This window comes from Lutjanus erythropterus, chromosome 17, assembly GCF_056507025.1.
Source record: "Lutjanus erythropterus isolate fLutEry1 chromosome 17, fLutEry1.hap2, whole genome shotgun sequence".
Classification (NCBI taxonomy): Eukaryota; Metazoa; Chordata; class Actinopteri; order Lutjaniformes; family Lutjanidae; genus Lutjanus; species Lutjanus erythropterus.
The window spans coordinates 10886303-11019694 of NC_139333.1; the positions used below are offsets into that span (position 1 = coordinate 10886303).

The window sequence follows — 133392 nt, forward strand, 5'->3', positions numbered from 1 at the left end:
TCATCCACCCACCACACCTCCTCCATGTGCAGACTTCAGGATTTACACTGAAGTCGCTTAAAAGCCTCATGTGTCACTTTCAGCTGCTAAGAAGTATAATACACATGTTGATGCCTGACCAGTCTGGAACGAGACCTGGCTGAAATATCTGGCTCCTTAGCTGCTAAATGCTCCAGCATGTACACAAGGTAATTGCAAACTATATCCAGCTGCCGTATGGTGAGCAGTTTTCCCCTGAAACAGCTGCCTGCTGTGGCTAAAAATTATGCTGATTAGAGCACTGAGAGTGACCTAGTAAAGTGTGTGAGTTTCACCTGTTACATTACAGTCAGCTCAATAATTCTTAGTATAAATACTTTGATTTAAGATATTTTGTCCTGACAATGGACAGGAGTCCAGCACTTTTTTCAATAAAGCCTTTTCAAACTCTGATTCTGTTTTCTGTATTGTATGAAGGTGTGTTCAAGGTTATTTGGGTTGAACTGATGTTTGTTGTGCACTAGCATGTATTTTTTCTGTTATCTCTTAAAGAAACACATTGAAGACATTGGCAAGAAATGTAACATTTGTTTCCCGTTGGCCAGCGTACCAAATAAAACCCTGAAAACACAGCCACCAAAATTACCCATCATCCTCTGTCGGTGCTAGACTTGACTAGTCAAGTATAGTAATTTTCTGATGCAGACTCTCTCCTAATGCATTCATTTTTAGAGCTTATTTTAGAGATTCGTGTCAGACAACCTGCCATTTAGCTGCTTTAAGTGTCATAGTTAGCAGGCAACCTATAGTCAGTGTACTTAACTCACAAGCCCTGGGACAAATTTGGTGTTGTGTCTATGTCTATTTCACAAAACCAAAAATACACAGTCTATATGACATTCACTCAAGGAAGTAAAACTCTCCTGATGTCTGAAGCTTAATAATCATACTCTATTAGAGGTCATGGCTGTAAAGGAAACAAATTTTAACAAAAAACTTCTGTAACCAACTGGCCCCACGGTTTCAGTTTGTGTAATCAATAATTAGAAGTGTCAGTGTCCCCAGTGATATCTACTGCAGGTCCATTAATTCTGACACTTTCTTATTATTTCCCCCTTTTTCTTCTCATGCTCATCTTCCAGCGCCTGTAAAGTCAGAAGGTCTCTTTTCATCTGCAAATGCCAACGTGAAGTGTATTGTCACCAGCTGTTCTTTTCTCCCTGCACCTTTTCCCATCACATCTCTCACAGCACTGCTTCGACAGGCTGCAGAGCCAGAATTATACGCCGGGTCAGGACTAATGAGTGGGTTTGGAACATTTTCTCATATTTATCAAGATGAACCTGCTGATCCCCTGCCTCTCCAACCTCCTCTCTTATTCAGTTTGTTGTCTCAAGTTTTAGAGGGATTCGAGGCTGTGCTCGCTCTCACTGCAGACTGCAGACTCAAACTGACACTCAAACTTGAGACTTTACTTTTAATATCTCAGGGGATTGAAAGGTTATATGTAGAAATAATGGGCATCATGGAGACTCTGTTGACCTAAATCACCTGCTAAAACCTGGCTATGTTTAAACCCAAGGACCTTTTTGGCATTTCTTTGGTCTGTACTTCATTTCTGCCACAATCAAGTGAAGGTTTAGCGAGAAATGGTATCTAATAATAGATACCAAATTCTCAGCTTGCTTTGAAGGTCCAGTTTATAGGATTTAGTGGCAACCAGCAGTGAGGTTTTAGATTGCAACCAACTGAATACCCCTCACTCACATTTGTCTTTGCTTATTTCTCCTGATTTATGATTTATTTTAGCACTTTTTTCCCTTTATTTTTACCTTTTTCTGACACAGACATTCTAACAGTCTACTGTTTCCACCTGGACAACAATACAGCTACACCTCATCCTCCTCAGTAAGTCAGAGATGAAATGGAGAATACTAAGGGAAAGAAATACTCGTGCAAATTTCAGACTTCCTGGAAAGAAGAATTCACGCTTTTTACAGGAAGTTTTAAAGGAAAAGGGGAAAAAATGAATGAATGAATGAAAGCTGATAAATATTAGTTTATGCCAGAGATTCACACAGGTTTCCAATAGACGGGTAAATTGTTCTGTATTCTTTCCTGAGATTTTAAAGTGATCTACATAAGCAAACTAGAACATCTGTGAGTCTCCTTGGAATCAGATGAAACAAGCCTGTGTTTACATTTTCTCAGACAAAGTTACAGTGAGTTGTACATTAAAACATAAAAAAAAAAGCGGGAGGAGATTTTTATTTGGATCATTTTATTTTTGGCATTATGTTTTGTAGTTATTAACACTTATTAACACTACTACTGTTGTCCATAGGGGGCCTCCAAGTTCCTTATTGTACCTTTAACATAATTATTAATTATTTTGTTATTTTTATAACATATGGGATTCCTGCATTAAATGTCAGAATATAATAGACTTATGTTATATATTGTTGAGCAGGGTAATTAAATTATCCTAACAATGGTCAAATACATTTTCACCAGCTATGGCGGTTGTTTAAAAGTGTAACAACTCCCATGATCCCACAACACTTGATGACATCATCAAATTACGTCTTTTGTTATTGTTTTAATGTGAGAGACCCCTAGTGGGAGACTTTACGTATTGTGCTTTTTAAAGAAATTTTTAAATAATTAAACATAAAAATGTTACTGTGTACTTGTTCTGATTTTTAAATTAATTCATTAAAAGTCACCAGAATGCAGGAAACAAAGTCTATGAAAGTCGTATTTGCGGGGGAACCTCCTTATTTTTGAGATCCTCAAGGTTACTGAGTATCATGTGAAAGAACCTGGACGTGGTTATAAACTTACAAAAACACATTTATGAATATTATATTCCATTTCTGCCGTACTCTGCCAATAAATTCCCCCTCAAATGTTACACACTGGACTTTCATTTCAGACATTTTACTGCGTTCTGCCCCACTTGGTAAAGACCTACAAACCCCCTTTTTCCCCTCAAATGAATCATGATTGTCTTTTACCAGCAGTCTTGTGGAAAAGACATTCATTGACTTTCAGTTACTAAATATGGACTATAACTGGCCTAATATGGAAATCTTGTAAAACTTTTCACTGGAGGGCGGCGAAATGAGATTTGCACTAGAAGTGAACATGGTTCCTTGCAATTGTAAGGTAATGGAGGATATATCCTTCCACATCTCAGGCAGACAAAAGGATTTGCTTTCACTGAAAATCTTTCCGACCTTGTTCCAAACCCATTTGGAGGTGTAAATTCACCACGCTTCACTCTCAGAAGTCAAATTTACCCCAACTCCCTTGATAATTTCTTCCGATCCATTACCCAGCATGCTGATGTGTTGTGTTGTTTGCAGCTGCGTCTGCTGCAAAACATACAATCAACCAGAGGCAGACCTAACAGACACAGAAGAATTTATTTGGTAAACAGGGTTTTATTTGATTTCCCGTTGTGCTGTGGCGTACAGTAGTGGAAAACGATATTGTGTTCATTAGTTTATGTGCATTAGCAATGGAATCTAATGGTTTATGCATACGAGGCCAACAGCGGAGGGCTCGGATGATTTAGGATGATGCTCATTTTATGGAAATCAAAGCAAGAAATAAGAATAGTTCTTGTAATGCACAGACGCTTCCCCTCCTCCTGGTTTTCTGTCCTGCAGTCGTCTGTCAAGACAGTTCTGTGCCTTCTCCCTCCCTCCCCCCAACCTCTTTCTCCTTCGATCTTTCTCTTTCACCTTCCCTCCATCCCCTTCTCTTGTTGCTGTCAGAACGCATTAGGACGTTGCTAACGAGTGACTTAAATTAGGATCCCCCGCAGTCCTATCCAGGTGTGGGTAATGAGGTGGGAAGACAGGAGATTGGGGCTCCTCCTCCGTTCTTTCACTCACTAAACAAAAGAGGAGATCTCTCAGTCTGTGCGAGCAACACATCAAAATATTCCCTCTGCACCTTCAGGTGTAACGAGGTTAGATGCTGGTAATATGCAGAGGTGGCGAGAACTTTTACAACCTACATTTTAACACAAATCTCCATACTTTCTACTCTTTACACTTTCAAAACAGGCTCCTTACTTTAGTTTTAATTCATCTGACAGGAATTATTATTTTTATTTTGCATCATTGTGCTGCCTTTCTAACATCAAGACCAATTTGAACCTAAATAGATGGGACAATAACACATAAAAAATATGATTCAGTCCATATCACACACAAGAGGAGAGCAATGTAAATGACGTAGCAAGACCAAAACATATAAGACAAAATAGACACAACAATACAAAAGAGAGTGAATTAAAAGACATAACAAGGTGAAAACAACTTAAAAGACAAAAAAGACGTAACAAGACAAAAAATTACATAAAAGAAATAAGATGAAAAATGACTTGGAGTAATGGAGTAACAAGACCAATACAAGGTAAAAGACATAACAAGGTGAAAACAACATAAAAGATAAAAAGGCGTAATAAGATGAAACAGAATGTGAAAGACATAACAAGACAAAAAAATGACGGAACAAGACCAAAACAACGTAAAAGACGAACAAGACATAACAACACAAAAACAGCATAAAAGACATAACGAGACAAAAAAAATGACGTAAAAGACATAACGACAAGAAATCACATAAAAGACCAAAACAATGTAAAAGATGAATAAGACATAAGATAAAAAGCGATGTACAAGATGAAAAACGTCATAAAAGACATACGACAAAAAATAATGTAAAAAAAAACAAGACAAGACCAAAATCAACGTAAAAGATGTAACAAAATGAAAATTTTCATAAAAGGACTAACAAGACCAAGAACAACATAAAAACTAAGAAGATAAGAAGATGAAATGAGATGAAAAACAGTATAAAAGACATAAGACAAACAGACAAACAGCTAGTACAAATGTCCTTCAGCTTCCTTACTTGAGTAAGGAAGCTGAATCAGTATCTGTACTTCTACATGAGTAAAGAATGTGTGTACTTTTTCCATCTCGGGTGATATGACAGACAAAATGAGCTTAAGTGAGTGAAAGACATATTTTTGTACACAAACAACACATAACTGATGGTGCTGGATTCATGACAACTGTTATTTGTGATGCATTGCAGTGGATTTATGAAAAGTAGCAGTGAAATGCACCAACGCAGACAAGCTTAATGATATGGAAATTGAAGTCGTAAGTTCGTGAAACGCAGTCATGAGCTCTCTTCTTGGGGCCATCAGTTAGATCTGAGCTCCGGCGGCTGATGGGCTGTGATCTGTTATCGTCCCTGTGGCCTGGCCTCTCACAGACAGGCTAAATAGGTGGTCTCCCTCCACTGGAGGTGGAAATGAATCTGGCCTCAGATCCCTGCTCCTTTCTGCTCCCTCTAACACCCTGCTTGTCTCCCCGTCTACCTATCTAGGCCATCTCACTTCGTTTGACGTGACGGGCGCGAGCAGCGGATATGTGTGTGGGTGTGTGTGTATGTGTGTAAATCTGTGGGCCGAAGCTTCAACTTTCCAAAACTACAGAATGATCAATTGCAGCACGATTTTATTGAAACCAATTACCTTCGATTCTTTCTGCAGCTGATTTGATGCTCTGAAGCAGCAGAGTCAGCTAAACACTCAGGGACTCGCATTTTTCCTGCTCTTCATCACTGTCCATCACGCCGCCATGGCTTATCAGGATCAACGGAGGCCTTGACAGAGTGACACAGTCACAAATGATGGCCATCTGCCTTGCATGAAAGTTTTGAGAAAACTAATCTGATTACCATTGCTCCTCGCTGCCTCAGCATGTTTCTGGTCCAGGAGCTTTTGCTGTTTGAGTTACAGTGGAGAAGTGGAGGCACGGACCTGGACTTTCCATATATACATGTAATAAGGTTCACTGGTTGTCTTGTCTGTCTGCAGGGTTGTTAAGCTGTCACTCCAGACACATACACAGCTTCTCCTCTCAGCCGGTGCGCTCTTTTATTAAACCTTTTTCAGGAGGATTGCTGCTGTGCGAGGATAATAATGTTTAAGTCAACTGGCTCCTCACAATAATGCAGGTGTGTGGCAGCAGTGAACAAATCCTGGATCAGAGGGGATCTGCTGAAAGTGGCCAAAATTAAAGTGCCATTCAAAAACAGAAACAAATAAAACATGAATTAATTATTAACGGAACTGTGAAGTTCACTGAAGAATCAGTTTTCTCACCCAGACTACTTTTTCATTTGGTGACTTTCAGTAGTTCACAGAATAAGTTACCATCAGTCAAAGCTAATAAGCCCACCTACACGCCTGTGTTATCATTGTTGAATCTCAGGAATGTTGAACGTTGGTGAGTCTGAGAAGAAGATCTGTTGGCAATTCTGGGGACCAAAGTTGAAACCTGATGCACTACTGTTGCGCTACTGAACTCCACTTTAAGTATTCTGAAATTCTTTTGATATGACATCATATAATCTATGTTCAACTGGTTGCTAGTCTGTAACTAGAGCCAGGAGATGTTTAGCTTAGTTTAGCATATAAGACTTGAAGCAGGAGGAAACAACTAGCTTGGCCTTGTCCAAAGTTCTCTCCAATTCTCCCCCTGACTATCTGACATGTTAAATCCTGTTCATTTGCGGGTAATGTAAAATGACGTGGTGTGATTCACATTGCAATAAATCGGGATCTGTCAAGAGTTTATTGGTTTGGGCTTAAATGCCGCTAGCTGTGAAACTGAACTGTGGAACCAGTTCACGTGAGAAATGCCTGATGGAGGCACAGGTTGTTCTGCACAAATGTAGTCTTCTGTATGAACATGCTGGTGTTACAATGTGATGTGTGACATGGCACTGAGAAGTATAACAAGTGATTTAACAAATTTTAGAGGTAAACTCTCATAATACTTAAAACATCAGACAATACACAAGCAAATAAAAAATATTAACTACTGAGCTTTAGCTGGCTGGCATATTTCTTTTTTTAATTTGGAGAACGTCAGGCTAACTGTTTCCACCTGCTTCCAGTCTTCATGCTAAGCTAAGCTAAGTGCAAACAGACATGAGAATGGTAACAAAATTCTCAAATGTTTTTCTGTATGACCTGACCCCAACAACTGTGACTGATGTCCACAGATTAGGTGTGAAGTAACGCTAATGTGAAGTACATTTAAGGTAATAAACACTTTCAGGTAATAATTGTAGCATCCATTGTGCCACTAGGCCTAAGTATCGACAACATGCATAGACTGTTGGGGCAGAGGGGAAGTAATGTAATTGGTGTGTGCCCAAACATCTTGTAACACAAGCCTCCTACAAAGACAGTACAACAAAGAACAACTTTTGCTAACAAAAGACAGCGTGGATTTTGGGAAATTGGGAAAATCTAAACACTAAGCAGCTCTCTTGAGCACATCTCTGTCATCTCTACAATCAAACACAGTTTGACGATCTGAGTTGACAAAATAAACATGACAAACTTCAGCGAGATCCATCACGCGCTACAGGATGAGCTGTCTTGCCAGAGTCTCAATGGAAGCTTATTGGACAGATTGGATGAGCTCCAGCACGCTGTTGTGGAGCAGATTGGTCCCCAGTAGCACCTGGTGCTTTGTCTCCACTTTAAACAGCTTCCGTCTTCATAGCTGGCTCCCTTCCTGACACAAAACTCCCCCGTGGAAAAGAGAGAAGTGAATTGGTGTCTGCCTTCCTCTCAGGTACATCCTTCACCCCCACACCTCCTCCTCTCCTCCCTCCTCCTCCACTCTCTCCTGCAATCCGCTGCCCACTCAAGCAGCTGTCAAGGTGAGGCGGTTTTACATGGTGAGGCTCCAATGCCCTTGTCCAATTTCACTTTGGAGTGAAGCTGGGCTGAACATGCCAATCCTGATATTACCAAACAAATTAAATCACGCGGTTGGGCGCAGAGGAGAGGGAGAGTGCTGAGGATGCTGGGATGGATGGGCGGAGGGCGCGGAGGGAGGAGGGGGGAACAGTTGTCAACCCAGCTGAGCGGCTCTCTGCCTGGTCTGATCAGGACATCCTAGGAGGAGAATCATTAATTGGCTCGGGATGGAGGGGAGTGCTGGTGGGAGACGGCTTTGTTGCTGCTGGCCATGTCCATGAAAAAGCCATGATGGAGGGCAATTAAAGAGCTTATTAGAGATGAAGCGGCCACAGGAGCTGCAGGCGAAGTAAGAACCCCAGCAGTCACGCTGAAAGAAAAACGGCTACCTGAGTTAGGTGATGTAAGGTAACATTTTTGGTCATGATTTCTTGTTTGGTTGCCTGTTTATCCTGTTCACATGGATCAGGCCAAACATAGGTGACCTGAAATGATTGGCTAGAGCCAAGCTAACCTCTAGAAACACATACCTGAATATGAATAGAGAATCTGTAGGCAAGGACAACATTTTAGCGTACTGACCAATCACATATGAGCAGGCTTGCATTGTCGGTAAACAGTATTTAGGATGGATGTGTTATAGGGAACTGTATCAATTATCACACAGCTCTTCTAAATTTTCAAAATTATATTGGAGTGAATTAACTGGTATTTAGTCATAAACCAAAGTACTTGAAAGTTGACTTATAATTAGTCCACATGAATCACCAAAGTTATCAGTCATCTATTTAAAATGTCAACTAAAACTGTCAATCTCTGTGACACTGAATGAAAAGTCAGGGGATCACCACTGTCATTAGGATTCATCCTATGGGGACTATGAGTTTCTGTACAAAAAGCGGACTCCAGAAAGTAGTAGTACCACTACGCGTACACGGTGTCTGGATGTCTGCAGCTGTATGTGTACGTGCCCATTTGGGAGTATATTCAGGCATTTGGAGCCAAAAGTGAGTGATTATATTAAATGTATCAATGGTACAAGGCAACTTTTGGCATCACAGCCTCATAATCATATAGTGCTGTTATCTTCTTGCCAACACTCAACAATCATTCAGGGAGAAATCCATTACCCAAGAAACAGAGCTGCCAATTTCCCCACCAACAGTGTTCTCAATCGACCGGAGCAGAACTTCCTGACTCCAGTCCTGCTGCTTTTCATTTGACACATCTAATAAGGAATGATTTAGACCGGGGACGCCAGGTGCATGCAGCAACTTGTTAGAGGGCTGAATTTGGGAAACAGCATAATGCAGTATTAGGTGAAGTTGGACATAGTTCAATGCAACAAGTTCAGGTATGGTTGGGTTTTGTTGAAAAGTGGGAAATCTCTAACTTCAGAAGAAGCAGATAAGGCAGGCTGGGGGAAAATCGGTGCACCACAAAGTATATTACAACACTTCATCACAAAATAACTCCTGGAATGGATTGATCATAACAGTAAGAGTATCAGGGGGTGGAATTTTCTTCAAATAAAACTGGTTTCACTGACTTATTCCCGCTGGCACATAGCCTATGATATATTCTCTGTATTACTTTTTCACTTGACTCAAAAAGCTGTGAAATTTATCTCATCACCTGGGAAAGATACCTGAGTATTTTTTTTAAAGTTAACGCGAGAGAGTGTGTGTGAAAATTACCCACCAAGTGAAGTTTAAATTTTATTATGACACTACTCATTGCTATAAAAGCTAATGGGAAAACTGTAATATGAATGTGTCATGAGTCAGATATGGGCTTGTATCCTGGAGGCAGACACGTCTCTGGATTTTCACATTACAAATTCACTCCTGAATGGAGATAAAACTGTAAATTGCTGAATGCAGAGTATTTACTGTATTTACCAAAGAGAGGGAAATTTACTGAAACTACACACAAGTACCTTATTAAGTGTGCAACATCATGTAGACAAAGGAGAGATAAGAGGAATTAAAGGCATAATGCTGCTGCTTTCACTCATTATTAGGCCATCATGTTTTAGAGATGTTCCACATTTATTCTGATACACATACCTGAACTTTGCTTATCTGCTTACAGACTACGGATCCGATACCAGTGTGTTAAAAATGTGTATGTATATCGTTCTTTTCAGCAGCTTTCTACCAGTAACACTGTATGGAAGACTCTGTATATGATTGCTATCATTGTTGTGTAGGGTGGCTGATATTAAAAATGTTTGGTGCACCAGATGGAGCTGGGAAGCAGCACGATAGACTGCACAGACGAACCATGAGGATGCATCAAATGACTTTTGTGATGATTCCCTGACTTTTCTTCTAGCGCCACCATGAGGTTTAAATTTGTGGTTGAAAGAGAAAGACCTCAGCAACCATCGGATTATTGTTATTGGCTACAACATACATGAATGACTTGTGATTCATGCAGAGCCATTACCAGGTCCAGTTAGTTAGTGTGCTGACCCGTAAGTTATCAGGACCCAAAGAAAGTCCCTGTTGCACTTAGTCAAAGGGCTCCACAGTGGAGAACATGTGGAAACGTGCTGAAGCTCTGACATGGAAGTTGGCTTCATGCGCCACAGAGCAGCTCCCATAGGAGTGAATGGAGGGCCACTTCCAATGCTGTCCTTCTTAGGACACCCACGGCTCTGGAAAGTCAGCAGCAGCTGGGGTCAAAGTTAAAATAATTTGAACTTTGAGTGCAGCGCTTGTGCCACACAAAGGATAACGCCTAGTAGGGTGCAGCCGCTCTCCCCATAGGAAAACAATGGCACCACCAGCACAGAGCAGTTTTACTAGTGATTGTTTGTAGACCTTTGGTCTTGTTTCTGCATTAGTACTGCAGGGAATGATAAAGAAGAACCAAATTAATATGCTATAGTTCTAAACTACACTAATTTATTTGCAAGACCATTTCTACATTTCTGGTCCCTCTGGAATAAAATTGCAGCAGTGGTAAAAAAAAAAAAAAAAAAAAAAAAGAGGCTTCTACAGCTTTTTAATACTATATCAAAGCCAACTTGTTTATATGTACTTTCAAGCCACACCACCTCATACTGATCCCAGGAGTCATTTCAGGCTGACACACTTTTAGATACCCTCCTGACAGACCTCCTTGTTCGTTCAAATCCAAAATCCATCATTGGAAACTAACTTGCAGGTTGGAGAGCCTCCTTGATCTCTTCATGCGGTAACATCGACAACAGACAGCAGATTCCTCGATACGAAGCGCCGAATCAATGTGTGCAGCAGGAGCAGAGGAGTTCACATCAGGCCCTACCGCACAAAGATTGATTTCTGAAACACTCTGATGTGCTAAATACTATTCGACATCAGGAAACATGTGAACACCAATCAGCCAGCCCCTGGTGTGATTAGCACAAGGTTTGATTTAGGCAGGAAATAGACTCAGAGTTAGTTAAAAGAAACTGGAGAAGAACCAGTGGATGAGGCAACATATTTGAAAGAATAACTGCAAAGCTTATTAACAGTATGAAAACAGAATTCAGGTCATTAATATTTCATGTATTTCTGTCAGTCAGTACAGGCAGCTCATTTTAATGTTGCTCTGTTCAAAAGCTGGACTCGGACCGTCTCCCTGTTCACCTGCAACCTATTAAACCACATGTTAACCTGTAGGGGAGCCGCAGTCTTAACTAAACACAGTAATACAGTAGATTGTGCTGAAAATATTTTCGAGGTACAGTAAGCTACAAAACAATGTACTTACACTGTGTCCCGCGTTTAAAAATGCCAGTGTGAAATACCCGTCACCAACACTTTATGCACACTTACACTAATACCACTTCAGCGTGTTGTTCAGAGCCAAGAGTACTCCATAAATAATCACACTCTGCTGCTCCATACTCCAGTACTGCAGATCCTGCCAGCCAGCAACGAGCACAAAATGAAAGAATGATGTCGTTGTCATTTTATCCTCAGTCCAGTTTAACCATGTGACGACATCATCAACCCAGGGTGTTGCAATGGTGTTGTGAAGTGGGAGGAGCCAACAATTCTGGTTATGTTGCTCTCCCATTTTAAGTTTCTTTGATACTGTAGGTGTTATTTAAATGCATAATTCTGCCACGAGGGGTCTCTTTCACAATAAAACAGTAGCAAAAGTTGTAGTTCGATGACATCATGAAGCTGTGTGTGATCATGGGAGTTGTTGTTTTTTTTTTTTTACTGCTTAACACCAATCATAGCTTTGACAAGTAGAAAAGCAATTTAAACAAAAGGAAACATAAGAATAGAAACAAGATAAGTAAGGGCAAATGTTAAAAATTGCAACAATATATAAGAATGAACAGACTCAACAGTTTAATTGTGTTGCACATAGGGAATATTGATATTGTATGTAGGAGTGGTAATGCAACTGAGTGAAATATTGCACAGAATGAAGTCAGATTACACCTGAGTAAGTTCTGGTACTGCACAGTTGGTGTACATTTATAGAGCAGTCGGTTTGTCAGTTTTGGTGTGTATGTGGTATACTGGGAGCAGTGTTGGTTGTGAAGCCTGACAGCTGCAGGAAGTAAGGACGTGTGGTATCGCTCCTTCACACACTTTGGGTGAAGCAGCCTGTTACTGAAGGAGCTCTCCAGTGCTGTCAGAGTGTAGCAGGAAACGCACCGTTACCTTGAATAAATCGTGGATTTCTCTGTATTTACAGATAGTTGGAAACATTTGGGATAACGTTAAGTACACAACTCAGCATATGTCATATGTCAAATATGACATATGTCTAGCTTTTGTAGACATTTTAGTGGGGAAATGTTACATGTTATAGCTTCAGAGGTTGGAAGTAACTAAGTACAAATACTTCATTACTGTGCTTAAGCAGAATTTTCAGGTATCTGTACTTTAATTGAGTATTTCCTTTTCTGACAACTTTTTCCTTTTGCTTCCCTCATTTTAACACAAATATCTGAACAAAACAGGCTTGTTACTTTAGTTTTAATGCCTTTGAGGGAAATTATCGAGTATTTTTATTTTGCATAATTAACATACTCCCAACACCAAGTCTGTTTTCAACCTTTGTTAATATAATGGTCATTTATGGTCAAAGTCTGAAACTTTGTTTCTGAGAAATCATGTTTTGTTCATCATTTTTGCATGATAGACGGCTCAACATACTACAATACCTACAAGCCTCGGCTGCTGTTGCTATAGAGAGGGAGCCAATCAAAGACAAACCAGAGTAGTGATAGTAGTGAATTCAAAACCTGGTGTGGTTGCTGAGTTCACCCACAACTAAGCCAGAAGTAAAGTAAATCGATTTCAGCTGCAGATTGTGTTTTCAGTTTTCTCAACACTGTAATCTTTAGAAAAGAAAAGGTCTGCAGTCCTCAACTGTTCAGACAGCAGTAATGAAGGTGCTCTTTGGTAGGGAACACAAAAGTTCAAAAAGGAAGAAAGGTCCAAGGCACTCTTCTTGCAAAAAGTGAATAATCCCTCAGATGGCTATGTCGCAGTGAAGTTTTAAAAACAAAGACAATGCTTGACAGGGTGTGATGCCCTGACGATGCCCTGAAGATGTTTGTGCCACTACGTGTAGGTTGTAACCCAGCCCACCTCAGAGTCAGAGCCTCACTCCGTGAAGAAATCATCAACATCACTTTAGAAATAAGAGATAAGAAAGAAGCATGTTCACTAAAGAGGTACATTAAAATTGTATACTATGCTTTTGTAATTAGACCGTTCAAAGTTGGCCCCGCCCCTCTTACCTTCTCAGCTAACGAGCAATAGGTTGAGTGATCTAGACAGTGAATGAAGTGAGGGAGCAGCATTACAGACAACAAAGCAGTGACTCAACGAAATAAAATGTTATTTTCTGCAGTGGTGGACAGAGTACTGAAAATATATACTAAAGTACTGTTACATGACTAAAACCTCATTCAACTACAAGTAAAACTAGTGGTGTCAAAAACTACATTCTGTAAGTCATGGTTTTCTATTCAGCTTTTGTTGCTACAAATATGTAGATTTTAATTCAATTTTTTTGGCCTACTCAGTAGTGAATCATGATTTTAAAAGTAACTGAGTAGACTGCATAGTGTAATGAATACTTAAGTACAAATAAAATTCCAGATTTGATAAACACTCACAAAAGTACCTCAAAAATGACTCAATCACAGTAATTGGAGAAGTTGTAATTTGCTACTTCCCCTGCTGATTTTCTGATTTAATGACAGTGTGTGTGTGTGTGTGTGTGTGTGTGTGTGTGTGTGTGTGTGTGTGTGTGTGTGTCTGTGTGTGTGTGTGTGTGTGTGTGTGTGTGTGTGTGTGTGTGTGTGTACCTCAGTCAAATAGACACACAGACCTGCAGCTCTTCATACATCCATGACAGACAGAGAGCAGAAGAGAAACACCGACCTCTCACCCAACTCACTGCTATTGGCTGAGGGCTGCACAGGCTGCCCGAAGGTTGACGCCCAGAAACATCCTGAACACAGCAAAATGATTAAATACATGCAGAGGGCAGTGCAGATACAGACAACACCACATACTTCTAGTGGGTCATAAGTGATGATTGAGAGGGATTATGTTAATATGAGTTTATGCATTGTTTCTGAGGAAAATCCTACATAGTATGTCTTTAATTAGTAAGTTTTAGAGGTGCTAATAGAGAGTTTTGTTGCTTTCGGACAGCTAGGTTAGCTGTTTCCTGTCTTTATGCTAAGCTAGGCTAGCCAGCTGCTGGCTGTAACCTCGTACTTACATTTGTGAAGGCCGTATCGATCTTCTCATTTAGCTCCCTGCAAAAAATAAAACAGTTTTGTCCCCTGCAGACATTTCAGCTGGAGCATTACAACCCAGGAAGTTATATCATTGCAGAAGCCTTGTCTGATACGTATAATCACAAACTCCATTGATTAAATACTAGCTGAATCAGATTAGTTTCACAGAAAATCTGTTTTGCTCAGTAAAACATAAGGGTTCTATTATGATTTGAAGTGTATATCAAGTCATTTAAAGTTTTGAAATAGTCACTTAAGCCCTTTTCGCTGCGCTGTCCCTCTATACAAAGTGTATCAGCAGCACATATTTAAATCAGCATGTGAGATGTTGATGTGCTGCTGCATCACTCTCGCCAAGAGGAAAAAAACTGACTTTGATTGCTTCCCATACTGCTGTGTACAGCTTGGGCAATTAAAATCATAATGGCAGATTTTAGACACCAAACTAATGAGCTCAACTCCTCTGAGTGGAAATGCCATTAGAAGTCCTAATGGAGCTTCTTCGCTGAGTAACAAAACAAATCCTCAGCTGCTAGATATGAGATGCGCTGCTTCCCAGACTAGAGATCAACACACAATCCTTATTTGATTAATACTGTTTGTTTACATGAAAATACAAAGAAGCGTCTCCCCCTACTGCGCTACAACGCCTGATACAATGTGATAAATAATTGGATGCTGGCTGCGAAAACAGAAAAAGAGTTGGTGGCATCCTGGTCTTGAATGATGAATTGTGAGGAGAGAGGGAAAGTGGATTATGGGTGCTGGGAAAGTACTTTTTCACCTCTGTTCTCTTTACACTCACAACTGTATCCACGGTAAGTTCTTATTACACTGTATCCAAATGTGTCTCCGGAGAAATATGATGTTTCAGTTGCAGAAGTGGCAAAAGTACACACAATCTTAGAGGCAGAGGGACAGATACTTGTGTAGAAAAAGTAGAAGGACTGATTCTAGTAAAAGTGAAAAAGTACAGTTCTGAAATGTACCATTCTACCATTTGTCCAATATTAACAGCACCTCAACTTTTTTTTGCAGTCAAGCCTCCCACTTGTTTGTTTCGTCTTGTTACTTCTATAATGTTTATTGTTCTTGTTATGACTTTCATGGTGTTTTTGTCTTGTTACGTCTTTGTCATCCATTTAGTTTGAAATCACTCTCGATCTTGGGAAGGCATTAAACGTATTGAGAATGTAGGGAGTAGAAAGTACAGATATTTGTGTTAATATGTATGGATTACAAGTAAAAAGTTGTCAGAAAAATAAATACTCAAGTAAATATACCTGGAAAATCAACTACTAAGTACAGTGATGATGTATTTGTACTTAGTTACTTCCCACCTCCGCTTAGTTGCCGCATAAAGCTAACAGACAGCTTCTGAAAAACCCTCCTCCACTCCTCCCTTAAGCCCTTCCACCTCCTCCTCACCCCTCAGCCGTCCTCCGCGGGGATGAGGATCATTGGAGGGGGAAGATTTCATCATCGGGCCCTGCCAGGATCTATTCCTGCTTTGGTGTGTCCTCTGAGATCTCTGCTCTGTGCCAGGGCTGATGATGATCCAGGCTCTACACCTCCACTCCCACCGGAGCACATCAATCACCTCCACTCCTCTCACACCACCACAGGAGAGAGGGAGGGAGGGAGGGAGATGTGGCGGGGTGTTGGTGGTGAAGCCTTCGCCTCCACTTCACTCATATCAGGCAGAGAGAAAAGGGAAGAAAAGGAGGAGACGGAGGTGGGGTCGCTGCAGCTGACACCTCTGCTCCTGTGATATCTGTCCGCAGTCACAGGACGCCATGAAAAGAGCCCAGAAGGCAAGATATGACACAACCATGGGGGAGGGCATATGTGTGTGTGTGTGTGTATGTGTGTGTGTGTGTGTGTGTGTGTGTGTGTGTGTGTGTTCTGCTGTTGTGGATTTCATATTTCACCTAATCTCTCTCAAATCGGAACAGACACCTGGGGCGTGAAATGGATGTCTGTCCCAACAGAGGGCACCCAGAACTTCAAACACAATCAGTCAAAAGGAATCTGAACAAAACACTCAGGATGTGTGTGTGTGTGTCTCTGAGAAACTAAATCCTTCCATCATGCTTCGGCCCCAAACTTAACACGACAATCATTTCTTGTTTCTGGTTCCAGGTCACGGGGTCAGCCTGGCGTCTGCTGATACCAATGTGATTCAGCAGGGAAGTGATGCATTCAGGAACAAACTGGTCAGCCGCGTCAGTAAAATTATAATTAACTCAAATGTGGAGCGCCTTCTTAATGTTGGAAGACGTCAGGAATGTTAAATTATTCAGCCAAGAGGTTACAAAGTTCTTCACATCTCCATGTCAGTACATATTGTAATTAAAATATGTTGTGAAGGTCTGGTTGTAGGTGCAGAAAGGTAGTTGTGCACTAAACAAAGCTCCTAAAACCTTATTAGACTGAAAAATTTAAGATCTTGACCCTACAATTTGAAAGTATTGGGAGAAGTTAGCCTGTACAGCTTTCTGACAGAAGTCTTTTCTGTCAGAACTTTAGGATGTCCGGTGACAAAGTATTAAGAGCAACTTAAGAGCACTTTTAGTCTTAACTGACTTATTTTCAATTTTCGGTCATGGTTCGGTTTGAATTAGGCTCCAAAACTACTTTCTACTACTGCTTTCTGCTAGAAAGGCTTTCTGACAGAAAGCCATGAAGGCTAACTTCTCCCATCTCCAATAAATCCCTGTAGAATGCCAGACTATGAATCCTGATTAAGACTTCAGATTTACTGTAGAAAACTCTGGTGATGTCTTGTGTTTTTTCACAAATTAAATACACAAAAGTTAATTCACACAACACTGACAAAAGGCTACCAATGGATCCTCTTGCAAACACGTGTTAGCTAACCTACTAAATCACTGTGCAGCACCCATCCATAAACAACAAACTTAGCTACGTATTATTGAACAACACTGGCCAATCAGCTGTATTTTTCTCTTTAGTGGGCAGATACTCTAATGAATCATTTTGTACATTCACAAGCAAGAGACTCTGAAATACCCTCCACCTCCTCCAAAAACCACTGGTGAGAGTACAGAGGGTGAGGCAAATGCAGCTAACATTAGCCATGCTACAACTGCTGCTGAATTAAGCAGCTACATGTACGCTCAACCAAGAGAAGACCCGAAAATATTCAACGCAGTATGCGGTAGGTTCCTGCTCTCATCATCAGCTACTCTTAGACATGTTAAATATTGAAAATGTGTCATGTATACATGCAGTCAAATGTTTGTGATTGTGATTTTGATGACTTTTGTCCATTTTTTGATATCTGGACTTGACACTTGACTATGACATCAACAGGAAGTTGATGATGAAAGTTTGCCTATTTTCAGTCCAGTTAATTTCTGGGAGTTTTAGTCCAGTGGGTGCTCTTCTTTTTCCCTCTCACAACATGGTTTGTTCTCACAAATACAAAGGAGCATCTTACAATGATATCATGAAAAGCCTTGACTCATTCAGATGTCGTAAACTGACATGACTCACCTTTTCAGGGAGCCAAACAACTAAAACTCTCCACTAAACATTTTGACGCACAGTGGAGAAAAATGTCAAACAAAAAAAAAAAACCTGACAAGTATTTTTACAAACTCTGTTATTGCCTGTATGTACAAAGTTAGGCACCTAATAAAAAAACACTGCAGCCTCTTGAAAACACTCGCAAATGTAGATGCTTACAAATACAAAACAAGTCACAGAAAATTCATGACACCAGGAGGTTAATGTTGGAAACTACCAGCAGCTGAGACTCTTCTTGAGCGGATTAGAGGGGAAGAGAAATGTTGGCGACTGTGTAAACATGTTGAGAGGCAGAGGCTGTGTATGTGGATTGTATAGCGTCGAACAGAGATATAACCTTTGTTTATGAGTGCAGGCGGGCTGGCTGACAGTGTGTATAAGTCAAGCGAGGCCAGCCCACTCGGAGATCTACTGGTTCGCATTAATCAAGCGCCAGGGGAGGAGAGAAACGCCTCGACACACCTCCACAGGACTTTCTAACCAGAGGGAGGGAATGACCACAAGGTTATTGTACCTCCACGAGACTGAGCAGCAGTTTGATTCAACACTGCTGCGCTGAAATGCCTCTCCATAAATGTCTACTAACTGTGAACCGCAAGGATGATGGGAATAGACTTTTTAACGTCAGAGGATGGTTTGTCTGGAGTCATTTCACAGCATGAGTTATTACCGCAATAATATCCAAGAGTGCGTCCTTCAGGGTGATTATGGCTGTGACAGTGATGCAGTAGATGTGAGGCGCAGATGGGGATTACTGGTTCTTATTGCTGTTTTACAACTGGTAGAAAAAACAACTCAGGAAAAAATACTGTCAGTTTCGCTTTATGGTAATTGTGAAACTCATTTTTGAGATTCATTGTTTCAAACTGTCCTAATATACAGCGTAAACAAAAGACACAGCAGGAGGTTACCATTAAAGAGCAAACACAGCTTCTCTATTTAAAAAAACAGCATTTTATTAAAACAAAATGCTTATTTACAAAGCAACAGATAATGCTTCTGTTGGAAAAAGGCTTTGTACCTTTACAAAAAGGGGAGGAATCTGCATACACAGCCAGCTTTGGGAATGACATATTGCATTACAGCTGTTATAGCTTATTACACTGTCAATTCGCCCAGTAGTTTTACTTTTGTTACATTACAACAAGACTGATGGAAAGATTAAACAAAAACGTAAAGCAAAATGGCTTTTGGAATCGACAGACATGTTAATACAGTTCAGGCGGTGTAAAAAAAAAAAAAAAAACTAAAGAGCATCATCTGTTATTCATAGGATCACAACATTCCTCATTCAGCAGGGATAGAAAAGAGGCTACACATTTCTCAATTTAAATACAAATACATATTTGAGTAGACAATGGCTATTTTAATGGGGAAAAATCAAAGTAGAAAAATATTACGCAGGTGAAATACAATACAGACACAGCTAAAGCCAACAACAGAGGATTTTCCCATCTCTTAAATAAAAAAAAAACCCATAAGCTTGAGTGAGTGGCTCATTATGATACCTGCACAAATATTTGTACTGTCTCCTTGTCATATTAAACACAGGGCAACTGGCATCACATAGAGTCCCTGACATTTAGTTATAAAAATAAACATAATTTGAGAATGAAATTGTGTTTTATAGAAAAGATTCAGTCCAGATATAGCTATGTAAATTACTTGCAAGCCCTGTTCAAACTACAATGTAACAGTCAGGGCTTTTGTTTCATCTTCACCCCACTTAGCAAACTGTACTTTGATTGAGAGAAAATGAGTCCCATCAGGATTGTGTTACAGTGAACAGCAACATACATTTAACAACTCCACCTCCAGTTTGTCAGATCTGCAATAAAACTTAACAAAAACACCTTTTCTTGCCCTGCATCTCATCCATCCATCCCTCCCAGTCTCCTCCAGTGTCGCGTCATCGTCCTCTCTGCGTCCTCAGAGCCAGGGGTGCCAGGCAGGGTCCATGCGACACAGGTTGTCAAGGCTGTTCGCTGCAGCCACCAGGGTGTTGACCTTACTCTCCCCTCCTTCAAACTGAGCCAGGTTGTGGAGGCGGGTCATGATGGCTGTGACAGCCTTCTGGACCAATGAGACCAGCTGCTGGGAGTCCATGTTCTCTGGCTGGCCGGCCGGGGACAGAGGCATGGACGTGTCCTCTTGCGTCTTCTTGTGCCAGGCGATGATCTCGTCGCGAAGAACCGCTTTCAGGATGCCATCCACCTATCACAGACAGAAAAAGATGTACATGTAAAATTTTTTAACTATTTATTTCTTAAAATGTTTTTAATTTTTGCATTCTTGGCTTGTATTGTACACTGTATTGTTTTTTATGTTCTCTTTGAAAGCACAATGATTTTACAACCTATATGTTTGTTTTTTCTTTTTGTTGCCCTTGTGAAGCACTTTGTAACATGGATTTTGGAAAGTACTCAAGAAATGTAATTATTATTATTACAAACACGTACAAGAAAACCTTTAACATTTTTTCTGCAAAATAACAGTTCTCTTTTTTTGTGCCATCTTGTCAGACATTCTTGTCAGACTCATTAGTTTTTATCACAAAAATAAAATGTGAGGGTTTTTTTGCACTTGCAACAACATTCTGATGGCAAAACAGGTCTGAGGAAAAAGTACTTACTTTAACTTCACTTAATTTATTTGCTTTTTGAAACTTTTCGATTTATTCTTTTTACTTTGTTTAACTTGTTTACAATCAGTTTTGACAACAAGAAAATAGGAAAATTTCCACTTTGAGTAAAAAGGTTATTTTTGACCATGAAAAAAAAGTTAGATAAAAAGTCTTAACTCAAGGTTCATTTACTTGTTTTTTTCTAGAGCTTTCAATCACATTTTGTGGTCTTCCTCTGCAGATGGAGATCATCTTTAGTACCAAAGAACATCTCTGAACAGAGACAGGGATCCAGATTTCCCTCCACATCATATAAGTTTCATACTTGGGCTAAAACATGACAACTGAGTAAACTCCATCCACTGATGAGGACAAAGACATGAACCTGAAAGTACCAGAAAAAGACTTTTTCTGGCACTTGAGTGAACCTTTAGTTATTACACATTTGGAGAAAAAAAGATTGTCATTTTTAATCAATTTTTTGATTGCTAAAATAATTTTATATCTAAATAACTAGCACTTAGTCCTTTAGCTCGACACTGACACGTTAAGAGAATTTAGCATCAGGATTGTGGTATCATTTTAAAAAATGGATCCATTTTAGTTCACATGCTTAACATAAAACTACACTTCAAACAATAACAACTATTCAAAATTCCCAGTGAGTTTAAAAATACAGTCAGGGGCTCTAATAATTTTGGCCGAACATCTTATTTTATTTATTTATTTCCTTACAGCAATAGCTTGCTGTAAGGAAGCTATTGTACTGTATTTACTACTTTTTTTTTTTTTTTAGATTATTTTTTGGGCTTTTGCCTTTATTTTGATAGGGACAGCTGGAGATATGACAGGAAAGGGAGCAGAGAGAGGGGGAATAACATGCAGCAAATGAGTCACAGGTGGGAACTGAACCAGCAGCCGCTGCAGAGGACCAACAGCCTCAGTACATGGGGCAAATGCTCTACCAACTGAGCTATGGGAGCATCCCCTGTATTTACTACTATTATATGCAGTATAGCATTCATACTGCTGAAATAAAACTTTGACTGACTGACTGATGTGTGATGTGCCTTGTTGGAAATATCAGTCACGATATACAGTTTCTAGAAATGTATGATTCAACCTTTTCAAGTAGTCTAGGGTTTAAAAAAGCAAACAAGGTGAAGGTGAAATAAATTGTATTACTGAATTGCAATACTTATTATGGTATATTGTGATGGTGTCAAATTGGGAGTTCGTCTGCTGTATTAGTTAGAAAGTTTTTATTCAGTTTTTCATGCTTTTTAAAATACTTGCCAGACCTCTTTTCATTGTACTTTGTGTTGTCACAAATTATGCAAACACTCAAGTTGTGTATAAAACACGACACCATAACCATAACACATTCTGCGCCAATTCGATAACCACTGCAGCTATCTGAACTTCTCAATTTTGTGTCAAAGGAATGCTGTTCATATAAACACAATACGGCGATCATCTGGGTCGAGCTCCTCAGCCATGTGTTGAAAGTGTCGGTCACGGGAGTGAGAGAAATGAAAAACGGTCAAACCGTTTATATAAAGCCACTGCCAATCTCAAATCTACACATAAAACAAAGCTGTTAAGTCCAATTAAGGGTGTGTCAATCATCCTCAGGGAAATCTCGCTGTGCTGTTAGGAGCCTATTATGGTGACACAGAACTGAAATACATAACCATCAAGACCACAACACTAGCAATCATCACTTAAGTAGGTACCCACTGTTCCCTACTCTCACCTAAAGTGTTTATATGGTTTCAGGCTTCAATATATCTGAGTGGATGATTGTTGCGTGTTTGTTGTGTCTGGAAACGTCCACTTTCTTCGACCACAAGAAGCACCGGCCTCCGGCTCTCGGCTTTAACTAGTTCACATACTGGAGTGTTTTGTTTATTTGCATCTTCAGCGCTCCTGCTCCCTCCACATCAGTCAGAATTTAAGTATGAGGCAGACCTATACATAGACACCACACGCCTGTCATTACTGCCCTGCTGCAGAGACTTTACACAACCCTCTGACTGCCCCTGCTTTCACTGCATTGTTTTTATTTGGCTGTGCCTTGGTCAACTTCCTCTCTGGGTGTGTTTAAGTGCTAAACAATATCTGGAGAATTCAGCGGGTGCTTAAATTTGACAACAAACCACTGCCTCCTCATGACAGAATGAAATATATCCTCACTGACGCTGCCAGCTGACTTGAACCTCACATCTTAAATATAATTCTCCTAAAACCCTTCCAGGACTCATGCCATGTGGGTCTTGTTGAGCAAGGGTAATTTTTCATGTGTGCTTATTTTAACAATCAATGAAATACGTTTGAACAAGTACGCAAATATGTTTTCCTTAAATTTGCAGTAGTTGATTCTTTGGTCACTTGGGGGGAGCAGATACAAGGTGTAAAGGCAACACTGCCATATGATCACAGATGAGGCAAACTTGATGACAAATATTTGAATATTTACACATCCAGCAGATACGGAGCAACGTCAGCTTTCTTTTACAACCTGATTAACGCAAGTCACTCTCCTTTTAGCTCAGTTTTGGTCTCCTCCAACTCATGAGGGAACAATCTGGATCTTACAGTGCTAAATGCTTCACTATGTTCACCAGCTAATCGCTAAATATGTCTGTGTTTGGTGCAGGATCAGGTACCACACGGTGGGTTTTTATCAGTTTTTCATTGAAAACAGCAGCCCGCTGCATCTGGACACGGTGCTGATGGGAGCAAGGAGTGAATCAAAACAGTAAAGTTGTGGGATATAAAATCAAAACAACAAGCAGAAGGATGCTTAAGCTCTCTGGGTGAAAAATCTTCTGTGGTTAGTCACAATGGTTTGTCACCTTTCACATACAAGTGATCTGTTGTTAATATAAAAGCAGTGATTGAAGTTGCTTCAAAGCAGCCTCATTATTAACATGGCTGACTGTAGACAAAATCACAAAAAGGCTCAAGTGAGACTGGCTAAATCTGACATTAATGCAGACAAAAAGACAGAAAAAAGGGCTGAAAGGGGCTGAATAATATGGAAAGAAATCATATTGCCTTTTTTTAGATATTGCTACTGTGATATGAGTCACAATTGTAGTGGGAATGGCAATTTTTGCATTTCATTTTCTTACAAAAATGTTGATGATGAAAAATGATGACGAAGGTCTGGTTTTCACTGGGGTCTGTACCAAACAAGTATGTTCCTTTACATCTGGAAAATATGATGTGTAGTCCAGTGCATTTCTTTAGCACCACAATACATTTATGGTATCTTATGACACATTTTATCTCTGCAATTTCAATACGGCACTTGCATATTGAGATTTTAATAATATTTTGATGAATTGTTATACTCTATTCTGTAAAATAAAATATTATTCTGAGCTGTGCTTTATTTGAAAACACAAGAAAAAAATAAAACTCATTTATCTCTGCATATGACAATGAAGCCATTGAATCCTTGAATAATAATCAACCATTTTTGGAGCAGGCAAGTCACCTTAAAGTTTGGCTGTGCAAAGCATCGCGCCACAGCGATCATGGAGGCAGTCAGTGGGCCAGAGACGCCGATGGTCGTCAGGAACTCAGAGATGTTTGGCGTCAGACGGAACGGAACGGGGCGATTGGCGTCCAGGTCCCCTGTGGCATCGTTGATATCGAAGCGGAAGTAGGAGACATTCAGCTTCCCTGTGTCCTAAAAACAGAGAACAGAGTATGAAGGTTAAGAATAGTAGTTTATAAGTCAGTAGTCAAGTGTTAGGTAGGCTCACTGTATATGAGTGTAAGAAAGAGGAAATTATAAATTAAGAACTGTTAAGAGGTGCCTGCACATAAACCACTAGCAAATAAAGAAAAATCATCTCTGAATATTCCTTTCTACAGCGTTCTCCAGTCTTTACACCACATAAGCCCTGAAGAAAATAACTCTTCTTCAGAGATGCTAGGGGAGTTACAAACCAAGCTCACACCAACGAAATGGCTGCAGTTATTGATCTGCGTGCCCCAGACACCGTAACACGTCAAACTATCAGCAGCAGAACATCTATAATCCTCAATTCACTCCCACTCCCCTCTCCCCTGCCGCTCCCCGCTGACTTAAATATATACAGCCAAGTTTTCATCCATAAGCCTGCATTTATGTGCGAGAGGGCCGCTACACGAGCAGCCATTCCGGGGAAGATAAGCTCCCTTATATGAAAAGGTGAGTGGCTCTGACAGCTTTATAGCGGAGCATTTCATTCCAGCTCGTGCTCCCTCTCCTCCTCTGTCTCGCCTCTTTCCCTCCCTCCCTCCTTCTCCTTAATTCCCTCCCCTCCCCCGTCTCTCCCTCTCTCCTACTGTCATTTGCTCCTCCAGGCCCCAGCGGAGGGCCTCAAGGCACTGGGCTGAGACACCAGCAACCCCCAGGAGGCTCAGATAAGCCCGCAGACAGTTGGCTGTGGAGGCAGCGCTCAGAATGCTAAATCACCACAGTAGCGGCCAGCGATCGCTTCATTTCGGGGGCTGGCGTGAATGGGATGACGCAACATTAGTGTGTCACATGCAGCGACCTGGGGCTGTAAACTTGACTGTGAGAAATGACAGACACTGGCAGATTTTCAGAATAAATGTCAGCAATATCAAATAAGACAGAACAATTAATCAAAATTCTATTGAAATCGAAATATAATCAAGAAATACCATTTTAGATTAAATATTTTTATGCTGCAGAGATGCCCTGGCCTACACATCATATTCTACAGACTGAAGAAAACATCTTTGTTACAGATCCCATCAAAAATTACATATGATCATGTTTTTCAAATAAAATGAGAAAAATTATGGAAAAATTACAATTCTATCTAATATCATCAATATAAGTTGAAATATAAGTCAAGATAATCGCAATGAGATGTTTTTATAAAATCATTCAGCCTTATTATCAAAAGAGCTGCTTTATGAAGACAGGTGTTAAAAGAATTAAGTCTGAATTATGGCCTGATGAATTCCACCAAGCAACATCTTCTCTGTTGGGGCCTCGCAGCATCACTGAGCTCTAAAAGCGCCAACTTGAAGGAACTTAAAGTCTCTATTTAGGCAGGGTGGGGCACGATGCTACGCCTGTGATGTCCTGTCCTTGCACTCACTCTCTCTCTCCCTCCCTCTCTCTCTCTGTTTGTGTGTGAGTGTGTTTGTGTGTGCGTACACTCTCCGTACCGTAATCCTCCTGTGTCTAATGGGATCTGCGGAGTGGAACAGGCAGAGAGGGGGCTTAATACCAGTGCTTAGCTGCCCAGAGGAACGCCTGTCAGCAAAGGCCGATTAGGATCAGAGGGGAGGGGTGGCCGACTGACACAATCATCTTTAATAATGACTTTGAGAAAGCTGTCTGCGGACCCCGAGCAGCAGACAGATGTGTGTACGGGCCGCGAGGCAGACGCGCACGCACAAACACGGCCTCTTCAAATTGAAACGTTTTTGATAGCTGTTGAGCAGAGGGACTGAATATAACGTTCTGTCAAAACATCCTTCGCATTGACAGCAGCAGGCTGACTGATAGGCCAAGCGTGAATGTCATGGGGGAGAATGGTAATTCATATGGCCAGACACGCAGAGCGTAATGGTGATCTCTTAATGCATCTAGGAGAGTTTAAATCTATTGAATTAGCCCCCAACACATGGATCCCACTCGCCCTTGACAGAACATTCAACATGTTTGTTGCTCATGTGTGTTTGCACTCTTCTCCTACCTGTGCGATCTGCAGCATCTCAGGGTTGAGCCTGTTGAGGTGGAGCATGAACTCGGCCAGACCTATGAGGGCCAGCTGGATGGTGAACATCTTCCGGAAAGTCCAGTAATCGGTGGCGTTGGGGAAGGTGTGGAGAGCCCACTCCTTCAGCATGCTACGAGGCACCATGTTCCCCTGCACCTCCTTCAGGATGTCCCGCAGGACCTGGTGGAAGACAACAGGAGGGAGAGGTTAGTTAGTTTTTTATTCGAACTAGCATTCTGATATTCTTGCAGCAGATAGCTTCTGAATTTTTTTTATCCCCAGAGATGTTGTCATATTTTTAGAAAATTGTGCAATATGTTCATAATGCACAGCGAAAAGTGGCACACACTGCGGAGGCATTTAAAATATAAATTTGTAATTGAAGAATGTGACTAAAAGCTTCAAATGGCTCTTAATACATGCTCATTTTTTTTTTTGGCACAATGTTTAACATCATCAATTAATAAATTGTGCACAATTCTGGCCGTTTTTGGAGTGTATTTTTTTTTACTTTTAGACTGGTTAACTAGTGTGAATTAAAATTTCCATTTAATCAAGAGGGAAATTAGTCACCAGGAACATCCCTAGTGAATGTCAGGAGTGCAAAGGCTCTGTATGTCAGAGATCCATCATAGACAGGGCAGAGATACATTTTCTCCATCTAACCAAGCTTCAAAGAATTAAATGCTAAGCAGCCACTGAAATCATCCATGGGACTCATCAGCCTATTTTTTTTTCTTTTTGATGGATAGTTAAGGTGATAATCAGTCACCAAGAACAGGCAACATAATTTTACAGTTTGTCATATTGAAGCCAAACTGAATAACAACACAGCTAACAATGAATTCAGCCAGTCAGGTGCAGGAAGGCTTCATGTTGATGTATTTTAATTAAGAAGAATTCTATTATGTGCTGACTAGTTGATATAGTAGCTTACAAATTAAATTTGTCTGACCACCACAGACAAAGGGCCTAACGAGAACTGTGAAAACCACGAATCTCCAAATTTGGTTATTTCTAACATTTGTAATAAACTGATTTAAGATTTGAATGTTCCCTTTTAACAGGTTGACAAAATTGTCCTATATCTTATGCTATGTCACATACAAACAAATTGGACTGTCTAAAAAATGCACTGTGCCAAAGACACCAACAAAGCAATTTTTCTTTTGTGGAAATACATGGTTTACACAGGACAGCAAAGAAATAACAAATGCATCACGGGTGACCATAAAATGACTGCATGAAACTGCTGTTAAATGACAATTTAATCACCCAGGATGCATATGAAAGGAGGGCATGAAAGGAGGTCACAACTGAATTATGCACTGTCCCTGTTACGTGTGCATGTGTGTTTACACGATCGTCTCCATACCTGGTGGCTGGCCTGCGTGCCTCTGGCCTGAACAGTGGCCAGACGATCGTAATATCTGGAAATGGGGTTGTCATGTTCGATGCCCTTCTTGGCACAGCGCTGTTTGTAGATTTCCACCAGAGACAGAGATGAAGGGTTGTCTTCCACCAGCCGCATCTGAGGCGACACTGCCACCACTCGGGGCACTGGAGAGGTTGAGGGAGGAGAGGATACAGGTGGGAAAAAAGAGGGGGAGGGGAGAGCAGCAGACAGATAGAAAAGAGAAGAGGAGATAGCAGCAGTAGGAAAGGAAAGGGGAAAACAACCACGTCAGTAACGCACAAACTGTAAACATTTGGCTACACTTGCTAGCAAACAGTTCCCTTTTAACCACAGTGTAAACCACAGATCTAAACCTACAACTAAAATACTCCAGAGCTGGTAAACAGCAGCACTGAGGGCGTGCCATCACTCAAGACCAAGCAGGGTCAAAGAAGGTAAAAGGCTGTGCACAGGTCGCCTACTGAAAGCAGTCTAAACATTTACATACACTGGCACCCCAAATCAAATCAATACCAGCCATTCCAGTTGGGAGGAAATGAGTTGGAAGGGACTGCTGAATTCCCCGTCCATATTTCCCTTTAAACAAACCAATCAAGGGCATAAATGGAGAGTGGGCAAACATCTGGGTGGAGGCGAACCTCAAGGGGATGACAGGAGAGGAAATAGCGCTTGAAAGCAAATTGAAATTGTGTGTGTGGTGAGTGTGTGGGACAGACAAAGAAGACAAATGAAGGGAGAGGGTCACTACCAATTGTTCTCAGTGTACAGTAGAACTGGAGGTGACCATGTGATCAGATCTGTGACGAACAATTTGAATAGGAGTGAAAAGTGTACAAAATGAGGCTTTCCTATTTTCTTCATCAAAGAACTTCACTTGGTATATAGCCACTTTTATTTTATCTTTGTCAATTGCTATTTATTTTTTTCTTTCCTGTATTTAGGAAATTTTTCTATTCCTTTTTTAACTGTCAATTTTATATACTGTTCCAATCTCAAAATACAAGTACTTAAATCTTTATATAATCTGCTTTATATCTGTGAGTTTACATTAATATAATTCTGATGAGCACTGACACAACAGTATACTGTATCATTTTCTTTGGCACAAAAAGACATATTTGAAAGTAAAGACTCACAGGGTGATAAAGAAAATGACACCTCCTAAAAATAAGAATATAATTAAAACACAACTAGGGATTAAGGAGATTTCATTTTCAAATCATGTTGAAATATCCCTAGTCCCTATATGTTTCTGAGCTTCATGCACACAGACACCCATCTCTCTTGTCCCTTGTCCTACCTGTGAAGAACAGGTGTCTCTTGGTGGTCTCCTTCCTCTTCTCCAGACAGGGGTTGAGGAGGCGGAGGAGCTGCAGGACCCTCTCTTCTCGGCGTGACTCGGTCAGGCAGGCATCGTTCATCACCAGGTAAGGGTAGATCTTTCCATTGTGGCCACGGATGTAGAGACGGCGCGCTGCTGTGTTGTGTTTCTGAACAATTTCTACTCTGGGCATGAACCTGGAGAGAGAAGCAGAGAGACAGAACTTAAATAATAAAGGATGTGTCAGGGCAAACTCTCCTGTGTGATTCCATGTGTATTTAGTGTCTGTTTTATCCATAGCTAGCTGAAGCAAGTCTTTTTTTTAAATTCAATTAACTTTATTCAATGAATGTAACTCCGCAGTTTCGTCAACATAATTTTCATCTATGGCACTGTGAGATTGCTGCTACACCACCCCTTTTGTGCACACCAAGCAATTTTTTTTGTTACCTCAGTGAAACATTTTTCAAAGGCTAAACAGCAACAAATACAGCCGAACACTTTGTTAGATAAAAACATGTTTGGAAATGATTACATCTTTAAATAAATTTTGACTTGTGGCCTTTAAAAACCTCTTATTGGAACTGTTTCAAGTACACAATTCGGAAAACAATCCTATGCACCTACCACCAGAATCTAATTCTGCGAGTAGTATAATACCAACAATATTACTGTAAACTAATCTTAATCTGAAGCTATGCAAAATACAGGGTTTTAAGAATCAAACAAAACTTTGCAGGATTTGAATGTTAAAATTTTGACATCTACTTAATGAATGAAGCTTTGAATTATTTGGTGCAGCTATTTAAAATATTTTTAGAATAGAAAAAGATCTCTAAATTGTAACACATTGAAGAGCTGGGCAGAAAATGGTTAGAGTCAAAATGTGTTTGGCTTATGACTTGTGTTATATAACACCCTGTTTAGGTTCAGGTGTCTGTGAGTAGAGCAGTCCTTTACCTTGCGATCTTGATGTAATAGTGTGTCGGTTTGGGCATGAGGAATTCCCCAGGGATCTCCACTTCGGCCGTCTGTGCAGAGAAGTTGCTGAGGAAGCGACACTTCTCCTCGATGAGGAAGAACTTGGGCAGCTGCTTGGTCTTGGCCTCCAGGATCTTGATCCACTTCTTCAGTTTGGAGATCAAATTGTGGAGCTTCATGGAGCCGGGCACACTGAAGTCAAAATCTGGTTTGGCAGGGGGAAGAAAAGCTATTGTTAAGAGAATCTGCTTATAGTGCTGCCATTTTCATCTCCTTTTTCCCCCCAACTCATGGTGGACCTGCTGATTTAGTATCAACATGGTTCCTAAAGCTTTTCACTTTTGAGCACTTTTTAATAAGGTGCATTTTCAAGCTTTTCCAGCACCTTACAGCTGTGGTAAATTATTTATATTCAAACTCAAAATTAACACTACATTAAAATTAAAAGTTTCCAAGGATTTCCAGCGACTGTACAAACCCTGATTCAATGACTTAAAGTAGGATGTGATATTTAGTGTTTTTTTTAAGAAGTAGAAAACAAAAATACAAAAGCAGATGCAGGCTGCTAATGATTTCACCTCCATAATCAACTATTCTCGAAATGCCCTTCAGCATGACAGTAAACCCCCCCCCAAACTGTTCCAGTGGAGCTGCTCTTGGCCGCCAACAGTACAAGACTGCAACACAGTGGGCAGCTCCCCAGTGCCCACTGAGTGTTTGTGACCTTTGACCTTTCCTGCAGCTATATGCTCCCACACCTGTGCTATAAATACAAGTTGTTCCTAAGTAACCTTGCCAAATGAAATACTATGAGGGGTTAAAACACACAGGAGACTAAAAGTAGACTTAAATATGATAAAAGAAAATAGAACAGAAATAAACAGAATTTATTCTGAAAGCTTATTGGGCTGAAGACATTTCAATGCGTTTTCACAAAAAGATTCATTAAAGTGAGATCTGGGTTTTTGTTTTACCGTTATTTATCCCATAACATGGACTAAGACTACATTGTTTTTCACAGTGATGGCTTAGGGGCAGGCAGTGGTTACACAAACTTACATCTGGGAAATGTCCATTCTAAATATTGTGTTGCACTGTTGGCCACTCCACTCCAGTAGTGTGGTGCCTTGCTTGAGGGAACTTCATGGATAAGTTATTCATGGCAGGCTGGCAGCACAAGGAGAGCTGTTTGCTCTATCGACTTAAAACTCCCTGATGGAGGCTGGGAGCTGATTAAATTAGAGCTATAAAAATGAGAGTCTTAAAGTATTAAATTCCTGTTTCAAGTCACAACTCATATTGCACATAACATATTGTGATGAGCTGCAGCAATAACAACGGAAGGAAGGGAAGTGAGCCAGGCAGGTTTTCCATTTTAGAGTAAAGCCCCGAGGACATCTCTGTAACATGAATGCACACACATACACACGTACGCACGCACACCTACCTCTCCTATTTCAGTACACCCTGTTGTGCCGCCTGTTATAATGAATCCATGAAACTGCAAGGCCTTGCCATTTCAAACCCGTTCAATCTCTCCCAGAGTGAGACCTCCTAATACTTTAAATAAGCCCTTTAAAACAGCCAATGTTCTTTTCGGAGTGGCCCTATTTCGCTATCCGTCCGCCTGCAATTCACCTGCCTCGATAGCAGAGGTAAAATTGAAACAGTCCTGAGGAATTGCAACCCGACAACAATTCAGCACCATAAAAGTGTATAATGCTTACAAATAGAAAGGAGTGAGACATGCTCCACTTCATGAAACCCTGTAGTCAGCCATAAAACAATATAGTAATATAATTCCACCTTTATTGGATATAAAACATTTTACCTGTTTAAATGTGGAAACAGCTGTGCATAAGAAGCAGGCATTATATTATTAAATATTTAATATTTAATATTATTTTATTATTTAACACTTATAGAAATAATTTAAAACTAAACATGCTGTCAAACATGAGCAACAAAGACCTTTACTGAAACAACTAGTTAACAGTATTTAACCATCTTTAAAGGAGGGCTGGGTACCAAACTTAAATTTTTTTATGTCACTACCATCAATATCAAAAAAATTCAATACCTTAGGAGTAAAACTCCAAATTATTCTTAATGTTGTAAACCTGTGTGAGTGGAAAAAGGTGCTGAAACATAAAACTTAAGTTAAAATTAGGTCAGTGGTGCATTGTGAATGACACATAAATGTGTGAACAAATGATGTAGCACCTGCCTACCCTCAGGCCGGCCAGTGAAAAGCGCTCCAGACATTGCACATGAAAGACGGACTGTGGCTAATTCAACTTCCCTACATTGACACATTTTCCAATTTATCTGCTGACCTTGGGATAGCTGATATTTATGCAATCTTTGGATCAACTAGTGTTTTGACATTAATATTACAGCAATATTTTTAAAAAGAATGGAAACAATGGAACCATCAGATTATAATTAACCTAGTAGATATTTTTCACAGCAGCCATTTGACATGAAATAGTAAACACAGGTGTTACCAATGATACTAATTAAGGTTCTTAAAAAAAAAGTTTAAAAAAATAGTCAGGGTGCTGGTATTGTGTGTGTTGGCTCACTGGAAAAGCTGTGCTAAACTAAATGGAACTGGACCTTAATATGTTACATTATTAACACCTGTGTATACCCTAGTATTTCATCTCAATCTGGCTGCCGTGAAAAGGGTCTATTAGCCAAAGCACATTAATTGAGAGAAACTACAGAGGTGCACTGTAGAGCGTGCAATACAGCCAGCAAGACCAGAAGAGAGTTATTTTCAGTCCCCCTGAACTCATCTTTGACCCCTGCCATGTCAGCTGGCTGGGGGAATAGGATGCAGAGACAAAGAGTGCGGTGTGGAAAGTATCCAGGCTGCTCTCTGACCTGTGTGTAGAAACCATGGCTGGTATTTTGCCCTACCTGACAGACCACAGCGGAGGATCTGCACTGCTGCATCAAATTATGGATCCAGACTCAGGAGGTGGGCCACCTCTGTATATAGAACCATCATTCCCCCATGAGTGTGGGACTGTATGAATGTGTGTAGTGCGATGCAGTCAGCTCAACTTTATTATGTCTGATTGGAGTGTTTCAGAGGTCACCACAGCAGTGTGTATGGGGGGCAAAGGGATTTCAGCAATCAAAGTTCATATTAAAGGGAAAGATCAGCCTAAAATAAAAAATACATATTTTTCGCTGCCGGTAAGAGATAACATTTGTATTTTTGAATTTGGGGTGAACTGTCCCTTTATGAACTTTATGACGGGCAACTAAGTTAAAGTACATAGGTGCTCAGCTAAATTACTATGAAGAATTACACTGAGTTACATTTAACTATGCTAAATGTCAATTTAGCATGACAAATGACTATTCAATAGTCAGAGAATTAAAAAGCCAGTAAACTTGTGCTTTTTTCTGAAAAAGCTCTTGTGACAAAAGTCTCTGGAACAGATCCACTGCTAAAACAGTAACTCATGCAAATAGCATTCACCGTAATTGGATTTGAATGCCTCCCTGCTGCCAAATGTTATATGTGCACACATAAACCCATATTTTCCGGCCCACAAACCCTGTGAAAGCGAGTGAGCCACTAACGTGGTGCGGGGAATGGGAGCTTGGCTGCTCAGCAGCTCTGTAAACCCTGTTTGTTCCGCTCTGGAAGGCTTGTGTGGTTTCAGTCTCTGTCGGCCCCGCTCCCACGTCGCCATGAGGACAGCTGGGTAGCGATGGTCGGCAAGCACCCTGCGAGGCAGAAGCCCTGGTGACGCCTGGCTGCGTGAGCACAGCTGGCACTGCAACATCTGGTAAGATTCATCAGCACACCACTCACTCCGAGCCTCGCTCACTCGTTTGTGTTGTTCAGTCAGTCAGTCCATGTGCTGTTCCTGTGCTTTTGCTTGCTAATGCCATCACACCTGTCTTCATGTTTCCTCCCATGCTCTCATGCCTATTGTTTGCTCTTTGATAATTTCCTCTCTTCCATCTTTTATGCTCCTTTTTGTTATTCTCCTTGCTTGTCAGCTCTGGCTCACATATATTACAGCTTTTTCCTCTTCAAGTCAGGTGATCATTTTTCCCTAGCTGCTTTTCATTCAATCGCCGTCCTTGTCCTCCTCTATCCCAGGGCCAAACACATTAGCTCTATTGGCCACTCTCAGGACCAGTGGAGGGGAAAAGCACAGGAGAGACTGAAGAGCAGAGAGGGGGAGGAGGAAGGAGCTGTGTGGAAATGCAATAAAAAGGAGAGACCAGGCCGTTTACTGCAAGTGCAATTCAGCGAACATGTATGTGCAGTCGGCCCGTAGGAGTGAAAAGGAGTCAGCAAAGTGGTTTATTTGAACACTGAAAGCTGGGGGGCTGCAGACGATCCTTGTTTAAACCGGGTCCAGTGAACTGTGGTTCAACTCCCTTATGCAATGTAGGAAAACAGACACGTGGCTTCCAAAAACAGGGGAATGATTGTTTTGAGAAAAATGTCTCAGAGGGGGCCTTGGCTAAACTAGAACTGCACCTGTCCTGTTGGATTCCACAGCTCGCATATGAATTTGAACACGCAGGCCAAAATGACTTGAGGCTTCATACGAGCATACACATGAATATCACAGAATTTTTGCTTTGAAATGTGTTAATCCAGATACTGGGGATGGATCAGAGAACTGTCTCTCATAGCAGAGTGTCTTCCAACTCATAATCTTTGATGTCACATCAGTGTACAACTCCTCAGAGACTAGAAAATGTGCAATTAAGAATTTTTTTGACGTTTCAGAGCTACAAAAAAAGGCATTCAAATTTTAAGATAAAAGCTACAAACCATTGGTAATTCACACTGTCAGTGGGTTACCTCAATGACAGCATGACATTTAACATTAGTATGTAATTTCTCCTTTAGAAAAAGTCCCCAAAAGACAAATTCAGTAGTCTTTATTTTAGGTATGTTGTATATCATCCTACCTTGATGACTTGAGGGTTGTTTATGTTGGTTATTCACTGCCAATTCTACCCTCCAATTAGCGATTTTGTCTCTAATGAGAACATAATAGCTTCCCTGCTATTGTTTTCAACCAATATATAACAGACAGGGAATTAAGCATTTTATCTCTGTGCCACGGCTGCTTTAGTTGCGGTACACTGTGTTGCCAGATTGGTCTGATGTTTTTGAGCCCAATAATTGCTGAAAATCCACCCAAATATTATCTATAAGAAACATTAATACAAATGAATTCATCAGCATTTGAACATTTTCCATTTCTCCCCCTGCCTTAAAAATAAAGAAGTAGTAATGGGGCAGCTCAAATAACAAAAATAATTGTTTTTATATAACTTAGTAAAGTGCAAATTGCCTTGACAGTATGCCAATTTAGAGTGTAGCCCTGACACACAGAGAGCAGAAGAGAGAAAAAATACACACAATTCCATGCTATCAAGAAGCAAAACAAATAATGATGTTGGAATTTTGCAAGCAAGTAGGTTTCTGTTAGAATGAAAATACAGATATGTGTGCATGTGTGTTTATAGGGTAAGCTGCGGGTGGGTGGTAACGATGGCAGTTTGTAGTTCCTCTCAGCAGAATGAATAAAAATGATGTCATATCAAAATTCTGCTGAGTGACTGAACGTGTTCACATAACTAAGAAATACAATTTTTGAATACATTCTCCATGCAGTGTGATTTGTATTATTATCACTATTTAAAAACCATCCCAACTCTTGGTAAACCAGCCCAAATCCTGTCCACTCGCCCAAGTCCATTTTACCCCGCACAAAGCCATCCAAAACTGCCCAGTTTGGCAACACTGGTGTATACTTCCCAAATGCTTGGTTACCTGGCAAAGAGGATAATACTGTAGGAGCAACTTCCAGCTCCAACCACAATAAAACAGCACTTAATTGGTGGCTGGTGGCACTTACGCTAACTGGAGTTACACTACATTAACATTTCAATATGAAATTGTTGCACGGTGTCAATATGGTCAGAACTATTCTACTCAGTCTTTGATGGGCTAGACGTCTATAAAACCTGCATTGAGAATCTATTTTACTCTGAAATACAAAGCTACCAAGAAATAAAATAATTTCATTAGAGTTAGAGTGATGTAGTGTAATAAATCATGTTTTACACACTTTTAAACACTACTAAGACTAAGAGCTAACCTGTTGCAATAGAGTTCACTATTTCATAGTTTCAGCTGAGGCAGGAGCGCTTATCTGCTGTATTTTATCAAACCCTGGCAGGTTTTTGTGCTTCTTGAGGTCATAATTGCAGTGATGCACCAGCTTACATTAGAAATTCAGCTGACTTGTGTATAATGAAAACAAGTGGACATGTCCACACACACAGTGTAATAAAGACAGTAACAGACACACAGATATTTCTGACCATCCCCAAGAAACAATCCCTTCCTGAAATCATATCGTCCTGTCGGAAAACTTAATTACACTCCCCAACACCAATGCTCCAGCTGCTCCAAGCGATGGCGCAGTCTGTCCTGACAGTGCTGATATGAGCAGCGCCCACTTGGATATAACATGACCAGTTCAATATCTCACTACAGAGGTCGTCATCATTTAAACTAGTGCAGACATACTGTGAAATGAATGCTGCTGTTGTTTGCTGAAAGGTGGCTAATGTCTGAGAGAAGAGGCAGGAAGTGTTGCTGGTGTCCCTTCCTGGCCAAATGTCACACCATTTCAAAAAGGTTTTTTGATTACCTGAAAACATATGCTTCACATTTTATTTCTCTTCAAATTTCTATTATGATGGAGCTGCAAAGTGGTAAACCAGTGATGCTAAAAGTTAACTGACAGCCATGAAACTAAGAACAAACGACTAAGTTCAAAAAGTAAACGCAAGAGCAACCTCAAAAATTAAACAGCTCTACAACTGTTTTCTAAGTTTTCTAAGTTAATACAGCCAGTCGTGAGTTTATTTAAAAAGCTGACCTACCTGTTGTAAACTGTCCCTTCATCTTCTGGAAGACAGGGTCCTGGGCTGTGGCCTGGGCCCGGCGTGCTAGCGACTCAGAGGCAGCGCTGGAGAACATTGTGGAAACATTGGAGACATTCTCCAAGCCGACACCAAAGGTGCTAACGAGCTTCTTGACAAAGTTCAGTGTGTGCGGTGTGATCTTGGCGTCAGACACAGCGCCACTTTTCTCAAAGGCCACAGAGTAGCATTTAGCCAGGCCTTGTTGGAGCTGCCTCAAGACCTGCAGAAAGAAAGGGAAGTAATAGAAACAGTGAGAAAATAAAATAAATATTAATTAGAGAATCCACTCTGTAACATTTCGTTTCAAAGTGTCTGTTCAGTGTGATTTCTGAAAAATGGACACACACAAAAGGAACAGACACGCTGACATTCCTTAAGGAACAAAGGTGCAGTGATGTGATGTCATACAGTAACCAAAGCAAGAGAGACAGGGAAGGTGATGATGGCATAGCATTCCTCTGCCCCTGCTTGCTCCGTGGAATGAAGCATAGAGCCTGCAGCTGCCGCCGTGTGCCCCAAACCATCACAGATAATCACACAGACACACACACACACCAACAAACTTCCGGCCCTAAATCCCTTGCCCCATCCTACACGCTTACTGCACCCATCCATCAACTGTCTCGGTCTCCTCTCCTCCTGCTGCCTCTTTCTCCCAGTCTTCCCCTCTGCCCACAGACCTGCTACCTTGCATGGCTGCTGCCTAGCATGGCTAAAACAATTTGCAATAGCACCGAGCTGAAGTCAGGTCTACGTCCTGCACTGACATCCACACAATTAGCTAGGGAGAAAAAAAGGCTGAATGGGTGATTTAAGTCGAGATGTGCTTCTACAAAAAGAATCAGAGAAAATACCAGCCAAGAAATAATTAAATTAAGGAGGAAATCTACTATCTGAAAAGTACATGAGTCTACTGCCAATTCTGCCTTGAACATAATCTACCATCAAAAGCTTTATGGCAACACTAGTTTAATCAGGGACGACATATTCACAGACAGGTCAGGACAACACGATAGACTAAACAGATGTGTCGGCCCACCAGAGAGACAAAATCTGCCAAACTGTGGTCATCTGGTTGACCAGGTGGCGTGATACACACATACACGAGATGAGCACTCCAACTTGCTTTCACACATATATAGAGGTGAATAAAGGTTTTTACAACCTGCTGTATTATTTTCTCACCATCTGATCCACTGAGAACACACATGAAACAAAGTCAGCCACACACAAAAAAAGCAGCACCTTTGTTCTTCTCACCTCTTCATGCCAGTTCTCCCTGAACCACACCATCTGGTCCACGATGCCCTCCAGGGACGAGAGCAAGGTGGGGTGCAGCTCCCGCTGCATGTGCATGATCCGGCTGCAGCGCCACATTGGGGCAGTGGCCCGGATAGGCCCCGGGTCGGAGCCCCCAGAGTGAGGCTGGGCTCCCACTGAACTGGGCTGCTGTTGTCCAGATGCATCTAAAGAAGAAGAGCGGATAGGAGGGGGCGAAGGATGAATGGTGGGGGGTGGTGGGCAACCGAAGGAAAATCAGAGGCAGAGAGGAAAAACGGGAAAGACAGATAATCAGAATTGGAAAAGCAAACAAGAGGAAAAAAACAAGTAGAGTCAGATTTAACAGCTTGTTATTACAAACAGTTTTTGGGGAAAAAAGTATTGTGTATTGTGATACAATACATTTTTTTGATTGCTGAATCTATATTTTATATATAAAAATAACCATAGTTCAGTCCATTAGCTTGATGCTAATGGACTGAAGGAAATGGAATGGAATTACCATGAATGTGTTAACAGAAATTAGCACTGTAACTGCTATAACATGATGTTAAAAGGATCCATTCAACTTCACGTTTATCATAATACAACAAATGTGCTCATCCTTTCAGAAAAACATCCTCTGCTCTGTGGACTCAAACAAATAGCTGCTGACTTCACAGTGCTAACTCAATCTTTTACTGTGGTTTCAACAGCCACACGGAGGAACTACAGAAAACTCAAAGGGTCAAAACCCAGTGGGTTTAAAACTACAGCCAGGGGCTCTATTAATCCTATTTTATTTATTATTTTCTCCTGGCACTAGCTAGATGTGCAGGAACAGCTAAATGTGGCAGTCTACTTCAAAAAGTTTTTTATTTACCACTTTTTCCAGGGTTTGGGAGACATGAATTATGTTATACGTAAGAGAAGTGTATGATTCTTGATATCTAATCACAATACTTAAGAATCACAATACATCAGATCCACCTAAGTACCGTAATAATATGGAAGCAGTAGATAAGCCCCTCCCAGCTCTGGGAAGTTATTGTTGCAGAGCACATTTTCTCTACCTATACCTCCCCTTTGCATTTACTGACTCAGCATGGTAGAAGTAGAAAAGAGCTTTTAACGTTCTGAGTGTGGTATAATGAGGCAATACAATACAGCCAGCCGTGTTTACTCACCACTTTTGTAGCGCTCCCTCTGCTCGATCTTGAGTGTCAGGTAAAGGGTGCGGATAGGGAAGTAGACAGCCTGGGGGTACACTCGTCCCACCTAGCAGATAAAAGAGGGTCACAGATTACATTTCAAAGACTCCCCCTCAGGACCACAAAAGAGAGAGTGAGAGGAGGCAGAGGAGGAGGAAATGGAGGGAGAGTGAGACAGAGAGATACTGTTTGTGTGTCATAGAAAGAGAGAGAGATCATACTGATACAGCCAGAGACCTCTGCTTGTAACAGAGGCAGTGTTTGAAGCTTTGAGTCAGGGGAGTTGGGGAAGTTAAAAACACATCATGGCTGAATTACAAAACTGAATGTGACTGATGATGAAATTGCCCTCAAGACTTTCAAAAAAAAGTCACTGACAACATTGGAAGGCTTAATGGCAGAAGTCAGGACATAAGAGATTTTAAGTTTTAAACACAGAGCAAATTCACCTCAAACTTGGTGGAGAAGGATGTCTTTGATAAGTGATGCAGCAGGTGAATTCAGTTTCTGCCTTTGGTGTATAATTTATATATCTGTTTCCGGTTCACAGTTCATTCAGAAGATAGGATACATCGCTTGTAGTTTAGCATCCAAGCTGCATAATTTTCTGAAATCAATATTCTGTATTCACTGAAAATACCTGCTACTAAACCAAGAAATTAACTAAAAACCCACGCTTCAGAAAAAGTTTGCAAGCTACTCGCTTGCAGATATTTTTCTTTCAGTTTTTACTTTACTCAGAAAGGGCATATTCGTCTATGGTAGGTTTCTTTCATTTATCATCCATTCATGTAGTCCTACAACCTCAGAAGGCAATATGGAAAGCGTCTGTGCAAATGCACACTGTTTAACACCTTATATAAAAGTCTTGAATATGCAGTCAAAGCTCTGAACAAATTCTCAAACGCCTCCTTTGAGTGGTGACAATACCAATTCCACGTTTGTCACCAAATGCCACTCTAATACATGAGAGGGCGACCACTGCGACACATCTTGGCTATCGCTGTGACTGTACAAAGCGAGTGCCTAAAGGTAGAACATGAGCTGTGACAAAGCTTGCTAAAATTCTACAGAGGCGAGAATAGAGATCTGTCATGTTTTTAAAGTACAAGCAGAGGTAAAACAATCGCTGTCTTGTTCTTTTTTGAATATGTTCAATGGTGGGGATCTTAAAATAAGGTTCATTTTTGTAAACATCCATATAATCAGAGTAACATTCTATATATAAAGAAATGAGAGATTATAATCGACATATTATATATTCTTATTATGCTTATTTTTAGAATCATGTCTAAATAAGTGATTAAGAAAATATGGCAACTTGGAAGTTTGTAATGTGTGGGATTGTCTGAGCACTCAGGTTCCTCTATGGCAAGGTTAAAAAATATTGATAATAAGATTATATAAATACAAAATGTGTGGGCTGCATCACTTCCAAATGTTTTCCGTGTTTTTGTATAATGTTAGTGCTGTGTTTCAGCTGGCCCATGTCACATGCTTGTGAAAACCAGTGAAACGTGAGACAGACACACTTCCACATCAAGCTTGTGAGAGAATGGCAGAAAGGAAACGTAGCGTAATTGTACTCTTTACCTGTAGATAAAAAAACAAAAAAACAGCAAGGTGCACTATTTGTGACAAGGAAGTGCCACACAGCAGCAACACAAGTAACATCTTCATTTATTAACTTAATTTACTTTATTTCGTTTTAATCACAGTATTCTGTAAAATAGTGTTTTTTACACTTTTTAGCACAAACATTCAAATTTAATGGTATAAATTAGTTATTATTAGCCAGTATTTTTTCCTTGAATTTCTAGGTGGGAGAGATCTGTGAGCCTGGCTTAAGGCCCACTGGATATTGGTGGAGGACCAAACCACAAGGTTCTCTCAGGTCTCGGAGCACAATTTCATAGGCTGCAATTACATAGCTACTTGATCCCTTCTAGCCCCTCTATACGCCTGCAGGGCAGAAAGGGATACCTCCACATCTCAACAATAAAACTGAGCTCAATATGAGTAAAAGTGGGTTGAGGATGGATGGATGGATGGATGGTGGTGCTGGTGGAGGGGGATAAAGCAGAGAGATAGAGAAACAAAGAGAAGAAGCTTTCTTTCACAATTTAGCCTAAGGCTAAATGGATTTTGGACCCTCTAAGCTCACTGTCTCTATCCAAATACCTCTGACATCTAGCCCAAGCCTTCAGAGGGATTCTCAAAATACACAAATCAAGATTACACAAAAACTAGCTCAAGTTTAAAGCTTCCAGTGAGAATGGGTTGGCCCACGGCAAACTAGAACATACTGTAGTTCTGCTTAGACTGGACTACTAAAAGAGCCGCTCCAGATGCCAGAAGGTCTCAAATTCTTCAAGAGACTCAGCTCCCTCGATCCTTGTAACTCTACATGGTCGGGCAGTCAGCGGTGAAGTGCTGTAAAGACAGCACCAAGGCAGGGGAGACAGATAGGATTAACTACATGCTGAAAGCTGCTGCTCCAGGTCAAAGCTTGGACAGCCTGGAGACGATACAAAAGGGAAGAATGAAAACTATCATTACATTGAACTACATCTAAGAAAACACTTCGTACTTCCTCAGTGGGGAGGTAATTTTGCTTCAGCCACCACCAAAATCCTTTAACTGCTCTTTTGCGGCTAAAGTGCAGGCATCTTTACAATGCTTCCAAGTACAAAAAGTCACAGCCTCGGTCATGAAAAACTTATTTGTCACCTCCTCCTGCAAATTTGCAGAAACGCACAGTATAGGGGTACCACGATTTTCAAAATTCACAATCCAACTTGACTTTTGTTTATAAGCTCACAATAATTTTGATTTGAACATTTTTTTCCAGCACTGACATCTATGCCGTATCAATTCTCAATTACTAAAGATCAACAGACCACTGGACTTATGCCCTGACAGCTATCACTTACCTTTACAACATTAGCATCCATACTAAGGCCATAGGGTCAAATTTAAATAACTTATTTAATGCAAAAAAAACAAACTTATTTCATTTATTTCATTTTTCTGTCTGAGTTTTAAGAGCTTTTTTCATCAGGCATGTTCCAGACGCATGCAAGAATGTGGGGGTGAGGAGGAAAAAAAATTATTAGGAGCATCACAGATTGTTCTTTTTATTTCGATTTCAGTCTCTCAATTTCAAAATCAAAAATCAAAGTCAGAATTGGTGCATTTCCAGGTATTTTTAGACTCCATGTCATAGTCATCAGTGCTAAAAAAAGTTTAAAGTGAAAAATTTAATCGAATTGTGACTTTAAAATCGAAAAACAAATCCTATCATGGATTTAGAAAATAAAAATGCCCCTAATTTTGATGCATTATTGGCTCATTTCAGTCTATTTTTTAATTTAAATTTGAAATTGTGACAACAAGATACTATGCATATCAAGAAGTCAAGTGAATACATTTATGGAAAGATTTTGTAAGTTGAATGCAGGCACATTTGCAATACTGAATTCTGCAAATGTTTACACACTGCCCTCCTGTAATTTCTCAATTTTACAAATTGCAAATAAAGTAAATGTAATTTTCTCCTTTTCGCAGAGCTCAAAAACAGAGAGAAGAAAGAGCTACAGTCAGAAGTAACGGGAAAAGGGAGTTCTAAGAGGCAGCTAACAGCAGCATTAAAGATGAAAGAGGAAGGAAGGCAGAGAGGAAGAGGAGGAACCAGAGATCAGCCCACTAATGGGAAGATAAGAAATGTCATATTTTGGCGAAGCTGAGGTGGGCTGAGGGGAAGAGGGCGAATGGTAGACAAGGAGGAGGCAGCGCGAGGGTGGGAGAGCGCGTGTGGGGAGAGGTGTTGAGATTCTCTGTTAACTTCTGATTCATCTTCCCGCCTGCCCCCAGGCACTCTTCTCCTCACCTTCATCAATATTTCAACATACGTTTTTTAAACATCCCGCCGCCGCAGAGAAACTCTAAATAATTCAGGCGAGCGGCAGAGACAAAGCCTGCCATGCATTAAAATGTGGTTTTCTTTTTACATAAAAAAAGAGGATGAAGAATAGGGTGCCAACCTTTTACCCTTCAGTCATTACAGGGTGACATAGCAGAACAAAGGGAGGTCTAAATCTCATCTCTGTAGATATAAAATCTCTGGTCACCCACTGACATCCATTCAAATATATGCTGATTTAAGTGACTCAACTGTAACCATGAGGTCACAACTTCGAACCTTGTAACAAGCATGTGTCTTGCACAAGTGTCCTCCAGATAAGACGAAACACCTACAAAGCTAAATGCGATATATAAAAATCCAAGTTAAAAACAAAAATACAAATGATTCAGTGTGTTTCTGCTGCTGTGTTCATTTATTTAACCGCTAACTTGCATTAAGCAAGCTTGTTAATGAGCTGAACAAACAACGATCAGTATGATGTCTCCTCTTTTTCTCCACGATACAAAGTAGAGAGAATTACCAAAGTCATCATCACTTCATCACACACACTTTCTCTGTCTTTCCATGATACTGCATCTATCTTTTATACTACCCACTTGTATTTTAAAACCCTGTCTCTTCCCTCTTCTCTCTTTATCCTCCACTTTCTCACATACTCTCTATACAATATTCCTGCTCTGCTGAGAGGATGGCTGTTTGTTATAGCAGACTACTCTTTGAAGATCGCCCTCTTCAAATTGTGCGGAAATAATACTCCATTAAGCAAAGCAAATTAGTCCTCGCTTTAATTACTAGCTCTGTTCCCGCAGTGCGGATGCGTACGATATTAACTTTATAATCATTTCTTGAACAAATAATTTAAAAACCAATTCACCAGGGACCGGTGAAAGCCAGTAAATTGCTGTAAAAGGGACAGTGAAAGAATCTGAATGCTTAATTTGGTAAATAGAAAGCAGGAGAGAGGCCACTTTGGCGTGAATGCAGTTAATTTATCTTGATTAGAAAGACGTGCATGAGCACTAGTGCTAACACACCAACCAGATGTGCTGCCCCAAATGGATGAAAGAAGCCAAGAGGGATAAAATATGAAAGATAGATGGGCGGAGTAGACATCCAGACATGACACTGGAGAAGCCGTAATGAAAAAGCAACAAGGGGAGGGAAGAAATCATTTTAAAACTAGAATAAATACTAAAAATATCTGACATAGCTTTCACTGATAAAAAGCTGATAACAGCGGATTTTAGCTTAAGCTCAATGGGAATCTAAATCTGGCTGAAAAGGCCTTACCTGGCTAATTAGGTTGAGCAGAGGTTTGCCTTCTGAACCAACAAGGCAGGTCAGAAGCTGCGGTATCCATGCCAACCACTGGATGGGCGGGACTCCAATGCAGTACTTGTCCACAGCATCGGCCAGAGTGTTCTTGTCATCAAAGCTGAGTAGCCACAACACCTACAGATGAAAAAAAATGTGAGAGGTGGGGTGGAAAGTGAAGACAAGATGAGAGACAAGTAGGGAAAGCAAGGAAGAAAACCAGAAAAATTAAATGCAAAAGTTTAGTTATTTTGCCAAGGTAGTCTCATTAAAGGGATAGTTCATCTTATTTGAAGTGGGGGTGCATTATGTTTACCATTAAATAAACCGAAATCAGTCATTTTACCTCACAGAACACAGGAGCTGCTGATCTACCACGGCCTTAATCTGTTAGTTTGCTTGTGTTACTGTGACTTAAGTGTGTTAAAGGGTTAGTTCAAATTCATTGAAGTCACACAATAATATAAACAAACTAACAGATCGAGGCAGCAGTAGACCAGCAAATCCCAAGATCTGGGAGGTAAAATTACTAATTTCACCTGTGGACTTTGGTTGGTTTGGAGCGAGTGATATGTGGGTTATATTACTGTAGTTTGTGGTTGTCTGACGGCAGAAGGGCAGCAGTGAAAACATTCTCAATACAGCATACACACTGATATTGATTTTTTAGGTGGACTGTTTTAAAGTGGCAAAAATACCTTTTGTTGCTGACCCCACCCACAGCAGTTCATTGTTTAGCTTCTGTGCTGATGTTCCCCTCTGTTTCTCTTAACTGGGGCAAGCCAACTGGCATCTACTGTAGCTAATACACTGACTACTGATAAGAGCCTCATTCAACCCCACTTAAAATAATCCTAACTATCCCTTTAAAATGTTCTGTTCACAATAATGTAGCTACTGAGACACCAAGTAGCAAGAGCAAGAGGTATGGTCTCTATCATTAATCAGACCATTGCTGCCTCCCTGGCACTGTTCACAGCAGGGGCAATGAACGAGTACATCTTGGCAATCCTTGATATGATCAAAGCCGAGCCAGTGTGGAGGTGATCTCACCTCCCCTGGTGTGCTTGTGTGTGCATCTACATTATGATGAAGACATTAACCCCACTCAACCCCCCCAGGCGCTCTTCAGTGAGCCAACCTCAGTACACAGATTGTGTATAATTACTGATAATGACTGGTCATCTCACTTCACCCATCAGGATGAAGCACTGCCAACCCAGCTTGGCAGCACAATACCAGGGGGGGGTCACCAGGAAAACATCTAATTGGAATGAGAAGCTGGTAGCAGCCATTATTAGAACAGATAATGATAGTAATGCCCAATGCTAACAGTGGATGTGGCAAGACCATATTTATTATTTATCAAGCCTGACAGTGAGGGTGAGGATGACTCTCCTGTGGCTCTTTGAAAGCAGGGAGCCAGCAGGCAGTTTAGTAAAGTTTTCACAATCTTCTTCCTGCAAATCATTAATAAATAATAGAAAAAAGACCCAGTTTTTGTTTTTAATGATGCAAAAACTAACTAAAAATTTGCCTAAATCTGTCATAATTTTCTTGTATTTTGTTCTATGATCATCTGATTTTATGTTTCTGCTTTTTCTGTTATGGAGAACCAGCTAACCTAAGTACAGCGGCAGAGCACAGCAGGTCTCAGTGCTTTACCCATTATGAGAGCATACAGAGGTCCTGCTGTGCTAATCTCTGGAGGAGCTGTATTGAATGAGTTGGTGTGTGTCTATGTAAGAAGGTGGGATGCTTGTTAGCAAGGAGTCCATTTCTTTACCTCCCACACAGGGTTTACTCAACTGGTAAGTATGGCAGCATAGGTCTGACTGTTGGAGAAAGGGCTGCTCCATGTAGAAGGTCATGAGATTGGAGTGTCAGGGGAGGCCATTAGTCTGTTAACCCCCTGTGCCAGAGGATGGCCTTCACACCAACATCGATCTACCGTGGGAACCCATCCACACGTCTACCACTGGACTATAATCGATCAAATTACTACACTCTGCTTGTAACTGTGGCAGAGTCTGAGAAGAGGGGGGAAAAGGAATGCCTTTATTCTCATCAGCACCAATAATATATGGGCTTCATGGGGTCAGTAAAGTAGGGAATTAAAACTGACCCCATCTAGAAAATAGCACAGTTGTGGTTGCTGACATGCTTGTTTCAATGCAAACGGACAACCACTGAGGACAGAAGATTAACAAACAACAGTGCCTTCCACACTTGAGCATGGATGATCACTAGGACTTGGCTGATCAGTACAAAGATTCAATCCTTTATTTTTTTTTCAATTTTGCACCACACAAACTCCTGTATTAGCCTACCAGTAAGATTTTTTAACCTTTTTTAAAACTTTTTACCAGTAAGACTTGCATTCAAATGTATTTCTTCATTATCCGTGATGTGAAAACATCAGACATCCACACAGTCAAACAGCATAAATGTGCACATCCTCCTGCTCATAGTTCAGGTATAAAATCCTAGAGCACCAGAGCATGTCTCCTCTCTGTCAGCTACTACAGTTTATCACTTGTGCTCAGCTTCTACGATATTTTTCTGTGTCCGTCACAGTTGTGGTTTGTGGTTATTTAGAGACTCAATTGGTAAAGTTTACAGCCTGACATGCTGTCACATTGCTCTGTGTGCAATACACAGCTAAACAACAAAAGCCAAAACTTGTTTACAGGCCACTCATTTCACCTTCTCATATCAGTTAATCACCAGCACTTGCCGTGAAGTGGATTTTTTTATTAAGTGCACCAGCTAATATAAAAGTGTATAAATGACTATTCCCCTTATTTAGACTTCCTCAGAATCCCTGTGCATTTTGCAAGCCTCTATCTGTTTTATCCCATTACTGTAATGTACACTGACACAACAAAAAAAGACAAAGACTGCTTGAATTGGAGAATCTCAGTTGACTGATGATCGAACTCATCCACTTTCAGTTGGCAGCACTAATAATCACACAAAAGGCCTCCTTCCCACTTCTGTACTCACTTTTGCAAGGTATTTGCGGGACTTGCTCTCATTTTGGTGGCGGCAGGCATGGAGGTAGCAGGTAATGGCAGAGACTCCCAAGTGGAGCTGGCGGTCCTTAACGAAGATGTTCTCTAGGTAGTCACCCCACATGGCCCAGGCCTTTACCAGGACATCATGCATCTGTACCGCTGCTGAAAAGGCCTTATTTGCTTCCTCTGATCTGAGGACAAGAAAGGAGGGAAGATGAACAGCATTATAGATTGAGGGACAGACTGAGGGTAACCCAGAGTTGTCAAGGACAAGTGAGCAAAGGGAGGTAAGCTGGAGGGGAAGGCGAGGAAGGAGGACCAAGTGAAAAAAAGAGATATAAAATATGGAGGGACACTGAAGAGAGAGGAGGGCAGTTGAAAGAGATGGATGCAATACTTGCAGAGGGCGGTGGGGGGGTTGAAAAGGAGAAAGATAGAGTGTGAGACAGATTATGATGATCATATTCTGAATTATGTACTACACATCAATAAGCACCATATTTCATTTGCTGTAATCTTCAAGGCCTTTCCCCTGGGCATTACAGAGTAAGCATTTAACCCAGCATGAATTAATGTCACCAAGGGTTCAGGCTTTTTGCTATATTGTAATATGAGTTGAAACCAACCCTATCATACTGTGTGAATCAATCCATTTAATACTGAGTGACATATGAGCTTAACATCCTCCTATTTTATCAGAAATGACAGAGTCGCAGCAAGGTAAAAGCCTCAATGTAATGGCTATATTTATCTGTATACAAATACATTGACCGTGAAGAGCATTGCTACAGCTTAGAGAAATCTGCAGGCTGATAAACTTGAGACTCCTTGGGATTTTTTATCCCAGTACTGCAATCTAACAGTCACACTTTGAGCATTCGATTTAGAAACTGTTAAATAGCAGGCAAAGAAATAGGCAGGTGAAATCTGGCAGGGCCCCCCACATTTTGACTGCGCCATTTATGCTGACAGGGAAATATATTCTGAATCATCAGCTGTTTTCACCACGCCAAGCGGCTTCTAACCACTCCTTGGCACGCACTCTGAATAATTTTCGCACACCTTTCAGCCTTTGATTAATAAATAAGATGCAAGAGGCACCCGAGACGCACCACCCTGCAGTCAAAACAAGGAGACAGGCCTGTCAATGAAAAAGCCTTACTGAGCTACAGTTGGTAAATGGACCTCCATTTTAGGAGTGCTTCCAAAACTACTCCCCCACTTTACTTGCAGCGAAAAGTCTCCCAAGCCAATCAATTAAAATGTGTTATTATAAAAGGCATTTTGGCATGTGATTAAGAAATGGGAGCTTGATTGCTATGGGAGTCAGAGCCGAAGACCCTCCAGTAATACTTAATGGGGTTGCCTCAGTCACTTTGCCAGTGTTAAAGTACATTAACAGTTTCTACTACCCGGCTCAACAGGAGCACAGGCACCCAGCAGACTGTCAAATCTCTGACACCCGTTTAATTGAATGATCCCAAAATCCTTAGCACATGTGGTTGCACATGCGCACCCACACACACACACACAAAGACTCTCTCAACCCCTAACCCCCACTCTGCTGTTAATTCTCCCCCGGTGTAGGGGAAACTTAATGATTGCAATAAACCCTGCTGAGGTGGAGGCAAGTTCTGCTGATCCCAGAGATTCCTGCAAATTGCCTCGAGTTAATTATTGAGCTGCATATACATTTAATAAGCCTTCCTCAATTTGTCTTTCACCCCTCAGGACGCCATGTCACGTCAACGATGATGGGTGAAAAGGGGGTGCTGAAGGGGTGTTAAAGAGTGTGGCTTTGGGTATCCAGCAAAGCGTGGAGAGAGCAGTCGTGTGCTCCACGGGCGATCCCTGCAGCTAAAAAAACATTACTGACGCTGTCACAAACTGATGACACAGATGTACATTATTATCTAAGCCACGGCACAGGGGTAACCTAGTAACATAATCTCCAAGGTGTGTCAGCTTGAGGCAAGAAGTGCCGATTAAATATGACTGCCATGTCCTAACGGGATAACACACCCACACAGAGTTAAGGGACCACTTACTTACAACATCAATTCAAAAAAAAAAGTGGCTGTGGTCTGACGAGCCAAAATTTCAGATTGTTTTTTGGGAATCATGGCTTTGTAGTTAGAGTGGTTGGGTACTAGACTGGCCTGCCTGGAGTCCAGACCTGTCTCCTACTGAAAGTATGTGGCGCAAAAAAAAAAGGACAGAGACCCCAGACTGTTGATCTCCTGATGTTGTATATCAAGCAAGAATGGGGGACAAATTATATTACAAATTTCAACAATTTGTGTCCTCAGTTCCCAAATAATTATTGAGTGCTGGCAAAAGAAAAAGTGATGTAGCGCAGTGGTAAACATGACCCTGTCCCAACATTTTTTGAACATGCTGCCAGCATCAAATTCAGAAAGTGTGTATTTACAAAAAAATCATGTATATCTGTCTGAACATTAAATATCTTATCTTTGTACTGTATTTAATTAAATATAGGTCAAAAAGGATTTGCAAATCATTGCATACTGTTTTCATTTACGTTTACACATTGGAGCTGTAGATGTAAAAAACAAAAAAAGAGGTGAAAAAAGCGAATCTAAATTTGCCTACAAAGTGGGAAAGATCAAGACAGCTGGAGAACTAAGGGACATACTTATTGATCTGAGCCAGGAACATTCCCTTTAGAGCGTAGAACTCGGCCGTCATCTCCTTGGTGAAATACTTCAGGTTGGTTGACTCGATCACCTCCAAACCCTAACAACAGACGGGAAAGTGAACAACACATGTTTAACTTTAAACCAAACTACAGCAAGGAAACTTTCATGGACGCTGGGGAGAGGAATCGCGAAAAAGATACCAGGACATTCTGTTTTAGACAGGGCCATAATCACAGGTGAAAAACAAACAAACTGCTCGGTGTTCATTAAGAAGTAAGAAAAGAGGTGTTAAGGGAACTAAACTTCCATTATGGTGAGCCTCTGATTAGGTGTCCCCTATGTACTGCTGTGACAAACGATGTGTAGCGGGAGAGAGACAGAGAGAACCAGAGGAGATGAGATAGAAGAGAGAAAGAAAGAGAGAGAAGAGTGTCTACTGGCACTTTTAATGACTTGTGGTGTGCTGAACTGCTTCTATTAATCAGAGTACTCCATGGGCTTAAGAGCAAGCTCCTGAGTTACACTCTCTTATAAGTCTCTCTGCTATAACTTGTCACCTAGAGCCACCCCAAACACTTCTTGCTCTTACTACTTTTCCCACTCAAAGTACCACTAACTACGCCTCGAGCTACTACTAACAGAAATCAACTCAAGTACTTAAATTACACTAAATGCATCAAATGTGTTGTTCTTCAGTAGAGGCTGGTTTATTTCAAATTGGAGCATGCATTACCACGGTCCAAATCTCTTGCAGCTGTGCTGCATTATGGTGCAGGTGTTACATGGGTGCGATATATTTATTCTCTTTAGATGGCACATAATTGGATCGTACAATGAGTTTTGCTCTTTCCTGAGAGTGATTTTGACAATAAAATATTTAATGAGTTAGTAACCAGATGAAATAAAAATGTACACGCTTTGCTAATAAAACCAAGAGTGATTCTGAACATGACAAACACACCCGTTAACACACAGACATTTGTAATAAATTATTCATTATGGGGTGAATTCTAAGCAACAATCCTTGTGCTCTGAAGTATTGAGATTATACTAAATAAGTGTGACTATTTTTTATGATAATACCACACTTGTTTTTGTCAGTAAAACTTCATGGAAATACGTGGAGAATAAGAGACAGGTAAGTTAATGTTTGCATATGCACATACAGGAGGATCTAAGGATAGAGGATGTTGTATGTGGTAAAAAACCTTTGAGGCAAATTTTCAATTTGTGATACTGGGCAACATAAATAAATAAAACTGAGGAGGGCACATTCTTACCTGCATGCACTCATTCTTCCCCATGACGCCAGCCAGCTGCAAATAGCATTTGACCTGCTGTCTGATCTTCTGGAAGCAGTCAACAATGGGCACTGTGGGGATGGTATGGATACGACTCAGAATGTCCAGAGCCACATTCACCAAACCCTAGGGAAAACAGCGGGATTTGTTTTACAGTCACAATTAAGACAGAAGGAATCTGAGCAAAACAAATGTTGAATTTATTGTTGTTTATTGATACTTTGAATTTATCTGATTGAAAAGGGTTTATAAGCCTAAACTAGTACCTGTTTACGTCCTATCTTGCCATACTGAATGATAGCAGATGCCGAGGCATGAACTCCCAACATGGCGTTGTTGTTGTTTGGATCATGCTGTGTGTTCGTCTCATATGCTGTCACTATGGCTGTGGACAGAGACAAAACAGTAATGAACATGGTTTGTTTTTCTCTTTATTCAAGTGTCATATTTGTAGAAGTAAGCAAAAAAGATGATAGCTCAAAGCAGAGTTAACATTGGGGATCTTCTAGCACTCTGAATGCTCAGCTGTCATAATGCAGAGGAGGGCACTGGGGACACTAAACGTATTGAACAGTAAATGGGCCATAGCGATGAATTTCATCAAGAAAATTCCATTTCACTTTAACATAAGTTTGAAGGCTGTCACGTATAAATGAAGTGGATTTTATTGGCATGGTACTGCAGAACCAGCGCTATCATTATTTCAGCGCCTCACAGTGCGAGTTGGAGCTCAAGTTGCTTGAGACATCACATTTTGCAGTGGCTGCCTCTCTGAATGGTTTCAAAGTCACCACGGGAGAGAGCTGAGCACTGAGCAAGGTAAATATGTGTGTGTGTCAGAGTGTGTGTGCGTGTTATGTCCTGCAGTGAGAGAGAGAGAGTGCTTTAGTGAGCTGACATTTGGAAATGTACAGAGACCCTGAGGGGGTTCTGCACATCGTGGCCTTTTGAAGAAGACCCCATCCTGGAACTAGCAGAAATCTAAGCAGCAATCTGAGAATGTGTCCACATGACAGTAGCACCCTGTAACACACGTGCAATCTGTAAAAGTCATGTATGTGAACATAAATCTATCTTCAAGTGTCAAACTTGACAGGAAGTGCTGCATCTGAGGGCGTGTTGTACCTTGGTAGTGGTGTTGGCGCCACATGAAGATGCTGCTCCAGTGGGACAGGTCATCAGAAACAATGGGCAATCGGTTCCTCCAGGTTTTTACCACAGTCTTCATGTCGTGCAGGCTGGTGTTGCGGCCCAGGTTAGCTGGCTGAAGTCCTGCATTAATTTGGGCCGCTTCTTGCAACTCAATGATCTGCTGTGCCGCCTGAGGGGAGATTATAAGTAAAAAAATTTGCTCTCGACCTTTTTGTATCTCCCCCACACTATCATGAGTATCTTCACCACACTTACTTGACTCTAGCTCTTAAAACTTTTATGGTGTCACATTTGAAACAGCAGCCAATTGGCAAATACTTCGCACACTTGCAATAGCTAACATTTTTTGTTTACAGTTAACATTTTGTGTTCCCATGACTGCTCTACAGTCTGCTTCAAAGATTCGGTCCAGACAGTATACCAGCTGCACTTAATCTTGTTAATATTCTGTCTACACAACTCAACAAATGTATGCTACTAGCCAAATTTCAGGCTTAGTTTGCACTGCATTACCCACACGTTGTCCATCTGCCATCAATCAGTGACTGTCACTTTTTTAAAGTTTAAGAAATCTAATCTGTAAATTGTTTATGTTCTTTTTGAGTTTTCTTGATGCTCCAGAAGGAAAAAAACAGTGCAAATCTCTACTTGCTTTTAAAATGCACACTAAGCTTTTTAGTGCAGCAAGCCATCAAACATGTCTTGTACATTTCTGTCTTCCCAGCCCCATTATTTCCTGCTGCCTTCAGTGTGTGATGTAACATACAATGAAGTAGAAAATGCCTAAAACATCTAAATGAATGCAATGAAACCAAAGCAAAAGGACTAAGAAGATAGGGTGATAACATTGTTAGAAAAAGGCTGGAAAAGGTGGAGGACAAAGATCAGGAGATAGATGGAAGGAACAGACAAAGTGATGCCAAGAAAGAGAGAGGGTGAGACTGCATTAATGAGAAAAATGACTCAGTGGGAGACTAAAAGGTAAAAGCATCAAGAGTAAGAAACATAAAAGATGAACTAAAAAGCAGTGATAATGATAAGAAAAAACAGGTATGACGACAAAAGAAAATGCTTGGGCCTTTCTCCCCTAGGTGACTGATTTACTCAACAATCAGAGGGCTGAAACCCTCTACAAATGAGATGGATCAGATGAAAAAATACATTCACCACTAAGGACAGCTAGCTCTGAAGATTTCCAACTTAGCCCTGACAATACCTTCTCATTGCCTCATGTAGCCAAACATTGACAAACATTAAAGCTTCTGGAAATCTGTTGAGTTGAAAGAGGTTTTTTTGCACACTTAAGTGTAACAGAAGACATGGATTTTGTTCTGATCGGTCTGTGGGATTGTGTAATTTTCATAATAAATATCCATGTATAAGCAGGGCCAATTCAAACTCAATCAGGAAAGTGAACAAAAATTTAAATGACATTTTGAATTTCGACTATATCTAATTTTTAATACTTGCAAGGTTCTTACTAATATGTACACAAAACTTGTTAACTTGCCGCAACTTGATGTGTATTCCCAGTCCAGGCAGTAATAATCTTTTCATGCCACCAAAATAATTTTGCAGGAAAAATCATTATTTCTCCTACATTACTTCAATAGCTAATCTGCTCCGATATAGCACAGAAAAAAGGACAAGGAGATGGGAAAATGTGAAAATGATAAGCGAGGGCTTCTATCTCATCCCATGAAAAAAAAAGCCTCATTGATTGGCCCAAAGCCGCTTTGTGAACATATAATCAATCATTCCATTATAACTACTCATCAATCAATATTAATGCCAGCGCTCATAATCGATAGCGTGGGTGATAATCCATTGATCGTCAGTCACTGCTAAGAGCTGGGATTTGATGATAACTTGATTCAAATGGTATTTGAGCCCTACTGTATTTGCAGAGTCTGGGCTTCTCATTTTCCGAGGCTCATGGAGTCGTGAATATGAGATATAGAGTTTGGAATGGAGATTTACAACAGGCCGCTTGGCTGGGTAGAGGAATAAATAGCTTGTTTTCCCTCAGCTAGGGTAAATAATTGGACTGCACATATGCGAGCACACGCACACCAAAAAATGCACACACACACGCGCACACAATAACAAAGGATGTAGTCACCCAATTCAAATACCCATTTTGAAAAGATAAATGTAGTGAATCAGAGCTGTGCTGAAGACTTAACCCCCCCGCTCTGAATCTCCCAAAACAAAATAAATTAGGCAATACAATATTTTTCACAATTATCTGTTAATATCAGCTGATGGCCCATTTCTAACCTTCATTCAGACCGTCCCATTCATCATGTAAATGTAATTCTGCTGCAGGTATTTAATCAAATGGTATCTGATGGCAGGGAAGTAATTACAGCCATTCTAAACTAACTCTCTTTCTTCCCTCCTCTTCTTCTCTCTCTCTTTCTTCCCGTGTCCGCCCCATTCTGTTCTCTCTCTACCTTTTTCAATTTCCATCGCCTTAGTCTCCCCTTCTCTTCTCCTTTTTCATCTTTGCCTCTGTCTATTGTAATCTCTCGCAGTGGAATCAAAGAGGCTTAAAGGTTTTTTGATTTTTTTTTAATCATCTATCTCAATTTTACAAAATGGAGTAAGAGAGGGAGATAGACGCCGTTATCAGCAGTTACTCAACAACACGACGTCTCGGGGCTACTGATGATCTCTCGACATGCATCTCCTCAAGTGCTTATCACAATAAACTGACTTCCCTTCACTGCATCAGTCTAAATGGAGCCTTTCAACAGGAAAAAAAAAAGCATTTTGTACACTGACCTGCAGTAGTGGCGTGTGCACGTGGGAAACGATGTGCGGCAGCCTCCTCCACTCACGGATGGCCAGGCTGGAGGCCATCTCCACCAGCCGCTCTATGAAGTTGAGCTGCTGCTCCTCTGGGTGGCAGATGGCCAGGTAGCCACGGTGCATGTTTACCTTCCATGCCATCTCCTTAGGACAGCTCAGCTCCACCTGAAAATTCACACAGAAACTTAATTTCCATTTTTAAATACCAATTTATAGAAGCAAAAGACTGTGACTAAAAAAAACTGAGTTATCAGTGACTTTAAAAATGGACTTAATGTGAGATTAATATTTGTTTTTTTTAAAGGGTAAATGGTAGGCCATGATTAACTGGTGAAAACCGCTCATAATGATTAACTATTTTTATGGCTTAGAAAGAATGAGATAAAATCCTTCTTGTACAAGTGCTGTTTAAATAATGTGCTTATAGAAATCAAGCAGTAATAAAATTCATTGGATAGTGACACTGTCTGTTTCATGACTTTATTTTCATGTAACAAATATACAAATATCAATTAGATGATAATCTGCATGAAAAATGAAAAGGGGAAAAATTAAGTTATGTAATGTGATCACCAAGGTGTCACAGCATTCTTTAACAAAAATACAAGATCATGCCCAGGAGGCTCAGTCTCACAAAGTAATTTTATTTTAAATATCAGTCTTCCACGTTTTGCTAGTTCCCCTCTATGTTCATCTGAAGAGCATAAATGTGATGCAATTTGCTTCTTCCATCAACAGTCTTTTACTTATTCTACCATCTCCCGTCTTCAGAAAATCAAGCTTTACTTGTGTTTCCAAAGGAAAACAGCTTCATCTCGCTCTTTTATGGCGTGATGCAATTGGTGACATATTCTCTAGAAACAGATAAATAGCTGGTGTATGTAGCGTGTTTTTCTGTGTTTGTCCCTATGATGTTATACAGAATCGCACACACTCTTCAAAGCGTTGCAAGTGTGGCAGTTCTAATTAAATGTAAACATCCAAGGGGAAAGGGCTTATGACACTTTCCCTGCATAATTCAGTACTTGGACAAATACAAAACAATACTGCTTCCAATTCATTTTCTGAACGGCTTCAGCAGGACTATGGTACTAATGACTAATCAACCTGACGAGGCTGACACGGAAGCAGAGGAGAGGAAAAGGCCCCACTATTGATTAAAACGCTGAGTGCATTAAGACTAAACAAACAACAGCCCAGGGGCTGCCTGGCAACCTGCAACATCAAACCTGCAGTTTGTTGTTGTATGGTTATGAATGAAAGACAGAATGAGAGAAGACCAAAAACATGAAGAGTGAAAAGAGCAAGAGAATGAGGAAGCAAAGGTGTGTATTTGTGTAAGCTCTTCCGATGTTGGAGAAAATTACAGTGATCGGTCAAAGCGCACTTATCAGGGGTGACACTTGATGAATATCCTGGAGACAGGGCCGCCCTTATCAAGAGCCAGCTTTAATTGAAAGCGGGGACATTTGGACTTTGCCTCTAAGGTGGTGAGTGGTGGGCAGGCGAGGCAACTGAAAGCCTTGCTCCTCTCCTCCACCATAAAACAAATCACCCTGCAGCAGATGCCAGGGTAATTATTCACACACACAGCTGTCGTAAATATTAGCGGCTAAAACCAGAGCTGCAGAGCGAGGGATGAAGAGATGGAGGTGGAAATGGAAGTAGAGAGGGTGAGAATGAAAAAAAGAAATCCAAGAGGAGGGAAGCTGAAGAAGTAAGCGACTAAAGAAAGAGAAATTGGTGCACAGAGGAGGGAAGGAATGAAACACAGAGGAAGGGATACAGCAGAGTTGGTGCTGCCATCCAGACAATTTAATTAGGTGTCACCTTAGGACAGAGCGGCTCAATGGATTGGTTCCAAGTCTCCTTGAAAGATCAAAGCAGGAGTATTTGTTATATGTCAGGTACTATCACGCACTCGCCACCCGTCTACACTTTGTTTTAGGAAACATGAGGCCAATAAATTAACAGGCCAAACAGCTGAACTGCATTTCCACAGCTTTATGGCCAAGTCTCTCTTTCTCCCTGGAGGTGTGGGATTGTGGAGGATCCGGACGGTCCCAGTATCAAGTTACTATACTTCACACTGACATGAAGCTACAGCACTGTACCGGAAACCAGGAGTATAATGAAAAAAGTAGAGCTGTGTCTCCAGTTCAACGGGTTCAAGCCTAGAGGCTCCACTGCGTCTGTGATTCTGTTAGTGAGAACTTGCGGTTATAGTTTCTATTTTCTGTCAAACTGCTGGGGGTTATTGCAACCTCTGGGAGACAGCGAGAGCGCACGTGTGTGGATGTGTGTTTATGTGTGGAGAAATCCATACATGAATAGATTTTTACATGGTGACTGCGCACTCCTCACCTGTACCAGAGCCTCCTTCATGGCAGCCCAATTGGAAACCCTCCAAGCACACTCGAGCATGAGATAAGGGTTCGAGTGGCCTTTAGATTGGCCATATTCTGTCAATGGCTCCCACTGGTTCAATTCCTTCGAACAGCTGGACAAGAAAACAACAGAGATGAAAAGTTTAGGCAACTTTAAAAAGATTATGCTTTTAAATGAGCTGCAGCTGTACTAATTAAGGGTTCCTTTTTATCATTCCAACTCAGTGTGTCATTAGGAGCTGTCACTGCTGGAGCTTTGGCTGGTTAAAAATTTGTTTATCATTTCTGCGTGTTAACATATCTTCTGGATTTTTAACAATTGCGTAGACTCGTTGGTGTTTCTTTGTCCCAATAATACTGTTGCGAATTTCCTTTCACACCTTTTCTTAAGTCAACTTCAAGCACTTTTCAACATTTTTCAAGGTACATTTCCAAGCTTTTCTAGCATCTTGCAGCTTTGGTGAATTACATATTTATACATGCTAACAATGATTATTAGTTATTGTGCTATCAACATTGAAGATTATGTTTTGTGATAGCGTTCTGCAGAATTAAAGGAAAACACAACAAAGTTTCATGTTTCAAAATATGTCACTTGTCTCTAAGTAGACTAGTGAGACAACCTGGCTGAGCCTATATTGGAGTAAATTCTTTTAAGGATTTCCAGCATCTGTGCAAACCTTATCCTTCTAATTTTATGAATGACTTGCATGGCAGAAAGTGCCTAATATTAGAGGAAAAACACACTTTATGTTGGATCCAATGTAAAATAACACTCATGTTTTTTAAACAGGCAAACATACAACAGGGAGGGATCACTTGGTCTTGCAGGGAGGCATGCTGGTTGCCCTAGACTGTGGCAAGTTGTAAAAAAAAGACATTGAATTCAGACGCACAGACTTGATGGAAATTTCCTGCTGACAGATATATTTTTTTCAAGTAATAACACCTTTGCCACATATATGAATAAAAATTATATCTAGGCCTGCAAAGAAAAACGTGACATGGTGACAGATTTATGGAGGAAAAATATACATAACAGAAATTCAGTTTGTCCAATGTATTCTTAAGATATTGTTTCCGAATGCATTGCTGTATAATTGGTGTGATGAACGGCATAAATGTTATCTGGTACATGAAATCAATGGTGTACAGTATATATATAAATTATTAAAGTAAAAATCCGCTGTGGTTTTGTGCTCTGCTGGCCCTCTTGATGTGTAAGACAGACTGCCCTCTGGAATACCAGAACCTTTTCTGTTCCTCAAATCTTACCGTATCCAGTGGTCCTCCCAGAGCTGGTACTCTGGAAAAATGGCAGAGGAGACGTTGCTCCTCTCATGCTCTTTTCTAGCCTTCTCCATTGCTTTCTCATAACTTTCTTGAGCCTGAACGCAAGAGAAATAAAATTTTTAGTGCATGCTTCTAGAGGCTAATAAAATGATATTCACTGCAACAAGCCCGCACCAGTTTGTCTATTCTCATTTATATAATATTTAAAGCAACTCTCAGTAAAATGCAACACAATGTACCTCCATCACAAATTACAGCCTCAAAAATGATCATGTAGATAAAGGCAGGATTTATTTGCAGGACAGTGAATTCAATAAACTGGAAACAGCTACATACATTTTAAAGTGGCAAGTGCTATGCTTACAAGTTTTCTCTCACCTGTTCAAAGAAGCCATGCTGCTCGTAAGCAATGGCTGTGGCGGTCTCAGGAAACTTGCATCTCTTCTGCCACAGGCCCGCCCACATGTCCTCTTCTTGGAGCAGAGAGTAGAGCTCTGCTAGGGAGTCCAGAATTTCCTATAGAGAAGTAGGCAAAATATGGATGGCAGATGAACAAATTAAAATTCTGAATGAGAGCTGAGAGTAGCTTTGCTAGTGAGTTCAGTTCTAACAAGATAAGATTACGTAAGATTTGCCAACTTTAAACATGAGGCTGCAACACACAAATGACAAATATATCTCCAAATCCTCTGCTGTGAAAGAGAAGGATAAGTAAAAAGTAACAGTTTTGAGAAGCTAATCCCAACCATGTATTCTGTTTTAGAGGCTTTCCTTTTCCAGACAAAAAGAAACATAACACTGTACAAAGACTGTCAATTGTACAGTTCACAAAAAATAGTGGAAACTATCCAAAATAAAGAAATAAAGAAAGAAATAAAGCACATATTGCTAACTCCAAGCTTAAATCTAAACACATTACCTGCTGAGGTGGCGTGATGCTCTCCTGCTCATAGAACTCTGTGCTCTGCTTGGGTTTGCTATGCAGGCTGAGGCCCTTTTCAAAGGCCTGCTGCTCCAACATCAGAGTGGAGCGCAGCCAGAGGTTGTGTGTCTTGCCCAAGTATTTCAGCACACAAGGGCGGATGGGAATGGGAGGCACACACTGGGACATGGCCTCCACAAAGCAGTTTAGGGCACTGGGCTGGCAGTCCCTCTGGGCTTGGTGGCTACCACTGCACAGGAAAGGACTCATTTCTCCTGACAAAGCCTGGAGAAGAGAGAGAGAGGGCTCATCAACCTACCCAGTTTCACAGTCGACAGCAGTGCACTGACATAGCATATTGATAAAGGCATTCTATTGCATGTATGTAATGCAACATGATACCTTTTTCCAGTAAACGAGCCATTTAAAAAAAGGAAAAGAGAGCTAAAACAAAACAGTTAAGATGACTGGGAATGGACAGATGACAATAAAAAAAATGTTCAACAAGTCATTGAAGTCTATTAATTTCTTGCAGGAACAAACCATATGAATTTAAATACATGTTGTATGTTGTGATCACGCTATGTTGAAATACTGGTTTCTCTGAAACAACACTAGTAAGCATGTCCTCTTCTGAAGTTTCTATCCTTGCCTCTAACTTATTCTTTGCCTGTTTCACATTCATTAGAGTTCAAATTAATGCTGAATATTCACAGAATGAGTAAGTGTCTGTTCATGGTGATTTCTTAGTCATAAGAAATAAATCTTTTATATAACCTTTTAGAAGGAGTAGATGTTTATAATGGTTAAATTGAGTAATATGTTAATTGAGTGTGGCAGGCAGTAAGGCTGACAGTAACTGGATCATTTTCATGTGTATTTTTGGAGCAGTGAGCTTTTGTTTTCAGGACAACAGGCTTAGCTTTACATCAACAGACAATTCAAAGTTATAAACAGCTGATCAGCTTACAGTGTAGGATTTGTCATTGCTTGTTATTGTCAGATTACAATGTTGCACTCTTCTTGCACTCCTGCAGTGTTTGTCCAGCCTGCCTGAACATTCTCGAGTCTGGGGAGGAGGGAGTGGATAGACTGTATATTAAATAGGATTTCAACCCATTTAATATAACTTCTATGGCTCACTATTTGGACCACTGTACTTATTTTTGACATGAAATTGTTACATATTGCTCTTTTAATACAATGAAAGCAATTGTAACTACTTAACCCAGTCATAGTTACTCATTTTTAATTAATCCAACTATTTACCACTTCTGTTTTTATGTAACATTACGCAAAAATCGTGAAAAAAGCATTATTTTCTTGCTTGATCTGCATAGGGCCGCTCCATGCAATCAAAGCCTTTCTGAACACCCACAGAATAGACTTTGAGCGTGACCACAGAGTTACTGCTCTGATAATCATGACTGACACACACTCAGAAATAAATGATGTATTGGTAATGAATATAATTTTCACTGCCCGTTGACAGAATGGAATAATTAATGCCTTGATGGTCACTTTAATTAGGCTGGTGGTGAAGAGGGCCAATATGTGAACAGAAGTAAATTCCTTCCTAAGAGGAATATGCTTTTCCATCACTCCCATTTAATAATCGGCCCAGAGATATAAAGCCGGAGCAGCAGTGATGACTCTATCCCCCCCCCCCCCAAATTGATACGGTGTAATGGTGACATGAAAGGCAGAGCTGAGGCAGAAATCAGAATAAACACATGTGACATATTTGTGACTTCATGCCTGTCACAGGAAGAAAATATCATCATTTTGAAGCCATTTTTCTTTTGACTGCATCTTTCAAATGTTTGAGAGCTCAATCACTTCAAATCAAGGCCTTTCAACGAGCCTCAAAATTCTCTATATGCATCTGGTTCGTTAAACTCATTACAGCTTTCCTCCTTCAACTTTCTCGTTTCCATATTTAGCATAAATGAATCTGTCCTCATTAAGTGGAATTGCACGTTTTGAGGCAGAAATGGGATGGCCAAGGTCAAAGTTACAGTCTGCTTGCTAAAGTCATTGATGAGATACAGGAAAGGATACAGGGAGTGGATGACTCTGTGTGTGTGTGTGTGTGTGTGTGTGTGTGTGTGTGTGTGTGTGTGTGTGTGTGTGCGTGCGTGCATGTGCGTGCATGCAAAATGAAAGCATATATATAGACGAAGTCAAAAATACTGGGGATGGACAGATAAGTGTGCACCTGTGGTTATGATTAATTTTCTGAAAAAGACTGACCAGTAATTTTGGGTTTTCATACCAAAGAATACACATTTTGGATTTAAAAAGTAGTGGGTAGAGTTATACAGTGTAGAAGCTTGGGCTTTATCAGGTCTTTATTAGTGCTATATCACATTTCCGCTACACAATAACTGGTATTGATGAAGGCATCATTATTTTTTAAACGATAACCAGCCCCGCATATAAAACTGAAGTTGCCAAACTCTATGCTTCTCTGATCTGGGTGCAACTCAAGAGGGCAATGAGTTCTACTTACATGCTGCTGCCTGTCAGAGAGGATCTTCCAGAGGCGAGGAAAGAGCTGAACCCAGGTCCTCTCAGCCAAAGGCGTGGAAATGTGACAAAGCTGGACCAGAGCATTCAGAAGTGCCCCCGTCTAACACAGAGCAGAGAAAAATGACAGCTGCTGACAAAGCAAGGCAGTGGTGTTCTTAATCCTTGTCTTCAGGACTCAAGAGTGCTGCTGATTTACTATCCTACTGGGCTGTTAATTGTATTCGACTGATGTCCTATGTCAAAATCAGTTCCTGATTTTATAGCTAGAATAAAAATCAGCAAGACTCTGGGTCATATGAAATTTCTGCACAGCATCAATCAGGGTAAATGGTTCAAAATATGATGAAGTTCAACACAGCTTACTCCAATATTGCCAGTAGAAACAACTGGGTAAGGGGCAATTTTGAAAAATGCTCAACATAATGGTTAGATATATCATTGCTGTCAGTTTTGTTAAAGTTCATTCAGTTTCATCAAACCCCTCAGTGCACTCTAAACTAAAGAACAGAGTATATGGTGGCTTCAGAAGGACCAATCTTACCTTGACCTCCCGTAGTGAGTCAAGAAACTTGTCATGGCGGTTTGTAAGCATGTGCAGTTGGTTGCCTGCATCTCTCTCAGCCTGCTCCTTACTCTTGGGAATGGCCGTCTGGTCACCTGGTGCTAACTCTATATCTATCTCCACATCCTGCCAGAACACAAAACAAGAAAAGAAAACAATCGTCTTTTGTGAGAGCTTTGACATTTATTCTTCACATTGGAGACAACGCTGTTTTGAAAGGGCATTTTATGACAGTCAAAAGCATCAAAAGCTTCTAGGCAATGGGCGACAAATCAGAACAGACACTCATTTTGACAAAGTACAAGTGAAGAATCAAGGCTTTAATGTTTTCTTAGGACCACAATGTGCAACACATTCCTAATGAGATAACGTGCTAGATTACATGAGAAAACACATCTCTTGATGCATTGTAGTGTGTGTGTGTCAGGTTGTCTGTCCCACCTCCTCCTTGGTCTCGCTGTTCTCTCTCTCACGCGGCTCCTGTTTGACATGCGTTGCCATGGCGAAGGCGGCGCGGTCATGGCTGTCGGCCAGGTTGATGACGTTTGTGATAGACGGCAGCATGGATCCCTGGCAGCTGGTGCCGATGATGGTGTTTCGTTCACAAACTGCCAGCAGTAGCTAACAAGAACACACGCACACAGACCAACAAGTGCAAAATACCATCGGTGACAGTAAATGACACAATGGGCATGTCAAGAGGCTATCTGAAACTTAAAATTAAAAAAAAAACAAAAAAAAAAAACATCAACAATAGATTCTTTTTAATGGTGGATAAAAGGCTTAAAAGGCCTCCTGAAAGATCAGAAGCAGCACTCTGTTTACCTCGATGCACTGTTTGATCCAGAAGTGGCTGCCCATGGCCTCCCAGTTCTGAGAGCAACAGATGTAGAGCAGCCTCTCATAGACACGCCGCTTCATGGAGGCGTCAAATACCTCAAAGAACTTGGCTCTGATCAGCGGCTGAGTGCAGCGAAGCCCCGAGAGGAAGGCCGGCTCCAACTTGGATGTAATGTCACTTCCTGAAAGGCTCTCATCCCTGTATAATGTGATGGACAAAACATTTACTTGACAGAGCTTGCATGCTGGCTCTTACCCATTTCACTTCCATGATTCATGTGCACGGGATTCAGGCATTTTGTTTGTAATAAAAAATTTAATTCACTTAGAACATCTGCTGTAACTGAAAGCAGTCATGGCATTGATGCAAAGCCAAAACTTAAGTGAGACAACTGTGAAAAAACAACTCACAAGCTCTAGCAAAACAATATAGTACACACTAAAATAACAAAAATCACCTGCACTATGCAATAAATCCATATATACGTAGTAATGAGATGAGCTTATTCAACTCTTTGGTCAATTTGGAGGCCATACTGTTGGTGTTTATTACTTGTTTTTCTTGAGAACATTGAGTGCTACAAGTCCACAATTCAAATTCTCTGCCTCTGAGCGTCATTTTTATATTAATAAGTATCATTATAATATGGTAAATAAAACTGCCAGTGTAAGGGATAAGGTGCTGGTTCATCGCAAGAACATCTTAGGTGGAATATCAAAATAACCCACTGCACATTGAGCTGACTGTGACACTGTCACACTGTGACTTTATTAAGAGTGAGCAACATGTTTTGCTCGTGGTTTCTCCAGGTTCACTCAGCAAAACTACATGACTACTGACAGGTCATTATAATATGCTTTTAAACAAGGATAGCTCACTTTAACACAGGCATGCATTGTTTTTCACTTTGCTATTTTTAATCTGTTTGGTCAATTAACTGTCCAAATGAACCACATAATATTATGAAAATAATTAATATTTACAGCTCAATTTCCTTCAAGTATTTCTGTTACTGTAGTCATAATTATACATACTAATTAGCAAAAAAATGGGATTAAGGGGTTATTTACAAATATGGCGGGCAGGCAGGCAGGTTGGATTCCAAACATATTACAAGCAGTGAAAGTTATCTCATAGCAACATTCAAACGCAAGGTGCCAGCACGTTTAAACAGCCGTGTCATTTAGTACTGAGGATCACTCAAGTGTGAGGAGACGGCAGTTAACACTGAATATTGGGTGAAATTAAGTATCTTTGATGTGGTGAATCCAGTGATAGTAAAGCACTAACGGTCACGCATTAAACACTTAAATAACAAACGCCATCATTTCTACATCATCCTGCTGCACTGAATGGGCCTCATGGGTATGATTCACATAACAGAAGGAGAGAGGGAAGGTATAAACGACAACAAAGGCAAGGCTACCACAGCTGCATATTGCCCCTATTTGTGCCATTCTCTTAATCACACATTGTTCTGCCACAGCTGCTTTATCATTCCATTATCATTACTTCCTGTCCATCATGGCTTTATGGCTCATTTTAAATCTTTTGACACATAGAGCAGATGGAGCGGAGGGATACGGGGGTACATTTGGCTGATTGAATGTGTATGTGTGTAAGACAGAAAGACAAAGAGAGCTGTGGTGTGATGAATAGTGGGCAGTAAGACAGTCTCTCCCCTCTGGCCCCCACCTGCTGTGTGTCCTGTCATGAGTCCTGACACTACTGTAGCCCTGTGAAACACCCTGGCACGTTATCTATCTCTATCACTACCTGCTGTCTTTCTGACCTCTTCTGCACACACCTACTCTCCACCTTTTTGCCATCCAGCTTCAATTTCTATTAATTAATTCCTCTTTCCATGTACCACCAACTGATTCTAACCATGATCTATCTTTCCTCACCCTTACTTGCATCTTAAAAAAAAGATGAATGGTGCACTACTCATTCTTCTAACCCACTCCACCTAATCTCCATTTTCCTTTGCTCCTTGACCCAACCTCCCATGTCTTTCCTCTGCCTCAAACCCCTGACCTTCATCCCCTTCCAGTTAAGATGGATGCAAGGGCAGCATGGCGGCGGTGGCACAGCCATTTGGCCATGTGATGAATGGCGGTAATTACCTGTAGACGTAATTAACGAGGTCCAAGAACTGGGCGTTTAACTCAAGTTCATCGGGAAAACGCTTCTCTATGTAGGTCATCATCTTCACCAGCAAGATGGACTTCTCCCGCAGGTTGGGCATCTGGAAGGAGAAGGGAGAAGAGAGACAGAGGAGAAGGGTGCTATGAAAATTGAAGAGACCGGGGGCAGAGGAATGGAGAAAATAAAAAACACAATCTATCCATTATTTTTCTTGTAAGTGCATCTCTCTGTCCACCTCAGCCTTTTACCGCTTGCGCTCCTTCTACAGCTTAAAAGAAAATAAAGACCAAAGACACCTCTGTGGGTATTATGCTAATGTTAACCTCACTGAGTTTAGAAAATGTGCTTTGCTTGTTGTTTGTCCAAAGGTTTCACACCTTTTACAATGTTCTTTGCTGATTCAGTTCTCTCATTCACACATGCTATTATCAAAGAAATAATGCGATGATCTGCTGAATCACGCATTTCTATTTGTTTGTACACATCTTATTTGTGTAACTTCTAACACTCTGTACTGCCTCACTGAGAAAAGCCTCACCTGATTGGCAGCCATGGGAGAGTTGTTTTTCACCCACTCTTCAACAATTTTGACGACAGCACGGAGGATTTTGGGGTCAGGTGACTTCTCAATCAGCGAAGTGAGGATGACCTGGATGAAGTTCTTTCTCATCTCCATGCTCATGACTGACAGTCGAGTCTTCACCAGGTCAAGACTCAGCATTACCAGCTCACTGGTCACTGTGTGAACAGAGAGCTTAACAATCAGAAGCAGACTGATACAAAAGAACTACCAAGAAACACAAGAATTGCAGTTTTAGTATTAATATTGATGGTCAGCATTCTCTCAGGGTTCCAACCTTTTTCTACAGATAATTTTCCTGGACATTTTCAATGATGATCTGGCTGGTATGACTACACATGTTCCTCTCTTTGGATTTCTCACATGGCTCAGAGGAGGAGGAGACTTCCTCTCTATGTAAGTCTGAGTTTAACTTAAACTTCCACTATCTCCTTGACACTAACTCCTGTGACTAGAGGATCAGTGTTAAATAAACATTACATTTATCAGGCATTGCTGTCCAGAACAATTAATAGTTTTAATCATTTTCCATGTGTTTTCCATGATTGAAAAATAGGTCAACTTTTTTCCAGGATATCTGGGAACCCTGATTATTATAAGTTTTGCATAAATAAGCTTCAAAGTCACCAGCTGATTTGAGTTTTTCTTCAGTATCAGCTAGGTAAGCAACTGCCAAATTTACCTTCTTTTAGCATATTAGATTAGTGAGACATGAACAATCTTTAGAGGCAAAGGCCTTGCTGGTCAGATAGCCTTTGGTCTTGAGTGACTATAACTGCGTCTAGTGGAGGGTAAATGTCTGTGTTTCCCGATATAGTCATTAGGGGCCCATTTAAAGCTCTGATAGCATCTTACAGCCATTACCTCCCATCTGAGAAGTAGCAACAGGAATTATGTACTGCTTGACTTCTATAAACCTGGTGAAGTCAGGCTTAGAGAACAGGGAACCTTGATGAATTTCATGAGAAAGCTAAGCAACCTAAGAAATTTAAACAGCAACACTTAAACTTGTGAAACTGTTTTCTTTACCCTTGCTGACTGACAAAGAGGGCAAGCTGTCAAGAGGTTCAACGTCAAACAGAGTCTACCCTTTCAAACGCACAGCAAAAAAGCACAAGGTGACCATCTGTTTGCTTTCTCCAGTGAGAGACTACAAGACAATAGAGGGTAGGAACTACCCTGTGAAACCAGACTATCTGTAGAGTGGATCTCTCCTGACCATGTCAGCTATTGAGAACACAGCTGCAGCCATTGATATAGAACCTTTGATACGGTCTTTATGGAGCCGGGCCCTGCTGAGATACACTAGATATCCGAGCTCCAACTGCGTCTGAGGAAGGTCATCATGAGTGTGCGTGTGTTGTGTACAACTGACCTCACACACAGTCAACCCGTTGTTGGATCAGGGCTGGGGAAAGTACGCACACTGGCATTCCTGATAATGTGAGCCAACTGTAACTGCACCCCTGCAGAAGAAGTTCAACTGAAATGGCAGCTGATGTCTAGTGATGTCTCTGAGCTCTAATTGTGACTCATGTGTAGTGACGTCAAGAGCTGGGTTCAATAGTAGAGCCACACAGGGAGGGGTACTGTAGCCTAACACAGTCAATTACTGTTTGGCTCCAGAGACTTTAAGGAAACGTCTTCCTCTCTACTCTCCTGCACACACGAGCTCAGTATCACAACACTTGCTTGTTCGAGGGGGAGAAAGGAGGGGCGTCACTGGTTGGCCACGGCCAGCAAACGTCACCTCAGTCCGCCTGGATCGCCTTGGCCCCACTCCAGAGGTCCATCTAAAGCGTGGCTCGTCGTGATAAAAGTAGTAATGGCATGGTTTGACTTGGTACAGCCAATATATATACATATACATATATATATATATATATATACAAGTGTGTTTTTATGTGATTACTCTTTATGTTGTTATATAAGGTTTACAGCATATATGTGCCTGCTATGGCTACGCTTGGCTTCTTCATATCTTCCCACTGAATTCACATCTGTGCCTGTACCCGTGCTGGTTTCGGTGACCCCTGGGTTGGCCTGCTGGGGGCTCAGGTGTTCCCGCACCATCTTCTGTAGTGAGCGCATGAACACCGAGATGAGGCGGTCGATGTAGCTGGCATTGTAACTGCAGGCTGACTTCAGGATCATCAGTGTCCCTGGAAGACAAATGAAGGGGGAGGAGGATGAGGCAAGGAAAAATGGGGAAAAACAATACTCTGACGAAACCCCTCCACCTCTGTGGGCGAAAGTAACAGACACCCAAACACCTGCAGTCAGCTTCTGTTCATCCACCCAGCATGACAAGGGCTTTTTTTCTTTTTAGGGAATCTAACAAAAGTTCCAGAGTGTCACAGAAGCAGATGAGTAATGTCCCTCTCTGTTGCTGCTCCCTGGAGGGGAGACAAATGTTAAAATGTCACCCCCCATCATATCAGCGGTACCTCTCTGTGACAACAGGATACCAAAAGCTTTATTGACCACAACTGCCATTTTGGGGAAACCCTTTCAAAAAGCGTTACCTTTAGACTGCTTTCTAATAAGAATTTGTCACCGTGTGGGCCATTCATTTGGAAAGCTGCAACAAATTTTAAATAAAAGAAAGAAAAATCAAATAAGTGTCTCTTTAGAATAAGCTTTCATGCGAGTTTTATCCATAAATACTCTGACATCTGGGAGGATAACAGTAATGTTCATAAAGGGACGGTGACCAAAAGCAGCAATCTTTCCCGAGACAACCTTTCCCAACCCGCTGGACTGTGGCCTCTGTTTAAACAGACCAGATGTTAGCCTGAGCAGCAGGGCCCATCGGCTTGCATTTTAACGACCCACTCACTGACTTAATTGCTAAAAGGGACTGAGGTTGCTTGGTTTTGTAGGGAAAAGAGTGGGAGTGTGAAAGATATTTTAAAAAAGGGTTTATGAGAAACAAAGTGAGAGTAACAGAGCACAAGGGGCAAGCTGAAGGTCTTACCGAAGAGCTGTGTGGGGTTAGTGTTGCTTGTGGCTTTTTCATAGTTGGTAAGTCCCTCGTAGATGACCTTGCCCACGGCAGCGTACAAACACTCCAGTTCCTCATACTTAGATGCCACCGTTGAAGTGCCTAGAGGGAAAAAGCAGTGCTTGCTTCAAACAAAGAAAAGCTGAGAATCTTAATCAATGTTTTGCTTACAGCACATGGCATGATGAGCATCAATCACCAAAGCAATGGTCCAAATATTTTGGCACTTCCTCAATGAACACAGAAGGGAGTTAACAATTCCTCAGACAACTCAGATATGCTGTGCTTTCTGGAGTTTATAAGCATATCTCGCCTGACTAAGTTCCAGTTAGAACTGAAGCATTAAGCACTGGCAACTTACTGGGCTCAGTGGGGAAGATGCTCATGAGGCGAGAAAGGAGGGAGTGGACAGCCCGCAGGACTTTGGTGTTGCCACAGGTCATGCATGCGGCGATGCCCCGCTGGAGGGGTTTAAAATGAGCCAGGATGGCTGGGGACTGCAACACTGTCAAAAGGAAGCACAGGATCTCCAGTCCAGTGCAGATGTTGGAGATGTTAGCCTGTGCTGGCTGCTCCTGAGAGGACACAGAGAACAGTGAAACCAATCAGAGGAATAAAAGACGTGTACATAAATCAAGTAGTCATTTTTATTTTTTTGTTACAAAAGACAGAAATATTTAGCACAAATTATGCTCCTTAAAGGAATAGTTCAGATTATTTTATGTGGAGTTGTATTAGGTACAATAGATGCCAGTCGCCATGCCCCCAGAAACAGAGAGGTGCACCAGCACTGAAGGTAAGCAATGCACTGCCATTGCTGGGACCAGCAAGAAAATGTATCTCAGCCTCTTAAAAAGGCCCACAGAAAAAACAATATCAATATAGCAATTCATGCGTACGCTATATTTAGAATAACTTTCATTGCTTTACCTTGCTATCAGACAACATTTTCCAAAGGGAGACTGCCACTATACAAGAAAAATACCACTCCGTCCAAATCAACCAGACTCCATTGGATAAATGGAGTAAGCAAAACACCGGAGTTGAAGTGGCTAAAATACCTTTTACTGAATCTGCTGAATCTGTCCACAGCAGTATATTGCTTAGCTTCTTAGCTGGTGCTCCTGTCTGCTTCACTGTAGGTAATATACTGACTAATAAAAGAGTACCTTGTGCAATCTACTTCAAATAATCTGATCTACCCCTTTAATAAGTGTGCTCCCCATATAAAGGAAAATATCCAGGCTTATTGTTTTAGATTTGAGTATACAACCCTAAAACAAAGCAAGAAAATCTGTAGTGCAAATTCATCAGTGGATGCATTCATCATTCAAGTTTTTATTCAATATAAATTCCAGACAACTCAGAAATCAATATTCTACACACAGAGGTATTTCTCACACAAAAGAACCAAAGCGCTGTGATCACTGCTAAACTAAAGATCAATGGCCAACATCGGGTCCTAATTTTGTCTAAATTGCAATCAAGGTTTACAACGATGGCAGGGCCAAGAGGATAATCTGGGACAGATCCATGGCACTAATCTTGGCTAATGAACAAGGTGACTCTTGTGATAAGGCTCCTGGTAGATATTAGGGTAGTATTGATTTGGCACTGTATTAACAGGATGGGACCTCATCTGGAACCATGCAGATAGGGCATATGCATGCATCTGCGTACGATTGTGTGCATGTTTTGTGTGCATGTCCCTGCCCCTCCTCATATGCCCTCTCACACCACTCCTCCTGACTCTTAATCACTGCCATGCCAGTACAATGAGATGATAAAAGGTAATCCGATTTAGAGGATTGTTCATTAGTCCGAGTAAGATGGCTGGGCAGGTAGAGCATGCTCCCTACGGGATAGGGCCTCTGTATATGCATCTGCATAAGACCTACAGAAAGCCTTGTTTGTCAGAACATTCCCATGGGATGTGGAGGGGCTGATTGGATTTGTGTGTGTGTGTGTGTGTGTGTGTGTGTGTGTGTGTGTGTGTGTGTGTGTGTGTGTGTAGGCAGAGAGAAAGGCGCGGCCGATGCAGTGATCCCCAAAAGGGAACAAGGGAAGTACGTGACAATTGCCGGCGCAGGGCGATAACCTTGTCTGAATGGTGGTGCTGAATCAGACCAGAGAGATGAGTAGAGGAGGAGAGGAGCAACAGATAAAAGCAGAGAGAAAGAAGAGAGGCTGCGATAAGAGGCTGAAAAGAAAAGAAGAGATGAGAGAAGGAAGTGGTGGCAAGAGACAGAGGGAAAAAGGCAAGGAGAGATGCAGAGAGGAACACTGGGGCGATACAGAAGGCAAGGATGAGGAGTTCAGGATGAAGAGGGGTGGGGGGTTGAAGGAGGAGGCACAGGCCAACCCGGATAGACTCCTGTTATCTCTCCACTGTCATTATTTTGTCATTATGGTGGTTGGCGCCTCACTTCATGTATTACTGATAACAGACAAAGGACTCAGAGACGTTAGAGCAAACACTAAGACAGAGCTTAAGCAGGGACAGGGAAACTTCTGCAGTCTCTGGGAAGGCGAACAGCAGACACGCATTAGTTATCCTTTCCTGTTTGCTGCTTATTGCTCGGAGCTGTCACAAAAAGGCTGAATATTTAGAATTTTATTCAAACTGGCTTTGCTGAAAACACTTGAACTAGCGACTTCAAATAATCTGTGACAAGCTCGCATAAATAAATTTTTTGGACTAATAGCAACAGTCCTCATTTAAAAAATAGAAAAGATAAGGCAGACACTTCTGAAAGTTTATCAATGGAAAATCCAAGAAGTCTGGACACAAGTGATCTCTGGGAAATGCAGTGCAGAAACACAGTACTAACAATGGTTAAATACCGACAAAGGCATACATGTCGCTATATGCAACATTAAGGCAGTCTATTAAGCAGGGATGCATGATAAATATCAGAGCTGACAAATTATTGTCTGATAATGGATAAATTTATTAATAGAGCTGCAAGGATTATGTATCCATTATTAAATTAATTGTAGACTACTTCAATACTTATATGCTTTCAGTTGAAAAAAAAGGTAAAAAAAAAAAAAATAATCAACAGATTAAGCGACAATGAAAATAATTAATAATTGCAGCCATATTTATTATGTCCATAAATATCAACTATAATAATATCTGATCTGATAGATTATGTCAAAGCATTTCATTGGAATTCTTAGGTAAATTAAATTAAAGCTCAAGTATGCTTGTTTACTTTCTGATGTACTTTAATAAAAAATTTAAAAAAATAAATGAAGATTTGACTGAAAATATAAAATGTTAAACAATTTTTATCGTGGCCATCGGCCATGAGAAGCAGGTTATCAACATCGGCTGAAAAAATATCATGCATTCCTATTTACATAAGGCACAAGACTGATTGAGTCATTCTGAAGTCATAAGGCATCTTACCACTGTCATAAGCAACTTGTCAAACCACTGTAGCTTGAGTTCGGCACGAGGCCACATGTCAGGCCTGAGGGCAGACTTCATCAGGCTAACGCAGCGACGGGACAGCAGCTCCCCTGGAGACCCTGCCACATTGGTGCTGTCGTTCACCTAAACAGGAGACAGGGAGGAAGGTTGGGATCATTATCATAATCAATGACAATCGGGTCTAAATCTTCACTACCACCATGGCGTCCTGATGAGATCTGATATCACACAGGGCAAGAAGAGACAAGAACTGTAACTGTCGCCATATCTTGTAATTTCATTCATGCAGAGTTCAACAGTGGCACAGACAGGAGGAGACCGTCCTTCAATCAGGAAGCCCTCGTGATGACAAGCATGCACCCAGCAGAAAACATCCTTGAGCAAAACAATGAATCCCCACCAGCTCTAGATGCTGTGTTTTTTTGGTTGATGGCGATCCCTGAGACCAGTGAAGAGATACAATTTTTCTAAAGGGATCAATTTATCATCACAGTACACTGTTATCAAGTGGAATATAAAAAAAGATTGTTTCTTTAGACTGCTCTGTGAGCAGTGAGTGATCCCCAGCAGCCATACAGAAGGTTATATTCAGCAGAGATGGTTGGATGAACAGTGAGAATGGAGCTTGGCCCAAAAAAGAAAGTAGGAAAAGTCAAGGTGAGTGAATTCTCGACAGACTATTTCAGGCTTGTAACCAAGGTCATCACTGCCACTAGACCAAGGGACATCTGTGTGAGGAGACACATAAAGGACACACATACACACGCAGGTGTGTATGTGTGTCTTTGTGTGTGTGTAGAGGCGTTTAGGACAGCCACCAGGTGTGTCCTACCTTCACCACTGAGGGGTTAGGACAGTTGTGTCCTACCTGGCAGGCGCTATGGATGGTAGATCTGTACCTGGCATGTGTGTGAGACAGAGAAAGCGAGATGGAGTGCTGTGTGTGAGGCGGTCATGGTGAGGGTGTTACCTGGCAAGCAATCCTGATGAGGAAGTTCACTACTGTGTCCGTATGTTGTTTCTCGACAGGCTTGGTGAGCATGGTCTCTGTACCTGGCATGGACTGACTACGGCCAAACACCTAAACACAAAAAAACATTAGAATTATTAACTATTAATATTCCATCTTTTTATGTTTGAATGTAGAGAAAAGAAAGATTCTATAAACAGAAGTTTTAAAACTTTCAGTGCCTAAGAAACTAAACAAAAACTTCACAATAAAATTCTGTGACAGCAGCGCAAACACTGCAGAGTACTTAGAGGAGAATATCAAAGAGCCTACACAAAGTCAGAATTTTGCCTGCATTGCTTTTAGTGAAAAGTAGGCTGCAACTATGATTTTCTGATAATTATCCTGGCAATTTACAGAGCAATTAACATTTCCTCGGCTCAAGCCGAAACAAATGCTACTATTGCATTTTTCTCCTGACATCAGATAAAAGACCCTTGAAATAACAATGTCATTAAGAGTGCAACTAAGACTTGTGCTAGTGTTAAGTATTAAAGCAATTTTTAACACATTATAATAAAGTCCATCTTAAAATGCACACTCTGTGATTTGAGTTGCTTTGCAAGAGGTTGTATTCAAATAGAAACCGTTACTGGCTCTGTTAATGTTACACGAAAAAAACCCCCACAATGATGAAGGTCGGATTGACCAAAACTTTGTTATTGAATATGTCAGCAGTAAGTAAAACAAAAAAAAATCCTTAGGAGAAATATTATTGTACAACAGGTAAGGGGGAATGGACAACTTTATTTGTATTTTCATTGTGCACTCATGGCTGTTCAGTTGACAACACAGCTGCACATACATGCAGTTGACTATAATGGAAAAGATGTAGTCAGGCAGCATCATTCGGGTGCCTAACTAAAAATCTGGAGGGCTGTGACAACAAACTAAATAAAAATGGCCTCTTGAAATATTCATTTTTTATGAGGCTGAACATAGTGTAATTCAACAGATTTAGATTTTGAATAGGCACTTCTTGCAACACAGGAAGCTCATCTAGTTTTGAGACTGCAAAAACACCAGATCACAGTGGGATTTGAGATGAAACAGATGTTTGGCTGCATTACTGTTGCAAGGAAAAATCGATTAAGGCAACTACAACAACAACTGTTGTGCTGTCATCTCTCAATTTTTGTCTAAGATGTAAAAATGGCTGTTTGATCAAAGTATCTTTGAAACTGTTCTGTAATCATTCAGAGATGTGTGGGACAGCCAGTAAAAACTCTTAAGGTAAAAGAGGCAATTGTTAATATTGCATGTACAAAATAACACAGAAAATTAAACTACTGTTTAGCCAAATATGGCTAAATTAACTGGGCACAGAGATTCACAGCTACAATCTACTGGCAACTGAATGATGGTGGATTGAGCCTACTGTGGCGGCAGCTCCAGTAGCCGTGCGGAATCTCTTGACATCTTGTCCAGCAGCAGCAGCTTCCAAAGACAGTCCTCTTTTCACAGCACCCCCGCTTGTCCCTTCGCCGCCAGCCCCTACTTCAGCCTCAGACTCCGGCTGCCACACAGACAACAGGGACAGACAGGAGAGGAGAGAGGATGATGGAGGTGAAGTCCATCAGGTAACAGAATTACAGTTCACAGAATGAAACACGTGTGTATGTCTTTTAAAGGTTTCTGACCAGCTCCTATAGCTTTATGAGTCACAGGTATTTATAGAATATGACTAAGAAAATGTTTTAATCTGTGCAATAAATTACTTTTTCTTCAGTCAACGATGATCCATTAGTTACATTTAAAATAAAATATTGTGCAGTTATGTCAACAGGGTGCCTTACAGCACAACACTGTTTTTGTGTTTAGTTCAGTCTCTTTCCCTGAATGTTGTTGTGAGATTGTGTGTGTGTATATGAATTTATGGCAATCCATGAACATACCTGCTGGTCTTTAATCCTCTGTAACTCCCATTTGATGACCACCTCAGCCAGGTCCACAGCCAGTTTCCTTTGCTCTATGGTCACACTGGGGGTGAAGCCCAGACGCTGCATTGCACTGATCATGTGCTGCACCAGGTGGTGGCGCACAGGGTAGTACACCTGGAAAGCGATCAGACAGTACTAAGTAAAAATTGAGCAATAACATAAAATTCTATAATAAGTGTTCCAGCATACTGAAAATTTAGTTCACAAAAGCTTTCATATTTGACATTTTAAACACAAGGCGTTTAAAAGACTTTGCTGCATTTTCATCAATGGCAGATGGTCACTGATGCCAATGGCAAAGTTAGAAAGAACCAGAAGTAGTACACATGAGCAGTGATAGCCATGCTGAACAGATGACAGATTAGTTGGTAAACAACACAAACTTCAACATAAAATGACAATGTAGCTTATAGCCTTTTTTTTCATTTTTCATTATTTGGACATCTCACAACAACCTAAACTTCCACTCTTTGCAGAAAGCAGATGCAGAATCCAAGTATGGAGGAGTGCTAAATTTTGTATGATCATAACCTTACCAACAAACAATCCCTATCTAGTGGGACCATCAAAAAAAACATTCCTCACACAGAAAACATTCCTTCTTCCCATTTGCATGTCTACCAGATAGTGAACCCATACACATATTAGGGTTTCCCCCAGAGTATTGCAAGCCTGTTGGCCCACCAGGCCTATGCATCGAAGAATTTTATTTTCAGGGAGTGAATTTTTATGATGTTTTTAAAAAAATAACTACAGTCGGCCAGCTCAGTTAGAATCATCAATATAATAGTTGGAAAACTCACCAGCAACATCTGATTAAAAACCCTACACTGCACTAGAGAGGCATACTCGTACTTTTCTGATGTCTCCCATGGGACATTGTTTTGGACAAAATATACCTCAATGACAAGAGACAAATAACTTTTTGATCCTGTTTAAACTGTGCCATGAATTACAAATATGATATTTGTCAATTTAAAATCTAATTTCACAAGTCAGGAAAGCAGCAGTTTTCTTTTGCAGTTGTTGAAAACACAGCATTCCAAGACTGTACACTGTCCAACTACAGGGCCTTACCCATAATGCTGCCAACAGTCTGTTGTTGGCTCCTGCCAGCCACCATTAAAAAAGACACTTGGCCACCAGCCCCTGTCAAAAGATACTTAGTATTGGGCATAACAACTATGCTGGGGGTAACCCTGTTAATCTTCAAAGAACTTCTGCCTTCACAAAACTTCATATTAAACAGACCTTTTGTATCATCACATATAAATCAGACTGGCTTCACTGTTGCTGGAATATGTATTTCAAAAAGCTGCTGCATTCATTTTCTTATGCAATTCTTCCCAAAGAACCAAACTTATGGTTTCCCAAGAACACCCTGCTCATTCAAATGCCTAAAAATTTGAATTTTCTATACAACCACAAGCCTTTGAACTGACTACAATTCTGCCTCGCTTCAGCTCCATCTTGCTGCAAGAGATCCAGTCAGCATGGCCACAGACCATCATTATCATCAGTGCTGACAAAAATAAAAAGTAAATAAAAGGCAACTACATGTGTTGTAATTTTTTACTACACTGCCGATAGTTTGCTCTAGATTCTGGGTTGATAACTCATGCAAAGTTAAACGGGGTGCTCAATCATTTTGAGACACCCGAGTCAGAAGAGGCAAACTCTGAAGTCGTATTCCCACTTAGTCTCAAGGACATGATGACACACACTTAGCCCCGAGAATTCACACTCTCAAGCGTCACACTCAAGAGTCACTTAGCTTCATCGCAAACTGAACTGGGACTCTCAAACACACAGACGCACACAGACAAAAGAGCAAGAGATGAGATGCCTATCTGAGGGCTGTTGCCAGTGTCAAAGAATATTAAAGCTTCTCACTTTGAGGGTAATTATAGTCGATAGAGCAGGGCTTCACAGCCCCTTAATGACAGAGTGGCTAAGCCCTGTCCATCACGTGTGCACACAGACAAACACGCACACAATCTCTCCATTTCTTTATCAAACACACACGCGCACGCACAAAGTCTCTCATCTGTCTGTCATTATCTTCTCCCCAGTGTAATTATGCTGATGTGATTACATTAGATTAGTCATCTGGCCCAGAGAGAGCAGCCTGTCAGTGAGATAGAGAGGGGAGCTGAGGAAAATGTCAGTCTTCTGCTAAGAGACTGTCGTTTTCTGACCGGTGAGGCGAGCATCAGCTGAAGGAGCAAGAGGGCAGATAGTGTCTGTGAAGTTTGAGGAGGAAGGCAAACATAAAAGCCAATGATCCTTTGCTGGGTGGTGACTTGTGAACGGACCAGGCACTCTTTGATTCCACTGATCAGCACTGAAAAGGGTGTGTCTCGAATTGTATGTGCATTAAGGCTCACTGCCCAGTGATGAATGATCTAGTTTTGGATGAGGAAGCAATGGGGCACAAAAACATTGTTGTGGATAAGGCCGAACAAGTAATCAAAACATTACAGAAAGCACTGAATGGACAACTGCACTATCCAAACTGTAGAAGCTTAATTTTTTTGATAAAGGTACAATTTGTCACAAAACAGCATTATAATGAAGTAGTCTAGTACTGCAGATATGTCCTGGCCTACAAATCCTGTTCTCCAGATGTAAGAAAATATGTTTTTTGGTACATTCCCCAAACAAAGACACATCATCACAATGATTTTAATAGTTTGAGTGAAAATTGTGATTAAAAATTCTCAAAAAAATCTCAAAAAAATTAATTGGGCCATTCAAGATAATCCAACTTGATGATGATGCTCCATTCCCATTACTGCTGGTTAAGAGGCATCATATAATTCAGGGCACTCAGATAATCAGCAAAAATAGCTTCTCAACTGTTTTTTTTTTTTTCCTATGAGGTTCCCTGCAGTTGCTGAAGCCACACTGAGCAGGAGCTGGCAGCAGCAACAAATGGCTGTGTAAAATATAAAAATTTAAGTATAAGATGTTTGATAGTCAGTAATTAGTCATCCTTAAAATTGCATTACTTAGTGTGGTGTTCAGACAAGTCTCTCATGCTTATTGTACATTAGAGGGACAGAAATCAGATTTGTTGACTGTTTTGTCTGCCCCACCCACCCGTATGCATCAATACAATCATTATTGGCTGAGACAGGGAAGTGCACCATTAACCAACTCTTAATTTCTCAGTGTGTATTGTTTAATATCGGCTCACCCTGAAGTGCTGAACAATGAGATGCAGTATGTGGACCAGCTGCGGAACAGTGTGTCCCTCCTCCACAATGATTTTGCGAGTCCAGTGGGTCAACATCTGGTGGCCATCTTCCATGCGGGCAGGCACAGCTGGGGTCAAGATGGCCATGGCCTGCCGTACGATGGCCCGGGCCTCCATGGTGTGAGCCTTCAGCAAGCTGTGGAAGACCTGGGGAAAAAAAATACACTTTATAATATGCCTTACCCTGTACCATTGATGCTACTACTTCTTAGTTTTTCTTTTAATGACCCCTTCAACTTCTCTATATCTCTTCCAATACATTCATATTACATTGATAGAATACTACTACATTTTTAGGCAAGCACATAACTTACTTTCTCTATTTCACACACACAGCTACCATCTCCTCAACTCCCCTATAATATAATTTTCTCTTCAAGTATTACTTATGTATTACTTGTTCTTTCTTATTTTTTGTCTTATACATCTGTTGTCATCCAATTTCAGCTGAGTGTTTGTTTTGCTTGTTTTATCTGGATTTATTTTACATCTGCTACAAAAAATTGCCATGTTTCATCTCTCTTTTTTGTCTTCAGCCCTCTGTTTTTCTCCTCACCTGAAGGACAATCTTCTTGTGAATGGCAAACTTTGCGATGATGTGGGCCAGAAGCAAATGTCCGCTGTATTTACAGGCGGGGTCCACACAGGCTTTGGGCAGTAGGCAAGGCCATGCGAAGGTCATGAGGCGCCGCAGTTTGCTGTTGCGTGACTTGTTGTTGTCATGAATGTGGTGGGGTGCGTGCTCCACCAGCAAGGTGGAGAACTGTAGCAGGCAGATTCGCAGTGAGTCCAGCAGGTCAGCCTGCTTCTCTGGATCCAGGACCTTGGAGACATACGGAAGAGATGTGGGGTTTTAGATTGTTGAGAGAAGGGGACGTGGGTACAGTAGCTGGTGCCCATAGCACAGAGTGAGCATTGTATATATGCAGAGTTTTGGATCAATGAATTTGGAGCAATGTATCAACTATTATTTTTGTAGGTGAAGACATGTTTTGTGTAACAAATTAGGGCTGGACAATAAATAATATCTCTATATTTTTAAGCTATTCCTTGATATACGATATGTTACTCAATACATGCATTTTTCTAAAATAACAGACCAGTTCTTAAATAGCACAAACATACGATGAACTTAGAATATGATAAACTGCTGTCAATTAAACTACTCAACAGCAAGACTGGGTGAAAGGAACAAAATCAAGTAACACAAAATTTTTGACCAAATACCTTCACAAAAATATTGTGACAATTAAAAATGCAACAATACTTAAAACCCAAGGTTCAAATGCAAAACAAAAACAATGCAGCACTCATTAGCAGTCCTTTTACAAAATTAAATAATTAACTATTGTATACTGCTGTAGATAACTCCACAGTCTTTTATCATGATATTCAATATATTGCTTTTATTGCTATTGATTTATTATATCGCCAGCAACAATATTGTAGGGATGATTATTGGTGCTTTAACAAGATATGAACACAACAAGATTTTTGATAAATAATCAGTAGTAATGTGGATATAATGACTACGTGCGGAAAGCCAAATAACAGAACAGCTAGAACAGTTTAGTAAGTTCAGAAAATTGTATCACTTAGTGCAATGGAGCCTTTAAAGCCGGGAAGAGAACACGCATATGTCATATCATGGTATAAGGATATCCAAAATCTAACTCAATATCTAGTCTCAAACATGATATTGATATATTTGTCTATTGCCTGGCCCTCTAACTAATATGCAGTCTTTTCCATAAAAAGGCCTGAATTATGTTGATGTGTCTGTCCTTCTTACAAGATGACATCAGAGGTGAATAGAAGTCTTTAATTACTTAATGCTCCTCATGTGAAACACACTCTTTTGAATATACTGTTTGGCTGAACTGCCCAAGTGTACTTTCTGACTAATGTTTACATCTAAAAATTTCATTTGAATGACAGTGCACCACAACAGCAATAGTATAGTTTTTAACATATTTAGAAGCTTTTAAAAAATATACAGCTCCCCATTCAAAACACCCACCACCATCTAAATTCCCAGCAGAGAGGTACAGAAGGGAGGAGACCTCACAGAGACAGGGAGGTGAGTGAGGAAATGAGTTTTAACCAGACCGTAGAGTAGGCATTAGCAGCCATTAGGACTGGTGTTTGTCAGTGATGAGATCTGCCACAGCACAAACAAACAGGCTGACCTTTAGCATGGTCTCACCCTGACATTTACACCAGGAATTATAGTCTGTCCTGTTGAATGAAACGTGATGGAAAAGAGGGACCAGTCAGACAACGGGAGGGAGAGGAACAAACAAAGACAGATGGAAGAGACAACAAGGAAGAAGAGAGAAACGGGAATGACAGCAATTAAGTGATCAAGTAATGTGTGGAAGACATGAGAGAATAAGACTCAGACTAAGTGGAATTTAGTTGATGATGACTGAGAGTATGGAGATGTGCTGGACTGATAAGACATTATGAGAGGAAATGCAGCAGGTAATGAAATCAGAGAGACGGATGGAGAGGCAAACTGGTGAGTAATGACCAAAGGAAGAAGGGGGAGAAGTGAGGAGGCTGAATGTGAGGAAAGATGTTGAGTATGTGTGTATGTGTACCTTGGTGATGAAGACACTGGTGATGCTTTCAGGATTGTCTCCCTCAGGGTTGGGCGGTCCAAGCAGCTGCTCACCTTCCCCCTTCTCAAAGCTGTACAGGAAGGCTGGATTCAGAATGTGCTGCAGCACCTATGAAGCAGGAAAAACACACACTGAAATTATTTTACCAATCCAAATTATTTAGGAGAATATACAACCTTCACTCCTTCAGGTTTTCAAAGGCTACAGTGGATGATTTCACCGATAGCACACCTTCAAGCAAGGAGAAACTAATCAGTGAAATCACCTGGTGTGGTCTTTCAAAAGTCAAAGAAATGAAAAATCTGCACATGATCAGCTCTCCATGGCACATAATTAAGTGATGAAATACTAATTTACTCCACAATCTATTCTAAAATCAGAGGGACACAGCAGCTTTCCATTTTGATATTGACAGGAAGAAACTTTGATTCGTTAGAGGAAAAAAGAACTTGGGAGCATAAAGACACACTTGAGGCACAGCAATGTCAAATGTGCAAAACAATGATAATTTAAAAAAGGGGTACCATTTAAAGAATCAGCGAAGAGAACGATTTCTACTCTTGAGATCATAGAAAATAATGATAATATCCTCACTTAATTAATCCATCAGTATAAAAACCAAAATATATAAAACAATAATAGTAGTAATAACTTTATTGCTGAGGAAGAAGCTTAAAGTGCAATTTACTAACACCCTGAAACCTGCAGGGACTGTTATCTGCAATCTGATGAAGACAAAGGCTTGATTAGCTGGTAAAATGCAGAATAACCCAGCCACAATATAGCTAACGACTGCATTTATTAAAGAAGCTGCTATCTGTTAATGAACCCTCCTATTCAATCCATCATTGAGGAGGACAGGGCATCGCTCAGTGGAGAACGAGCTGTGGCAGCATATGTTCGTGCTCCTCCATTAGCACATTTTTCACACACGCTTGGCACAACATACATGCATGGTTGATAGACTCGCACACGCATGCAGAAACACACACGCCTAAATGAAGACACAGAGAAAAAGCATGGAGCACCAGTCTGTTCTTCAGTCTCATCTGTTCCTATTAATTCTGAGCCTCACTGACATCAATCACTGGAGGATCACAGCGTTATTTCTGTAATGCCATTAGATGTTGTGCTCATGCAGGCTGTGTGTGTTAGTACATGTATGCACACAATACCTCCGGGCAAGTAGCCTAGATCTTGTTCTGCAGGTGTCTTAATTATCTTTAATCCCATTTCCATACTCTTAAACAAATAACAAGCGTGTGTGTGTGTGCACGTGCACAGAGGAACCCTTGTGGCACTAAAATAACACAACCATGATAGGAGGGAGATAGTGACAATGGGGGAAGAGGCAGAATACGCATTATGTCCCCACAAACATAAGGAATGTGTAAATAATGTATGGCTTTTATTGTGAAGTAATCACAGAAGTCTTGAATGTTGAGTGCTACTAATCGCAGAGGTTAGTTGCAGAGCATGACTGATACTGGATTTTGGGGGCTGATTAACTATAAATGAAAAAAACAAACAAATAGAACTTGAATTGAGAAGAACGATCCAATATACATGATGCCTACAAAGAAAACCATAAATAAATAAATATTTAAAAAGTATGTATTATTTTAAACAATACCAGGCAACATATACACCAATGCCAATATAGACCGATAAAGCTGTGCTAGCCCAATATCAGGCTGATAATATTGTCTGACCAATAAAATGACCAAGTGAAAGTCTTGCATGAGCACAGAGATATTTTCTTTTTTATAGTATAGAATCTGATTAATTTAAACGTTTTATTAAAAAAAAGTATTGAAGTATCAATACTTCTGATAGTTTAAGAAACAGTTTTATAAGACCTGCAGGATCTTTTTTCACTGAAACATCACACTCCACACAATCAAGGTAAACTGTTGATTTCAACAGTTCTGCTTCAATAACGTAATTTTATTCAACTGGTTTTGTTTTAAATCTAACTGCTTAGGCAAGCTAACAAAAACGTAATTAATCTTTGTTTGTAATACAGATGACTTAACTGCTGTATTTATTAAAATGTTTTAAAAAGTACTTTGTGACTATTTTTCTTTGCTATTGTTTCATTAGTCAATAAGAAATAAAAAAGTAAGGAAATCTGAGTGACAAACTAGCACTTTGTTGTTCACACTAACACACATGACTGAAGGCATGCAGGTGTAAAACAGGTAAAAGTACTGGTACTGAAGTACAAAAATATGTGTTTTCTGTTTCAACTTAACACTGCAGTTTGATTTCAATCTCCACTGAGGAGATGATACCAGCACAGCATGTAGCACCAGTATTCTGCTACACTGTATGTCATGTCAGGAACAAAAAAATGAAAGTAGCAGAATGTGAAACAGATGCGCCGTGCTTCATAAATTTCATACAATTGTTTGTTTGCTTGTCTGCTTGAAATCTATTCCACGAATACTCAAAACACTTTTGCAGCAGCACAAAAGCTTTTCCGTAAGAACTATTTGAATAAAACAAAAGAAGCAGTACAGGAGCAGCATGGGGTCAGTCTGTGCCATCACAGATGATTCATTGCTGCTGTCCCACACTGTCTCTCTCCCTCTCTCTTTTACACACTCCTCTCTGTGACTCGCTTGAAGTGAAATATTCTTCCAAATCCCTGGGATGCGACACAAGAATCTCAGCCTCTAGAGAACATATAAGCACACACACACACACACTTCCTTGGGCTATTATGCTTCCGGGAAAATGCTAAAGGCAATTATTTAAATGTCAGTGGAGGTAACACCCACATTCATTCCCTTGCTCATGACTCGCACACCAATCAACACAAACATAATCACACAGAAACACATCCTCTCTTTCTGTCCATCCGTCTGTGTGTCTCTGTGCCTCACACGCACAGCTAGCATCTGCTGCGCACCAGAGGAAGACAATTAAGGGAAAAATAACAATATGGGCAAAATTCTGATGGGGGGTGGGGGTGCTGCAGCTCTGCTAGCTGCCCCTGAACTCTACTCTGCTAAAAATTCAAACACAGCATTTTGCCCTGGAAAGACACAGCACAGTGAGCTGGCTGAACTCTCCCTTGCTGCCTTTATTTTGTCTCTTTTTCCCCCGTTCCATTTGCCACTGAAACAATGCACACTGAACATGAGTAAAAAGGGCAGGGTGGAGTGAGCAGAATCACAAGCACAAGTGTATGTCCTTGGATTTGGGGGTCAGGGTGCACTTGCCAGCTTCTTGTGTGTCTGTCCATGTGCGTACAGTTGTGTGTTCTTGCCACACAGCCATTTGGCTATGTGCTATAGTGCGCCAGGGCAGGCCTTCCCCACTGACCTGTTTGTACTTAACAGCAGTGCTGTTGCTCCTCTGTGCCCGGTTGTGTGCCTGTTACAGCTGTGCTAAGAGTGTGTGTGTGTGTGTGTGTGTGTGTGTGTGTGTGTGTGTGTGTGTGTGTGTGTGTGCGTGAGAGCATGCATGCGGGAGAGTGGGCTTAATTAAAAAGCAGCCCAAATGATTGTAATGCTTGCAGCAGCAGGTCAGGTAGAGAGGACAGAAGCATTCATCTGTGAGCCTCTGAGGGTCTAGAACCAGACAAAATGACCTTCCTGACTCCATCAAAGAACTTCTGGTACAAAACACACCAACCATAAAAGTCACACAGATCAGGTCCCACACCGAGGAAGCAAAGTAAGCAAGCTGAGGAGACGCTCAGAGAATTTTGCAACATAATTTATAATGCATAATTACATTTAGGTCTGAAAAACAATTCTCGATCCAAGATTTCACTTTTTTTGCAGTACAATGCAAAAAGTCTCTCAATAAAAGCCTACATGTGCCCTACTGTTTTAAATTAGCATATTTAATTAAATATGTATTTTAAAATGTATTTTATTCTTTAGCAAGGCTTATAAGACCAAAAAAGACCAAAAAGAAACAGCAAAACTGCAGGGTCCTCAATCTGTCCATTGATACATTAAAGTTTCATTGAATATACCCAATTCTCACATGCAACTCCATTTACAAATTCTGACACTTTATTCTCTTCTTGTTTCAACTCATAAATGGTGGGTTTGTTTTAGTGTTAAGCATCTCCCACCAGCAAAATACTGGAAATTTTTCCACATTTCCTAGTAAGATGGTTTGCAATATTGGCAGAAAGAATTTGGGATTTCAGTGTAGAATGTGGTCATGAATTAACTTTCCTGCTCTGTTTGCCGGTGTACATACCTTAGCTTTCAGCTCATCATTGAAGTGTGGATCATTGAACTCAACGAAGCGAAAAAACAGGGCCCGTTTCTGGGCAATGGAGTACTTCCTGGGAATTTCCTCTTCCATATACTCCTTCAGGAAGGTCATGTTGCACAAGAAGCGACCTGTAAAGGCCCGTAGCAGCTGGAACAGCAGCTCGATCTCTGAGTAGTTACACCTATTGAGGAGATGAGTGGTCAAAAGTTCAGTACACAGACAGAGATATGTCTAATGTCCACAACAGTGATATTGTACAAAACTTTCAAATAATCTTGGGATGTGAGTCAGGTAATTAGCCAGTTTTTTACTCTGTTTATCAAAAGAAGGTCAACTCAACACATACACTCTAAAATTACTGGCTGGAGTGTTTGGGGGTTAATTGCAGGGTCTAAAATAAACATCTGCTAAGTGCCTCGCACACCAAGTGTTTTAGCACTTTCTCTGTGCTCAGACAGAGAGGAAGGGTGAGAAGGTCATCCATGATTGGAATGCCATTAAGTTAGTTAGTTAGAAACTGCACCAACTTTAAAAATGTGCATTATTAACTTGTAGCCCTTACACAAGCTAATAACTTGAATATATATATTTAAAACTCAAAGGGTCACTTAAGTCATCAAAAAGTTTTACACTCTACTGGTGGCATTATTAGGCCAGTGTCCACAGTGGCTGTTTAGAGATATTGTTTGTCATCATTTCCTAAAACAGATTTTCGTATGAAATGTCCACTTTCAGTTCTTGCGACAACTTTGTAAAATATTTAGGCAAGTCTCAACCCCATTACAATTTGAACTAATTTACATACTTGCAGTAGCTGAGCAGGCAGTAAGCCAGCAGCTTGGGCTCCTTCCAGTTGGTGGCAGCCATGTTGTCTTTGCGATGTCTCTCCTGGAAGGCCTCGCTGACCCATACTCGCCTCAACTGACTGACCAGGGAGTGCTGCCCTGCCAGCCAACCCTCATCATTCTTCACTATGATGCTGATGATCTGGTCAGGGGTGATGTAGTCCAAAAAAGGTTAGAAGTCATGTAATTAATTACTGAGAGTTTTGTAATATTCAGATGAGGATTAAGCACCACTGACACATGAGGGTTAGTTTTACACAAATACAGCATACACTTGACACCAGATGTTATGGGTAATAAGCATGTGTACAGGATGAAAAATGAATTGTAATGAAAATATGCATACCTTGATAGCCTGAAACTGTAGGTCCAGCCTGGCTGTAGTGGTGGAGGGAGATCCAGGTCGAACAGTTGCTGCAGTGCCAGCGGGAACCAGCAGGGGCACAAAGCGGTTGGGATTAGAGGCCAGCACGTCTCTTAGTGGCTTGGCATCTTTGTGTTTCAGGAAACTCTGCACATGAACACATACAGATACTGTAAGTACAGGCCAAAATTAGACTATAAAGAACCATGTTTGCTGCACTTGGTCAAGAACTGTAATAACAAGTTTATAGTAATGATAAAGAAAATTAAAAATTTTACTGCGAGCAATCCATCTTAATTTAGTGTAAACAGGACCACTGGGCCATAACACACAATGTATCCCTGATTATAGCCCATTGCTGAGGCAGCAAAATGTTGTTTTGATGGCAGCTATGCCAATGAAAAGCCTGAAGGGGCTGCTACTTAGAGCTGCCAGTGTCTAACCATGAACATGCGGCTCCACTGGGGGTCGTTGAGTGTAGCCTCCATCATGAACAGCTCCACTGTCTGAGATGGGTGACGTGTCAGGAACTTGATCAAAGGCTCCCTGAATGGACTGCCGGCCTGGCACAGGAGCGATGAGTGAGGGAAGAGGTGAGAAATAGCAAAGAAAACAGAAAAAGGATGATGAAGATTTAGATTCTTGTAAAAAACTAAAATCAAGAAATCATCAAGAGAGTTTAAGCATATATTGTAAAATTATCACGCATTTCTTACTTCACAAAAAATGTCTTAAAAATATCACTGAATCTTTTTCAAGCAGTACATCACATAACTAATCACATGACTACTCATCATCAAATAAGACCAAACTTCTTTTCTTGCTTCCTTCATCTACATGACACAACTGCTCTTGTAAGTGTCAAGGTACATTACAATGAATCAGTCCCTAGAAAGCACTCAACACATCCTGTTCAAATGTACTTGTTGTCTATAATTCTTGAATCACTGTTTGAATAGTGCTCTTTGATTACTTTAGTAATCCACCAACAGCTTTAATGGGGCCTCATGCAGGAAAATACACAAACAAATTTACTCTTATTTTCGTTTATATCCACAATTTGTTCTTATTTTGTTAGTACACATTGATTTCTGGGATACTTTCTGTTTTCTATCCGTCTGTTTTCACAGACCACTAATTGTTTGTGTATATACATATATACATATATAATTATTATTGTTCTTATTATTTAAATGTGTATAAAAATACTAATAATAATCTGTGTTTTTGCTAGCTTTATTGCTTGGGGAGGCTACTGAACATTTGCACCAGAAGAAACAGAAACCAGAAACAGTTAAAGAATCAGAATCGGCTTTCTTGGCCAAGTATTTGTATACATACGAGTACAAGGCCTTTGAAAAGAGTCATTTTACATGTTTAACGTGCCATTTTACCCATTTTATATCATCTTAAATTCAGTAGTTTAGGGGTTTCTGACTGTTGGTCAGACAAAGCATCTGTGGAGCCCAGAAACTGACGTAACGCAATAAAAGGTTATCAGACAAGTCAAAATATAACTTAATACATTTATAAATAATACTGGTAAATATTTAAAATTAAATGTAAAAATTGAACACAGAGAAGGTCGCTGCATCAGGCCTTCTACTTTTAAAACAGGGCACGACAATTGCTACAAGTCCATCTAAAGAGTGGAGTTGGTGTCCTACCTCTATGAGCATGGCCCTCTCTGTCTTCATGACCACCTCCAGCAGAGGTTTGACTAGAGTCTGAGGTGCGGCTGGGATGAGGTGGAAAAGGTTAATGATGGCAGAACAGATCTTCATCTCCTAAAGAAAAGAGTCAGAGACAAAGAGTGGAGGAAAGAGAGGAGTGAGTGAAACTCTTGGAGAGATTATGAAATTGGACACGGACAAAACTTCTGACAGACAGTCTTGATGGACGGCCACTGTGGAAAGACGAGGATGAATTTTAGTCAAACGACTCAAAATGCAATCTGTGTTCATTAGGTAGTCGTGCGCACCATACTCGCATGAGTTCTGGATTACATCCGCACAGGGTACAAACAAATAAAGGACTGTTTTTATAATAATTCTCATCAACCTTGTATTAGTGATATCTTAGGAGTGGAAAAAGTCATAGGGAAATGGGGAGAATTCGACATTTCTAAAACAGTCAGAATGTGAGGTTAGAGCAAGGCTGAGATGACAGTAACATTTCTGAGGACGACCACAAACACACGGACACAGAAGTACAGGGCAAATCCACCAGCACCACTACCACAACATTGGTTCAAGTCACCAGCACGACATTGGTTCAACTAGATTTAAAATCACTGACAGAGAGTCACCAACAGAGGGCGCAACACCAGGTCACATCTCACCTCAACGCCCTCCAACGCAGGCTGTACCGGAACGGGAGACAATGATCAGAGTCAGCAGAGCAGTATGTGTGCATTTTTGTGTGATTGTGTGTTGTCTGTCTTTGTTCCATATGGAAGGTGAGCAGATAAGACAGGGTGATAATGAAATGAATGGGGAGATGGCAGCAACCTTTACAAGTGACCTCGGGAACAACTTTTCTCAGCAGCGGGTGCATGACAGGGCAGGGGCCATACTGGAACGTTAGAGAATCTGTGGCATTTGGAGTTAAAACACTCTTCTGACAGATATCAGGTCATTAATACAGAAACTGACATTTTGTTTTTGTTAAACCCTTTCAGTCAAATTTTTTAAAAAAATCCTTTCATAGGAGGGCTTTACTCCTCTTCCTCAGACCTCTTTACTCCTCTCTGTCAAAACCCTCTTTCATGTCTACATGCCTTCAGGCCATCCTGCCCGGTCCTGCTCTGTCCCTCATCCAACAGTTTTTGTCTTTATCAGGTTTAGTTAATTGACCTCCTGACCCTGGCTTTATTGTCGCTGCCAGCCTTGCTGTCAACACACACAAAGACCACAACTTGGAGGGAGGGAAAGACAAAGGGCCAATTTGCATCTAATTAAACACACCATTTTGAGATGCGGCAGGATGAACTCACATAAAGAGAAGGGAGGAAAAAATGGGCATTATTTCTATGAGGGAGAGGCAGCTGTTTTTTTCCCCCTCCTTCGCTCTCACCTTTTCTCTGCCTTTACAAGGTTATCTGTCGGGGAGATAATGAGGAGACGCAGCGCTGGGCCCACCACCGCCTGCCTGGCGCCTAATTAATCATTGATTGTAATATGGCCACTCACAACTCATCTGGGAGGAGTCCACATAGAGGAGGTGTTGACTACATGTGACCACGGCTTTGTGTGTATAAGGGGCAATTATCTGCCCCCTTCTGAGTGCTATGTAGGCAGGACAGGTCAACTGAACAAAAAATATGCCAGTCCTCAGCTGTATTGACAAAAGCCCAACTGATACTGGATTTTTGGGGCCTATAACAATATTGGGGAGTAAAAAATAAATTCTGATATCGTTATATTGGCTGATATTGTAATGATACTCCAAATGTTATTCACCACTTGTGACAAAGATATGTAATGATGGCAGGATATTTTTCAGTTCAACAAGATATATTATTGGCCAAAATGACATCAGGGCATTGAAATAAAATTTCACTGGTATTAATTTATACCACTGAAATTAATTATTAATGAACCTAAATTAAGTACAAAAAAACAGTACAAATAGTTCTATATATTTAACTTGAATTAAGAAAAGGGATCAAATATACAGAAAATGCCGCCAATAAAACAAAAAAAATCTGCATTATGCCCTTTAAAAAAAAAAAAAGTTTTCATATCAGCGCATATCACACAACATATGCACAGATACCAAAACAGATGGATTTAGCTGTGACATGCCAGTATCTGCTGACCAATACATCTGGCTCTAGTATTGACCTGCTGCCTATAGGCTATGGCTGCTTCTTTACTGCATTCAAACAAGATTTCTGCAGAAGCGGATTGAAGAAACAACACACATCTACATTTTATCAGTAATTAAAGCTTAACATTTGTATTAATTTTCTCAGTACTGTACAGTGTGTATGGCTCCGTCTGAACTGTATATACTTACACTGCCATCACTGCGCTGGCCTCCCTTGTGTGTTATCACAACTACCTCCATCCACTTCCTCAAGTGTTGCTGAAAAAGACAGAGAGAAATATTGAGACTAAACTTGGCACCGACAAGGACCAAATATTTACTCAAGAAATTCAAGTAATAAGAAATATTTTTCACCTCATAAACAATATCTCTGCTGCAAAACTTTTTTTAATAAAAATATTTTAGTATAATACACTTTTAATTGATCATTTCACAGAGAAATGGCATATATAATTTTTCTCACATTTACACCTAGTCTTCAAAAAACTTTCAACTTTAAGAATGATCAAATATTTAGATATTCTAAAAATAAACAGCTTAAAGTCTAGCATCAACACTGCCACAGTTAAACGTAGGGGTGTAAGAAAATATTGATATACTTAAGTATTGCAACGTAAGGTTTTCTGATAATGTATTGATTCTCAAAAATACTGTATCATGACATTGTGATGCATGCAAAGATTTATGGTAACGGTTCATTTTGTGTTGTGTTTAAACCCCCTAACAGTGTTCTTAACCGTCACTGTTCTGATTGTAAAAAAAAAAAATAAACTTTTGGTGGTGTTCTTTATACCGACATAATATATATTTTTTAAAGTAATACATCACTTTGCTTACAGAATCGCAATATATTGTGATACATATCATATTGCCAGATTCTTGCCAATACACAGCCCTAGTTAAAAGCTTTGGTTGCCTTGCTGTCAGGTGATCTGAAAAGATGTTTTGAGATGAGGAGAAGGGGAAGGACAGAGACTGAAATTTCTCACCATCATCTGATCACAGAACTTGTCATTGAAGGAGTTGGGGAAAAGGCGTGTGACAGAGGTGAGGCGGTTCACCACGTTGAGCGTCAGGCTGCGATAGTCACCCAGCATCATCAGTAGGGGTCGCATGTGAGTGTGGATCTGGTCCACCTCGATAGTTGCACCTTCCAGGAACTAAAAAAGACCACAAGGTATCATCATTAACAGTAACTGTTAAAATTAGTATTGTAAAAGAAACAAGATAGTGTTGTTGAAAGATCTAAGGTGTAGGTATGCCTCTACAACTTTGAATTCAGTTTGGTTCTTATATCGTCAAATCTTAAATATCTGCTAAAGCTTTTAAGTATTATCCAGATCTGTGACCAGATCCTTTTCCCCCAATGTGTTAAAAAACATCATTTCCCTTCCACAAATCATGTTTTTCTCTACATCAGACCTGGCCTTGTCAGGTTTTCTCACCCCATGGATTGCTTGCTACCCCCTGTGTCTCCATTAAGAAACTAAGGCCACTCAAATGAGGGCATGACCAGCCATAGACAAGCACACATGCCAACACCAAACACTGATGACGCACACACGCACACACCCTCACACAGTTGGGAGGGAATGATGCATGGCAGCCACATTCATTTTCCTCTCAGTGCTGAGAACAAACACTCCATCCTGTATCGATCGGGCCATGGCAACGCTCATTAGTGCTAGCAGGGCAGAGATGAAAGAATGGAGAGAGCAGAGAATGGCTAGGCAAAAAAAAAATAAAAATCACAAGATAGTGAAAAGGAGTGACGGTGGTGAAGAAAGAAAATGAAGGACACAGAAATGGAAGGAAAAGGAGACAAAGAGCTTGGGGTAGATGGATAGAGAGTAAGACTGTATGGATACTTTGATGAATAGGGGCAGGAATGGTTCAGGAAGAGTGTGATAAAGCAGAGGGAGGTCCATATGAAGATAACTGGGTGGGGAAATGGTATGAGGGGAAGCTTAACAAAGAACTCCTAAGATGGCAAATGACGAGTTATACAGATAAAAGACTAATGAAGAAGGAAGGAAGAGGATAATGGAAAACAAAATAATAAAAAACTATACTCAGAAAACAAAACATGCATAACAAGTTAAACAAAATACCATAATAGCAAATGATACCATAGATAAATTAAGGTGGAAATCATGAGGGTGACACAGTAGAAGGCTATTGCAAAGGTGTAGAAAATGTAGTATTAAAAAGGATTTAAAGGGTGCCCAAAAATTCACTAATCTGATCTTGGGTAGACCACTTGTTAGCTTAAGGGCACAGTCTTTAATCCAGATTTAGAAAGGTCATGTCTGTGGGTCTCAGGCTGTGGTCTTGCTCAAAGGGAATTGCAGCTGAAGTGAGTGATGTAACACAAGACTGAGTTTCCTATTTAATCAATAAACACTTGAAATTAATTTCAGATCAATTCAAGAATAAACTGGAAGCCAAGACAAAGATGCAAAGATAAGAGTGAGATAAAAGACAGTTAACAAAGTTAACAAACATATTGCAATAGGTGGTGCAGATGAAAATTTGTTCAGAGGTTTCAAAATGCAGCTGAGCTGAAATTTTCCACAGCTTTGAGATTTTGGATGTAAACCATATCAAAAATCATAAAAAAACAGCATTTTTTCTTGTTGAGTGCTGTGTAAGTTGACAAGCACAATTCATCAACGTAATCAACATCACTGATTACGAAAACACATTGATGTTTGTGTTAGTAGAAGTCAGATTTTCTAGATATTTCTACATCAAACCCAAGTTAAAAGTGATGTCCGCACCACTGCTGTTAACTTTATACCATGTGTCATCTAACAGTATTAATCTGAAGTTTAGTACTTTGTATTCTGTTTATCAGCCACACATGACAAAGAAATGACTAAAACTGGCATTAAAGGCGCTCTGTAATTAGTTTCAGTCTGCAGAAAAACAACGAAAAGTATTTCCTTTGGCTCACACAGATGCAAAAATACACTGCCAGTGATCATCTTATACACATATGACTAAGTTTTAACTCAAAATACTGATTTTTCAGTTCAGTAAAAGGTTGACAGTGTTAGTGATTAAAGTGATATGCATCACAGCTCCTTTTGAATTTGAGGTCCAGTACTTCGCTGATCAGGCATCTGACATGGAAACTATTGTATAGGATGTAAAATTAGGCAAATAGTTAAATAACTGAATAATAACAAAAATAATAAGTTGATCAATCAATAACTTAATCGATAGATTAATTGAAAAATTACCCAAGAGATTAATTATTAGAAGCAGCCCTAAAGTTGACAGTGCTTTTGGAAATATGAGAAATTGTTCACTCCTGAAAAGTGTCCTTCAATACCAAAAAGGATCAGGATACGCTTAAAGATGATGTGTTTGAGGGGTGAAAGCAATTATAATTGTAGGATTTCCTGTAAGTCATGATATAATGTGCACCCAAAATCTAAACCAATTACAAAGCAACACGAAAAGGATGAGAGACATTGCACCGACCTTCCTCATGCATGCCTCTCCTGCTTCCTGCAGTTCATTGTTGGTGGAGTTGAGGGCTTTAAACAGGGCAGCAATGATCTTCTCTCTGGACTGTGGTAAGTAATTACAGGCTGCCAGGGCATCTAAAGAGAAAAGAAACCATGAGTCTCACTCAACACTTCCTACCAAACAAGAAACATGTCACATTATTTAAACAATATTACAATTTTAATATGATAGTTCACTTCACACAGAGATTTTTTTTTTAAAAGATGGAGCCAAAATATTGTCAGCAACAATGAACAAAACAGTCTCTGCTAACATGATAGTACTCACACTATCGAATTATAATGAATTACCAATTCTATATATTTAGCTTCATCCAGAATGACTTGCAAAGAACGCAAAAGAGGAACAAGCGTCACTTGCAATTTTCCAACAATACAAGGAACCAATATATAGTTTAGCATGGCCTACTCACTGAGAGCAGCGATGCGGAGGGGAACCAGAGAGGGGAGGCTCTTATAACAGGGCAGCTTCATCAGAGCAGCATCCTCTGCTTCACACAGATTCAACAGCTAGACAGAAAGGGGAAAAAAACACACACACACACACACACACACACACACACACACACACACAAATATCAGGTCAATAATAACAGTGATAAAAGTGCTAATTTAATAGATTTTTGTTAAATAGAGTCCACTGTTTAAGGTGGATTCACATACATTTCTATATTCTATATGCAGATGGCTTTGCAACATATGACACTGTGCAATATGTCATTAAATGTAAATGTCATTAAATAATAACAAAATGATGTACATGTGATAAAAATTAAGAGGACAAAAGTCACGTCAGTGACTTCATCTTGCATACCTCTGTGTAGAAGACCTTGTGCTCCATGACATTGAGGTCCATTGTGAAGAGACGTGGCTGCAGGGTAGTGCAGAAGGTGTTTCCTTCCATCAGGCCAATCTGGGCATTGGCAGGCTGGTGGCGGAGCAGGTGTTTCTTGGGAGGAACCATATCTTGCAACACCTAAAGAGAAGGAAACCCAATGAAAACAATCAATTCATGTGGAAGCAAAGACATATTATACTTCAATCAAGTTTTGCTTCAAAACTGAGAGTCTCAGAAGGCATGAGTCCAGGGTTATCACTCAGAAACCTATATTGTACTGAGACTAAAAAGAAAGGCACATTTTACACAAAACATTTGTCTATTACAGCATGAAATCAAGATATACAGTTACAGAAAACTTGACAGTCCTTGGTTTCACCTCTTTGTGTGGCTCCATGATGACGGTAACACTCTTGCCAGTGACGTGGGCCAGCACCTGCAGGGAGTGCATGGCCTGCTTTCTGACAGTCGAGTTCGGGGAGGTGACCTCTCTGACCAGGTCATGTGTGACCATGCGGAAAGACTTGTCCTGGGCAGCCAGCAGCTCCTCAGTCTTTTCTTCATCTTTCAGTGGAGTGGCACAGCGCACAAGTAACTGCTCCAGGGTGGTCTTAGCCATGGCCACTGCTCCATTTGACACCTTATGAAAATCAATAAGGTAGTAAGTACAATGCCGCTGCAGTCAGAGTACAGTGGTGACATACAGGAGCAAAGTTGCCACACTGCACAAGCTGCAAGCCTTTGTAAAACATCATGTGAAGAAAAAGTCAACAACAAATGTAAGTAAATCTTCCAAATCATTTACTCCTTTTGAAATTATTCCGTAATTTCCTCTCACCTCTCCGGTGAGGTCCATCATGACAAAAAGCAGGGCCTTAAGAAAGGTGAGTTGGTTCTGCAGCACCCAGATCAGAGGAAGTCTCTCCATCAGGAACTTGATGGACACCACACCACCAAGCTTGGCATACCAGGCCTGCTCATAGCAGCAGGCGCACAGACGCTCCACAATGTAGGAGAATAAGGGCAGCTGGCACGCCTGAAGATTTAAACAAGAGGCCTGGATGATTAACTGCTTCTCATTTAAAAACGACACACAAATGAAAACATATGTCAACTACAGAGGAATATTTATGAAATGACAAAACCCAATGCATTTGATTAAAAATGCATTCAAGTTTCATTTAAACTCAAATATGTAAATGCAAGTAATCAGTCTGTCAAAATAGTTATTTTCAGTAGCTTGATCCTGAACATTACAGAGAGAGAGTGTGAGTGAGTTAGAGTGAAAGCATTTCCTAAGTTATATTAATGGCCGACACAGTTAACCACAGCTACATAACAACTGGCAAAATGACCATTAAGTGCTCATGTTTTTATTACATTCACACACGTGAACCCTCCAACACACTTCTTTCAGTGACTTACCCTCTCCTTGGAGCCAAGGATGATGCTGGCCACGTCAAAGATGACAGCCAGGGCCACTTCTCCAATCTTACACAGCTCCTTCTCTTCATACGCCATGCAGATAGCTATGGCATCAATCAGAACCAGCGGATCCATTCCCTTTGAGCCATTCTCCTCACTGTGAAACATGGCTGTGCTTGGCTGGCTGCCAAGCTGATAGGATGGCAGCAAAAACGGACCTGGGATTAGGGAGGAAGACAAGACGAAAGAAATTACATTAAATGGGAAATTTGTGAATTTTAATATAGATTAAAAGATGTTAGAGCTACACTGATGTGTTTTAGTACAATGTGACTTTAAAATTGTTTTGTATCTTGCATCAAATGCAAAATGAAAAAGACAGAATTTTAATAAAGCCAGAGAAAAGACAAAAGTGGAAAGTGACTGATTTTCTTGTGCAGCTGGGAAGAGCTGCCAATGCCAGGGCAAAACAAAAAGCTAATATTAGATGTAGAGAGTATGAAGAGCACCGGTCCCTCACCACACTGCTGAGCCACAGCGACCATGGTGTAATGGCGAATAAGGCTGGCCACGAAGGGGAGCGCACTGGGCCTCAGGTCCTTTATCACAGCAGACATGAACGCCCCAGTCAGGGCTTGTTCAAAAGTTCTGCGGGCAGGTGTGTCTTGTGCTTTGTAGCGGTGAGAAATGATGACACTGGGGATCCACTTTTCTGTGAAGCTAATGGGGGAGAAAGCAATGCAATGAATTACACATTAACAAAGGCAATATAATAACATGTGGCAATGGTACTGAGACTTTGTTTAAGCTCAAAAATCATTTAATGGTTTGTGTTCAGCCCATTCAAGATTTCAAAATAAAGATCCAAGTCCATTTCCTGTCTGCAGTCCCCAAACCCTGATTCTCTGTCTTTAAATTTTCCTCTCTTCTCTTAGCTCCTTCTGCCTTTCTATTCCTCTGCCTCCCTCTTTGTCCCCTGTTGGTATTTTTGTTATTTACTGCTGCTGAAGGCAACTGGGCCGTGGTGTGATTGAGCAGCTGTTTTCTCCATGCTTGAGCTTGTGTTTTATAATGCCACACGCCAGGGGCAGACCTGATGGATCGCTTCATTTCATTATTGCCATTTAAAAGACTACTCTTTGGAGGAGTAGAGAGAAGAAGTGGAGGGAGGGTGAGAGACAAAGAGAGGGGGGCTTGAGAGGAAAGATGTGAGTGAGGAACATGGCGGGTGGAGAAAGTAGGGAGGTGACGTGGTTGACAGAATGTCAGATCAAATGCCCCTCACTCATTCAAGGGGCTGCCCCTCCAACACTGCTGCAATCTCTCCAGTTGGCATTTCATGATTTGCTCTATGCATCTTGTTTTCTTGTTTGAAAGGTTGTACCTACAGTGACCAAATACTGAGGCAATGAGAGATGGTGTGAGGAAGATGACGGGAGAAACAGACAGAAAAAAGGAGACAAAATCTTTCAAGACAAATCGAGACATCTGACAAGAGGAGGCGGCAGGTGCAGGCCCCCGATCATAACTGACACACTTCATTATCCCTGCAGAAATGTGCACACAGACGTATTCATGCACATGAGAGTATTAGTGCATAATGACAGGAGAGTGTAAGGGGCATGGTGTAGCGTAAACAGACAGAGGAAAGTCAATTAGCCCCTGCCCGGGGATCAATGATGGTAATGTGACTAACCCACCCGACAACCAACCCCCCTTCCTGTTTGTCTGTTCATATATGTGTCTCCGCCTTGCAGTGAAGCCTGTCAGAGGCTGGTGGGTGGGGGCTGAGAGTGTGTAATTAGCAAGTCGCGCTCTCAAGATGGAATTGATGAGGCAGTGTGCAATGGGGAGTGTGGCGAAGACGTGACGTGAGAGAAAGGAGGGCATGTCAGCAGGTGTTGGGACAGGGCTGGAGGTAATGGGGGGAGGGGATATACACAGAGCTGGTGTGGAAAGCAGTGGGCAGGGTAGAGGTCAAGGTCAAGTTGAGGCATGTAAAGGTTAAACAGGGAGGATGATTGATCAGAGACCTTGCTGTTTGTAGAATGAACAGCAAACATATTTTATCACCTCCTGCCATTTGTGTAGACTTGAGCAGCAACCTATGGTGGCTGTTAGGGCTGTTAGGAGAACTGATGCATCATGTGACAGGTAGATTTTTAAGAAATGAATTCAAAATTCTATGATTCCAACTCCTCAAATGTGAATATTCTCCTCTTTGAAAGTAAACTGAGTATCTTTGGGTTGTGGACAAAAGAAGACATTTGAGGGCATAATCTTGGGCTTTGGAAAACAATGACAGAAATTTTTCACTATTTTCTGACATTTTGTAGATCAAACAACTAATCAATTCATTGAGAAAATACTGGACAGATTAATCAACAATGAAAAATACTGTTAGCCCTTATGTCATCCATCATCGACATTAGCATTAGCATTTTAGATAAATATTTTTGGAATAATGGTCTGTCACTCTGTCAGTAAATTTAAAACTACTGCTCCAATTATGTTCAAAGTTCAGCAGCAGAAAACACTTTTGCACTCCATTACCTCCCTATTTACAACCTGCTGCCCTGAAAGTGATTTATGTCACACTTATAGATAAATCCTGCTCAGTCTTTTATCCTAGAAGGTCTGAGGAGTTTTAACTTCAGGTGGCAAAGATAAATAACAATGGCTAATTTTATTGCTTTTTCGAATAAGGTATTGAGAATAGTGGCATTTGTATCATCTACTAAATTTGTGGTTATACTCAATAATTACATACATATGCCACAGGCCAAATCAAACCCAGAATGTTTACTTACTTGGGATGAGAGAGAAGCTGGTAGAGAGCGTGCTTGTTGTCATCCAAACTGGTCATGGCCACCAGGAAACACTTAATGACCTCCCAGGCCTGTCGTCTGTAGTACGGCTCCGTGTTGGCACTCTTCAGACAGTCTAAAGCTGTTTCTATCGCCTTGTAAGGAATATACCAGACAAATTTTACTTAAAAATCTTAAACATTTTACATTCCAAAAATGACACGTTCCTATGTTGCAAATAATATGGGAATTTAATTGCAATATACAAGTATATATGTGATTCATCTGCAGGAAGTAACACAGGGCACCATCTGGCCGAGCAAAGGTCATTATGATTGCTACATTATGGGCTGACAACCCACAGCAGCCAGGCACTTAAAAAGGGAGAAAATGAACTAATTAATGCCACTCAGAACAGAGGGGGAAGACGAAAAGGGTGCAAGAATAGAGGAAGAATAAGTGGAGAGATGAGGGCAGCAGAATTGAATTGTAGACCCATCACTATATTAGGATGTCAGACTGAGACTCTGACAAGTATGCTATTATTCGTTCTTAGATATAAAATTGAAGCCAAAAAGAAGAAGACTTTGAATAAACTTCTGAGAAAACACGGTTTTCTACTGGAGTCTTGTACAGAGTACAGCCTTACTGGATAATATGTCTGAAGTGGCCAGTAAAAAATAAATTCAATAGGTAAAAAACTTGAAAGGTAAATGAAGAAATTCAGAGATGTGCAGCTCATATCTCATGTGAGTGTTTTTACACGATGCTCTACCTGAAGAGATTCAACTTATTCAGATCAATGTTATTCGATCTCTCCATCTACCTTACAGCACTCCAGACATGCCAACTAACTGTATGGCTGTATCGCAAGCCTGCTAGAGATTCATGCCTTCAGCCTCTGTATGTGGGTGTGCAGCATGAGATAGTGTGTGAGAGACTGTGTGTGAGTCTGCCTGTGCCCATGATGATGGCAAACACACAGACGGATAGCCAGAAAGAAGGCGCAGCCATTAGTGAGAGTAAATAATGCCGTCATGGTGGCCCACACTAGATTGATGATTACTGACTTGGGATGAGGAGGAGAAACAGGAGATGAATTTAATTACCTGGAGGACACACACATCTCCTCACTCATTCTCTCCCTCTCACACACACAACCCCTGACAAGGATATATGGCTCTCAGTGGGGCACAATAATGAGGAATATCAAGTTCTTTTACGTTTAATTCTCTTTCTAAACCTGAAATACAAAGGGATAAAAGGAAGAGAAATTGTCTTCGTACTGAGTGAAATCATCCAAAAACTTTCCTCTTAAGAGTTCGGCAACTAAAAGTGGAGAACATCATGTAAGCATGCGCTACCAATAATAACGGCATGGTCTTACTTTCTCCATGGGTAGCTGTATGGACGCCTTGCAGTCAGTGAATTCGGACTTGATGCTAGGTCCCTGGACCTCCGTCACCACATAATGCAACCTCTGAGACTCCTTCAGCATCTTCCTGTTGCTGCCACCAAATTTACCCAACACCCTGTAGGCTACATGGGAGATGCTCTCAGCCGGGTTACGGAGGGTACGCCACAACGCCTGCAGCACAGGAAGAGAAGGAGGGAAATTATGAGCTTTGACGTTGATCGGAAGTGACACAGTTAAATTCTCATACAGGAAATAATCACTAATCTGTTAACACATTTTGATTAGGTCTGGGAAAAATAACAATAATGATAGGGAGTGACAATAGACACTTCATCAATAGTAATATGACAATTGTTCAACAAAATGTTCAATAGTTTCACTTAATTGCATACTAGCTACCATATGTTTACTGCATTTCTGTAATAGTCAAATTGTAGTTAGATCTATTCATTTGGCAACAGTAAACCAGTATTGTGATGAAGAGGTGCGTAAGAGATCCTGGTTCAGTGTTTTGTTTGCAGATATTGCCATGTCCACTGCTGACCACCAGAGGGCAGATATGCTGACTGACATTGAGATGATGATCTACTGAACAGCTATGAACAAGTTACTTTTATGATCTGCCAAGCAGATGAATTGGATTGGGCAGTGCAATTACTGGTCACAATGATGAGAACAACCTCCCACCTGCATGAGCTCTGCCCTGACAGGCTGAATGTGGTCATAGAGGAAGTCAGGCTGTAGGTTGTCCACACACAGCTCCAGGGTACGAAGGCCCTGGCTGACCAGAGTCTGAGAGCCATTGAGAGCAGACACCAGCGGATCCATTAGCATAGGTAAGTAGGGCAGGAGGGAGCTCAGACGCACTGGCACTGTCAAACATAACTCCACAAATAGATCCTTCATGTGCTGCTTGTGAAGGCCACTCTGCAGCATGTTCAGACCTAAACAGCATGAAAAGGGGAGATTGGAAATTAAGCGAGAAGAAAGTATTGGGGGTGTATACCTCTTTACACCTCATGATGGTGTGTGAGGCTTTACCTTGCAGCAGGTTTGGTAGAAGGGGTAGGAACTCCTGGTAGAGAAGGTCATGGCTGCCCCCACCAATGGAGCGGAAGAGAGCCCGAAGGAGCAGGAAATAGTTGTAGGGTTCCTTTGCTGATTGGGCAAGCTCCATGGAGCTGTTCACTATCTTGTGGAGGTGAGGCTGAGGAATTGGGGATCATCGCATTAGTGAAGAGTGCCAAAGACAAGGAAAAAAACACTAACCTCACACAAAAAAAAAACACACAAGGACACCCACTTACCTTGAGCATCTGCTCATTCTCAGCAGCAAATAGTGACACTGATCCAAAGACTAGTTTGAAGAGCTTGAGGTAAAGGTTTGAGAGCTCAACATTAGAGCCCATCTCTGGCAGTCTCTCAAGAAGATACTCCACTAGGATGGTGGCAAATAGTGCAGATGTTGACAGGTTGGCCAGGAAAGAATTGGCCACAATCTGGGAGACAAAAGAAAATAATAAACTGAATTTGAGCAAAACTGATGATTTAAAACTGAAGACCTTAATATGTTCTGTACTGGCAAACCTCTGGTTAGATATGAGAGGCGGCACTTACCTGCAGTGCGTAGTTCTTGGAGATCCTCTCTACCATGTATGGCACAGTTGTCTGAAAAATCTCCTTGAATGTGAGGGGGTTCATCATGGTGAAGACCCCAGCAAAGTGCTCCAGAACCTCTTTCTCCTCCTTCATGCGTACAGTCTGACAGTTGGCCACCCTGATGTACGTCTGCTGGTTATTGGCAACCTGTACCTGGTCAGGAAAAACATGAGTTGAGCTGTTGCTGTTGCTGAGCTGTTGTTGGATTTAAAGCATTTTATATATCAAAGCCATATCTTATTGCCATATGCTTATTTGTTTGGGTTTGTTTGTTACCTGGTAGATGTCCAAGGCCTGCATGGCGTATTTTACCAGCTTGATGTAGATTTGTGTCTCTTTTGGCTGAAGCTGCTTGTTGGGAATGAACTGTGCCTCTGCAAAAAGATTTTTTAAAAAGGAAAAAAACAAAACAAAACAGGAATTTAGACTGTGCATATAATTAAGTTTAATCAAAAATCACTGATCTATTGATGTATCTATATGTGGGACACATAGCTAGATCCTATTAAACAAAGTGCGTTAATGCCATTATGATTATTGAACATGGATCTATGTCCTCTCACCTCCAGGGGCCTTGCAAGAGGTGATACCCCAAGTAATCGTCTTCACTCCGCACACCAATGTCTTGACTAAGCTTCGGCAGTCCGACACCTGAAACGTCTGCTTGTCTTCCTTCTCACCAGGGCGGTCAAATGGCGTTGCTGGGGGTTGAGGTGGAGCAGCAATGGGTGTGGGAGGAGCAGGAGGAGGAATTGCAGGGGTGGTGGAGGGAGTGGGTGTGGCCGGTACCCCAGGTAACGCCCCTGGGTCAACCACGCCCATCTCTGACTGGGGCTTGCACTTTTTGAAGATGGAGACAAGCTGGTAGCGTGCGATGGTGTGGAACTTCAGGACAAACACCTGATTTAGAGGAGAAAGAGAGGGGAAAAGGATGTGACATGATATTTCTTTATCAATGTGTATGAAAAATATATCAATGTCTGTGCTATTGGCTCAATTTTACTTCACATGCTTAACATAAAATGAAATGTGTGCTCAGACTTTCAGATGGTTTGTTCCCATCTCTGTGGGAATGAATCATAATATTTGCAGAATCACAATACTTAACAATCACAATACATATCAAATAAGTACCCAAGTATCCTGCGATTACCAAATCAGAGTAGATATACGTGTGTGTGTATCATTCTTGGCCATCTATTTGTTGAAGCTCTGGGCTGCCTACCTCCAGCATCCTCATCAATATGTCCCGCCCATTGCCATTCTCCTGCTCTGACTTTGAGCGGATGCAGTCTACCAGGTTGAGCAGCAGCTTGCAAGACATTGTCTGGATGTTACTGGGAAGCGACTCGTCATCAATGTTCTTGGCAAAGAGCTGCACAGCTAAGGATAAATCTGTCAGGGGCAAGTTCTGACGAACATGATGCACCAGGTCTGCTAATGTGCTGTAGGCCAAGGGTCTGAAAAGAAAGAGAAACATGCAACTATGACATCTGCAGCAGAATAAAAATGATCTTTCATGACTTATAGCAGTGATAATTGAAAAGACTGCACTCCAATGAAGAGCAATTTTCCAAAAGGCAGAAAAAGTAGTCATCAGCAGTCATGAAAAGCTTGTCAGATATGGAAAGTAGCTTTGGGATGCAACTGAAACCGTGAAGGAGAAACACAGAGAGAGAAGGTGAACTAATGAGTGACACTGAAAGTCCTGCCAGGTCTCAGCCAACCTCCTTGTTTCCTATGTCGAACTAATGTGAAATGACAACTACTTTGTGGATGAGGTGAACTAGCTTGGCATCTGAGGAGGGCCAACAAGATTTTGAAATTGACCTAAGGGAGGGTGTGCAGGCAGCCTGCCCTCTGGAGATGCGTGTGTACATGACAACTTGACAGTGCGATCTGTGCTGCAGTGTTGGGAGTCAGCTTCCCTCTAAATCCTGCCAACAGTGAGAACTGCCTTATTAATATGCTAGGACACTTAACACACACCTGGCTGAGCAATCATCCACGAGGGGGGGGTGGGGGGCACAAAACTCACCGAAGTGTCTCCCGTGCAGTGTAACCAGAACCGATGAGGATACCTTCATCAAAAAGTTTGTCCATACAAGGTATAAACTCTGAAACACATTAAGAAATCTGTCAGGGCATGATTCAAAAATGTTAGGAGTGTCCCAGAAAAAGACGTTTACAGGTACTGCAGAGGTTGTATTAATTGAATATTTCTGTCACCGACTGAATTGATTTTAAATGATTAGAAAATCTGAGGCATTTCATTTTGACAGATTAAAACACTAAGAACGAGCTACTACAAGTGGTTATGTTCGTTACATAAATGGAGACATAACTTCACATGATATAATGTAAAAGACAGATAAATCCTTAGCCAAATAATCACAAAGTCATCACCGAGATATCATACATTTCTATTTAAAACATTTTTTTTTACTTTATAGAATAATAAGTGCTATGAGCTTGTGAAAAGTTGCTAAATCTGGCGAAAGTTGTCAACAATGAGCCCAATAATTATGATGTGATTGATACACAAGTGTAGTGGAGGATGAAACAGCTCAGGTAGTAGAGCAGCTTGTCTGCAGACTACAGTGTTGGTAGTTCGATCCCTGCCTCCCCTCACAGGGTGAAGTGTCCCTGGACAAGACATTGCACACTGGTTTCTCCAGCCAGTGGGGGTGCACAAGCTAATGCATTGCCACATTTAATCAGGAAGGGTGAGGAAGGGCATCCAGTGTAAAAAAGTCTACGCTGAATCAAGTATGTCCGGCAGGGTCTGCCAGCAGCCCCTAACTGAAGCAGCCAAAAAAGAGGAAGCCCTTAGAAATGCACAATCTGTAAGTTTATTATGTTGTTATCATTAAAAATGAAAATGGTGGATAAAGTTGGATTATTAAGTATTAAAGTCTGACACAACCTCTGGTGTGCAGCATGTACACATGGGAATAATAAATGTACATGAAATGTTATAAATGTTTTTTTAAATATAATAACTATCACTGCTTCTTTCCCTGCATTGGCGGTAGTAGAATAACTGTCAATCAAACACCTAACTGTGGTCAGATAGTTTCCTCAGTTTTCTGCAACTCCACAATGTGAAATGAAATGAATCACTGAAAATGGTTTGAGCCACAGAGGCAGAAGTAACTCACAGTATAATGCAGAAAAAAAATCCACCAAATGGGTATCTGTATCTCGTGATTTCACTGATGGGCAGTTGAGCTTTTATTCCGTTTCATTCAGCCCTACTTTTCACCGCTCAGTCACCAAATCAAAATGAGGTTCTACAGCCACAGTTTGACAGCTAATAAAAATGTTATTTCAGAGCTGTGAAATGTGAAAAATGAAATGTGACTTGGCAAGAAACTGGGCTGCTAATGTTTTGACCAGGAAGAAAACATTAAACGTCAATTAGTCTTAAAGTTTCTTCAACTTTTACTGGGGAGAAGAATGAAAAGGATTATGAACCAGTCTAAAAATGTCACCCAGCCTTCTCACTGTTCCACACTAGTTTATAGACTTTGTGTGTGTGTGTGTGTGTGTGTGTGTGTGTGTGTGTGTGTGTGTGTGTACATACGGCTACGTAGGTCAGTTGTGAGGATGTGCTTGGCTGCAATGAGCAGTTCCTTGCGGAGGTGAGCCGTCTCAGAGGGGCAGTGGGATAGCAGCTGCAGCATGCCCTTTACCATCTGCTGAGAGTACTTCCCTACCAGGTCCTGATAGGGCAAATATATTAAAAATTAATTTTTAAAATTACTCCACATAGGCAACCTACGTTCAGTTAAAATAATTAAATACACCCGTCAATACAAATACAAGCCAAATGTTTGGAGTAGTTAATATCTTTTAATTTAGTTTGTGTGGTGTCTGTAACAGTACAAACAATGGTAAACTAAATCCTCTACTAACAGAATTCTTCTAGGGGCTTTAAGTTATTTTTATGGTATTATCAGTGTTATTTGATGTTTGTACCAATTGTCTGAGTTTTTATTGTCTTAAATGGTTTCTGATTCTGCACAGAGTTAGTGTTGTGGGAGATAGCTTCAGAGGAAGCCATTTGTGCCATTATTTCTTGTTCAGTGTGAAAAAAAGACGTCAATAAAAAGTTTTAATTTAATTTTTAAAAGTGTCTGTTTTATCTTCATTCTTCCCAGGTTCAGTTTGAGCACATATTGTTACACTCTGCTTCCTGCCAATCACCTGACACTACAGCTGCCCAATTAATCAAAATATTTTTGAAAATCACCATATGTCCAAATGCAAGATTAAAAGCAGAAGTTGCAATTTGGAGTACTGTTGTGCTGCAGAGATAACCCAGCCTATAAATCTTTATCTCCCAATTTAAGAAAACATTTTGGTTTGGTACAGACCCCAAAAAAAATCCTATCATTGTGATTTTAATCTTTTTTTTCAGTGAAAATGAAAATCGTGATCCAAAAATGTTCCCACTAATCATGAATTATATTGCAATCAAAATACCAACCAAAATAATACAAATCTAATGTCATTTTTACACTATACTGTGCAGCCCTACCTGACACCCACAAAAAGAAATAAAATCCAGGAGGCAATCCTTGAAAACATGTCAACAGTTGATTTACGACATCAGCATCTTTATATTCCACAGATTTTTCCAAGTAGTAGCATTAAGCTATGCTTGACAGGAGGATAACAAAAAGTATGTACAGTATATTACACACTGCAAAATACTGTTGAGAAAAATCAGATCATGATGCAAATGGAAGGGCTTCAACTATAAATGGCAACTATATTCCTTTAAGGCAAAAATGATTTATTAAACCTCTTCATTGACAGTGAAAACTGATGCAACCAAAGCCATCAAACAGGTGTACCTGGTAGATTCGGATGATGTAAGCAAGAAATGACAGAGTCTTGATCTGTGCAGCAATGAAGTCTGCATACAGCTCCTTGTTGTAAAGCTTGTGTTGCCTGCAAATGAAACAGCGCAATTTACATACAAAAGCCATTTAGCCCCATCAAAGACATTAATGATGTTGAATACCTGCAGTCAGTTGCAATTACAGAGGTTGAAATTGTCTGTCTACATATGGGACTCAATTCTACATGGGTGACTTGTTTGTTTGTGTCACAGCTGCTACTGCACGTCTGGAAGAAACTTTCTCTATACCTGCAAGAGACTGTTGAGGTGTTTTTTCTAAATTAACTCTGCTCCATTTCCGCCCTGTTCGGAATGCTTAACACAACCCTCTTCCTACCCTGAGAGGTTTCACCTCCTGCTAAGCCAATTTCTACAATTCTAACTGCCCCGAACGGATTTTAACTCTGGGTTTGGCAGGCAAAGTGCCAAGCAACACCATCAACAAACTAAGTGTGACAGAGGAAGAGGGGGAGAAAAAAAAACAATTCCCTTAAACATGCCCAAACTTATTTCAAAGGCTGTGAGGTGAAAATGAAAAGTGTTAAAAGCACAGTCAATCTCCAATCTGTGATACACATGCAGAGCTCACATACATAAGCATGCAGACACACACACACACACACACACACACACACACACACACACACATAGATCCATCTTACCTGGCCTGCGGAGATACCTGGAGCATGATGGTGTTCATGATCAGGGGCACAAACTCTGACACCACATTGTGAATGTTCAGCTTATATAGCTGAGGGCACAGAACAAAACACAATCTCAGTTAATGAAAAACTAACCTCATCTTAACACACGCACGCACACACACCGTTACAGCTGAAGTGAAGGACAAAATATGCTAAAACTTCCAATTAGCAGATTCAGCTAGGTGTCAAAATCATTGAAAACTACGGCATCTTCACCTCCATCCCTAAAAAAGAAACATATTTAACCCAACACTTTGTAATTCGCTGTCATTGTTTTATTTTTCCCCTTGCATTTAAATCCTTTGCCATTCTTAACAAAAAAGCGGAAATAACACATTTTAACTAATTTCACCTCTTCTTGAACCACATTACCAAAGGTTACTGTGTAAATGACATATTTAGAGAAGTTCAAGAGCATGTCACTAACCTGATACATCAACACCACTATGATGGGCAGCTCTGCTAGCACCTTGAGAGACAAGGACCCCCGTGGGATGATGGTGTGCTAGAGGCAGAAACAAAGTGAGAAGCATAATGTGGATCAGTGAAATAACTGGATGATGTAAATATTGGACATTTGCCACATCCCTCTACCTCTACAATCATATCCAATCAAGTTATTCTGACACATCACTGCATCTGGTAAACAAAAGGACAAGTGGACTGGGAACCACAAGGTTGCTGGGTTGAATTCTTGTCAGTTTTTGCACATTTGCCATTATAAAATGTTTCACTCGTAAGACTATTTCCCTCCGTGTGATTATGTTTTCAGAATGAAAAATGTAAAACGAAGACCACAATTAATTTTTGAGGAAAAGAATCTTTAAGCAACTGGTTAGCAGTGCAGGACTAAGTCTCAGTGAGTGTGAAAATTTATAGTGAGAGAGAGGTTAACGTACATTTTTTTGTATTTTCTATCTGAGGGTAAGTAAAGAGGGCAGTTTTATAGTCTCTCCAGTTAGTGCGCCAATATGGTGCTCTACTACCATCCAGTGGTTATAGACAGTACTGTAAAGGTATGCCATATGGAGACTGAGTAGTGACTATATTAACTCCTACAAACTGGTGGTTGGCTTACAGTTCGTGTTTCGCTGTCTTCCCTCTCAGGTGCAGTCTTAACCAAGACCGACGTGATCATCCCGACCATTTCTGGCGAGGGAACTGTGTTTTCTGCTATCACCTGTGGATTCTCAAAGTACCTGGCCTGGTGGGAGCCAAAAGAGACAGTAGTTAAAGGAAACACAAACATGGTTACAAATAAAAGGAGAAGAGAGAAGACAATGGCAAGTTACTGTGAAATTACATTAAAAGCTCAATCGTATAAGAACCAAACAGTGAAAGCAAAGCCACCTGCTTTGGAGGCTGTACTTACAACAACTTTGGGAAGGTCTTTGTAAATCTGCTTCACAAAGTCCAGAAAGTGATGAATCTGAAAAGAGAGGATTATGGAAAACATGTTAATCCAAAACTTGAAGAAAATGTTCCTTTTCTTCTTCATAAAAAAATGAGAGGAAACCAATTATTCTTTAATATCTTAGTTCTGAGGCCTACTTAAGTCAAATAGAAGAATTATGCCTTCACAAGTATTACATCTGTAGTGCTGCCCCTATTGTTTGTCATTCAGGTCTTAATCAATGAACAATGTTAACTGTTTTTTAATGGCCAATGTATGCTATATGGAATTAGGTTTTAGTCCTTAGCAATCACAGTTTAATGATCATCAAATCTCTGGCATCACTGGAATAAAAAAAAAGATTTTGTCTTTAATACGAACTAGACCATTAAATATTGCTCTGCAAGTTTGTTTTCATCATCACAGGAGCAAAATGACAGGGGGAAAAATGACTGATGTATATTAAAATCCACAACTAGTTAACTAAGATTTTATTTTCAAGCTATAAGCCTGAGCTTCTCACCTCCTGAGAGATTGGAGGCCGGAATTGTTTGTGCAGCTCAATAATGATGCGAAGACATATCAGCACATTTTCCTCACTTTCAATCTGTGAAAAAAACAAAAGTAAAAAACATGAAATGGAAATGTTAGCCCCTGTATCTGGAATAACTTCATATATAACTAATATTTCTTTTGCCAACTCCTCACAGTGACTTGAAAAATCAACCATTTTTACAGTTTTCCTAAGCAATGTATGTATGTCACAGCAATGAACCCCAACTTATTTTTTCTAAAACGTCCCCCAAAAATATTACTACCACAGAAAATTTGCAGGTTTTGGGGGTGGTTAATATTAATTTCCCAGACATTTATGTGTATTTACAAAGCTTTGGAAATGTTTTAGCTGTTAGAAAATAAGGCAAGATCTACTACTAAGGTAAAAAAAAATACGCACAACATAATTTTTGAGTATCCAAGGGATTAAAAACAAATAATACATCAAACAATTGGTTTTAAAAGATTAGGACTCATACCTCCAAGAAACGGAACATCACAGACAGGATATTCTTGGTGTGTGGACGAAGGTGTTCATTTGTTGGGATACGGTGGATGATTTCCAGCACCAATTTCCTCAATTGCTGAAAGAGTGGAAAATATTTTACAGCTTACAACCAAGCTTGGTGTGTACTTAGACCATTTGATATAGTCTAGAGATGCTCATTCATTTCAATGGATGTGTTGCCATGAACACAAATACAGTAAGAATTTGAGTTGTTGAACACTGATGAACAGATTCAAACTGGTGAGTGTAGAAAGAAGCCCAAACCCATGTCTTTAGTCACAAACCTGTGTAGGTTTTTCTTGAAGGAACTGCACCTCTCCATCCTGAAGAAATGTGAGGAAGCGAGGGATGATGTGTTCCAAGAAGGTGGAGTACTGAGGTGAGGATGTCACATTCTGAAATCAACAAGCCCAGGACATTTTATGTGATGTAGTAAGTCAGTATACCCTGCAGTCATATTTCAGTCCTGTGCAAACTTTTATCAAGTTTTTTTTTTTGTTGTTGCTGGAGGCTTATTTCCCTGCATCAAAATATACAGTGCTTTCTAAGGTTCAGTTACAACACCTCAAAAAAATCCTTAGAGAATTAAACTTTTGGGGAATCTATAAAACTTCTTAAAAATCCATCATAATCCATCAGCAGTGACAAAGAAAATGAATCCCCTCCATCACACACTGAGAGCATTCATCAAACTTACCTCAAAGTTCTCGCTGACCTCCTGCATCATCTTCAGCTTAGTTTCATCAGCTGGAAGTTGAAGGACAGAATGTCACCATTAATCAAACTTGCTAATGACACAGCTCCACTTTTCATGGCCATCTCCATGTGCTCAGCAGGGACACTCAGATCTTATCAGTTTTACTTTCAGCGTCCAGACTGATCAAAAGGTACATTAAAAACTCACACACACTTCAACACACTCATACGGACAAACACTCTCCCAGACACACGTACCTTTGACTGGACTAAAGCATATCGCTCTCATCATATCGCCCATGCTAAGCACAGGTGCCCCATCTAAACCATCATTTATTTTGCTGACACTGACCAGAAAATGTGTAAATGCAATAACAGGGTGCATTAATTCATTCATATGAGAAATGAGCTGTTGGAATTTGTAACTTTAACGGATGAAATCAAAACAAAAAGATTACAAGACTCCATGGGAATATTTACATTCAGTCTTACATTAACTCTTAGTATACAAACATCTTCTCAATAATCCTCTTAACAATTGCCTAATACTTAAATGTTTGATTAAAATGTAGTTTGATAGAGGGACGCCCCTATAGCTCAGTCGGTAGGGCGTGCGCACCATGCATTGAGGCTGTTAGTCCTCTGCAGTGGCCACCGGTTCGAATCCTGCCTGCGGCTCATTTGCTGCGTGTCATCCCCTCTATCTTCAGCCCCCTTTCCTGTCATACCTTCAGCTTTCGCTATCAATAAAGGCAAAAAGCCCAAAAAAATATCTTTAAAAAAAAAAAAGTAGTTTGATAGGGGTAAAAAATTTATCTAGCAATATGATTCACGATTAATGGAAATTATTTATTTCACATCACAATTTTCATTTTCTCTGAATAAAAGACAGTTAAAATCATGATTATCTGATTTGGGGTCTGTACCCAACAAATTTGTTTTCTTAGAACAAGATTTGGAGGCCAGGACACCTCTGCTGCACTACAGCACTTCATTATAATGGTGTTTAGTTAAACATTTTTCCTTCATCAAAAAAGATCACAGCTTCTGCAATTAGGATATTGCACTTGGCCATATAGCAGTTTCAATAATATTTATTATATACACAAGTTCATACTGCATCTAAACAACTGCTCAAACTCTATGGCAGGACACCAGACCAAACGTTAGCATAAAGGAAACAAAACCAGTGACTCTAATTTACAATAACAAATGATTTATGTGCCCATTATTTTCATACTATAAATACAACTAAATAACAGCTCAATATTTGGGGGATTATTTTGGGGCTGTCTTCTTCCATTTCTCTGACATAACTCCTACCTAAAATACACATGTCTAGCAAAACACATTGAGGTCCATGAACTTACGTGTGTTTGTGTCTGTGAGTGCTGCCACAAACTGCAGGTACTTCTTCATAAGTGTGGTCTGGTCCACCACAGTGGGGCTCGGTGCGGGCACAAAGGCCATGGTGGCAGCTGGGACAGACAGTGCTGCTGTTGGGAAAGGGGACAGACAGCCGTCTGCACAGAACTCAGTGTGATCTCATGTAAGCTGCAGAAATGAGAGGGAAAAAAAAGATTCTGAGTCGTTAATCCAAATGCAGAAATGAAAGCTCTAATTGTTCAACAACCTTGCAAAAATCAGCGTTGTCACGGGGAAATTACATTATTTAATAAACAAAAAGGTAACAGACATAAACATGCCTCTTTGATGGCGCACAGTGACGACGTCACTATATGCGCCACCTAGCACAATTTGTATACTCACATACTATTAGTGAATTAAACAAGGGATTTTCGGCATCTAAATTGGAACCATTGCATCATTAAGAGGGACTGCAGGCGTACCGATGCGCAAAATAAAGCCAGAAGAGACATATATACTATTAAATTTGTAGAGCACATTAGCAACCGTTAGCTAATAAGCTAGCTCTCTCAAAGAAAGAAAGAGCTCGCGCATCCCATACCGTTTAACTCTTTTTAAGACTAAATAAACACAGGGCACAAGAAGAAAGCACCTTTTCTCTGACGAGAACCGGTTCAAAAGGTACTTATACACAAGATATTGTGTGAAACACTAAATATTTCGCCAACGTTTATAATAAAAGGCGAAGCATTTGCACTTACCAGCACCAGAGACAGGAAACCGTCGCTCTGTATCCGCCGCGCTCGCGGTGCTGCTGGGAGAGCAGCCGGTAAAGATGTGTGATATCCTTCCGCGTATTGCAAAACACTCTTTCCTCATGAATGTATTAATACAGTGTCATAATGTTTTATTGACAAGTATATGTTCAGAGAAGCGATATAATCGGTGTTCAGTCCTGTGAAAATAAGTTTTATTGGTCAAAACGTTTTATTCTAGTACCAGCGGAACGATACACAGTGATAACCAGTGGCTATAAGACCATCGTTTTCGATGGTCTTCTGGTTGTGGCGGTTGTGAGTAGAGATGTACATTTGCTGTTATGTGCGCATGCTCGCTGTCGTAGCCTTTCGGAGAGGTGTACTGTAAGTGGAATGTGCAAAACGTTTCAACATATCATTTGAATTTTTAAATATGTTTACTAAATTGTAGACTTAAACTACCACTTCAACTAAACTACAAAGTTTAGTCAAGGGAGTCTATAGGCAACTTTGCCATCACAACTTTTCCATGTATATAATTCTGGCCTGTGAGCTTGAGGAAGAGTTATACTACTATAATTTTGGTTTGGGTAATGGCTATACATTCTGAACTTTGGCTTTATTAGTAATGAATAAAACGTCTACTGATCAGTGTAAATGCTTAAATGTTGCTCATTTTGGTCCAGGTGCTTTGCAGTTCTTTACAGAAGGTCAGAGGTCAACCAGTTTTAATGCCAGGGTTTTAATAATGAATTTACAGTAATATCTTAAAATACAATGGAAGTTGTTGGAGGAAAATTAAAAAATCAGTCTTGGAAACCTACAGTAAAAGAACTTAATAGTAATGGATAATAACTGATGTATAAATAATTATGATGGATGAGCCACAAGATGAAATGGCACTGGAACAGAATTATGATAATTTATTTATTGTTTGAATTAATTTCTTCATGCAGTTGCATTAGTTCATGTGGTTTGTTTTTACCACAAGATGGCAGCCCACTGAAGGAGACAGAGGGTCTGTAAACTCTGCTGCTCTGAAATTCTCAGTGCTCAAAGTAAAATGCCAGCCCTTTATGAATAATAAAACAAAGTAATGAAGTTGGCGTGAAGCATTGCAAACATGACACCTTCCCATCGTTTTCTTATCTGATGCCTGGTATAAACTTATGTGTTTTTAGGGGAACGAAACATAGGAAATTGATCTCACATCTTGATCTTTAGAGCTGATTATTTTAATAAGAAAGATTTTTTTAGGGATATGGAAACTACAGGTTTATCAGATGACAGAAAAATATTATTAGTCATATTGTCATTATCATACTATGTTTTAGTCTTTTGCCATTTTTAATTGTTCTTCTTTTATTAATGTTGTAAAATATTTGAGACTATGGGTGCCAAAATGTAGCATTTTATTGGCTGTTCTGCCTCTAACTCATGAATTTAACTTGTTGAAACCTGCAAAAACACTGTATTGAGTTGCATGCACGCTACCGTGGTTCACAGATGAAAGTGTATGTATATGGCAACAAAGCTCAAGCTGTTTTTTGATATTGCATGTTTTAATAGCTTTGGAAATAATGAAACCTGGTACTCAGATACTCATTATTAATCTTGCCTGATCTATCAAGCCTGTCTCCTGTCCACTTGCTTTTCTAATGGGTTTTAATTCATAATTGTCTCCTTCACAGCCCCCTCCTCCGATAGAGTGAACCCACTAGCAAAAGCAGAATGAGATATTCCTTTCAGTGAATGTAATATATAATGTAAAAGGTAATTTGACATGTAATGTGACATTCTCATTCCTTTTCTGGCTCTGTTCCCTAAGTAATAATGATCTGCTAAGAGATGTTTGTCTCAGGCTTATTGCACTGTCCTGCTCGTTTCATTAGTGGCTTTTTTCTGACAGGGGCTTTATCCTGAGAGGGAGAGTGGATGACACACTGGTTCCCCAGCTTTCGAAAACCACTCATGTGTCCATTAGATTTGTGTTTTATCAGTGCACTGCTGTGGCTGCTGATGCCCTTATGATGAAGCTGGATCACCATGTATTATTTCTCATATAGAAAGAGGTGCACTTTCCTTGAGACTGAGTCTGAATCATCAACAATATCCTGAACATCTATTCATGCATCTAAAGCTCTGATGCACATTCACTCGTTTTACCCGTATGGGCTCATGTGGCCTGCAAAATAAGAGGACATGCTATGAACCACATCTAAATGAGCTGACAGTCTGTAGCTTTAGACATATTAATTTCATGTGTTGTCCCTAATTTAATCAGAGTCGATTTTTCCATTTCCAGGGGCTGTTTTGAATCAGCTGGAGTTTAGCATGAAACGGGCAGGCACCTTTTGTCTTTGTCTCTTGGTAACCAGAAAGAAAATAGATGTGATGTGTAAAATGTTCTGTAATTCTCCAAGGGAAGCAGAGTCTGCCACCGGTGATGGAAATTGGTTTGCACAGGCTTTACAAAGTGACCAAACCCTGTGTAGAGCAAGCTGAGGGTGTTGATGGTCACTCCCTGTTGCCACATCCTCTTTCTTTCTTTCTTTCTTTCTTTCTTTCTTTCTTTCTTTCTTTCTTTCTTTCTCCACTCACATCATACAAAATCTCTGCTGCAATAAGCTAAAAAAAAAAAAAGAACATTTGTCATGTTTTGTATTTGATCACATTCATCCACATCTGTATAAAGGATATGTACGTGATGTCACAGTAAGCGGAGTCACTGTGGTTGCATCCACTGAGTGGCAAAAAGACAACTGAGTGGCAGCATCCATTCATTCATCATTCATCATTCATTCATTCATTCATCAGTGTAATCAGCCACAGTCTTAAAGGTTTCATCAGGGTGTCTCCATGTATTGGCAAGCTAAATGTAAGATTTTTTTAATACCACTGGTCAGCTTATGAGTTTGTAAAATACATCGTGTCAGATTAAACTGATGGCTCCAATCAGTTCATGTTTCAGATGTCTAGGACTTGTTAGGAGTTCCAGCAAAGAGACATCTTCCCTTTAAAATTCTCAGATTGTTTCAAAAAATGAATCAAGGCTCAAAGAGGTCAAACTTGTTTTTCTTCTTTCCTGTTCTATTAATCGTGTCACGACCCCCTAGATTTATTTTGTGACCTTTTGGATGAGGCCTGCTCCCTAGGTGGGAAAACAATGACTAAACCACCTATGTGTGTGCACTAGTTAAAGCTTGCTCCGCTTTGACCAGTTAAATGCTTCTTGTCCATTGACACATCAGTGCGTCATTATAACATTGAGTTGTATTAGTAATTAAACAAATGTTCTAAACTTCTTTCGTGGCTGAAAATTAAAACTATGCTTTTCATATGAATGTCATCTGATTAAAAGAGCCAAATAGTCAATGTAGGAGGCTGATTGGATGACAACGGCAGCTCCTTTAATTAGAAGTGTTTTTATTTATATAATTTAGAATTCCCTACAATTGAGTGTCTTGCTGTTTTAAAGCACAGAATGGACACTGAGTGAATAAAACCAAACTGCTTCCATGGTCATAACAAAAGCCCTGATTGACTGTGTGATTTTGAGCATGGTTGGACGCCATGTTCAAAGCACAGTGGTACATCTTCCAGCCTGCACGCCAGGCTTTATTGACCTTTCACAGCCAGGCAGGCAGCTGTTGCTAATTGTTTACCACCACATCCTGTTTCTTCACTGCTTGGTTTATTGAAGAGACTCACCTGCATTTAGAATAATTTATCATGTTCTTGACAGCTGGGAAAACCAGTAATTATGGACTTAAATGGCACTGAGGCCTTTGTATCTTGGTTTTTAAAATGTATTCATAAAGCGTAGCAAGCTTGCATATCTGTTTGTGCTGTTGTGAATTTCACAAATGTTACTTCACTGATCTTAACAAATGATTATGTTCTGTATTTATAGTTAGTGTATGATCCAGATACTGTGCACACTTCAGCACCTAAATATATCTCACACATACAGCTAATTAAGGAGGGAGGAATGAATTAATTAAACCAGAGAAAATCGTCAGAATAAAGAGAAGTGAGTATAAATTAGGGGACATGAACTGATACTGAGATGCAACAAAGAATTAGCACACCTTTCCAATCTTTGTGGCACCCCCTTATCAGCTTATTCATTGTGAGATATCTTCAACTCTGCTAGGACACCCACGTCCTTGGCTGACATTTCTGTCTTTCTGAGGCTGTAGCGGGCTCAAAGCTAGAGTGTGAAAGTAGAATTACAGCCTCACGGTTGTACAAACCCATAATGCATGTGGTGATGACTTTCATTGAATTTAATAAAAGGTATTAAGTGTCTTTTTTTTTTTTTGTCAAAATGGAAGCTGTGTTGACATGTCTGATTCCATGCTGTCTTCACTTAGAGACTATTTTTACAGAGGACTGATAGAGAGCTCAACATTATGATGTCACGGTGATGTGACCTTTGACCCACTGGATATAAAATGTCATAACATCATCATTTCAACCTATAAGATATTTTTCTTAAATTCTGTCATAATTGCCATATGAAATAGTAGTTGTGGGCAAAAATGTGTTTTGTGAGGTCACTGTGACCTTTGACCACCAAATTGTCCACTTGAGTCAAAGTGGAAAAGTTGAAATTCCTACCAGGCATTCCTGAGATATTATGTCCACAGAAAGGGGACAGACATAAGGTCATCCTGGAGTCCAAGTGGACATTTGTGACAAGTTTGAAGAAATTCCAAATCACATTCACAAGAATGGGACAGATAGTCATACAGACGGCTGGACAGACAACCCAAAACCCAACTCATGATCTTTCACCTCAAGATATGTGAATGAAAATGGGCTCTATGGGTATTGAAGATTGTCCCCTTACGGAAATTCACACTTTATTCTAATCCTATACAGTTTGGGGCAAAAACATGCCATTACTGGCTTATAGCATAAGTGCATTACTTTCACCTTTTCCAAAAATGGTTGATTTGAGTACTTCAGCATACTTGAGTCCCTGAACAGTATTGGAATATCAAAAAGTGGGTCTGACTGGAAAGATGAGATTCTTGAGGATGCAATGAGCCCAGCTGCCTTCATACATGACGATAGGAGTCCCATAGTCGCCTTTTAAATGCAAGGAGACCATAGGGTTAAAACAACCTATTGTGACCTCTGGGATAATCACAGCCTCATGAGACTTCATAACCACAAACTAGGGACCTGAGGTATTCAGAAGATCTGTGGTTTACCTGGGTATATTGACAATAAGGGGGAATTCTGGGAATTTAGAGAACAGAAGTGCTCACCATCCACTCACGGAAAAAGCGAATTACAGAAATCTTAAGAAATTTTGATACCACAGCAGTAATCTTCATTGCTTAATTAATTTTCAAATAAACAAACGTGTTTGACCCAGCCGGTCGGTGACGTCAGTCTACTACAACCAATCCGGGAGCTCCCACAGACACCTTTTTTGGTAATCCTCTTTCCTGTGAGGTGCTGTCCGATCAGCACCACACTATGCGCTCTGTGCCAGGAATAGTCCCGTTTACTCAAGCCACATTAACTGAGCTTACGGTGACCGATTCACTCTTGATCGGATTTTCTGCCCAGAATTTTCTTGTTTTTCATCGTTAGATATGTCGTTACTTTGTAGATGTACTTATTATGCGTAAGGGTGTTTGGGTAGACCAATTTTGGGTACTCTTTTACGCACAAAACTTGACAGTGGATTAGGTTAGAGAGTGTTAAGGGGTTAGTGTTGGCTTATCACTTTTCCCTTGACTTTCCTCAGCGGTAAACACCAGAGGTATGTTTTCACTTTTCTTCGGATTGCTGTGTTTCTGTGCGCTGGGTTGCGGTCAACTAGCAAGCAGCCAACCGGACGATGGAAAGCGGTACATCTGCCGGGCAGTACCCCTCAGCGGCGATGCCAGCTGTCCTGTGACACTGTTGCCCGAGCTGAACGCCGGGAGCCAGGAAGAGGAGCTCAGGAACACTGTCATGCAGCTTCGAGAGACAATTTTACAGCAGAAAGAAAATATTTCCAAACAGCAAGGCACCATCAACGAGCTGACCACCAAGCTGTCCCTCTGCGCTTCAGCTACCGACGATAGGAAGTACGACAAGACGGCGTCTTGGGGTAAAGAAAAGCAAAATACAATGGGGGACGTTCCGAGGGATCCGAATGACACTATCGACAGTCTCGGAAAAACCATGCAGGGGCTCAAAGACCGGTTGGAAAACTTGGAAGTAAGTAAACACCGATTGCGCAAAGGATATCCCCTGTGCCAAAGCCATGCGTAAAAGTACAGTTTGACTCTCGGTCCGGGTTTATAGGATTAAGACATACTGTCCACCCACTGCTCAGCAGTAGACTGGCACCTCTGAGAACTATTAGATTACATGAAGAACAAACCGAGGTATCTGAGGGGAAAGAGATTAATTGTATAATTGGCCTTAAACTTTCTATGACGCAGATCCGGTTATGTGACATAGTCTAGTGACTTCTTACTATGCTTGTCTGTTGTGCTGCAAAAAGCATAAAAAGTGTGTTCCTCACAGTCTTCAAATGATGACTCTCAAAGCGTCAATGACTGTTTATTTGTAGCCACAAATTGTTCCTTAGGCATTATAGTCTGATTACCTGGAAGGCACGTGCTGGGCTTGTTTTTCGCCACAGCACATTAACACATTGTCAAACTAAATTAATCAAATACCTGGATTAGAAAAGTGACCAAAACCCAACATAGTAGGCCAAGTAACCCAAACCTCCAAAATCGTTTTCCAACCCTTAAGCTATATTTTCAGGCCTGTCAGTCACACGGACTAAATATCGACAGTGCAGAGGGGCAGGGGCGAAAAAAACAAAAAGGCCACCAGCTGTGTGTTGTGAGGCAGAAAGTTGTGGTGCATTTATAATGAAACACTTCCAACTCCTGGTTTTGATCAAAATTCTTTTATCTGATATAAAGAAATATGAAGTTTTTCACTATTTAGAGGCCACTTTATTAATAGGACAGCCCTCCTGGCACGATATCACATTTTCTCCATTGGAGGGGCACCCCAGAGGGCAAATTGACACATTGTCTTGGACATTGGGGAAATTTATTATTTTTCTACTGTTAAAAGGTTGGGGGTTTTTGAGTTTTTCCTTACTCTACCCTACTGTAAAAGTTTGGCAATCCTTGGCCTAAGTTACTCATTTGACTGTAAATTCCAGCATATTCTTGGTAAAATATGCACCTAATGGCTATAATAGCGTGTACTTGGGCCTGTTATAACTACCACTGGTGATACAGAAGAATGACAACTTATACAGAGGTGATGTAACCCATCATCACTGTAGCTCTCTTGGGGCGCATTGTCCCTAATTATCTGTGTGCACTTCCTGCTCATCTTGTCTTGTCCATCCTCCCTTAGCAACAGCAGATGCGGGCCAACATATCCGGCGCCTCGTTCCCCAGTGAGCTCCGCGACCTGCTGCAGCGTCGGCTCGGGGAGCTGGAGAAACAGCTCCTGAAGAAAGTCAGCAACCTGGAGGAGGAGAAGAGCATGTTGTCCAATGCCACGGCAGCATACAGGCTGAAGACAGAGAGCACGCTGAATGCCCTGGTGGAGAGGATCAGTGAGCTGGAGAAAGGTACACTGTCAGATTTACATCATCATCTGTTCAGAGATGACTGGGTAACTCATCTTGAATTGGAGACATGAGGTTAGGTGGCACATTAGTGCAGATGAAAATGATTCATGGTGCTGCACAGAGAGAAAACAATACGCAAGAGTACATAAAGCGTGCAAACAACTGCATACGTCCACTATACTAATGGAGAGGAGGCAGAGGAAAACACTCAGTGGAATAAAAGAGATGAGAAGGTCTGATGAATCAGAGACAGTGATATAAGGATGACAAACATGCACATTTTTACATAAACGGGCCTTTGTTGAGGTTGTTTGCATACGATACATAAAGGGATGTGACGCTGTTGTTTTCATCCCCAGGCAGCAAATAACAAGTTTATGGGACACCTCTCACCTCTCCCACTCATTCCCTTTCCTTGTCTCTTCTCTCTCACTCTCTGCCTGTCTCATTACAGGGGGAGGGGACTTCAAATCCCCCGAGCAGTTCAAGCTGTCCCTCCCCCAGAGGACCAACTACCTGTACGGCCGCATCACCAAGAGCCTGCCAGAGATGTACGCCTTCACAATCTGCATGTGGATCAAGTCCAGCGCCAGTCCAGGCATAGGGACACCCTTCTCTTATGGTGTACCCGGGCAAGCCAATGAGATTGTGCTGATCGAATGGGGCAATAACCCAATAGAGCTGCTCATCAATGACAAGGCAAGCAGTTTCTGGCTTCCTAAATCTTTTATGGTTGTATGATGAAATGATAACTCATAAAATGGAAACCCACAAATGTTCCCTACTAGGAAAAAAAGTCGTCGTGAAATAAACGTTTTTTTTAAAAAAAAAGTTTGAAAAAAAAGTTGAGATAATTTAATTTTCTTTGAAAGTTTTATGAGCTTAAGTTTTCAAATATTACTGTTGAGTAAACTCATTATAGTAAAAGTGAATAATGGTTAATAATCTACTATTTTAATTACAACCATGTAGTTCTGAAGCACCCAAACAAAGGGGTTCACTGCTTACTGTGAACAATTTTTGAAATGCATAACGTTTTGGGTTTCTAAAACTCAACAATTCCACTTTATCTAAAAAAGAAAAGTAAATTATCTCAACAAAAGAACATAAGTCAGCAAAACCTTTTTTTAACTTCTAACTTCTAAGTTATTTTCATCCAACTACCATGCTATACATGTACTTCTAAAGTAAAAAGTAATGATAATCAAGCAACCAAACAAACAAAAAAACATGTCTTAACTTTATAAAGTATAGAGTTTCAACCCTCAGACAATGCATCTGGGGAAGTCTGCTAAAATATACTGATCATGTTTCTTTTGTGACATAATGAGTTGATTGAACTTTGTACAGTGCATTCAACTCATTTCAAGTCAAAGGGCTTCAAGTTAGAAGAACTAATGTTTATAATCTCTGAAGTGTTCTAAAAAGAAAAAATAGAAACTTTAAGTTTAATTAACTCAAATAAATAAAACTTTTTTGTTAAGGTTAAGTTAATGAGCAAGGATCAATTGATTCAACTTAATCCCTGTATGTTTTGTTTACAGTAAATAAGCAAACCACAACTCAGTATAGTGTATTTTGTCCACAGGTTGCCCAGTTGCCTTTGGAGGTACGTGATGGAAGGTGGCACCACATCTGCATCTCCTGGACCACACGGGACGGCCAATGGGATGCTTACCAAGATGGTCAGAAGCTGGGAACAGGCGACAACCTGGCTGCCTGGCACCCCATCAAACCTGGGGGAGTCATCATCCTGGGGCAGGAGCAGGTAAAGAGACTCCTTTGTGTTTGATGAATGTCTGCATCTACAGCTTTAGTCACCACTGTAACTCTTTTGTCATTGTCAAAGAAAGCATCTCCTTGCCTGGAATTACATCATCAATGACTTCTTTTGTATACACTGTAAGGTGACATTGGCTTTTTTTTTCTACACAGAACAGACAGTGAAGAAAACTAACAATGTACCATTTACTGCGTGGTGCAGCATGTTCACATTCTCACAAGCCAAACACTTCAAAGTGTAATGTCAAGTAGTTCTACTAATAAGCAGTGTTATTTATGGAGCCAAGTGCAAATGGAAACAAGAAAATCAACCAAACCTGAAGCAGCAGTAATAAGACGGTGGCAGGTTACTGTGACAAAACAATTTACAAGACAACAGTGAACCAGTCACTGCCCACACATGCTGAGGTTTCCCTCTTGACCAATCTGTGCATTATTAAAAATATCTGAACTGAGGATGTGATGCATAATTGTGTTATGTTCAGGGGGAAGCAAATCAGCAGTGTCTGAAGACTGTTTTTAATTTTACATCTAAATACATGACTGACAAGGAAAGTCAATTTGATGTTTTGTTTTTTTTTTAATTATCAAATGCTAAAATGTGATTGAGCTATGCTAGGAATAGCAATGTCAACTTGTTGATCCTCCACATCGGTTCAGACTAAAATATTTCAACAAATATCTGATGAATTAGCATTGATTTTTTGTGTTACCCTCCATGTTCCCCAGAGGATGAATTCTGATGACTTCGGTGATACCCTGACTTTTTATTCTAGCACCTCCAGTTTTCAGTTATTTGGTGAAATATCTTAACATCTTCTAGATTGTAAGTTAAGATTGCCATGAAATTTGGTCCATTCAGCCTCCACGGTAATTTGTGCTTGGTGGTAGTAATTACCAAATGTTAGTGTACTAATACTCTAAACTAAGATGGTCATCATGGTAAATATTACACCTGCTAAACATCAGCATTTGCTTGTGTGCATGTTAGCATGCTGATGTTAGCATTTAGCTCGGCTGTGGACTCTTAATCTTGTTAGTAAAACAGCCACACTGGAAGGTAACAATGTTGTTCTGATGATGTTTGGAGGCGAACTTTCATCTATTTCATACCACATATGATAGTGTGCATTAATAGTGTGGAGTACAGTATTCAACACTGCGTGGGATGGGATCACAGCCCAGACAAACCATTGTGTGAAATACAGTGTAACAGTCAAACAAGCATTGTAGTGGCTTCTTTAGTCTTTAAAAAAACTAAAAAGATAACATGTTGAATTTGCATAAACTTAGTCCAAAATCCAGTCTGTGGCATCTCAGATGTTTCCAGACATTTACACAATTTTAGATGCTTCAAAATTTGCAACATTGAAACTAGAGAAAAAATCATCTAGAAAATGAATATACCACACATTAAAGCTGCAGTAGATGAGTGATAATGATACCAGAGTACTTCGTTCGATACCTTTTTCTCTACTTCTGTATTTTGTAAGGTTTTGGTGGCATCTCAACATGCCAAACTGCCATCTCAGCCAAATACATTGTGCTCGACTTCACCACCACAGACTGTGTGTAGCTGCTAGCTGTAGCTGCAGTAGTGGGCCTATCGTTTAATGCAATGAGCATTAAATTGAATGCTTGTGGTGATTGGCTGCGAGCAAAACCATATAACAAATAGTCTTTTTTTCTAGATCTGGGTGCAGAAAGTATTGAAATTCTGTCAATACCTTATTGAGTACCGTTACCCAGATGTCCCTTCTATTCAGTGTCTTGGGTATTTTTTAAAATTAAACAGTTAAAAAGACTTCATACCAGCAACAGGACACCTTTCACTTCAGTTTCAATGTCTACATATCTGAAAAAATTGGGTGCAGAGCATCATCTTTCTTTTCCTTTCTCTTTTTTCTCCTTCTCTCTCCCTCACTCTGTCTCTTTCTGAGGGGGAACAAAATCACGCTGCTTTCTGGTTACATTTGGTCTCTTCTCTTCACAACCCTTTTGCAAACTCAGATTAGAAAAAATAGGGCACCAACATCTGTGGGGACACCAAATGTGTGCGAGCCGTAGCAGCTCGGCGAGGTGAGCAGAGGTCTCCCTCTGCTCCATTTTCTGTCTGCCCTGCCCTCTGTGAAACACAGAGGAGAGAAGAGAAGCGTGACTGTCTGGGTCGCCTCTTCAAGGCAATGGTATGGGAAAGACTGCATTGATTTCTGAATTAATTAACATTTTGTGGCAATTTTGTCAATAAAAAAGGACTTTTTTGGTTGGCCCAGAGGCTCAGTTGGTGGAGTGTGTGCCTCATGTGGTGGCACAGTCGGGGTTTGATGCCAGCCTGCGCCCCATTGCTGTGTGTCGTTGTCTCCCCCATTTCCTGAAATCTGTACTGTCAAATAAAAGCTAAAAAGGCTGAAAACAAATGGAAAGAAGACTTTTTTTGCACTACCGGTGTTGCCATTGCCCGTTGGACTGGCAGCCCATTAGACCTGTACAATTAAAGGGAGAACACTGGTTGTTTGACTCAGACCCAGTTTTTTAAAAATAAATGCAAACGTGGGCTCTCAGAGACACACATTTTTTAAAGGAACCCTTCAATTAAATATTGTTTGTGACATGTAATGGTAAGTTAGTTACTTCAACCAAAATTATAATGAAGTAATATTGTCCACTGCCACTTTAAATCCAAAAGTTTAAAGACTAATTCATCCATATCCCCACAGACTGCCTCCTCCACCTCAGAAGGATAATTATCTTTGATGATATTGTTGTTCTTGATGATGCTGTTAATTTACATGCTGCTCTTTATGGCCCTTACAGGATGTGGTGGGCGGGCGCTTTGATGCCGGACAGGCCTTCGTGGGCGAGCTGAGTCAGGTGAACATTTGGGACCGCGTTCTGAAGCCAGTCGAGGTGCAGTCTATGGCTAACTGCAGTTCTTACATCCCCGGGAATGTGATCTCCTGGCTCGCAAGCAACGTTGAAGTGTTTGGGAGGGGAGCGTTCAAGCGGCCCTTGGAGATGTGTCAGGAGCGACTGCCCAATGCTTAAAACTCATCTGTCTGCCTCTCTATAGATTAGCTGCTGTTTCTATCATTCAGCATTTTTTTTATTGTCTGCACTTTATTGACTTTATGTTATACATTGATGTGTAACAGTTTTGTTTTGTCTGCTTTGTTCAGAGAGATCTGTGGCAACATTTTGACAATATGTGCCTGGTTGCATAAAACTACTTAGGCCAGTGGTTCCCAAACTGTAGGGTGTGTGTTAGCTTAGCTTCCGACAGGGAGGCATGCCAGAAAAAGTTTGGGAATCACTGACTTAGGCTAAAGTTTCCCTGAAAATTTAATCTAAAAATGCCTTTGAAAAAACTAGTTGCATAAAATCACCCTCAAGATTTCCTTAGAATGTCGCAAGGGAAAATGCTCTATGTGTTGCCCTTAGTGTTCCCTTATACTAGCAACTTTATAGCTAGCTAGCCAAGCATTAAAATAACGTTAGCTGTATTGTTTTATTGAAACTCACCAGTTTTTGTCAACCCCTGACAATTTTCGGCTATTTCCTTTCTTGCTGTCACGGTAAAATTTTCATATTTCTTCAACGGTTAGTTTTACAGCAGTATTTTCACATCTGATATTGTCAGTTAGGGTACTTCTTGCCATATCTTCCACCTCCACATATTTGTTAAAACTGGGTTTAATTTATTGCGGATTATGTGCTTGCGCTTTCCACATTCTTCAAATAGAACAACATTTCATTTTCTGTCCATTTTGGCTTTTGTTTCTCTTTGTTGTCTATTTTGGAAAAGCTAGCCAACACACACTAACTGGTGACTAAGCTAGCTAACAGCTAATGATAATATGTGTTATGTGTTTTTTTTCCCCAAGACTAGCCCTAACTAGTTAACACTTATGGTGGTTTATGCAACCGGGCACTAGAGCTGTAGTGTTGAATGTGTGAATGCACCAAAGTTCAGCTTGTTGGCAGTCAGGTGGCAATCAGAGAGCCATGTCCAACATTTCTTTCTTTACCATGATTAAGGTACTTCAGTCCTTCAGTACACCCACCACCATGGTCAAAGATCCCCTCAGGTTTTGGCACAAAGACATAATATCGCCTCACAGTCACCCACACACCCCTCCCTCCACACTCAAAAGCTTAATGTAAATCCACTCTAGTCTGACAGACTGCACGCATGTACTGCTACTACAGTACTACAAATACACTGAGATCCACACTAGCTGCAGTTTGCTGTTGACATGTGAGTTGGTGTTGCGTGCTGTGTGGGAGCAGGAAAGATTTAGAAGTCTGGCTAATGTTTTGTCTATTGCTTAACTAGGAAATGGGCTTAGAGCCAACATCAATCAAACCTCTGATCCTGACATGGTCAGTCATTTTTAAGGTGAACATATCAGGAAAAGTATAATTTGGCACTTTAACTGTCATGTGGTTCTGGCTGCTAGTTCGAGCATGTGTGCAATAGGCTTATTTTTCTCTTTCGTTAGCAAAAACTAGACTTTGTTGGGAATTGTTATTCTTGGCATGCAGAACTGTTACCAGTGATAGGAGAGAATCTATCACAGTGCTTTTTCCTTGCCTTTTCCATTTGAACAAAGCCTGTTTAAATGGTGAATTCATGTTGAAAATATATTCATAGCATCAGTGTTGTGAAATATTTTTAATTGTGATTTGCATTTTGTTTGCAGTTTAACCGAGCACTGAACAGAAAATGTAACAGATTAGAGTGTGGGTTTTCAAAGTCTGAGACTGTGGTCTCCCCTCAGGCAAACCTTGGATAAATGCAACCACCCTTAAGACTTATTTATGCCCCCTTTACATATAAAAATAGATAACAATAATAAACAATAGACATACTTCCATGTGTCCTTTACTTTGGCATGGATGTTAAGTAATGCATGTACTAGAGGGTGCCAGTCAGAGTCAAAAGTTATCCCAAAGACAAAAGTCAAAAGTTTTTGACAACAACAAACATGCCGACACCGGAGAAGATTGTAATACTTCTTGAGAAAGGCAAAATCGGAGGCAGCAGTATAGACAGGGGTTGTCTGTGCGACTATTAAAAACACCACCACATGTTTTTTTTTTTTTTTACTAGCTAATTAAGGATCAGCGTCATTTCCCATACTTAAGGATTTTCATGCCTTTTTTTGTGTCCTGAGCTTGTGTCTCACTACTGGCTACATTGTTAAACTGCCCTCCCATGTCTATGAGTGCTACCGGCTCCATTTTGTGCGTATGATCTATATTGGTAAGCTTTCAGAAAAGGCACACAAATACTGACAAAATGAACCCAGAGGTCAGAAGAAGAAGGCTCTATCTGTATCTATAACGTTTAGCATTAACAAGCCTTTAGTTTATCCGCCTAGTTTCTGTGAATTCCTGCATGTCTATGGGATCATGATTATGTTATTTGATCACATAGACTTTCAACAATTGAGCCAAGATAGTCTACTAAATTTGTTCAAAGGCATTTATTAGTTTCTGACTCTGATAAAGTGAAAAAAGCAATAAAATTTTCCAACACGTTCCTATTTCTCTCACCAAATCACATACATTTAGACTATTGTATGTGATCTCCTTTTGATTATTTATGCAATAAATAATATTTTTTCACTTCCATTTTCACTTCCATTCTCCCCTGAAACCTCTTGGGGAGGCCCACCTCCCACTTTGAAAAACTCCTGGATTAGATCTATCAAAACTCTCAATATATTTTAAATGTACTTTGTTGTACATAAATCATTTCTATGTGTTTTGTCATTTTCCATAGTGTCTGTGTCCAGAAAAATAAGTATTTTTTTTGTGTTATCTCTGCTTTTAGCACAACTATAAGTCCTTGTCTATTTTGTCTTGTGGCCTTCTTATGGAGACAAGTGCCATTCAATGTTTTCTAAATGCTGGGAATTATTTACTTTGCCAAAAAAATGAAAATGTGAAAAATAAAGGATGTTACTACTGCAAAATGAATTTAATGTCTTTTATCTATCAACCACGACATTGCAGGTTTCCTGCTACAGCATGTATCCATGTTACATTTCATATTTTAAAAGTCCCATGAAATAAATCAGGGCCATCTGATATCATTCAGTGGATCAAGTAGTCTTCAGTTTTAAAAACTTTTTCTCTTGTTAGTGGTGTCCGCAAAGCTGGTAAGGTGACACAGCAGTGACATGAGCGGTTAATTACACAGAGCTGAGCAGGATCTTTCGAGTCAGATGGCTTGGGTCAAGACAACAACAGGTGTCCTGGGTGGCATTAGCAACGCTTAACAGATGAGAGAGGCCGAAAGGTCACGGGTGGCGTCACAGACACACTCCCTCAGAAAAGGCAGCTCCTACTGACCACACACTGTCCTCAAATGAGGCTGAAACTACATCTACATGTTTTTGAAGGCCATAAAGTAAACTCAACAAAAATATAAAAGCAAGACTTCTGTTTTTGCTCCCATTTGCTCCCAAATCTGAGACTTTTTCTGTGCGCACAAAAAGGTGTTTCTCTCATAGATGGAATATTACAAACCTTGACATCCCTCCCTCCTGACACTCGAGGAGGGCCAGTGTATAACTGCCAGTTGTCTGTCAATGTAAAGCTAAGCCTGTTATCCTGAAAATGAAAACCCACTGCTCTGAAAATACACACTCTGGAGTTGGAGTTGAGTGATTTCCTGCCTTACTGCCGGCCAGACTCCAATAACAAATGCTTAATTTAGCCTTTATAAACATCTACCCCTTCTAAAAGATTATAAATGATTTCTTATGGCTCATAAACAGACACTCACTCTGTGAACATTTGTGATTAATTTGACCAATTCACATGAAATTGACAAGCGTTAACACAGGTTATGGGCCGGAATAGAAATTTTAGAGCCCAACACCAAGGCCGTAGTGTTGCTGTCAGACAGATGAATATTTCAACAAACTTTACTTAATATCTGATGATATAACAAGGTTATTACATGATTTAGTACAGTAAATGTATTAAAGATTTCTCCTTTAGAGAGCACTTCTCCTTTACCAAGATAATCTATCCCCCTGACAGGTGTGGCATATAAAATGTGGATTAAACAACTGGTCATCATAAAAGGTCACTTTAAAATGTTAAGTTTTATCTAGAAAAACTGCATTCATTAAGCACTAAATGATGACTATTTCACATAGGAATGCAGATACATACTACATAAAGCAATGCTGATGCTAGCCTAATACATATATATGGAAAAAAAACAAAACATAATACTGTATGGGTCTGACTTGAACTGGGTTTCGTCATTGCAGCCTTCACACTATGATCTTCAGTGAAGTCGTCTGATTAATTTGTAAAATTCACACAGGGTGTTTTTCATGTGCACAGAATTTATGCAGCTTGAATGTTCATGTCAGCATAAAGCACTTCTTTGTTCCTTTCTTCACCGCATGTCATGTTCCAGTGGCACAGGATGCTCTGTATGTTATGGCCTTTTATCTGGGCTGAAAGAGAAAGAAAACAACAACATAAAAGTCTCCGTCCGGCTTTTCAGAGCGGAATCCAATCAATAATGGTCATGGAAATAGAAAAGAAGATGTCAAAGGCCAGTCTGAATCTGCTCTTACTTTATTAGCCTGTTTTATGTTGTGTTTTACAGGCAGGATAAATGGATAAAAGCAGGGCTGGTTGGTAAATAGTTGGTTGGTTAGTTAATGAAATAATGCAAGAAGCATAAAGGGGAGATATAATGATGTCTCATTTTGACAAGCAAATTATCTTGAACCTAAAATTCACTCAGAGTTTACACCAGTAAAAAGTTTTCTTCATTTTGAAAAAGTGTGTTTGGTAAAGAGTTGGCTCTAGGGGTGGAAATATCAGGCTTTCAATTTGGTTCATATGAAGAAAAGGTGTAATAATGAAGACTGATTCCTGCAAGTAAATTACCTTGAACTTAGATCAGCCTAGGAAACACAAAAACTTACCATGACTGCAGCACGTTCTTGAATAAAAATAGAAATCATGAAGTGGAAAGTTGTTTCCTTGAAATGAGCTGAACATCAGTGATGAATGAATAGACACATTTCACAGCTTTGAATGGAGAACCAGACGTTCACATAGGCAAGGCAAGGCAAGGCAAGGCAATTTTATTTATATAGCACCATTCATACACAAGGCAATTCAAGGTGCTTTACAGAACTTGAAAATGCATTAAATTAGAAACAATAAAAGAACATTAAAATTGCATTTGAGATAATTTAAAACAAAAGCTAAAAGCAGGACAATAAATACTTTAAAACATTACAGAAATGCATATAAAGAAAGAAGCAAACATACAAAAGCGACAGCAGGCAAATATAAAAACAATAGCTACAGATTATCCTAAAAATATAGGTTACAGTAAAGCATTACCTGAAGTCGCACTAGTCGATGTTTTTATAAAAATGACTGTGTTTGAACTAAGGGAGCTATATATTCCTATATATATATATATATATATATATATATATTCCTCCCATTGGTATTTTGTCTTGTTTTCAACAGCTGACTTCACAAACATATTAAAACAGTCAGTGACATTATACAAATAGCCACTTTTAGTTTATAAGCTACTGCTTCATAGCTAACGTTAGCACTTCCAGATGTTTACTTACCAGTCTATGTAACATCTCTGCATTGAAATGTCTAAAAGCGCTAGACATGTGCTATATATTTGGTTGACTTGTGTACTTATATTATCCCAAATCATTCCAACAACGTGGAGAAACTTCTGTAATCTTTTCAAGGTAACAGTGGGTTTCCAGCTAGAACATTGCTTTTTAGTTGCTAGTTGCTACAACTTTGGTGAACGTGACCGAAAGTAATGTGAATAAAACTCTAATATTACTCGTCCATGAATATGATTTCTGCCTGAGTCATGTCAGATAGACTTTCATCAGCTATAGTGGTTGTTTAATAATGAAAGACAACAACTACCATGATCCCATGCTACTTCACAACATCAAAGTATGTCTTTTAGAGACCCCTAGCAGCAGAATTAACAGGGCTGCTGCTGGCCATTTGGCTACCCTAAGTGTAACTGTATTTTGCCACCACCAAAGGGACAATGGTAATACTCTGACGTCCTTTATGAAATGTAATATTACAGTCTTTTCTTATTGGGTGAAAATATACCAATTCTATTATTAATTATTGCACATATATATGTTTCTAATATTAAAAGATGACTAGTGTATTTCAAGTAGCCTGTGATTATGATGGAAAATATAAAAAAATGTTACAATTGCCCCCAGTCTCCCCTATCTGAGTTAATATCTCAAAATGTTGTTTCTCATAATTCTGAGATACTCAGTATTTTTGAAATACTAAATCATTAAATCATTCATCAAGCTGGCAGTGTAGTTCATACACTTCACGTATTTGCCACAGAATTATATAAGAACATAAAGTTTTGTGATCAAATGAAGTTCTTATATCACATCAACACTTCTGTCCATAGTCATAGTCTCTCTGTCACTGCCTCAGCTTCAGCGGATATGAGTGAATATAAGTATTTCTTCGCTGCAGACTTTAACCACAGCAGTGTTTCAGCTCAAGGTCGATCCTCTCACAGACGTGAAGCACCCACAGGTCTCCACAGTACCTCTGACAGCTTGTATTCATCAGGAAACTCACAATTAATAAAGTTGTCACACCTCTAACAGAGGACAAGCTGTTGCTAAACACCATCAAGGTGCTAAACAACATAAAAATAATCTGACTGACGTTAGCACAGCTGGAAGGG

General features: G+C 40.4%; 2 protein-coding genes across 3 annotated transcripts; one reads left to right on the plus strand and one right to left on the minus strand.

Moving 5' to 3' along the window:
- Nucleotides 1-19026: 19026 nt before the first annotated feature.
- trrap (transformation/transcription domain-associated protein) lies at nt 19027-113684 on the minus strand. Of its 2 annotated transcripts, XM_084741522.1 has the most exons (72): nt 113480-113684; nt 112111-112160; nt 111698-111808; nt 111385-111489; nt 110874-110957; nt 110330-110386; nt 110036-110161; nt 109385-109462; nt 108916-109004; nt 108207-108303; nt 106931-107069; nt 105383-105461; nt 104570-104804; nt 103908-104244; nt 103621-103718; nt 103303-103497; nt 102993-103184; nt 102727-102892; nt 102373-102629; nt 101656-101856; nt 100272-100423; nt 97982-98181; nt 97462-97679; nt 96875-97072; nt 96416-96676; nt 96013-96174; nt 95612-95708; nt 95152-95273; nt 92652-92822; nt 91852-91920; nt 90173-90193; nt 89499-89618; nt 88275-88394; nt 87814-87978; nt 87428-87609; nt 86605-86803; nt 82360-82488; nt 80313-80579; nt 79697-79903; nt 76453-76611; nt 75936-76073; nt 74519-74629; nt 73525-73671; nt 70471-70684; nt 70083-70211; nt 69118-69267; nt 67064-67263; nt 66504-66625; nt 64362-64575; nt 63978-64157; nt 63516-63662; nt 62955-63074; nt 60440-60727; nt 59899-60036; nt 59503-59615; nt 58205-58340; nt 55814-56005; nt 53000-53195; nt 52141-52259; nt 51854-52000; nt 50570-50670; nt 47903-48104; nt 44873-45034; nt 39634-39724; nt 38447-38652; nt 37145-37406; nt 30176-30401; nt 29195-29412; nt 27853-28037; nt 26454-26657; nt 24224-24418; nt 19027-20309 (listed from the first exon to the last, which is right to left on the minus strand). In XM_084741522.1, the coding sequence occupies exons 1-72, from the start codon at nt 113577-113579 to the stop codon at nt 20025-20027; spliced, it is 11553 nt and encodes a 3850-aa protein (XP_084597648.1). In that variant the 5' UTR covers nt 113580-113684; the 3' UTR covers nt 19027-20024. The 2 variants fall into 2 exon arrangements, with proteins under 2 accessions (XP_084597648.1, XP_084597649.1); XM_084741523.1 differs by lacking the exon at nt 90173-90193.
- A 5930-nt stretch (nt 113685-119614) lies between these two features.
- On the plus strand, nt 119615-128122 carry nptx2b (neuronal pentraxin IIb). Its single transcript, XM_084740697.1, has 5 exons — nt 119615-120460; nt 121631-121850; nt 122305-122549; nt 123439-123618; nt 126447-128122. The coding sequence occupies exons 1-5, from the start codon at nt 120020-120022 to the stop codon at nt 126675-126677; spliced, it is 1317 nt and encodes a 438-aa protein (XP_084596823.1). The 5' UTR covers nt 119615-120019; the 3' UTR covers nt 126678-128122.
- The last annotated feature ends 5270 nt before the right edge of the window (nt 128123-133392 follow it).

Coding starts and splice junctions, on each gene's coding strand:
- nptx2b (XM_084740697.1), top strand. CDS start 120,020: ATGTTTTCACTTTTCTTCGGATTGCTGTGTTTCTGTGCGCTGGGTTGC. Junction 120,461..121,630: donor ACCGGTTGGAAAACTTGGAA/GTAAGTAAACAC, acceptor ATCCTCCCTTAG/CAACAGCAGATGCGGGCCAA. Junction 123,619..126,446: donor TCATCCTGGGGCAGGAGCAG/GTAAAGAGACTC, acceptor TGGCCCTTACAG/GATGTGGTGGGCGGGCGCTT.
- trrap (XM_084741522.1), bottom strand. CDS start 113,579: ATGGCCTTTGTGCCCGCACCGAGCCCCACTGTGGTGGACCAGACCACA. Junction 80,580..82,359: donor CCAGTGTCTTCATCACCAAG/GTACACATACAC, acceptor TATGTCTCCAAG/GTCCTGGATCCAGAGAAGCA. Junction 53,196..55,813: donor TGCACACGCCACTACTGCAG/GTCAGTGTACAA, acceptor ATCTCCCCTCAG/GCGGCACAGCAGATCATTGA.